This window comes from Zalophus californianus, chromosome 11 (assembly GCF_009762305.2).
Source record: "Zalophus californianus isolate mZalCal1 chromosome 11, mZalCal1.pri.v2, whole genome shotgun sequence".
Taxonomy (NCBI): Eukaryota; Metazoa; Chordata; class Mammalia; order Carnivora; family Otariidae; genus Zalophus; species Zalophus californianus.
The window spans coordinates 107,396,379-107,534,001 of NC_045605.1; the positions used below are offsets into that span (position 1 = coordinate 107,396,379).

Sequence of the window (137,623 nt, forward strand, 5' to 3'; positions counted from 1 at the left end):
AACAAAACAGTATCCAGAGTATGACCCCAATTTATTTTCTTAAGAAGTCTTATATATAGAGGTGCCTTGGTGGCTCAGTTGGCTAAGCATCCAACTCTTAATTTTGGCTCAGATCATGATCTCAGGGTGCGAGATCAAGTCCTGCAACAGGCTCCACATTGGATGTGGAACCTGCAAAGATTCTCTCTCGGGGCGCCTGGTTGGCTCAGTTGGTTAAGCGTCTGCCTTCGGCTCTGGTCATGATCCCAGGTCCTGGGATTGAGCCCCACGTTGGGCTTTCTGCTCCACAGGGAGCCTGCTTCTCCCTCTCCCCCTGCTTGTGCTCTGTGTGTTGAATAAATAAATAAAATCATGTTTATTTTAAAAAAGATTCTTTCCCTCTGCCCCTCCCCCACCCTCACTCATGCACTCTCTCTAAAAAAGTCTTACATATTTATGTACCTTATATATTTACATATAAATTTATATATATATATATGTATACACACACACACACACACACACACGCACGCACACAAAGAAACACCGTGGAAAAGATATACACCAAAATATTCGCAGAAGTCTCATCTGGGTGGTGGGATTACATGAGGTTTTTAGTTCTTGTAGGTGTTTTCCTATGCTTTCCAAATCTCAGTGTAAAACAAAGTGCCTGGCACCGAACAGATGCTCAGTGAATGTGAATCCCATTTCCGCCCCATCTCCTCCTCTGAGAAGACAGGAACCCTTGATGTTCTGGATAATGAGAAAAACAAAAGGCCAGGGGCTTCCCAAAGACCTCCCCCAACTTGGGCAGGTGCCTCCTGAAGCTTTGCTTCTTCTGTGGGTCCGCAGCCATGAACTCCACCAGAATTCATGTTCAGCTACCACCTGCCCCAGGACAAGGGTCAGCTTAGCAGAGGGGGCTGAAGTAGCCCTTGGGATCTAAGGTGCCCTGTGCAGTAAGTCTGCTTGGGGCTGTGACTTAGTGCCCACGGCAGTCTGTTTCTGTGGAAGTGCTAAGTCCCAAAGAGATAGGAGAGATTTCTGAAGGAGGGACAAGCAACCTCTGCGGCTTCTGTACATCTAAGCCTCGGCATCCATGGCCCCCACCTGTTCTCTCACCCCTGGGGAGGACCACATAGGACGTTGAATCAGAAGGCTGGAGCTCTAACTCCTACCTCTGCCCCCAATTCAAAACCTGGGCAAGGTGCTCTGCTTGGCTGAGCAACGGATTACACAGAATAAGAGCAGCATGAAGACCCGGCCTCCTTAGGGCAGCTGATATCTGTCCATGTTGGCTACCATCGGCATTGGTCGTCTTCCCCTTGGGTCCCAAGACAGAAGCCAAGGGTGGGTGACAAAAGGTTGTTTATTTAAGCTTTATCTCTTGAGACTGTCATACATGTAAAAATATATAATTTAAAGTCAGGGAAATAATAATCAGCTTGGTGTCGCCTCCCTTCTGCCCCTTTGGTACAGCTTTTCCAACTGGCCTCCATTCCAGCTTCAAAATCCTGGAGTGTGGGGGACAGGGGTCATTTCTTGGCAGCTTCTGCCTGCGCTGCCAAATCTGCCTCTTTCTGGGCAGCCAGGAATGCGGCTCGCTCCTTCTGGAAAGCTGCCAGCTCTTCTGAACTGAGGCTGCAGGTTCAGGGAAAGAGAGAGTGAGTGAGTGGCCAGTCACTGCTGGGGAGCTCACAAGCGCCCACACCACTGTCTCAGAGCCCCTTCTCCCCCCCTGGACTCCCCAGCTTCCATCCCTTTGCCACCCCGCCCCCAACCCTACCTTATATTCCCTTCTCAAAGCCCCACCGGTCCTTTGAGGCCTCAGCTATACCCCAGTCCAGATTAAATGTCCCTTCCTCTGGCCCCCAAACACTTTGTACAAAGAAGTCATCGGGCTGTGTCCCTGTGCCTCCCCACAAGCGGGAGTCAGACTGACTCACCTCTGCACTCCTAGTAAAAGTAAAGATTTGCAAAAAGTCAAGTCTATCCCTGTACCGTGCTTAACCCCCACTTTTCTGGAAACAACCGTTGGCCTCAGCATGGGATGTGACGTCAGCAGCAAGAGGCCCATAAAGGGCCAAGTGCTGCCCCCGCTGTTGTCTGTGTCAGATGCCCCCCCTCATCCAGCATCTCACTTCAAAGAAATAATTCCTGAGGTCATCCTAAGCTCTAGGAGAGGGCTCCCTGTTGGCCTCGGGATCAGTTCTGAACTTGCAGCTGGAAACGGCCTGCAGCCTTCCCATTGGTCCTTCTGTCTCACCTCTTCCTATTCCCCACTACGCTTCTAACACCATACGCCAGAGCTCACTGCACTTCTTTGCTTCACTTTATCACCTTCTGTCCTTCACAGGATCTTTCCACTTCTTGGAATGCTTGCCCCAGTCCTTGACCTCCTTTTCCAAGTCTCTGCTTAGATGTCACCTCCTCTATGAAGTCCTCTTTGAAACACCAGGCCAAATCAGGAGCTCTAATCTCTGTTCTCAAGACACCTGCAGTTCCTTTTGTCAACAATGACCATCCAGCAGCCTGATGATCCACTTATGCATCTGCCTCCAGCTCTGACCTCTGAGCTCCTTCAGAGTGGGGCCAAGCAGGGCTATCTCATTCCTAGCTGTATCCAATGTCCGAAACAATGTCTAACCCATAACAAGTACCTAATATTCTTATTCCAAATGGATAAGGCTCCCCATCCCCAAAATCTAAGGCCCTTGACTCAGAAGCTGGCTCTCCCACTGTAATGGGCCCTCTCAGCTTTGCCCCAGAGTCAAGAACTTTCCAAGCCCTCCCCTCGCATTGCACCTTCCCAAGACACTCACTCCTTCACCACACGAATGCCCAGGGAACGGGCAGAGCCAATGATGGATCGAACCACAGAGGACAGGGGCGCATCCTGCAGGGCAAAGGCCTCGTCCTGGGCTTTAACTCGGGCGATCTCGTACACATGCTTCAAGGTCACCAGACCTGCCACTTCCTTCCCTGGGAGGAAGAAACAAGTAGACCTTCAGGTGTCCCTGCTTCCTTCCAGAGACCCCAGAATCCCGGGTGCCCATCCTGACCCTTACCTGTCTGCCGGGCCCCCTTCTCAATCCCAGCAGCTGCTTTCAGGAAGTAGGAAACAGTAGGTTGTCCAATTTTGATTTCAAATGTCCTGTCAGGCTTAATAGGAAAGAAAATATGAGAATATGTCTTGTCTCCCCTAACCCACACTGCCTCAGCATCCTCCCTTCCCTTGACTCATCTTCCAATGGTGTCCCTCTAACAGACCACGAAACCACAGGGAAAATAAATCTGTAGCTAACAGCTTTGTCACCTCTAGTCCAGGCCCAACTCTGCTCTAGAAGCCCCAGTGAAATGGAGAGGCAAAGGGAGGAACTGCAATATGGCAGGATGGGCTCAGAAAAGATATGGTCCAGTCTCCACTGCGTAAACGGAGAAAGTGGTACTCATAATAGGAAGAGCCTCGCCCAAAGTTAGAAGCAGAGTAGCAACCCCAGGTGACCAGCCCCTCAGGAACTAAGGAGAATAACGAGAAAGAAACATAAACAGGATCACTAGGTGATGGGGATTAAGGAGTGCACCTGTCGTAATGAGCACCGGGTGATGTATGGAATTGTTGAATCACTATATTGTACACCCAAAGCTAATGTAACACCGTATACTGACTGACTGGAATTAAAATAAAAACTTAAAACCAAACAGGATCAGAGTCCCGACTGTGCACCTTCACAAAAATCTTGGTGGGCAAAGGAATGCCTTCTTTGATGTCCTTTGTCTTCTCGTTGAACTCCTTGCAGAACTGGTTGATGGAAACACCTCTCTGGGTGGGAAGCACAGGCGTTAGTGTGGGGAGGATATGCAGGAGATTCTTCCATCCGTCTCCTCCTCCGTCTTCACTTCCTTACGTTCCCATCCTCCTTTTGCTACCCAGATCCAACTAACACTTTACGCGCCAGATGATTTGTATGCATCATCCCCCTATCCTCCCAACAGCCCGCTGAGGAAGGACCGAGGAAGCTGAGCCCCGAAGAGGCCATGGAACGAACGCAAAGACAAAAACCGTGTGGGCAGTACAGCCGCGCTTTAAACCGAAGCCTCCCTGGCTCCGGAGCCCGCACCCTCCACCGCTTATTAGCTCCCGCCCCACGGCGCCTCCCGCTCGGGATTCCAGCCACGGGTGCACCTGACCCAGGATGGGACCCAGTGGGGGCCCGGACATGGCCTGGCCTGCTCGCACGATGGTCCGGATTACGCCGCCGGCCTCAGGCTTCCTGAGGGCCCGAGTGGCCCGATTCAGCTTCGACATGACGCGGGGTTCCTGGCCTCAGTTCACCTCAAGGCGACAGCAAGAGCGATAGCTTCGGGCGCCGCCATCCTGGGTCAGAGGTCAAGGGTCCTCATATTAGGTATGGGCAGGCGAAGCCAATAAAAAGAAGCGTTGTTTGGGCCCTTCTATCCTCCAACCAGTAAGACAAGGAGAGTAATATGAAGGGGAAAAAAATCTTTTAACTCGCGATATGCAGATAGGGGAAGGCCCAATGGTTCAGATACACACATTCCTCCTCCAGAGCATCTAGGCAGTACCTCGGACAGCTAAACTGGAGGAGGAGGACCTTAATCCCGCACAGCATTGTTGGCATGGTAGTTTTGACCGCTTATGCAAATCTCGCAGGTTGCTATGCTCTGGGGCGCCATCTGCTGGATATGATTATAATCCTTGGGTTTGAAAGGAACATAGAGCTCCTTTTCAGGCATGAGAATCTCTTTCTTTCTGAGCCTGTTTCCTCACCTGTTGTTGAAAAGCACTATGGTTAAGAGTACAGACCCGGGAAGCAACTACCTGGGTGCTCCTCTTGCTGGCTGTGAACTTGTTCAAATTACTTATGTTCCATTTCCTACCCCTGTTCAATGAGGATTATAATATGTAGACATAGCTTTAGGGATTGTTGGGAGGATTGTTAGCAAAGTGTGTTAGAACAATGCCTGGCACCTAGTAAGCCTGTGCTATGAACTGTACAACTAGGACAAAACCTTCACAGGGCTGTTGTGAGGCTTAACAACCCAGAACATATTTGATACATCATGCCTGATAAAATAAAATAACAAAATAAAAATAAGCCAGCATCTTATTACGTCATTTAATTTTTTTTTTTTTGAGCAGTTGTTACATTCCAGGCACGGTGCTGAGCGCTTGAAGGGCATTATTATCTCATTTAATCCTCACAATGGCATGAAGTAAATTCTTTTATTATACCCCTTTTCAAACGAGAGTCTTGAGGCACAAAAAGGAGGTTAAAAATACCTACCCTGTGTGTGACAAGGCTGGGAAATAAATATTGATATTATCTGATTCTAGACCTTGTGCCATATACCATGATTCTATATTGCCTCATCTAGTAAAAAGAGATAATCTGTGTTAAGCCACACTGTAAACTGTGAGATTTTTTTATTACGAATATTTTTGAACTCCCACTAATTAAATGTGATTGTTCCTGCCTTTGAAGTTTATCAAGTTCTTTATAACACTCTACCTCATTAGCCTTAGCAAGACTCTGGAATCAAGCTGGCTCTTTGATTTACTAGTGGTAAAACCTTGGGCAAAGTAATTAACTACCCTGTGCTTTGGTTTACTCGCTAGTAACATGGGGCTAATAATAGTACCAACATCCCAGGAAATTAGTTAATTCAGGTAAAGCACTTAGAAGAGAGCCTGGCCCAGAACATGCCCAGCTAGGTATGATTTATCTCTGGGTGCCCCACAATGCCCAGCCTTTATTTACAAATTTATTTGCAAATAAAGACATAGATCCTTCCTAAATGAAGGAATCAGGAAACAGATGGGCATGGCAGGTGCTCAGAGAGCCAAGAATGCTCCCTGGGACACTGGGCTCTGTTGCAAATTTCCACTTTCTGTCAATGAAAGGATAGTTTTGATTATTCCAGCTCTTACAGATTATAAGGAAACAACTCCCTAGTCTAGCTTTGGAAATGTGTGAGGTCAGAGTGTTCAGTGGTGAAAAGGCGGTGCGACAGGTGAGTGGGGGTCAGATCATGCAAGTCTTGTCAGCCCTTATAAGGCTGTGGCTTGCAGTTGAAGTCATTGGAGAGGGTTAAGTAGTTGCATTTTGAAAGCTGACCTTGGCTTGGGTATGTAGAGGGATTGGAGGAGGGCAAGCCTGGATACAGGAAGACCCATCAGGCCAGGGCAGGAAGACAGTGGAGAGATGTTGGTGGCTTGGGACCAATTCAAGAGATACTCAGAAGATAGAAATATATTTTAGTCAAGAAATGCTTGTGCAATATGTACTGTGTCCATCTTTACGAATAGTAACTCATGTAAACTTCATTATAATCCTATCAAGTGTAGGTGCTATTATTATTCCCCACTTTACAGACTAGAAAACTGAAGCCCAGAGAGGTCAAATCACTTGTCCAAACTTATGCTACTAGAAAGTGGCAGAGTCAGAATTTGAACCCAGACCTTTGGCTCTGGCGCACCTAACCACTCCCTAGGCTGCCTTGCCAATCAACTGAACTTAGTGCTTAGGGGGGTGATTGGTTGGGGGAGGGGGAGAGAGGCATCCAGGGTGATGCTCTGGGTTCTGGCATGGAGAGTTTGGGCAAATCAATGATAAGGTCTTTTACTTTCAGTGTTGGAACATGGGAGCTATAAGTGCAGGTAGAAGATTGTGAGTTGTGTTAGGAAGTATAGTGTAAGCTTTGACAGTTGGTTTCTCTTTTTGTAATGTCAGGGCCTGTCTTAAGCTTTCACTGCAGAGGCATCCTCTTCAAAGAGACATCCATGTCAGAGATGGCTATCTAAATACATTGCCAGCCACAAGTCTGGATAAAAAGGCTCAGCTCAAGTCCCTCTTCCCCTGAGGCTCCTTTGTTTTAGAGATCTTGGTAACTGAGCACTCGAACTGCTTGATTTTACTCTTCGTGTGCTTTAAATTCCAGCTCTTCTGTTTTAAATTCACCAATAAATGGTGAGCCTGTGAAATTTTAGGCCCCCAGTCTGGACCCCAATAAAAGCAGAACCCATGGTGCTCCCCCTTCTCTCTCTCCCTCTGCAAACTGGCTGTGTGGTCCCAGGTGTGCCACGCAATTTCCAGGACCTATGAGTAATAAACCAAAGTTCCCTAATGGTTATTACTGAGGGCATCTTGCATTCACAAACCATAACGTGGGGCACCTGGGTGGCTCAGTCCATCAAGCGTCCGACTCTTGATTTCAGCGCAGGTCATGATCTCAGTATCCTGAGATCGAGCCCCACTTCAGGCTCCATACTGGATGTGGAGCCTGCTTAGGATTCTCTCTCTCCCTCTGCTCCTCCCCCGCTTTCTTTCTCTCTCTCTCAAAAACAACAAACAAAACCCCACAAAGCCAGTCCAGCCACAACATTGGTTGTCAGTAACTGAGACCAGCACACAACAAGGGTGCCCGTGGGCCACCCAGCCACAGGGCCTGGTCTGGGAGAGAAGCCTGAGCTGCACACAGAAATGCTGGCATCTGTAGCATAGAGACTAATAGTCCTTGGGGCCAAGGCCAGGAGTGAGCTCACCCAAGGAGGAAAGAAGAGAAGTCAGCATTTAAAGAGGGGAAAGAATGGGGCACCTGGGTGGCTCAGTCGTTGAGCGTCTGCCTTCGGCTCGGGTCATGATCCTGGGGTCCTAGGATTGAGCCCTGCATCGGGCTCCTTGCTCGGGGGGGGGAGCCTGCTTTTCCCTCTCCTACTCCCCTTGCTTGTGTTCCCTCTCTCGCTGTGTCTCTCTCTGTCAAATAAATAAAATCTTAAAAAAAAATAAAGAGGGGAAAGAAGAGAAGAGAAAGTGAGCAAAGGAAACCAAGAAGGAGCAGGTTAGAAGGCCAGGAGATGGAGCATCTGAAGCTGCAGGAGAACAGTTTGAGAAAAGGAAGTGAAGAAGTAGAAATCAAGCTAAAACAGCCTGCACCCAACAGAAAATGAAGAAGCCTGAACAATACATTACAAGTAGGGGGCTTTATACTGTGACCTCCAATGTACACAGTATAAAAGATTCACTGGGCTGCAAGGAGGAGGAGCAAAGAGGGATGTGGAGTGACAGGGAGAGAGACTTAGGAGGTCCCAGCTGCAAAGCCTGCAGCCAGCTCTCCGGGTGAGTAGTGGATCCCAGAAAAGCAGCTAAGGCCAGGAGTCAGTGGGTGGCTAATCCCCTTCCCCAAGGAGGCAGCAAGACCTTAAGAGGGAACAGCTGTGTAGTGACCAAGGCATGCTTGGCAGAAATCTTGTGCCCTTGTGCAGCAGAAAGGCTCCTATGGTTTGAAGTGTAATGGGGAGAGAGCAGAGAAGCTGCCAGCCCTGGAGATTAAGGCTGCCTGAGCAGAGGCCTTCCTAGGTTGGAGGTCCAGTTGGGCCATCTCATCAGGGACCCGTGTGAACAGACAGCATTGGGTGCCAGTTGTGTCCTCCTGGGGTAAGGGGAAGGAACTCCAAATTTCCACCAATGGAAACAGATGAAGTTGAGTCGGAGAAAAGTAAAGTTCTGTATCTTATATGCAGGAAGTATGAACTAAGATCTGTACCTGTCACACAAACAATGCTCAGCCCTGTTCCTGGTACTCTGGGAGTCCCCTGGAGCAGCATAGAAGGGCAGGCAGAGAAAAGGGAGGCAGAGGGAGAAGGAGTAAGCTGAGCTCCCTTCCACTTTTGATTGCAGATATAGGGAGTTAGGGACCTAGAAGTGCCCACATACAGTTCACCCCTCTACCTTATCCCCCGCATTCAATCTGTCCCAAATCCCGCCCACTTATGTCGTCACGGCTCTCACCAATTCTGCCACCTCCTCTGTGATTGTCATCCCAAAACACACACTTCTCCCTAGCTGTGTGACTTGAGTCAAGTCCCTACAGTTGTCTGGGCCTCAGTTTTCTTTTTTCTTTTTCTTTTTAAAGATTTTATTTATTTATTTGAGAGAGAGAGAGAGAATGAGAGAGAGAGAAAGCACATGAGAGGGGGGAGGGTCAGAGGGAGAAGCAGACTCCCTGCCAAGCAGGGAGCCCGATGTGGGACTCGATCCAGGGACTCCAAGATCGTGACCTGAGCTGAAGGCAGTCGCTTAACCAACTGAGCCACCCAGGCGCCCTGGGCCTCAGTTTTCTTAACTGTGAAATAAGAATTAAAAGTACCAACCACACAGGACTGTTGAGAGAATTTAACATAATTACGTAGACAGGGTACTTAGCTCAGGCCTGACTAAGGCATAGAGTAAGCACTCTATGAAAGCTAACTACTAGTATTGTCAGCTGGACACTCAGAACAGCCCCCACTATGCCCTCTCTGCCTCCATTCTAGCCCCTCCCGTCTATCCTCTCCAACTCAGCCAGTGTCAGGCCCCGTCTGAAGCTTGTCAGTGACACCTACAGCTTCTTTTCCCAGAGTGTGGGTCTTGGTCCATCTAAAACACTCATCAAGTTCGGCTTTCTGGGATCTCCCTCCAGTGTCCCAAGGGATCCTGCTGGGACTCATCACTCTTCAAACTAAAATCTACACTTCATAGCCCCTGCCACCTTCTCCAACCTCATACTCCCTACCTCACTGTCCAACCAACCAGAGTGTACATTCCCTGCTGCCCCGAATGCCTCCCCATTTGTAGATGTACAGACCTGGACACTCTTTCTCCCTTTTCCTCCTGACTCCTCTGCCTCCCTATCCCTCAGGAAGGTGATGCTTATTCACTGAATTCTCTCCTTTCCGAAGTAATATCTTGAAGCTCTAACCCCCAGTACCTCAGAATGTGACTATGTTTGGAGATGGGGTCTTTAAAGAGGTAAGTGAGGGGCACCTGGGTGGCTCAGTCAGTTAAGTGTTTGCCTTGGGCTCAGTTCCTGATCCTGGTGTCCTGGGATCAAGCCCCCATCCCTACTCAGCAGGGAGTCTGCTTCTCCCACTTTATCTACCCCTTCCCATGCTTGTGCTCTCTCTCTTGCACACTCTCTCTCTCAGATAAATAAATAAAATCTTTAAAATAAAATAAAATAAAACAAAGAGGTAGGTGAGTTAAAATGAAGGGATTAGGTTGGGCCCTAACAATCTGACTGATATCCTTACAAGAGGATATCAGGACACAGACATGCACCGAGGAAAGACCACATTAGGACACAGCAAGAAGGTGGCCATCTGTAAGCCAAGAAGAGAAGCCTCAAAAGAAACCAGACCTGCTGACACCTTGATCTCAGACAAGACTTTTTAAAAACTATCACTGTGGCCTATCAGTGGGTTTCAACTATCATTTTTAATACATAGAATGGAACAGAATAGAAAATAGCCAAGTGCATCACAAGGAGTAAAGATATGTATTGTCTTGTCACACTGGTGTTTCCCTTGTGTGCCTGTGTGTGCATTGGATCATAATAAAAATGTCTTTCTTATTAATGCTCATGGGCAAAAAAAAAAAAAAAAAGAAAAGAAAAAAAGAAAGTCCCTGTAGTTTCAGCTGGAACAAGTCCTTGCCTGTTCAAATTGCAGAGTGTAAGGCTTTGGTCGAACCAGCTCATCTTATTTTAAACATTTCTATTTTAAAATATCATAAACAAACAAATAGCCTACACAACGTAAATGTACAGTTGACTATCATAAAACAAGTACCCAGGTGAGTACCACTCAGTCAAGAAACTGAACAGCACCACGGACAGCACCCTGATGCTTTCCCCCACGAGCTCCTTCACAATTATGACCATCTTCCTGATTTTTGCGCTATTAACTTCTTTGACTTTCTTTATTTCTAACATTGCATTTCTCTTGGTATACTCCTAGGAGTGGAATTGTTGGCTCATGTGGTAACTCTATGTTTAACTGCATGAGGCACTCTTCCTAAGCGGCTGCCCCATTTTACATTTCCCTGAGCAGTGTGTGAGGGTGCCAAATTCCCCACATCCGGACAATGCCTGCCTGCTTTTGTCCCAGTCTATGGGTCATCCTTTCCTGTTTCTTTGCTTGAATTATAGTTTTTGTTGTGGGAAATTGAAGATTTTAATTAATATATTGTAGCAACTCAGTACTAGTCTACCCTTCTGAGGCTTGTTACTGTCATTTGTCTGATTAGTGACTGGCTGGGTTTACTTAGTGAAGTCTATCTCCCCCCCGCCAACTTCCCAGTCTAAATATAAAGCCTCTGTGTTGATCCTCAGGAAGTGCAGCCTTGAATATGCCCACAGTCACCCTGGGATGACAGTGGTTTGGGCAGGGCTCTCCTTGACTGACTCTTTCCCTGGCCACACCTAGCTGTTAAGTTCCACTCAAGGCTAGTTGAGTCCTCTATTGTTCTCAACAATGTCCTGGGACATAAATTGCTCCATAAACTGATCCAATCAAATTTAGTCTCTTTAAAGGAATAGGGTTTGGATCCCCAAATCTACCTGAGGGTTCAATCTTTTCCCAGCCCCCATTCCCACTTACAAGGCCCTCAAAGGCAGAGCCCAGCATCTTAGCCCTTCCTTCTTCTCTCCAAATCTCTTAGCCCAGAGAGTTCCTTGTTGTTTTCCTTCAAAATCTTTTCTGAAATAGATACACAAATCTTCTTCCAAACTGTTTATGCCAGCCACTGGTCTTCAGACACTTGAACCCAAGAATTGAAGAAATAAAGGTTGTTTCTTGTTCCTTTCTTTGTTGCCCCCCCCCCTTTTTTTTTTGCAAGATCTAGATTGAAGAGAGAGAAGGCAGGGGTTGAACAATACTGCAAATTTTTATCCCACGATAGGTAGGCACTATTATTATTATTCCCATTTTTTTAAAGATTTTATTTATTTATTTGAGATAGATAGAGAGAGACCAGGAACAGGGAAGTAGAGGGAGAGGGAGAAGCAGGCTCCCCACTGAGCAGAGAGCCTGATGTAGGACTCCATCCCAGGACCCTGAGATCATGACCCAAGCCGAAGGCAGACACTTAACTGACTGAGCCATCTGGGTGCCCCTTATTATTCCCATTTTATAAATAAGGAACATGAGGTCTAGAGAGATTGAGAAGCTGGAGTTCTTGAGACAGCCGGAAGTCAAGGCTGGAACTTGGGCACTTGTGTCTGTTGATGGTGTCCCAACTCTCCCTTCCTCTCCCCCACCTGGACAATGCTGGGACCAGGCTCACCCCAGGCTTCGAGAGGCCCCCTGTGGTCTGGCCGTGCTCATCATGCAGCTCTGGTCCCTGTGCACTATACCACAGGAGAAATCTCTGCCTCTTGCAGTACCCACCCCGGGAATCTCTCTCAATCCTTCCTCCCTGCACTCTGGAATCAGATGGTAGCATTGGGGCTCTGATCAATCCTCAGCTACGTGCTTGCATCACTGTGTGACCTGGGGCAAGTATCTCTTCCCCTATTCCCCAAGCCTCAGTTTCCTCCTCCGTAAACTGGAGATTCTAATAGTCATTGAGCACGTGTTCACTGAGGGCCTGCTCTGGCAGGCAATGTGCTGGAAGCTGGGAATGCAAAGGGGAGTGAGACTGTCCCACTGTCCCTGTGTCCTACGGTGGCTGTGCGTACCTGGCATGGAGGTGGGCACACAGCAGGCATTCAGGGATGGGAGCTCTCCTGTGGTGTAGGATTTGTATGATCTGCTGCTGACAGCCCAGCAGTCCAGCCTCCTCAGTGGTGGCCTCTCAGGGAGCCTCTCTTTGCTTAATGAGTGCTTTTGTCCCTAACGGACGTGCTGTTAACTGCCTTCTTGTTTCATCCGGCTGCTGGGGCCCCCAAACAGTTGGCAAAGCAGTTGGTATCATGGACTATTTTTAGGTGGGGGAGTTAGTGGGGTGTGTGGATGTGGTGGGGCCCAGGGGGGTCTAGGAGAAAGGGAGCTTCACAAGCAACAAGATTGGGGGAGAGGAGGAAGGATGCTCTCTCTCAGGAATGTATGGGCAAACTTTCACTTCTCCTTCATGACTGGGGCCAAAGGACACCTCCTCTGTACAACCTTCCTTGATTTCCTCAATAAATACTCCAAAGACTCAGTTTAAGGGTCTATCCTCTGGTCTTCCCCCAGCCCTTGGTTATGGTTCCAAACATACCGAGAAATAACGTGCTGTAGGGATCTTATCTGATGCATTTCTGGGTCCCTCCTGCTCTGCACCTCTGATCCCCATCCTGCCATTCTTCATCGTAACAAGGTATAGAAGTTAGGAGTCCAGATTTTGGAGTCACACAGCTGAGATCTGCTCTTGGTCCCTTTCTAGCAAGATAACCACGTCCAAGTTAGGTTTGTACAATTCTGTTTTCTCATCTGTAAAATGGAGGATTATCGTGCCTGCCTCCCAGAAATTAAAGGCCTTATTTTACTCAAAGCACGGGGCATGGCACCTGGCATAGACTGATAGACTCTTGCAAGCCCAGGCCCAGAAGGAGCTGCGTGCTCCCAAAGGTCTCCATCCCCTTTGTGGCTTCTCAGGTAGGGTGTGCGTGCTAGAGGGAAGGAGGGAGGTGTTCCCGGACACCGCGGGACCCAGAACCGTCCAGAGGTCACCCAGCGAGAAAGTGGCCGAGCTAGGCTGAAGACTGTGAGTCGAGTCAATTGCAGCATTTTCCTCGGCCTCCCTGTTAACGGACACCCCCCTCCTCCGATTCCTCTAGTATTTTCCTTCTCTCTTTCCAGCCCCCTCTTCTCTCCTCTAATTCCGCGGGTTCCCATTTGGGAGGCGGGGTCTCAGACTGGAGGTGGAGAGTCCCAGCCAAAGGTGGGGAAAGGGGCCTCCCGCCCAGTGCGAAGGCTCCGGCTTGCAATGAGGGAGGGGGCGCCCCTGTCTCTGGGACAACCCGGAAGTCCCCAGAAATGAGGGCGGGGTCTGGGGAGCCTGAACCGGGGGAAGAGTCTCAAAGATACCGGGGAGTCCCCGAACCGGCGAAGACTGGCTAGGGAGTTCCTGAGACAGAGTGGTGGGCGGAGCTTCCCAGAGCCTGGGGCGGGGTGAGGGAGGGGGCGTGGTCTCCCCCAGAGGGGCAGGGCTCTGTTGACTAAAGTTAAGCCTCGCCGCAAGGGGCGGAGTCTCGGGTGGGGCGGGGCTCCTGGGGGCGGGCCCAACGGGGCGGGGCATCGGGACGGGGGCGGAGTGTGGCGGTTCGCGTTCGCCCCCTCTCCCGGCCCCGGGTGTCCCAGTGACGAGGCAGAGCGGAGCCGCCGTGGGTCGGGCCCATCCCGCCGCAGCGGCCCCGGGGCCGAGCAGGGGCGAGGCGCGAAGGGAGCGGCGCCGAGCGGCACCGGGAGCGCGGCCAGGTGAGACCGCCGGGGCGGAGGGGGCGGGGGCTGCGCCGGGCGGGCCTCGGCGGGCGCGGGGGGCGTGTTTGCGTGTCTGGGGGTGGCAGGGGGAGTGGGTCCCAGGGCGGGCGCGGGGGGCTGTTTGCGCGCTCTCGGGTCCCGGGTGGGCTTGGCGTCCGTCCGGGCACTGCCCGCGGGGCTCGGGCTGTGCGGGACTGTGTGCGTGCGCGCGCGTGTTTGTGGCGAGGGGCCGCCGGGTGTGTATCTGCGTATGCGCTGGGCCGTCATTGTGCCTGCCCCGGGCGCGGGGCGCGGGCCTGCCCCGGCGCAGTCCTTCCTGCGCGGGGATGTTTTCCAAACAGGCTTCCTGCGGAGACGGGCTCTGCTGCAGCCCCAGCCGGAGGGGGGAGCGCCGCCCCCACAGGCCTCCAGAGACCCGGGCGGCCCTGGGACTGCAGACAGACACCTAGGGGAGGGAGGGGGCGCGCAACCGGGAGGGGTCCAGAGGCCTGCCCGCCGGGTGAGGCCAAGGTAGGGAGACTGAGGCAGATGTATGGGGAAAGGAATGTGGCCAGACAGACGGAGATGGGGAGGAGGGTGGGAAGAGAGACGGCGAAAAGGACAGCCCAGGAGGACAGAGAGTCATTGAGGAAAAAAGACAGACAGACAGAGGCCTAGACCTGCAAAGGGGCTGAATGATTAAGATGGATAGATTCCCAAAACCCGACAGAAGGGTTACTCAGAGGCACCAGGGCCAAGAGCCAAATCCGGGAACTGAGTCTAAGATGAGGAATAAGGGTCCTCTCTAACTCTTGAGGTGTCCCCCTTCCAAGCAGATCCCAGACTGGTGTCCTGGCCAGAAAGAAGCCTCTGGCCACCCCATGTGGGTCCACCGGCTGGCCCCACCAAACATCCTGACCCTCTGAATGTGGGGCCCTCTCCTCTTGGTTCCATCCCACCCATTTCCCTTCCCTGGTATCCCAGCAACCCCGGGACAGTGTAAAGGAGGCAGAGGTGGAGCAGTTGCCATAGCAACAGAGGTGGTGAAAGGTCACTTTGGCCTCAGCCTAGGTGGCCCTGCAGCAGGCCTGAGCTGGCGTTGAGGGGGTTGGGATGGGAGGTTGCAAAATTCTTTTTCTCCTCTCCCACTCTGCCCAGAATGGTGCTAGAAGGAAACCCTGAAGTGGGGTCTCCCCGAACCTCAGATCTCCGGCATCCAGGGAGCCAGGGCTCTTGTGTCCTCTCTTCTGGTGAAGATGCACAGCCAGGCGAGGAGCCCATCAAGTATGGCGAACTCATAGTCCTGGGGTGAGTGACACTGGTCCAGGTGGGGCAGGGCACCAGGCACCCCCAGGGCAACCAGAGCAAGGGCCCCAGCTCTCCCCACGTATGACCTTCTGCTGTTTGTCCCGTCTCACCTTCCCAACTGAGAGACAGAATTGACCAAACCCACCTCAATTCCTGTTATTTTATTTTCCCATTTTTTATAAATTGCTGAGAAAACTAACTGCCCACCTAAGTTTCTGATCAGAAAAAAAGTAGCACCATCTGCCTTTCATAAAGCACCTAGCGTACGTAGTCTGGGGTGAAGAACTCTGGTTCTCCAGCAAAAATGCTTGGCTCAAATCCTGCCTCTGCAAGTTGCTTAACTTCCCTGTGCCTCCATTTTCCCATCTTACAAATAGGGACAATAATAATACCTTAGAGGGTTGTCAGAGGAATGAATGAGGTGATTTCTGTAAAGCACGTAGGACAGTGCCTGGCACATATCAAGTGTTCTGGGAGGCAGGCTTGTGCCAAGCCCTTTCATGGACATTATTTCATTTCAATCTTCACAAAGATGCTGTGAGGAAGGAGGTGAGGAAACCGAGGCTCAGAGAGGGGAAGTGACTGGTCCAAGGGCACACAGCTGGTAAGTGGCAGGGCTGGGATTTGGACCTAGGTCTTTCTTACTCTAGGTCTAGTGCACTTTGACTAACCCGCAGCTGACTCTCATGCTACAGATGAGAAACCTGGGGCCAGAAGAGGGGAAGTGATGTGAGTTGGTGGCTAGACCTCATCCCTTCCTGGTCTCCACCTGACCAGGATCCTTGCATCACCCAGTAGCACTGCCCCCAGGCACAGATCCCTCTTCTTATTCCCCCATCCACACCTCCTTTTGGCCTCTCTCTCTGCCATCTGCCCGGAAGAAGATATTTGATAAGCTATGCTATGATTATGATTATTTAGAAATAATAATGGCCACTGTTTGCTGACATGTACATACCATGTGCTTTTTCCTAAAAAGTTAACGTTTATCAAGGGCTTGCTATATATATATGTCAAGCCCTGTGCCAAGCATTTTTAAATGTTTTATCTCATTTAGTTCTCACGATGAACCTGCGAGGTAGGTCCTGATTAATTAGCACCATTTTACAGAGGTCATGTGATAAGTGGAAGAGCCGGGATTTAAGCCAGGCCCATCTGAGCCCCGAGCCTGTGTCCGGAACTGCCGCACACCCTATAAGTGGGAAGAACTTCCAAGGGCAAAAGTGATTTGCCCCTCTCAGGGCTGCCCGCAGGAGAAAAACAGCTGCTTGGGGTCCCAAAGGAAGGGCAGACTTTCCAGCTGAGGGCAAGGCCACCGATGAGGGAAAGTGCAGACCTAAGGGTGGAGGCCCTCTTGGCAGCTGTTTTTTCTCAGTAGAGCAGTGAAGCCCCACACTGGCTACAGAGCCACCTGGAGAGCATATTGAAAAGACCCGCTGACAGTCCCATCCCCAACCTACAGAATCCAAATCTCCATGGGTGGAGCCAGGGAATCTACATTTTAACAAGCTCACGAGAAAACACTGATTCAAGTGGTCTTTGTCTGTATTTGGCAGACTCATCCTGCTACTCCCTGCTCCAGAACCTTCCGTGGCTCCCTAGTCTCGCAGAATAAAGTCCAGACTCCTAAGCTTGGTGTTTAGGGCCCTTTCACTAGCTTCATCTGCCTCTACTTAAGCTCACACCCAAGTCACCACTCCCTGATCTCACCAAACCCTGCCAGCCTCAGGCCCTTCGCTTGGGGTGAGCCTTCCCTCTGGAAGGGCTTCTGCAATAGAGGCCGGAGTCAGACAGACCCGAGTTCAAATCTCTGACTTTTTCACTTACTAGCCTGGGACCTCGGGCAGGTCATTTTACCTCCCTGAGCCTCAATTTTCCTCATCTGTAAAATGGGAAGAAATATACTTGCCTGGCAGGACATTGCATGGATTCCATTAGGTAATTAATAACGTGAAGCACCAGGAACACGGGAGGCTCCAGTACATGGCAGTGATTAAGGCTGTGACTCACCCCATCTTTGCCTTCCACAGTCAGTCCCTCCGGATAAAAGCTGGAAGGAAGGTAGAAATTTGACATGTATGGATATGTGGAGGTGGTGGCATTGTGGGTCTGTTTTTTCTTTCATTCTGGTTTCCATTCGTACTTGTGGTGTCGTAAATGACAGTGTGCTGTAAAGGTGAATCCTTTCCAGTTCTTCAAGGCCTAGTAAATGTGTTACCCCTCTCAGAAACGTGATCTGAGCATTCCTTTCTCCTGCCTCTGGGCCTGTGGTGCAGTTGGTGCTCAGCTTCCTTGAAAAGCTTAGGACACCCCTTCTCTGCCACTGAGGGGACAGAACTGACCTGCGGTGTGCCCTCTGTGGCACCCCAGAGCCCAGCAGCTGACCAGTCAGGTGTCCAGGAAACACTGGATAATTGAATGAAAGCCCTTTTGAAGATATTCTGCCCCTCACCCTACTCCCCAAGCACACTGATTTGATAGCGTAGGGTCTCCTAGTTTCAGGTGGTTGTAGGGCTTGTTTAGGAAGGGAAACTCTGCCCAGAAGTTGGCAATTCCTCCAAATCTCTCAGGGGCTCACTTTTTCTCTCTCTCTGTCTTTCTCCCTGCAACCCCTTCTTTTTAAACCCCTACATCCACAGCTACAATGGGTGTCTGGCAAGTGGGGACAAGGGCCGCCGGAGAAGCCGCCTGGCGCTGAGCCGCCGGCCCCATGCCAATGGCGTGAAGCCCGACGTCATGCACCATATCTCCACACCGCTCGTATCCAAGGCAAGCAGCTTGTCCCAGCGGACCTGGACAGAGGTCCTGCGCTCCCTGCCCAAGTCCCAGGTCTTCGGCCTTCCCGGTCCTACCCACCCACGGCCCCACCGGAACAGGGGAGCCCACCGTGTCCTCACTCGCTGCCTTGGGCTGCCAGAGAAATGGTGCCGAGGGGAGATCCCTTGTAATGTACTATGCGTCACGGTTTGCAGAATGTTTCTTTGATGACCAGACCCCAGCCACTGAATGGAAATGATCAGCATTATTTCGAGGCAGCCACAGCTCAGAGAAGGGACGTGACAATCACACAGCAATGACAAAGGAAAAGCCTTTGGCTTCAGAGGACTTGGGTTGAGATACAGGCTCTCCTGTGTCCAGCTCTGTGTCTTTAGGCCAGTTTCTTCTCCCCTCTGAGCTGCGGTTCCCTCCACTGTAAAATGGGCATGATAACAATGTCTCCTCCTGGGGTGGCTATAGGGGTCAAATAAGGTAACCTGCGTATAGTGCCGGCTGCACAGTACATTCTCGGCAAGGGTGGAGCTGCCCCTTCGCTGGGCTTGGCCAGTGGGCCTTGGGTTCCAGCCTCTGGCTCCGAGGCTCACACTTCTCCTGGCCACATGCCCTGGGAAGTGACTTCTCCTTTCTCCCCACCAGGCACTGAGTAACCGCGGCCAGCACAGCATCTCGTACACACTGTCCCGGAGCCACTCGGTCATCGTCGAGTACACACATGACAGTGACACGGACATGTTCCAGGTATGGCTCAGGGCTCTCTCTACGCCTCTTGGCCACTGGGCCACCAGGCCTCGATGTGCAGCTCTGCAGGCATTCCAGGGTGAACCTGGAAGACTGAAGGCCGTGGTGAAGTTGCTTTGGGGGCATTCAGTGTAATCGACTACACTCCAGATGAAGAAGTGGGATGTCCAAGGAAGGCTGTTGACTTCCTGGAGTCACACAGCAAATCAGTGGCTACATCAACATTTAAAACCCAGGACCAGACACCCAGGCCACGGGAGGCCATGCAGCTTAGGGTTTCAGAGTGTGGCATGAGAGTCATACTGCCTGGGTCAGATCCCAGCTCCATCACCTACCAGCTTGGTGACTTTGGGCAAGAGTCACTTAATGTACTCACTCTGGACCTCAGTTTCCTCATCTGTACAGTGGGGCCGATAACATACCCACTCCATGGAATTATCAGGTAGATTAGCAGAGATATTATACATGCAGTGCTTGGCATGGTATCTGGTACATACAAAAAATTTGCTATTTGCTGCTAATGTTTGGGCACTCCCAGACTGGGTGTCACCTTTTCACTGGTCTATCAAATAAATCAACTCATTTTTATTGAGTGGGGGAGACAGAGAAGCCCCCAGACCCCAGTGACTGGATTTGGAGACTCCAGCTGAGAGCCCAGAGGGCTCCTCCTCATTGTTTGGTGACCCTGCAAGCAGAGCAGCTGCTGGGAACCCGGTGGGAGGGTTGGGAAGCCCATGGGACTGGTCTGCACACATGGCATCCCTGTACTTGCTCTCCCCTTCCTCACAGATCGGTCGCTCCACGGAGAACATGATCGACTTTGTGGTAACAGACACATCCCCCGGAGGAGGGGCTGCCGAGGGCCCCTCAGCCCAGAGCACCATCTCCCGCTATGCCTGCCGCATCCTCTGTGACCGCAGGCCGCCCTATACTGCCCGCATCTATGCTGCTGGCTTCGACGCCTCCAGCAACATCTTCCTTGGAGTGAGTGAGCCCACCCCCAGGCAGGGACCAGCACCTCAGCTGAGAGTGAGCAGAGGGGTAGGGTAGGGAGGGGCAGCGCCCTGCAGTCATCCTAACCATGACCTGGGCTGGCATTAGCGATGCCACTTAAAAAATGAGCACCGTCAGGCTCCGAGAGTTCAGGTGATGCCCATGGCCATGCAGCGTCCATTCCAGTCCTCTCTGGGCCACCTCTGACCATGAGGGTAAAGGGGCAGCATCCCTGGCTCACAGCCTGCCGGGGGCCACTCGGGGATATGATCTGATCCCACATGTGGTCCCAGGAGCGGGCGGCCAAGTGGCGGACCCCCGACGGCCTGATGGACGGCTTAACCACCAATGGGGTCCTGGTGATGCACCCAGCAGGCGGCTTCTCTGAGGACTCGGCCCCTGGTGTCTGGAGGGAGATATCGGTCTGTGGGAACGTGTACACTCTGAGGGACAGCCGCTCTGCACAGCAGCGAGGGAAGCTGGTAGGTGGCCTGCTCCATGCCCACCCCCTCCCCTCATCCCTCCCGGGCCCTTGCCCCTGATCTCCTGCACTCCTACACAAGGGAGCCCCAACAGGCTCCGTCTGGGGGCCATGCACCACTTGCCCCACAGAGAGGGCCAGACCATAGTCCCCAAAACATAGCCCACATACTGCTGGAGGTCCGTGGGGTGGCGTGTGGTAGAGCAGACATAAACACTGAGGTACCAAGTGACTTTAGGGATGCCGGCGGCTGAAAAAAATCACAGCCTCTTACGAGGATGACACTTGGCCCATGTGTGAGCAGTTTATAGCCTAAAGTGTTGACGGTCCGTAACGTGTCTTTCACGTTCAGACGGATTTAGCCTTATTATCCTCGCCTAGCGGGGAGGGGCCCTTGGAGGAGCTCTGACAGAGGTGACAGTGAAGGCTCCGCATGGCACAGATCAGAGAACCAAGGTTCGGAGCCAGGAGACAGTCCTAGAGAAACGTCGGGGCCAGCCCAGGGTCATGTGGCCAGGCTGCTCAAATGGGCCAATGCAGAGCCCTTCCAGCGTAGGAGCACATGGGGCCAGTGGAGGCGAGATCTCAGGGAAGAGCACGCCTTTTCTCTCCAGAGCATCCATCGATTCTACCGGGAGAGTTGGGGAAACGTTATTTTTAAAAGCTATGCCTGTGAATTTCACTAGCATCCACTTGTGGAGTACCTACTATGTTCCAGGTTCCGTTCCAAGCATTGGCAATGGTTGATTCGTGAGAACCACCTGAGATAACGGGAAGCATGGGAAGTAGCATCCATCCTGAGGACAAGGAAATTAAGACACAGAGAGGTTGAGTTACTTGACCAGGGATTCAGAGTTAGTCAGCAGTGAAGCCAGAATTCACACCCAGGCAGGCTAGCTCTAGAGTCCTGCTTTTAACCACAGCCATGAGGACAGCTGCTGTGGGCCGCGTCCCCAGTGTTTCAGATAGAAGAGTTTCCCACTTGTGCCCTTAGAGGAGAGCCTGGGGAAAACCTCATTTTGGTCCAGATCTCCTGATTTGACAGATGAAGTGACCAAGGCCCACGTCCCACTGTGAGGGACAGCGCATGCCTGGGAGCATTGACTTGCCCTCCCACGTGGCTTCTCAGCCCTCCTGGCTCCTCTGCCTCCGTCCTCACTCCTCTGCCCCGGCCCTCCGCTCTCCTCTGCCCTAGCCCCCTGTCCAGGGTGTTCTCTCCAGGGAGGTTTGGTAGGATGGACAGGTGGCTTGGCTGGGGTGATGGCTGCCCAACGGCCAGGGCTTTGGTGTCCTCTTGAGCGGTAAGGCCCTTCTGCTGTCTCTGGCAGGTGGAAAACGAGTCCAATGTGCTGCAGGACGGCTCCCTCATTGACCTGTGTGGGGCCACTCTGCTGTGGCGCACACCAGCGGGGCTGCTGAGGGCACCCACACTGAAGCAGCTGGAGGCCCAGCGGCAGGAGGCGAACGCGGCCCGGCCCCAGTGCCCTGTGGGCCTCAGCACCCTGGCCTTCCCCAGTCCGGCCCGGGGCCGCACAGCGCCTGACAAGCAGCAACCCTGGGTCTACGTCCGGTGTGGCCACGTCCACGGCTACCACGGCTGGGGCTGCAGGAGAGAGCGGGGCCCCCAGGAGCGAGAGTGTCCTCTCTGTCGCCTCGTGGGGCCCTATGTCCCCCTGTGGCTTGGCCAGGAGGCCGGCCTCTGTCTGGACCCTGGGCCACCCAGCCATGCCTTTGCACCCTGCGGCCACGTCTGTTCTGAGAAGACTGCCCGCTACTGGGCCCAGACACCACTGCCCCATGGCACCCACGCTTTCCATGCTGCCTGCCCCTTTTGTGGGGCCTGGCTCACCGGCGAGCATGGCTGCGTCCGCCTCATTTTCCAGGGACCGCTGGACTAGGCTCCCCCAGGCCCCGGCTGCCCACCTGCCCACCTAGGTCCCCCACCTCCTGCAGCCCAGGGGAGCTCTGCATGTGGGACTCTACCCGCGGGTGCATAGCCACACCAGATGGACGTGTTGGACGGGCTGTGCTCCTCCCCTCTTAACTCTGGTCCCTGAAACCCCTACCCCAGCCAAAATGACGGGGCCCTCAGCACCAGCTCTGTCCTGGGCTGATGGAGGGAAGCCCACCCCTATGCCCTGGCCCTTCCTGGGGTGTCCCACATCATGCCGCCTACACTGTGTCCCTGGGGGAGTGAAGGGGCCATGGGTCCCTGACCCCCAGCTTAGGCTGGCTGTGCCCTGAGCCTGCCGACCCAGCTCCAGATATTCACCCTGCTGCTGCCCTGGGTTCCTCTATAAACCTTGCTGCTCAGCTGCCCTCACAAATCCCACGTGTCCAGCATGCGTGCAGTGCCGCCAGCCCCTGCATGAGTGACGGGTGGGCAGCAGGCTGGGGCCGGCATCTGCTGATACCCACTATGGGCTGGACTCCGTGCCAAGTGGGCTCTGGAAACACAGAGACGATCAGACTTGGTTCCCTGCCCGGTGGAATTCACAGTCTAGCGGACAACAGACCAAATTGCCGGACGACAACACAGTTTCCTGCATACCAGGATCAGAGAGTCATCAAGGGCTGTGGAGCAGGTCTCCCAAGCGGGCAGGAGAGTGAGGGGGGGCTCGCGTGGGAACTCCCCACCGAAGGGGATGGCGCTCTGGGCAGGGGGGAGGCTGAGCAGAGGCTCAGGTGTGAGGAAGCAGGGACCTGAGTGAGGGGTTGAGCGACTGGAGCAGAGGCAGTAGTGGGGCAGAAAGAAGGCTGGAGCAAGAGGTTACGGGCTGCGCTGATGGGGAAGATGCTGGATGGAGGCTTTGGAACCTCGCTTGTGGACAGTCAGGAGCGGAGGGAGGAGAGAGGACTCGTGCTCCCAGAGTGCTGGCTGTGTGACAGAAGGGCTGCTATTACCAAGTGCCCACAATGCCCTGCGCGGTGCTACTTCTGCTCATAACTACGTTAATGGAGCATGAACCAGGAGGCTTTGCTGTTTAATCCTCATAGTAACCCGGGGGGCAGGGGAGGTGTTACCATTTCTGTTTACGGAAGGATTAAGGCACATGCGCCAAGTCACACAGCTAGAAAGTGGCCAAGCTGGGATTCAAACCTGCGACTGCCTGCCTGGCCTTAGCCTGGCCTCCTCCATTACACCGTGCGGCTTTCCTTGGACGGGGGTGGGAGAATGGGGAGGGCAGCTCAGGTCACCGGAACTGCATGTGCAAACATGTGGCAGGGAACATGCTTGACCGACCAAGGGGCCAGGTTGGAGGGGCAGAAAAGAGACATGCGGGGTGAGGACATTGGGCTGAGGCCTGGTGGCCCTCGGTTGCCATGGAGACCAAGTCCAAACTGGACCCTTACTCATCTTGGCTAAGTGGCACCTCTCCCTGAGAGCCAAGGCAGCCTCAGGGTGCTGCTGGGATTGCTTTCAGACCATTCCTGGGGGGGAGCAAGCTAGGGAGACCAGCAGATGGAGGTTCTGGAGTATAAAAAATTTCTGAAAAAGAGGCTTCTAAGTACAGGCCTGACCTGGGCATCATCCCCAGTTGAAGACAGCCGCTAGAGTCTTAAGGAGTATAGATTCCAAGGGGAGGGCCTGCTGCAGGTCACAGAGGTGGTGGGGGCCACAGAGACCAGACCCAGGGCTCTCAAGAGGACAGAGGGCTCATGTGGGTGGTGAACAGGGGATGTGATGAGATTCCTGCTCCCGGAGCATCACATGCCACAGTGGGGGAGCCAAGATGGGGATGCATGATCAGGCCGATGTGAGAATACTGCAACCCCTACACACATACACACATACCACTGGGAATCCAGTTCTCTCTTCTGACCCTGTTGGGAGCCAGGTAGGGGATGTTCCGCTTCTGTTTCCAGCAAGGAGAGGAAGGAGGAGAGACAAGCAAAGAGCATGGTACCACCCCAGGGAGAACTTGGAGGTAGTGGTGGAGGGTAAGACAGCCCTGATCTTGGCCCACCTCTGCCCCTTTCCAGCTCTTGGAGCCTCAGTCTCCTCACCTATTAAATGGAATAGCAATTCTTGTATCACCAGATGGCTATGAATGTACTGAGAGCCCTATAATACAGTACGTATTTAATGTTACTTCCTCACCTACCCTTCCTGCATTTCCATGGGGAAGAACCAAGGCTAGGGATGGTCGTGACTCCAGTGAGTAGACTTCGTATGATTATATGCGTGTGTGCGCTGGGGCCAGTGGAGGGGACAGTGTGGTGGAAGGTCTCAGGAGGGCTAGATCCCAGTTCAGGGACACCTGAGGATAGCCTGGGTGTCCTTAGGTAAGTCAATGAACCTATTAACCTCAGTTTCCCCATCTCCTACAATGGGTAAAATGATACCCTATCAGGGTTGTTACAAGAATGAAATATCCTCCATGTCAAGCTGTTAACACAGGACCTCGTGTATTAACTGTGAACATAAAAACGCTGCTTGTTTGAGAATGCCAGGAATACTGGGATCTTTTGCTAGCCTGAGCTGCCCATTGATGGCTAGAGAGCACTACCTCCTTTACTGGTGCCCATCTCAAATTCACCCAAGTCAGGGGAGTATACCCATTTTAAAGACAATAAAAATTGAAGCACAGGAAGAAGAGGTGGGACTTTCCTAAGGACACAATTTATTGAGCTCCTCCCTTTGATGATAAACGTCATTGGAGCCCACAGCAGCACTGTTGTGTCAAGCAGGGCTTTGGGCACTTTCGTAAATGAGAAACTGGCATCAATGGTGGGCAGATGCGGCTGTGAGCCCAGACACACGTGTGGCAAAGGTAGGGCAAAGAGAGTGTGTGGATTTCAGGTATTCCCTTTCTCCAAACCCTCTGGGCATAACACTAGGGAGCAGACTGCCCAGTCATCAGTTCACTCAGGGCTACAGCATCCTTCGGAGTGGAGACAATTGTTAGCTGGGTTTTCTGGCTGAGGAAGACAGAGAGGTTAAGTGTCCCACCCAAGGCCACACAGCCAGTAGATGATGGGGGCCTGAATGGACCTTAGATGGCCTGCCTCTGCCCACGCTGACCCAGGCCCCTCTCAGTGGTCCCCACTGAGCCCGGGCCTGGTGCCAGCTCTTGAACATGCCATGCCCCACCCAGGTCGTCCTCTTGTGAGTCCATCCAGACGTGCAAAGGTGGACCTCAGGCCCAGCTCTGTCCTGGGCAGCCTCTTGGGGTCACAGGCAGCTCTCCCTTCCATCAGGTATCGGGCAAGCACCAACCAACTCCAGGCCCCTCGCCCCTTCGTGCTGATGAAACTGAGGCTCAGAGATGTTTAGCGGCTGCCTTCCAAGCCCCGGCGAATCGATGGCGGTGCGGTGAAGCACTTGTCCCCGCACGGGTGTGATGGCCTCAGCTCAGGCCCGGCAGCTGGCCTTGTAGGTTCGCAGTGTCCTAAGAGTCTCCACCCCTAACCCTCGAATCCAGTGAGAGAGAGGGAGTCACATCACTTCCAGAGCGCAGGTTCCCACCTGCAAAACTGAAGTCCGGGGACCCAAAGGAGAGGGGCGCTGGGGCTCTGTGGGGAAGTCCCTGCCGCTCCGTAACTGACACCCATGCCGCCCCGCCCGGACTCGAAGGGACCTTGTCAGCCCGGTCGGCCGGGACTGGGCCGCGCCCAGGCCGGCCACTCAGTTTTCCGGCCGCCGAGCCTGCACCCTCGCTGACAAAGACCAAGGCCGCAGGGGCCGTCCCGCCGGCGACCCAGTAGGGCCCGGGAGCGGGGAGCCGCGGGCCGGCGGAGCGCGCCGAGGTGCGCCTATTGGCTGGAGCTGACGCCCATCCGGGCCCCGATGCCCGGCGATTGGCCGCGGGGGGCGGAGTTCGTGGAGCCCCAATGAATGGGGGAGCCGGAAGCAGGAAGTGAGTTTGCGATGAGAGCAGCTGCTGCAGGTGAGGAGCGGCGCCCGGGTTTCGGGGTCACAATGCGTCATCCTCGGGGGACAGGGCGAGTCTGGACCGAACGCAAGATTTTTCCTTTCTGCCTTTCATCCAGTACCCCTTCCACATTCATCGCGGCCCCGAGGCCAAGGAACCCCCCCCACCCCGGGCAGCAAAGAGTTAACCCCGAGGGTTGTGTTATTGGGGCGGAGCATCCGGAGTGGTGGGGGAGGCTGGGCACTCATTCCGGTTAAGGGAGGATGGTGTGGAAAATGCGCTGGGGTGGGAGATCCCGGGTCCCAGCGGAACTGTGAGACTTCGGTAAGTTTTGTGGCCTCTCTAAGCCTCAGTCTGTCTGTAAAATGAGTTTTCTTCCAGCTCCGAACTAATGTGGCTCTGTAGCTCCCCTGGCGAAGCACAGGGAGACGGTAGGAGGATGGAGGGCCAAAGGAAAGGCATTCAGAAGGATGAGAGTGAGACAGATTGCACACCCTCCTGGTGAGGTTGACCTTATTATCACCCCCATTTTACAGAGGTGGAAACTGAGGCACAGAAAAGTGAAAAACCTGACTTGGTTTTAGGAGTCTAGGGTTGAACCAGGTTCAGAACCTGGGTCTTCCAGCTGGTAGCCTGGAACTCTATCCTTGTGAACACAGTGGTGGGTGGAATTGAAGAACTTACAGGAGAATTCCGAAGAGGAGGCTAGGAAGTCAGAGGAGAAGGGGAGCCTGAAGGGCCTGGGCTGGGAGTCTAGAGATGCAGGTCTCTGCTTCTGACCTCTGCCTTGTGTTAGTAGGCGAAGCTCCTAGCCTGTCTGGGACTCAGTTTCCCTATCTGTAATACTAGGTAGTTGAGGGCGCCTGGGTGGCTCAGTTGGTTAAGCGACTGCCTTCGGCTCAGGTCATGATCCTGGAGTCCCGGGATCGAGTCCCACATCGGGCTCCCTGCTCAGCAGGGAGTCTGCTTCTCCTTCTTACCCTCCTCCCTCTCATGCTCTCTGTCTCTCATTCTCTCTCTCAAATAAATAAATAAAATCTTTAAAAAATAATAATAAAAAAAAATACTAGGTAGTTGAATTCAGTCTTTAAGGTTGAGGGGCCCCAGGCCAAATATGACCCACCAGTGTATTTTGTCATATCTTCGCATGAGTCACCTAACCTCTGAGCCTCAGTTAGCATATCTGTGAATGGGTTTGGGGGAGGATTAAATGAGACCATGAGAGTGCTTAGCTAGGTGTGTAGTTGGTGTGTGGAAAATGATGGTTGTGATGATGGTGATGGTTCTCAGCAGGGCCCATGGCGGACGCCCAGTACATCCTGCCCAATGACATCGGTGTGTTTAGCCTGGACTGCCGGGAGGCCTTCCGCCTGCTGTCGCCCACAGAGCGCCTCTATGCCCACCATCTGTCACGGGCCGCCTGGTATGGAGGCCTGGCTGTGCTGTTGCAGACCTCCCCTGAGGCCCCCTACATCTACGCGCTGCTCAGCCGCCTCTTCCGTGCCCAGGACCCCGACCAGCTGCGCCAGCATGCCCTGGCTGAGGGCCTTACCGAGGAGGAGTATCAGGTCAGTTCTTTTAGGTCATCCGGCATTTCCTGAGTGGCTTCTGGGTATGAGGGACCACAAACGCAGGTACAAGGGTCTTTCTCTATAGATTAGACCAAGGGCTACAAATACAGGAACCTCTCCTGGAGCCTCAGCCTTCTCATCTAGAAAATGTGCATGAGGGTCTGTACCTCCTAGGGTTGCAGTGACCTGACTCTAAGATAAATAGTGGCCGCTGTGAGTAAAGGAAACAACTATGGACACTCAGAGATGGTAGAGGAGTGAGTCCAGGGTAGGAATCAGGAGGTCTGAGATCCGGACCAGATCTTCCTCTGCCGTGTTGTGGGTCCCTGCCTGTCCCCTGGCTTTTGTTTGTTTGTGGGTCTGTTGGCCAAGTAATACTTAGATGTGTTTGTAGTGCATTGCTGCAATGCAGAAAGACACAAAACGAAACACAAACGTCACCCATTGGATGGTGGGGTGTACAGCCTTTTGAGTCCTCTGTCTGTGTATTGCATTCCTACACAGGTACATGCACACGTGCACTGGTTCCTCATTTTGTCTTTTATGTAAATGAGATCATGCTCTCCATGTTCTTAGGAGTCCTGCTTTTTTCTTTTCCCTTTTTTTTTTTTTTTTAATTGAACACCATGTCTTGGAGAACTTACATGGGGTACACATAAATCCAGTTCATCCTTTTTGTTGACCGTGAAGCACTCCACTGCAGTGTATACCATAATCAATTTAATCTTTTCCTTATTGTTGGACATTTGGATTGTTCTTGATTCTTCCTAGAAATAGTGCCACAGTGAGCATACTTGTGCCCCTGTGTGAGTAGGATCTATTTCTGGAAGTAGCATTGCTGGATCAAAGGCTCTGTACGTTTACAAGTGACTGATGTTGTTAAACCATCTTTTACAAAAGTTTCACCAAGAATGTATGAGAAAATGGCCTGTGTTTCTACATGTAAAATAAAGGGATTGGATTGCTTATCTCTGAGCTGAGGCCCAGGCTGTTTCTTCTCCCTTTAACTTAGTAATCACATCCCATTTCTAGACCTTGACTTACTCATTAAAAGAGTTAATAGCTGGGGAAAGTGAAACCTAAGTATTACTGTTCTCAGTGGGATACTTTTGCTTGCAAATAGCAGAAATCCATCTCAAATTGGCTTAAGTGAAAATGAAAATCATGACTTCCAGTTTCCAGTCCAGCATGTAAGCAGCTTATAAGTCACCAGTCTATCCAAGCAAGTAAAATGTGGAACAAACTGGAAAAATCAATAACTTTTCTTATGTCCTTAAGAGAAGTGAGGGCACAAGGCTAACTGTTGCCCCCAAATTGGAGAGACAGACAGGTGGGTACAGAGAACCACGACTCACCAGCGTAAAAATTCATGAGCAGGAGCCTCCCCCAGAACCGGTAGTGCAGTTGGAAAACCTGAACTGTGATTGACAAATCACTGGAGGCTCCGTGTGGACAGCTCTGAGAGTTAAAAACTCCAGGAGGACCCATGCAGAGGAGGGGCCTGCACACTTTTGGGAATTTGGGGAATTTTACCTCCAGGATCTTGGTCCTCACAGTGAATCTCAGAGAAAAAGCCCCTTGTGCTTCTGGCAGGGGGAGGGGAAAGGGAATCATTTTTGAATAAATGCCAGAACATTCTGTTCTTCACAGTTTGCTCTCAGGAGAAACTGTATCTCTAGAACCTAGCCTGCTAGGGTTTTATCAGAGCCTAACTGACCTGGGTGGAGGAAAATATCCCATTCCAGACAGTTCTCGTCATCCTGTCCACCTAAAGGGGAAGGTGAGGACACGGGACTGAGAAGCACATGTAAAGTTCAGTGAGGTAAAAGCTCACTGAAAGACTGCTGAGACCTAATTGTGGGACTGGAGAATGCTTCTCCTGCTCCCACACCTTACCATCGCATTACTAAAGGCCTATTTGCAGCAGTTCCTTTTACCCAGTGCATCATATCTGGCTATCAAGAAAAAAATTACAAAACATACTAAAGGCAAAAAACGCAGTTCGAAGAGACAGAGAAAGCACCAGAAGCAGATTGCGACATGGCAGGGATGTTGGACTTATCAGACCAGGAGTTAAAACTATGGCTGATATGCTAAGAGCGCTAATGGATAAAGCAGACAACATGCAAGAACAGATGGGCAGAGAAATGGAAATCCTAAGAAAGAACCCAAACCGCTAGAAGTCAGAAGACAGAAATGAAGAATGCCTTTGCTGGGCTTATTAATAGTCTCTATTAGTAGACTTGACACAGCTGAGGAACGACTCACTGAGCTTGAGGATATCTCAGTAGAAATCTTCAAAACTGACCAGCAGAGAGAAAAGACTGAAAAACACAGAACAGAGTATCTAAGAACTGTAGAGCAACTACAGGAGGTATAACATATATGTAATGGGAATACCAGAAGAGGAAGAAAGAGAAAACAAAGAAATATCTGAAACAATAATGATTGAGAATTTCCCCAAATTAATGTCATATAGTAAACCATGGATCCATGAAGCTCAGTGAACACTAAGTGGAATATTAAATGCCCCAAAAAACTACATATTGTCAAACTACAGAAAATCAAAGTAAAAGTCCTAGAAGAAGAAGCTGGAGGAAAAATGGATCTTACCTTTAGAGGAGCAAAGATAAGAATTGCATCCAACTCTTCAAAAACCACACAAGCAAGAAGGGAGTAGATTGAAGTATTTGAAGTGTTAATACAAAAAGCCACCAGCCTACGATTCTGTACCTTGTGAGATTATCCTTCAAAAGTGAAGGAAAAACAGATTTTGTCAGACAAACAAAAGTTGAGGTCATGTGTTGCCGGTGGACTTGCTTTGCAAGAAAGGTTAAAAGTTCTTCAGGGAAAAGAAAAATGATAGAGGTCTGAAACTCAAATCTACGTAAGAAAGGGAGTGCATTGGAGAAGGAAAAAGTGAAGGTAAAATAATTCTTAATCTAAGAGATAACCATTTGTTCAAAATAATAGGAACAGTGTATTTGATTATGTATGCTTATGTTTATCTACATTATATGTAATTTACATATTTATACATATATTAAATTTATGTGTGCTTTTATATAGGTGAAATAAATGACAGCAGTGATGCAAGGGAGAGGAGACAGGAATTAGAATTACTTTGTTATTATAAGGTTATCATAAGGTACTTTGTTATAAAGTATCATGCTATCCATGGGGCAGTATAGTGTTATATGAAAGTGGACTTGGATTAGTTATAAAGGCATATTGCAAAATCTAGGACAACACTAAAAAGTAAAAAAGTATAACTGATAAGCTAAGAAAGGAGAGGAAATGGACTCATGTAAAAGGCTCAGTTAAAACTACAAAAGACAGAAAAAGAATGGAAGACGAAAATAGGAACAAAGAAGGACAACAAATAGAAAACAGTAACAAATATGGCAGATACTAATCCAACCATATCAGTGATCACTGTGAATGACAGTGGTCTAAATGTACCAGTTAAAAGACAGAGATTGAAAAAAAAAAAAAGAAATAAAAGACAGAGATTGGGGCACCTGGGTGGCTCAGTCGTTAAGCGTCTGCCTTCGGCTCAGGTCATGATCCCAGGGTCCTGGGATCAAGCCCCACATCGGGCTCCCTGCTCCACACGAGGCCTGCTTCTCCCTCTCCCACTACCCCCTCCTTGTGTTCCCTCTCTCGTTGTGTCTCTTTCTGTCAAATAAATAAATAAAATCTTTAAAAAATAAAAAATAAAAGAGATTGTCAGAACGGATCAAAAAACAAGACTGAAATATATCTTGTCTACAAGAAGCCCACTTAAATGGATAGAGAAAGATATACCATGCCAACACTAATCAAAAGAAAGTGGGAGTAGTTATATTAATTTTGCAAACTTCAGAGCCTGGAGAGTTATCAGGGATAAAGAGGGCATTACATAATGATAAAAGGGTCAGTTCTCCAAGAAGACAACAGTCTTTAATGTGTATGTCTAACAGAGTATCAAAATATTTGGGACAAAAACTGATGCAACTACAAAGAGAAATAGATGAATCCACTACTATCGTTGGAGACTTTAACACCCTTCTATCAGATATATTTAGCAGGCAGAAAATCAGTAAGGACATAGTTGAACTCAACAACACCATCAATCAGCTGGGTATCAAGACATCTAGTCTACTTCAACAACAGCAGAATATGTATTCTCGAGCTTATGTGGACGATCCACCAAGATAGAAACATTCGGATCCATAAAACACACCTTAACAAATTTAAAAGAATGGAAGTAATACAATGTCTGCTCTCAGATCAAAATGGAATTAAATTAGATATCAATAACAGAAAGATAACTGGAAAATCCCCAAATACTTGGAGATTAAACAACACACTTCTAGGAGTGCCTGGGTGGCTCAGACGTTAAGCGTCTGCCTTTGGCTCAGGTTATGATCCCAGGGTCCTGGCATCAAGCCCCGCATCAGGCTCCCTACTCAGCGGGAAGCCTGCTTCTCCCTCTCCCACTCCCCTGTTTGTGTTCCCTCTCTTGCTGTGTCTCTCTCTGTCAAATAAATAAATAAAATCTTTGAAAAAATAAACAACACACTTCTAAATAATACATGGGTCAAAGAAGAAATCTCAAGAGAAATTTAAAAATATTTTTAACTAAGGGGCACCTGAGTGGCTCAGTCAGTGAAGTGGCAGGCTTTTTTTTTTTTTTTAAGATTTTATTTATTTATTTATTTGACAGAGAGAGAGAGAGTGAGCACAAGAAGGGGGAGCAGCAGAGGGAGAGGGAGAAGCAGGCTGTCCGCTGAGCAGGAAGCCTGATTTGGGGTTCAATCCCAAGACCCTGGGATTATGACCTGAGCCGAAGGCAAACACTTAACCAACTAAGCCACCCAGGCACCCCCAAGCGGCTGACTCAATCTCAACTCAGGTCTTGATCTTAGGGTTGTGAGTTCAAGCCCTGCATTGATGGCCCAGTGTGGAGACTACTTAAAAATATATGTGTTTTTTTCAGGCACCTGAGTGGTGCAGTCAGTTAAGCATCCAACTCTTGGTTTTGGCTCAGGTCAGGATCTCAGGGTTGTGCGATTGAGCCCCATGTTGGGCTCTGGGCTCAGCATAGAATCTGCTTAAGACTCCCTCTCCCTCTCCCTCTGCCTCCCCCACCCCCATGCTCTCTCTCTCTCTAAAAAAAAATCTTTAAGATCTATATATATGCATATATATATAGGTATATATTGAACTAAGATGAAAACAAATTACCAAAATTTGTGGGATGCAGTAAAAGCAATGCTTAGAGGAAAGTTTATAGCATTGAAGCATATATTAGAAAAGAAGAAAGATCTAAAATCAATCGTCTGTTTCCACCTTAGAAAAAAAAACAAAAAGAAGAGCAAATTAAATCCAAAGTAAGCAGAAGAAAAATAATTAGAGCAGAAACCAATAAAATTGCAAATAGGAAATCAGTGGGGAAAATTAATGAAACCAAAAGCTGGTTCTTTGAAAAGATCAGCAAAACTGATGTCTTAGTCTGTTTGGGCTGCTATAACCAAAATACCACTGAGTAGCTTATAAACAGAAATTTATTTCTCATATGAAAGTCCAAGTTCAGGGTGCTGGCTCAGTCAAGTTTTGATGAAAGCCCTCTTCCAATTTGCACACTGCTGACTTCACTGTGTCCTATCATGGTGGAATGGATGAACTAGCTCTCTGGTGTCTCTTATAAGGGCACTAATCCCAATGATGAGGGCTCTTGCCCTCATGACCTAACCACCTCCCAAGGGCCCCACCTTCTAATACCATCACTTTGGGGGTTAGAGTTCAATGTATGAATTGGGATGGGGGACACAAACATTCAGATCACGATTGATAAGCCTCTGACTAGTCTAAGGGAATAAGAGAGAAATCATAAACTATTAATATCAGAAATGAAAGATGAAACATCAATATAAATCCCATGGGCCTTAAGGAAATTGAATCAATAATTAATAATCTTCCCAAACAGAAAACACCAGGCTCACATGGGTTCACTGACGAATTATACCAAAACATTTAAGGACAACGTTATACCAGTTCTCTATAATCTCTTTCAAAAGAGAGGATCAGGGGCACCTGGGTGGCTCAGTCGGTTAAGCATCTGCCTTCGGCTCAGGTCATGGTCCCAGGGTCCTGGGATTGAGCTGCACATGGGGCTCCCTGCTCCGCAGGAATCCTTCTTCTCCCTCTCCTACTCCCTCTGCTTGTGTTCCCTCTCTCGCTGTGTCTCTCTCTCCTGTCAAATAAATAAAATCTTTAAAAAAAGAGAGAGGAACAGAGGGAATCCTTCCTAATTAATTCTACGAGACCAACATTATCCTAATACCAAAACCAAACAAAGGCATTACAAGAAAAGAAAACTACAGACCATTATTTCTCATTTACATAGATGCAAAAATCCTCAACAAAATATTAGCAAATCAAATCCAACAATGTATAAAAAAACCAATGACCAAGTAGGATTTATCCTGAGTGTGCAAATCTGGTTCAACATTTGGAAATAAATAATTCATCACATCAACAAGCTAAAGAAGAAAACCGCATGATCATATCAATAGATGCAGAAAAAGCATTTGACAAAATTCAGCACCCATTCACAATAAAACTAAGTAAATTAGGAATAGAGGGGAGCTTCCTCAACTTGATAAAGATAAAGCCTATCTACAAAAGCTCTACATCTAACATCATATTTAATGGTGAAAAGCTCAAAGCTTTCCCACTAAGATCAGGAACAAGGCATGGAAGTCCCCTCACCACTGTTTTTCAGCATTGTACCAGAAGTCCTAGCTAATGCAATAAGGCAAGAACAGGAAATAAAAGGTATGCAGATTAGGAAGGGAGACACAAAACTGTCTTTGTTTGCAGAAAATATGATTGACCATCTATGTACAAAATCCAAAAGAATTGACCAAAAAATTCCTGGGACTCATAAGCGATTATAGCAAGGTTGCAGGGTACAAAGTTAATATGAAAAAGTCAGGGGATGCCTGGGTGGCTCAGCCAGTTAAGTGTCTGCCTTCAGCTCAGGTCATGATCCCAGGGTCCTGGGATTGAGTCCCACACTGGGCTCCCTGCTCAGGGGGGGGAGCCTGCTTCTCCCTCTGCCTGCCTCTCTCCCTGCTCGTGCTCTCTCACCCCCTTTGACAAATAAAGAAAATTTTTAAATATATATATATATATATATATATACACATATATATACACACACAAAAGTCAGTTGCTTTTAATATACCAGAAAGGAACCATAAGGATTTGAAATTAAGGGGCACCTGGGTGGCTCAGTCATTAAGCATCTGCCTTCGGCTCAGGCCATGATCCCAGGGTCCTGGGATTCAAGCCCCATGTTGGGCTCCCTGCTCAGTGGGGAATCTGCTTCTCCCTCTTCCCCTCACTCTGCTTGTGCTCTCACTCTCTCAAATAAATAAATAAAATCTTTAAAAAAAAGATGTCATTTCTTCCCAACTTTATCTATCGATTCAGTGCAATGTGATTAAAAATCCCAGCAAGTTATTTTATTTTCAACACAATATTGGGGAAAGAGTGAAGAAGAACCACGTTGGAGGATCAGCACCACTCAACTTTAAGACTTACTCTAAAGCTACAGTAATCAAGATAGTGTGGTGTTGGCAAAAGGGTAGACAGATAGATCAATGCAATAGAATAAAGAGCCCAGAAATAGACCCCCATAAATACAGTCAACTGATCTTTGACAAAGGAGCAAAGCAACACAATGGAGTAAAAATAGTCTTTTCAGCAAATGGTTCTGGAACAACTGGACATCCACATGCAAAAAAAAAAAAAGAAAGAAAAGAAAGAAAGAGAATCTAGACCAGACATGGACCTTACATCTTTCACAAAAGTTAATTCAAAGTGGATCACAGATTTACATGTTAAATACAAAACTGTAAAACTCCCAGAAGATAACAGAAAATCTAGATGACCTTGGGTATGGAGATGACTTTTTAGGTACAACATCAAGTATAATCCGTAAAGAAATAGTTGATAAGCTGGGCTTCAATATAATTAAAAAGTCCTGCTTTGTGAAAGACGTTGTCAAGAGAATAAAAAATCAAGCCACAGACTGGAAAAGTATTTGCAAAAGATAATATTTGATAAAGGACTCCTAGCCAGAATATAAAGAACTCTCAAAACTCAACAGTAAGAAAACAAGCAACCCAATTAAATGAGCCAAGGACAGTAATGGATACTTTCCCCAAGAAGAAATGCAGATGGCAAGTAAGCATGTGAAGAGATGTTCCACATCCTATGTCATTAGGGAATTGCAAATAAGTAAAATAATGAGATAACCACTACACACCCATTAGCTTTGCCGAAATCCAAAACATGACAACACCAAATGCTGTTGCAGATGTGCAGCAACAGGAACTCTTGTTCATTGCTGGTGGGAATGCAAACTCATATGGCCACTGTGGAAGGTAGTTCGGCAGTTTCTTGCAAAAGAAATCTGTTGTTACTATATGATCCAGCAGTCATGCTTCTTGCTATTTACTGAGGTGAAATCTTGAAATGAGGTAAAAACTTATGTCCACACAAAAGCCCGCACATGGATGTTTGTAGCAGCTTTATTCACAGTTGCCAACAATGAGAGCAACCAAGATGTCCTTCACTAGCTGAGTTGACAAATTGTGATCCAACCAGACAATGGAATATTATTCAGTGCTAGAAAGAAATGAGGTATCAAGCCATGAAAAGACAGGGGGAAGTCAAATGCATGTTACTAAGTGAAAGAAGCCAATCTGAAAAGCCTACATACATTTGATTCCATCTATATGATATTCTGGAAAAGACAAAACCTTAGAGATAGTAAAAAAGATCGGTGGTTGCCAGGCATTGAGGGGAGGGATATGTAGGGCGGTGAAACGACTCTATAGTGTAGAGTAATGTATCGTATGTAATAGGGGATATATGCCATCCATTTGTCCAAACCCATAGCGTGTACACCAAGAGTGAACCCTAATGTAGACTGTGGTCTTGGGTGATGATGTGGCCAGGTAGGTTCATCAGTTGGCACAAATGTGCCGCTCCAGTGGGAGACGTTGATAATAAGGAGGGTTGTTCATGTCGGGGGGGCAGCAGGTACATGGGGAATCTGTATACTTTCTGCCCAGTTTTGCTGTGGATCTAAAATGCTCTAAATAATGAAGTCTATTTTAAAAAAGAGAGCGTTACTGCCTCACATAATTGAAAAGTCCAGGGCTAGCGCAGGCTTCAGTCACGGCTGGATTCAGGGGCTCAGGGATACCATTTTGATGCAATCTTCATCTCTCAGCCCTGCTTTCTTTCTTCACTCCAACAGGGGAGCTCCAGGGGCTCCAGGCTCCATGATCCCTAGTATAAAAACAGAGGCTCTTTGCCACTAGGAAATGCCTGGGTAGGGCTCTTACTGTCTAGCTTGAGCCTGGGACTACCCCCGGAGTCAGGGAAGGGAGATTCCCCCTTCCCAAGAGGAAGATTGAGGTCTTGTTGCCAGAGGAAGGGAGACTAAGTTTTTGTCCTGCAAAAGCTATAGAGCAGATGATCAAGGCCCCTCCAACTCTAACATTGGATGCTTCCAGTTCCAGCTGCCTGGCTGCTTGGGGGCAGAAGACAGACTCTCTGCAGAAGGAGGCAGAGACAGTGTTTCAGCTGGGCTTCAGGGCTCATACGGAATGGCCGCGGGAGGCTGAGAGGGTGCTGGGCATAGCGGGAACAAAGGTGGGTGTGTTTGGGGGCTGCTGAGAAGACCGGTTTGGCTGGACACTGGGTGTGTGAAGATTGGTCTGTGAAAGTATGTTGGGGCCAGACTGGGGCCTGCTGGGATCTGGGTCCTGCCCCCAGATTTCCCAGTCTCGCCTATACTGGTTCCTCTGGGTGTTAACATCTCAGGAGGGAACCTCCCTGGGGTGGGGTCCAGTTTGGTGGGGGGTTCTGTGTTTCCGGGTCTCTGATGCCCACCTCCCCCCCAGGCGTTCCTGGTGTATGCTGCGGGTGTCTACTCCAACATGGGCAACTACAAGTCCTTTGGCGACACCAAGTTTGTTCCCAACCTGCCCAAGGTGAGTTGAGGGAGGGCTGGGGAAGGTGAGGAATTTGGGGCCGGAGGGGTGGGAGTGGGGGCCTAAGTGGAACCTTGACCCTGTCACTGCCATGCCTGTCACATATAAAGGGAAAGCAGTGTTTCTTCCTGACTGTGCTGACCTGAGGGCATACAAGGGGAGAATGTATGAACTTAAGTGCTTGCGAAAATGGAGCCTGGTCATCTCATCACTGGGGATGGTGGAGAGGCCCGGGCATGGTGAGTCCCTCACTGGCACTGTGAGCTCAGGCCCATCTCAGGCAGAGGCCGCTCTTACACCCGGGCTCTCAGCACTCACACACACAAGTTGCCTGGCCGTCTTGTTGAAATGCAGCTTCTGACCAAACGGGTCTGCAGTGGGGCCTGAGGTTCAACATTTCTCAAGCAATACCGATGCTGCTAGTCCATCAGCCGCACTTTGAGCCAGGTCTTAGACTGCAGGAGAAGAGCTGGGGGGTGGGTGTAGAAGGTCCAGAAGACAGCCTTGGTCGGTGTAGCCGAGCCTATGGCCTCTTCCCCTGCAGGAGAAGCTGGAACGTGTGATCCTGGGGACTAAGGCGGCTCAGCAGCACCCGGAAGAAGTCCGGAGCCTCTGGCAGACCTGCAGGGAGCTCATGTTCTCTCTGGAGCCGAGGCTTCGACACCTTGGGCTGGGGAAAGAGGTGAGGCCCCCCAACCTTAACAGGAGAGTGGAGGGCATCCTTTGGAGTCACCTGGCATGGAGGGAAGGATACCGCGTAAGGAGGCAGTGGGCTTCAGTTTTGTCATTTGTAAACTAGGAAGCAAGTTGGATGGAATGCTTTCTGGATGCCCTTCCGGTTCTGACAGCCTGCAGAAGGGAAGAAGAGAAGAGCTGAGAGCTCAAGGGAGCTGAGGAGGGGAAGATGGGAAAGGAGGGAGCCCAGGCTTCCCGCCTCTGGAGGCCCCTTGGCAGCCACGTGGTGTGAAGGACATGGCGAGCCTTCAGGGTGGGCCAGCCCGCAAAAGGGTGGAGCAGAGCTGCAGGAAGGCTGGGGATGGGCCTCTGTTTGTGATTTGTGTTACGGTTTTCTCCCCTGAGAAAGAGATGAGAGGGGGCAGGGTGGAGGCTGCTGGGAGGAAGTGCAGGAAGCCAGGGGCTGGGGGGAATGTGTCCCGACCTCGGCAGCTCCTCCTCCCATCTGTCCCTTTCCCCAACAGGGAATCACCACCTACTTCTCTGGGGATTGCACCATGGAAGATGCCAAACTGGCCCAAGACTTTCTGGACTCACAGGTTTGAGGGTTGGGGAACTTGGGACAGTGGGTTGACAGGGCCTCCTCGCCATTGGCACCCACTCCCAGATCTCAGCTTGGGTCCGGAGACACGGCGTCCTGGGCATTTGAGGCAGAAAAGACTTGGGAATCCTTGTCTAAGAGTTGACCTGGCTCCAGCGAGGAAGACGTTCCCACACGTGCCAGTGATGGAGATGCCCCTGCCCGCCCCAGGCCGAAGGCCTTCGTGACAGCCTGAGGGCAGGACAGTGGAGACATCAGAGCTGCTCCAATTAGGTCCTGGAGTCCCTTATGGGGTTCACCTCCCAGCAACAGTTTCCACGTGCACTGCCTTGCGTAGGCCTGGGTCAGCTGACACAGTGGGGTCAGCACTCAGTAAACTTAGTGCTCAGCGTATAGAGCAGAGCGTCTCGGGGAGCCCGGCCTGGCCTGCCCACCTGCTCTCTCCCCATCACTGCGGACTCAGGCACGATACCCCAGACGTCCCAGCCTGCTTTGCCTCTGTACCTTCTCTCCCTGGTGTGAACCCGTTTCCCTCCTCCCACCTTGCGGCCCCCTCTGGACTTACTCTTCTTCCCCAAACCCCTGCCCTGGTCTTTTCCAGAACCTCAGTGCCTACAACACGCGACTCTTCAAGGGCGTCAGCCAGGATGGGAAGCCCTGCTACGAGGTGCGGCTGGCTTCTGTGCTTGGCATGGGTGAGCTGCTTCACACACCCCTTCTACTCCCTCCTCAGCACTCCTGGCCCCAGGGAGGGGGAGGGGGCCGGACTGAGGACGGGGGTTACTGGGCCCCGCAGGGAGGGACAGGCCTAATAGTTCCGGCACACGTTGACTGCAGACTTACTAGGCGCCGTGCTCCCTGCTGTGCTCTGCGTCCGGTGGTACCTAGGGGGGGGACACGAGCTGCAGGGCTGGCTGTGACAGTAAAGATACAGGGGGAGACATGAGAGCAGGGAGAGGGGTTCCATGCCACTTGGTGGATGTTACGGCCGCAAGCCTCTGACGGTCCCCATCCTTCAGGCGGTGGCACAAAAGATAATCCGTGTGAACAATGGGAACAGAGGCTGGGCCACCTGCCGCGTGGCAGGCTAGAAGAGAAATCCAAACCGCCCATCAGTGAAGGCTTAGTGGAAGAGGTGACCCGATGGGTCTTAGAGGTTTGGGAGAACGTAGAAAGGGGGAGGTGGCGAACATACTATAGTCTGCTTTTTAAATATCTCTCAGAGTACCCTCAGGGTAAAGCCCAAATCCACCTCCGCGGGCTCTAGCACTCAGAACTCTTCACAGGTGAAGACTATTGTACATTTGCCTAAACCAGAAGGGAACTTAACCGGCTTGGGTAATTAAGAAGCCCGGAGTAGGATGGCTTCAAGCACAGCTGGACCCAGCTGCTCGGACCGTGTTCCGAGAGATTTCTCTCTGTGCCTGGGGTCCTCTCTCTCACTTCATCCATGGCGTGTTCCTCCCACACAGGCCCTGATAGACACCAGCCTGGCCACTCCAGCAGAAAGAGGGCCCCTTTCTCTCAGAAGTTTCTTCAATAAGGTCTGGGAGTGGTTCTAGTTTCTCTATTTTGGGTCCCGTATTTATCTGTGAACCCATCCCTGTGGCCAAGGGACAGATAGATCTCTGATTGTCTGGACCCTGATCCCAAGCCTGCCTCAGAGCCGGGTGATGATGAGGTCAGCCCCTCCCATGCACCTGAATTGGAGGTGGGGAGAGGAGGATTCTCAGAGGAAAATTGGGGTCCAGACCCCTATGAGGACCTTTGCAACCTGGCCCTCCCTTTTCCACTTGCCAGCCCCCAGCCCCATATCCCTGCCCACCTCCCACTTAGACTCTGTGCCCCAGGCATACTTGGTAGTTTACTGAAAACCCCGTGCTGTCACATATGCCGTCCAGAACTTTGCACGGTCTGTCCCCTTTCCCACATCGAAGTCCTCCCTCTCGTCTACACATTCTCGTGATGAACACCTGCTCATCACCTTCTCCAGGACCCTGCCCTGTCCTTCCATGACTTTCTCTTTTCCCGTCAGCACACCCAGTAACTGTCCAGGCTTTTTTGTTGTTGCTGTTGACTGCCGGCTCCTCAAGAGGAGGAATTGTGTGTTTCACTGACCACTGTCTCCCCAGTGGCTAGCATTTGGTAGAAGCTCAGATCTTTGGTGTGGGGGTAGATGAAGATGGCACCCTCTGATGGAGGGAACGGTGTGAGCCCCAGAGCATGGTGGAGGGAAAGTTTAGGGATTGGCACATTGTTGGATTTGACCGAGGAGAGTGAGGCTCTGGAGCCAGGCTGCCTGAGTGCACTTGGTGTGTTATCTCTTGCTGTGTACAGATGACCCCCAAATTTAGGGTTATAAGCCCACCTCTTCACGCTCACAGACTCTGCGGGTCAGGAATTGGGATGGGACACAATTGGAACAGCTTGTGCCTGGTGACAGTGTCCGAGGCCTCAGCTGGGGAGACTTGGAGGCTGGGGTGCCATCAGCAGCCAGGGGCTGGAATCACCTGCAGGCACACTCCCACGGCCGATGAAAGATGCTGGCTGTCAGCTGGGACCTCAGCAGGGGCTATGGGCCAGAACGCCTCACACGGCTTCTTCACATTGCCCATGTTGGCTGGCCTCCACCAGTGAGCGTCCCAAGAGAGCCACCTTGGGTGGCTTGGTGGACACCCCAAGAGAGCCATCTTGGGTGGACAAAAGCTGTGTCACCTTTTATGACCTGGCCTTGGCAGTCCCGTGGCATCACTTCTGCTAGAGTCACAAGCCTGCCCAGCGTCAGGAGGAGGGCCAAGAGCCCCCACTTCCTGATGGGGGATGTCACCTTGGGAGGTGGGAGACACTGTGTTTCTCTTTTTTCTTTTACAACATAACCTAGAAATATATCCTACTGCTCAGCGGCAACAAGCAAAACACAACAAATCACCACAAATGTAGTGGCATAAAATAACCTAAAGTTATTCTGTTACTGCTCTGGGGGTCCAAAGTCTGAAACAAGACTCCAGTTCCTTCTGGGACCTCCAGGGGGTGATTTGTTTCCTTGCCTCTCTCAGCTTCAGCTTCTAGAGGCTGCCTGCTTTCCTTGGCTCATGTCCCCTTCCCCCAACCCCCCCCCCAGCATCTTCTCTCACCGTACCTCCTACTTCCTGTTCACTGTCTCATCTCTTTATAAGGCTCCTTACATTTCGGGGTTCACTGTCTTTCTAAATACAGTTTGCCACCCTAGGTTTGAATCCTGCTGTGCCACTTGCTGCCCGTGTGACCTTTGGAAACTTACTTTACTTCTCCGTGCCTTAGTTTCCCCATCTGTAAAATGGAGATAACTCCCCCCAGAGTTGATGTGAGGCTTAAATGAGTTAACTATATACATATTTTTTGAAAATGAAAGTTTATACTAATTTCTGTAGGCAGTGGGGAGTCATTGAAGATCTTAGAGTAAGAGTGTCATGGTGAGAAGCTTGCTGGGGTGTCTTACGCTAGCTTTTTCCCTGAGCAATCCTTCTTCCCTCAGAGCCTGCTCTGCATTCTGAAATGACTTCCAAGCTGAAGAGCTACGAATTCCGGGGGAGCCATTTCCAGGTGACTCGGGGGGACTACGCCCCTATCCTGCAGAAGGTGGTGGAGCACCTGGAGAAGGCCAAGGTAGGGCTGGCTGGGGGCTGAGGGGTGCAAGCTCCAGATCCCTCTGGACAGCAAAGACAGGTGTTGGGACAGGTGGGTGGCCTGAGGCTGACCGACCCCTGCTCACCCCCAGGCGTATGCGGCCAACAGCCAGCAGGAACAGATGCTGGCTCAGTACATAGAAAGTTTCACCCAGGGCTCCATCGAGGCCCACAAGAGGGGCTCCCGCTTCTGGATACAGGACAAAGGCCCCATCGTGGAGAGGTGAGGCACCAGCCTTCACCCCGGCTGCCCCCCTCCTGCCTGCCCCTCTTCCATCTCTGCCCTTTACTCCCCCAGTTACATCGGGTTCATCGAGAGCTACCGAGACCCCTTTGGTTCCCGTGGAGAGTTTGAAGGTAACTCCTGGGAGGAGGGGGGTCAGCTTGCAAACGCTTACCCCAGTACCCCCTGAAGGTTCTCCCCTCCCCCCCTTGGCAGTAATACTACAAATAACCAGAACCAGTGTTGATGATTTACCAGGCACTGGGCACTTAGCTATAGGAGCTTGTTTGGACACTGTCCTGTGACAATTACTGTCCTCACTTTATGGAAGTGGTTATCGAGGCATAGTTGGTGAGTGGCTGAGCCTGGCACCTTGGCTCTGAGCCACTTTGCTGTGCTGTCTCATCCGGGCACAGGCTGTGGCCGTTCCGAGCCCGGCTTTGCCACTCACAGGCTGTGTGACCTCCCCAGCTGGGTAAACCCCATATCTGAGCATTGGTCACTCCCTTCTGGGTGTCGTGGGAAGTGAGGTATTATAGGCCGGCTGCTCAACACAACACCAGGCACATAAAAGGTCCTGGGTAAATAGGAGCATAATTAACATCATGCCTGGGAACTTGACTTGGCTACTGTCATCCCAGGGCAGGTGAGAGGCCGCCTTGGCCCCCCCATGCCTATACCCATACCCCCACCTGTTCGAGGCAGGGCATCCAGCCTGAGGATTTAGACTTCTGTGCGAGGCCTTATCGTCCCCAGCCCATGGGGATAGAGTCTGGAAAATCCAACTGCTAGAAGCCAGAGAAATTAGCTTGGGAGGAGAGAGGAAAGCCCCAACAGCTGGTGGGGGGCTTAGATCTGAGCCCAAAGATGCAGGCCCAGGGCACAGGTGGTACAGGGGCCAGAGGGGCGGACAGGTGTGCACACCTGCAGCTTCCCTGCCTGGGTCCTGATTCTCCAGGCCTTTCTGAGGGCCAGGACCCCAGACCATCCTAAGCGGCCTTGATCTCAGAGGTCCCCTCTTTACCTAACTCCTTGTAGTTACTAGAAAAGTAGTCCAGGGGCACCTGGCTGGCTCAGTCAGTAGAGCAGGTGACTCTTGATCTCAAGGTTGTGAGTTCGAGCCCCACATTGGGTATAGAGGTTACTTAAAAATAAAATCTTAAAAAAATAAATAAATAAATAAAATCTTAAAAAAAGAGAGGAAAAGTAGTCCGTGTTCACAGTCACAAATTTTGGAAAACATACTAAAGAAATCATCCGTGATTCCTCCCACCTCAAGGTTAAAATTGGGAGTGTACATTGTGGGGGGGTTTTGTTTTTATTTATTTATTTTAAGATTTATCTATTTATTTATTTTAGAGATAGAATGCAAGCAGAGGGAGGGGCAGAGGGAGAGAGAGAATCTACAAGCAGCCTCCCAGGCTGAGCAGGGAGCCCGATGCGGGGCTCGATCCCAGGACCCTGAGATCATGACCTGACCTGAAACCAGGAGTTGGCCACACAACCGACTGAGCCACCCAGGCGCCCCTCTTTTTTATTTTTATATAGAGCTATAAATGCTTAAAAATATGTGTGTGTGTGTGTGTGTGTGTGTGTGTGTGTGATTTAAAAAAATCCATGTTTGTTTTGAGTAATTGGAACAATACAGAAGTATGTAGGATAAAACGTGAAATTGGTCCCCTGTGACACTCCCCTCCAGAGGTCACTGCAGTTCACACAGTTGAGTGCAGGTCTTTCCAGAGCTTTGTTTAAGCACACACACGAAACTTTTAATTTATCCAGGTAGGTGAGATTATGCTCTATGGATTGTTCTGCCACTTGCTTTCTTCACTGAATATTTTAGGTATCTTTTCATATCAATATGTATAGACCTACCATCTTCTTTTTATTTTTATTTATTTATTTTCTTAAATAGGCTCCATGCCCAATCTGGAGCTTGAACTCATGACCCTGAGATCAAGGGTCACATGCTCTACCGACTGAGCCAGCCAGACTCTCCCATGTTCTTTTTATTTTTTATTTTTTTATTTTTATTTTTTAAAAATTTTATTTATTTGTTGGAGAGAGAAAGAGAGCAAGAGAGCACAGAGGGAGAGAGAGAAACAGACTCCCCGCTGAGCAGGGAGCCTGATGCAGGGCTCGATCCCAAGACCCTGAGATCATGACCTGAGCCAAAGGCAGATGTTTAACCGACTGAGCCACCCAGGCACAGGCATGCCATCCCGGGCCATGTTCTTTTTAATAGCTGCGTAATATTAGAATTTCCCATGACATCTGCTATTGTACGACATGACTAACATGGCGTGCCATCATATAGCTGCCCCCTAATTTATTTAAACAATCCCGGAGGTTGCTTTTTCTTCTTTGCTGTTTTAATCATCTTGTCTTCCTGACCTGCTATGCCAATTCCACCCGACACGGTGGCTCCAGACAGGGAAGCTTTGCCAGGTGTAACCCTTGGCCAAGTTAATCCATTCTTTGCAGGAGCCTGACCACACAGTAGTCTAGGCCAGGCCTTTGCAAGGCATAGCTCATGCAGGGTTCACAGGAATTACACCAAGAAGGGTTCAGTGCTAAGCAGTAAGGGGTCTTGCTTGCAGGACTCTTCAGTACCTCTAATATGCAAATGTACATTAAGAATCTCTAAGAAGTTAGGGATAGAGCATATAGTATTATCCAAACTTATTTGACCAGGAAGCTCTTTCTTTATGAAGGCTTTCATAGAAACTACGTGTTACGGAGTGCAACTTTGGAAACAGAAACCGGAAGCTAGGATCTCCAACCGCATTAAACCTAAAAGGATCAGTCCCAGGCCTCCTGCATAGCAGCCTCAGTCACCACCTCTCAAGCCAGATGCTCTAGCCTTGCAGGACAGTTCAGTTGCCCCCAAAAGAACATGTTTTTTGCTCATGCAGTCCCTTCTATTGGGAATCTGATCTTCACCCACCACCCTCTATGTGCTCCCCGCCATCTCCTTTAAGATCCATCTCAGATGTTACCCAGTGAAGCCTTCTCTATATCTCACCCACCTCAGTGACCTCCATGAAGACGAGACCAGGCCTGGGTCCCTGTTCTCCCCACTGGCCCACAAAGCGTACTGCACACAGCAGACATGTAGTGCCTGCATGATGGCCAGAGGGGTCACGGAGTTGAGTGGGGTACGGGACCCCTCCCAAACCCTGCCAGCTCACAGCCCACTCTCTCCCTACAGGCTTTGTGGCCATGGTGAACAAGGCCATGAGTGCCAAGTTTGAGTGTCTGGTGGCAAGTGCAGAACAGCTGCTGAAGGAACTGCCCTGGCCCCCGGCCTTCGAGAAGGACAAGTTCCTCACCCCCGACTTCACCTCCCTGGATGTTCTCACCTTCTCTGGCTCTGGCATCCCTGCTGGCATCAACATCCCCAACTGTGAGCTTCCTCAAGCTGCAACAATGTCCCCTAGGGGTCGCCCCTCCCCCTGCACACAGTTGCCCTGGCCCCATGCCCCGCTCAGTTCTCCATCCCAGCCTGGTCCTCTTGTCTGGACTCCTTATCTGTGGCCCTTGATGTTTGCCCCTTCTCCCTGGTTCCCTCCCTACCTTCTCCAGATGACGACCTGAGGCAGACGGATGGCTTCAAGAATGTCTCACTGGGGAACGTGCTGGCTGTGGCCTATGCCACGCAGCGGGAGAAGCTGACCTTCCTGGAGGAGGAGGACAAGGTGGGCACCAGCAGCCCACGGGTTCGGGGCGGGCCTGGCCTGATGGCTGACACAAGAAGTCAGGGGGCCCAGTGCAGGGAGAGGAAAGAGCACGGCAGCCGGCCTGGTGGCCCTGAGGCTTGGCCTGTTTGCTCACCTGTCAAACTGTGGAGGCAGTCCCTTCCTCCAGGTTGGGATGGGATGGGCCAAGCGGGGGGCCCCCGTGGAGCCTGGCAGGAAGGCGGCCACAGGCCCTCGGTTTGGCAGCAGGGGCATCAGCAGGCCATGTGGCTGTGGTGGGGCCGTAGGCAGCATGGGCCTCTGCTTGTCTTGGCAGGACCTGTACATCCGCTGGAAGGGGCCCTCCTTTGATGTGCAGGTGGGACTGCATGAGCTGCTGGGCCATGGCAGCGGCAAGCTCTTCGTGCAGGTGAGAACTCGCCCGCAGCTCCCCTCCCCCATGATCAACCCCATCAGGGTGAAGCCGCTTCCGTCTTTGTCCTCACGGGCTTTGGATTAGGTGGGGAAAATGGCCCCTAAAGGAGGGAAGTTCCTATCTCACCCTCCCCCGAGATGTCCCAGGAGCCCCAAGGGTACAGGGTCCTCAGGACAGTCCAGCTGAGGTCTCCTTCACAGGAAGAGTGGCTTGGCTCAGGCCAAGGAAGCCTGCCCTGGAGGTGGGACTCAGACAGCCCAGGGACAGGGAGGCTGTGAGGCGCAGTCTGTGCAGGCTCCCAGTCCTGAGGCTGAAGCATGGTGTGTCTCTGGACTACTATTCCCTAGAACCTGTGCGTTTCCAGGTATTAACAGGGAGTGAGTCACTTCTTGTCAGCCCCTTCCTACCAGCCAATCAGAGTGGCTGGAGCCCCTGGGGCACCCACTCAGGGAATACAAAGAAGACAGACAGCCTTTCTGCCAGGCTGAGGAGAGCCCATGATGGACCCCTAGCATGGAGCTGCACAGATGAGATGACCAGCGGGGGGTGGGGGGTGGGGGGTAGGGCCAGGGCGTCAGAGAGAGCGGGGTTCTGGTTTGGGTATGCTCCCTGTGAGGTGGGGCACGTCACTGAATCAGGAGGGGCTGGAGGTCAGGGCGATTCAGAGAGCAGCTAATGGGGGCAGCAGCCTGGCAAACTTTGTCCTTGTCCAAGCTTTGAAGTCACAGGGAAATGGGGACAAATGTGGCCACTCTGTGTCCTTGCACAAGTCAGTTCTCCTTACTGAACCTCAGTTGGCCCATCTGTGAAACAGGGACCCTGACTCCTACTATGGGCCATCATGAGGAATAAAAGCAAAGCCCTAGGGCTTGCCTGACACCGTAGGCCCTCTGGAAATGGGTTTACTGTAAAGAGATAGTGTGCGTGGAGGTTATGTGCTCTGATTCCACGTTGGGGCTCATAGTCCATGGACTTCATTTTCCTCCTCTGTGAAGTGGGGTAATAGAACCTTCCTGGGGGGAGGTGGTTGTGAGGAATAAATGGATGGAGCATGAAAGACACTTGGCATGTGGAGTGGATAGCGAGGCTGATGCTTATTGAAGGTATATGCTGCCAGCATGGGGAGAGGGGCTGGGAAGCGCGTAGGGGAGCAGCATCCCACCTTCTAGCCCATCCACTGGCACATATCTGGGGTCCAGAGACCGTGGGTCTGGCTTTTCACGTGGCTGGGGGCTCTGAGAGGGCAGCCAGGGTCAGAGGACTCTGGTTTGGAGGCGGCAGCACGAGGATGGCGCTCAAATCCCCGGGCTGAAGTACTGGGCTGGGGCAGAGGCACCTTTCCCTCACTTGCCCTATGTCCTGACCCTTCTACAGGATGAGAAAGGAGCATTTAACTTTGACCAGGAGACAGTGATCAACCCAGAGACGGGGGAGCAGGTGAGGGCGGCCTCGGCGGAGCCCCCGAGTGCTGGGGGGGCTGGGTATGCTGGGGTGGCAGCTACTCCTAAGCCTACTTCCCGGGCTTCCCCTCCCAGATTCAGAGCTGGTACCGGAGCGGGGAGACCTGGGACAGCAAGTTCAGCACCATCGCCTCTAGCTACGAAGAATGCCGGGCTGAAAGTGTGGGCCTCTACCTCTGCCTCAACCGCCAAGTTCTGGAGTACGGGCAGCAGGCATGGGGGGTGGGCCTCCCTTGTGGACAGAGGGCGTACTGGCGGGGGTCAGAACCCAGGCAGCCTCTGACTGCCCCTGCCACCTCCCTGTCCCTCCCCCAGGATCTTTGGCTTCGAGGGGGCTGATGCAGAAGACGTGATCTATGTGAACTGGCTCAACATGGTTCGGGCTGGGCTGCTTGCTCTGGAGTTTTATACCCCTGAGACCTCCAGCTGGAGACAGGTGGGAGCCAGCAGAGAGCCGGCAGGGGGAGGCCTGCAGGGGGGGCCAAGGTCAGGATTCTAGGTGTAAGGATGGGACAACCTTATCTACCTAAGAGGCACATGAAGTGGGTTTAATCCCAGACTCCACTGCTTATGGGGGTAAGTCACACTGTTGTGAGCCTCAGTGTCCCTGACTGTGCAATGGGAATAATAATCTCCCTGCCCACCTCTGAGGGCGAAATCAGATGAGGTGATTTTATAGGACTGCTAATAGCTGACTTGCATCAGACTTAACTCTGCAACACACAGTTCTAAGCACTTTATTTGAATTAACTCTTTGTTCCCCTTGTCAACCCCAGGAGGTAGGTGCTATTATTACTCTCATTTTAGAGATGAGGAAATTGAGGCACAAAGACATTGAGTAACTTGCTGTTAAGTAGCAGAGCCAGGATTCAAATCCAAGCAGTCTACCTCCAGAGCTGTTGGGCTAGGCTGCTCAGTTATGAGATGTACTTTGGAAATAGGGTAAACAACAGGAATGTTCTTAAAAGTCATACAAGTCTGTTTCGAGGACGCAATCTTTTTTTTTTTTTAAAGGTTTATTTATTTATTTGAGAGAGAGAGAATGAGAGATAGAGAGCATGAGAGGGAAGAGGGTCAGAGGGAGAAGCAGACTCCCTGCTGAGCAGGGAGCCCGATGTGGGACTCGATCCCGGGACTCCAGGATCATGACCTGAGCCGAAGGCAGTCGCTTAACCAACTGAGCCACCCAGGCGCCCGAGGACGCAATCTTATGTCATCAGAAGAATACACGTTTTAGAGTCAGGAAACTTAGGTCTGAGTCCTTGATCTCCCTTAACAGCTGTGTGACCCTGAGCAAGTCACTTCACCTCTCTGGGCCTCTTTTGTCATCTGTAAACTGGGGTTCATGATGCCCACTTGCTCCCACTGTTGAATGCAAACAAGATTGTAGAAGAGAAAGTGCTTGGTGACCTGGATTGTGGGGGACCCCTGGGGGTATCTGCTATCATCAGGTGGGGTCTGGAGCAGCAAAGGGCATGGTGGTTGGCAAGGGGGGTACATGGCTCTGAGACCTGCCTGGAAATGGCCTTCCTGTTTCCCAGGGCAGCCTGCCTTCCCTTATGAGCAGAGAGGAGAGGATACATTTAAGGGGAGAGGAATAGGCAGAAAAAGACCCACAGGGGTGAGGGAGAATGAAGGGGTAAGAATAACTGACAATTAATGAGCACATACTGTATATCAGGCTTTGGACCAAGCTTTTGATATGTCGTATCTCAGGGATGTAAATAATTCCTTTCTTCTTGGCTCCTGCAGGCCCACATGCAGGCCCGGTTTGTGATCCTGAGGGTCTTGCTGGAGGCTGGCGAGGGACTCGTTACTGTCACTCCCACCACAGGCGCTGATGGGCGCCCAGATGCCCAGGTCCGCCTTGACCGCAACAAGATCCGGCCTGTGGGCAAGCCCGCCCTGGAGCGGTTCCTGAGGAAACTTCAGGTAAGCGGAGCCCTCTTGCCTTCCAGCTTCACCCTGTCTCCTCCCCTCTAGTACTGCCTCGTAACCTTCTGATCATCCTTGTGTTTGTTGGTTTGTTCATTCATTCATTCATCAGACAAGTGTGTATACTGAGTGTTACCATATGCCAGGCACTGAGCATAAGTTGTAAGCAGTTTCTTATGTTGTAGTGAACATGTAAACAATAAGCGAATGAGATGATTTCAAATCATGACCAGAGCTGTAAAGACAATAAAACTTGGTGATACGATAGCAAGTGAAATTGGAGGGAAAAGGAATGCAGAGCCTCCTTAGCCTGGGTGGTCAGGGAAGGCTTCTTGGAGGAGATGGCGTTTAAGCTGAAATTTGAGTGCCAGGCAGGAACCAGCTATGAGAAGGTCTGAGAGCAGAAGAAACAAAGCACAAAGTCTGGTTTGGGGACTGGACTGAGCTTTGTGGGTTGAGGGACAGAAGGAAGCCTGGAGCTTAGTAAGTGAAAGACAGTGGTCAGCGTGGCCTCGGCTTCCCTCCCACGTAGGGATGCTTAGAGTCGGGACTGTTTGGGGTTCTGATGTCAGTATTAACCAGCCGTGTAACTGGGGCAACATACTCTGCCTTGCTGGGCCCCACTTTTCTCATCTGTTAAATGGGATACATCGCCTGCCTCACCTGGCAAAAAGCAAATGACACGACATACTGAGCAAATAGAATGTTGTGATTCCAAGCCCATGTGATATTAAGTGTGGTCCATGGACTAGCAGCATCAGCATCACCCAGAAGCAGCCTACAAATGCAGATTCCTGGGCACCACCTCAGACCTGATTCAGAAATTGTGAGAGCAGGACCCAGGAATCTGCATGTTTACCTGCCTGCCAGGTGAGTCTGACATTCAGCAAAGTTTGAGAACCACTCAAGGCCCACTCTTCACTGCAGTACCTTCCAGTGGAACTGGGTCCTGCCAGCTTTTTCAATTGATAAAAGGCCCAGCCTTCAATTCAGCAAATACCTCCATGATTATACTCCCACCTATTTCCAGAAAGGATTTAAGGCACTTTTTAATAAAAGATATGTGTTTGGCCATTAAAATACAATAAAATTAGAAATTAAAAATCAGGGGCACCTGGGTGACTTGGTAGGTTGAGCATCTGCCTTCAGCTCAGGTCATGATCCCAGGGTCCCAGGATCAAGTCCCGCGTCAGGCTCCCTGCTTGGTAGGGAGCCTGCTTCTCCCTTTCCTGCTCCCCCTGCTTGTGCTCACTCTCTCTCTCTCTCTCTGTCAAATAAATAAATAAAATCTTTAAAAAAAAAAAAAAAAGAAAGAAATTAAAAAGCAGGGGCACCTGGGTGGCTCAGTCAGTTAAGCTTCTGCCTTCGGCTTAGGTCATGATTTCCAGGATCCTGGGATCGAGGCCCACTTTGGGCTCCCTGCTCAGCGGGGAGTCTGCTTCTGCCTCTCCCCCCAACTCATGCGCTCTCTCTCTCTTGCTATGCTCTCTCTCTCAGATAAATGAAATCTTTTTTTTTTTTTAAGATTTTATTTATTTGACAGAGAGAGACACAGTGAGAGAGGGAACACAAGCAGGGGGAGTGGGAGAGGGAGAAGCAGGCTTCCCGAGGAGCAGGGAGCCTGATGTGGGGCTCGATCCCAGGACCCTGGGACCACGGCCTGAGCCAAGGGCAGATGTGTAACGACTGAGCCACCAAGGAGCCCCTCAGATAAATAAAATCTTAAAAAAATAAATCAGTAGTGGTGCCTGGGTGGCTCAGTCGTTAAGCCTCTGCCTTTGGCTCAGGTCATGGTCCCAGGGTCCATGCTTCTCCCTCTCCCACTCCCCCTGCTTGTGTTCCCTCTCTCCCTATGTCTCTCTCTGTCAAACAAATAAATAAATAAAATCTTAAAAAAAAAAAATCAGTAGGGGGCCTGGGGGGCTCAGTCGGTTAAGTGTCTGACTCTTGATTTCAGCTCAGTTCGTAATCTCAGGGTCCTGGGATCGAGCCCTGCATAGGGCTCTGCACTCGGCATGGAGTCTGCTGGAGATTCTCCCCCTCTCCCCTTTGCTCTGCTCCTCCCCCTGTCCATGCACACTCTATCTCTCTCAAATAAATAAATAAAATCTTAAAAAAAAATCACTAGATGCAAAATGCAATATGGGTCTTAGATCTGGAATAGTAAAAAGGTCATTAATGGGACAACTAGTGAAATCTAAAAATGCCTAGAGTTTAGTTGATAGTAATGTGCCAATTTTGTACAGCGTTAACCGGAGAAACCGGACAAGGGGCATAGGCAAACTCTCTGTTCTATCTTTGCAATTTTTCTATCTTGAATTATTCTAGTTTGTTAATGATAATAAGTCACTAGATGAAGGAATCAAATCTGCCAAATCCTAGTCCAGTATCGAACTGTGCCTGAGTAGTGAACAAGCACAGAATGTTCCATTCTAGGGAGTGAACCAGTTGGGTCTCTGTATGAGAGGAATCATTCAGCAGGACAGTCACCTCAGCAATAGCTTTTTTATAGAAGATACAGAATATGGAAGCGTTGTTGGTGTGGCTATTTGTCTTATCAGCCCCCTAGCCAAAGCCAAGAGCACAGCAATGAGACAGCAAGTAGCAAGTAGGGAAGGTGAAGGCAATTTCCACGAGGAGAGGCTTCTGCCAAGGTCACAAACACGGTCCATTTTGGCCCGCCTTGTATTGTGAAAATTGGCAGGGTTGGGTATAAATCTGTATTTCTGGCTTCTTGGAAGGACTGGCATCAATAGGCTCAAATCCCATGTAAACAACTGGCTGAAACTGAGCAGCAGCCACCACATTTGGGCATTTGGGCATGGCATGACTCTCCAGTTGGCCAGCCTGCTCCCTATTATCTGTCCTGCCTCCCATTGGCATTGATGTTACCAGCTCTCTGGTTTAAGCTGGTGGGATCTAATGTGTCGGCTTGATGAATGTGTCTCCACTACTTTCTGTGTGCTCAGTACTATTGGGAAGAGAGAAAGAAGAGATGTTCTCTTTAACTGTCCCTCTGGAGGTCTCCCCCATCCCTTGAAGAATCCTTATAATCCTGGGTCTTACTTGGAGGGAGCCATAGTAGGAGTCCTACTTTGCCACCTTCAAATCAGTAGAGGTAAGGATCAGACCCACAGAATGTCAGATATTTGGAAAAGAACCAAATGGAACTCCCAGAAATAAACTGTAACACCACTGAAACTAAAAATAGGCAGGATAAACAGGTTTGAGATCCAGCTAAAGATAAAAGAAAATATACAGTATGTAGCACAGGGACCAAGATAGAACATTTAAGAGAGGTGAAGAGTCGTGGGGGACAGTGTGGAAAAGTCTAAGGTATGTAAACAAAGCTCCAAATGAAAGGAGAGGGAGAAGGTAGGAAAAGGCATATATTAAAAGAGAAAATGGCTGAGAATTTCCTAGAGCTGATTAAAGGCCCAGTTCATAAATTCATCAAGTTTAAGAATTCAGGGAAGAGAAGGAAATTAAGTAGAAAATAGAAGGAGGAGGGGTGCCTGGGTCGTTCAGTTGGTTAAGCGACTGCCTCTTGATCTTAGCTCAGGTCTTGACCTTGGGGTTGTGAGTTCAAGCCCTATGTTGGGCTCCAGACTGGGCAAGGAGCCTAACTTAAAAAAACAAAAAGAAAATAGAAGGAGGAAAATTACAAATATACTAGCGGACACATAGGAGCTGAAATAGAAGTATAGAGAAGACCAAAAAGCCCAAAGTTGGTTTTTGAAAAGATAATAAAATCGACAAACATCTGACAAGATTTGTCAAGAAAAAAAGAGTGAAGGCACAAATAAGAGTAGAAACTTAAAGGGCACATAACTACAAATATAACAGTAACTTACGGCAATAAAATTCACAACTTTGGTGAACTGGACAACTCCTGAGAAAAATAAAACTTGTTAAAGTCCACTCATGAATAGATGACTTGACCAGTTTATAGCCATTATAGAAATTAAATCAGTGGGGGCAACTGGGTGGTTCAGTCGTTAAGTGTCTGCCTTCAGCTCAGGTCATGATCCCGGGGTCCTGGGATCAAGCCTTGAATTGGGCTCCCTGCTCGGTGGGAAGCCTGCTTCTCCCTCTCCCACTCCCCCTGCTTGTGTTCCCTCTCTCGCTGTGTCTCTCTCTGTCAAATAAATAAATACTTTAAAAAATAAAAAAAAATTAAATCAATGATCTAAAGTCTTCATACAAAAGATACTAAGCCTACAGAGTTTTATAGGTGAATCTTTCAGAATATTCAAGTAACAGATGGTATCAATTTTACATAAACTCTTCCAGGTAATAGAAGAAGAGAGAATATTCTCCACCTCATTTTATTATGCTAGTTTGACCTGGATACCAAAATCAAAGATAGTTCCAGAAAGGAAAATATAAATGCCAAAATTCTAAACAAAATCCTAGCAGACCAAATCCAGAACATACCAATGTGGGTTTATCCCAGAAATGCAAGGTTTATCTAACATTAGAAAATATATTTTTGAAAGTAACCGTATTAACAGATTAAAAGAGAAAAACCATGATCATCTCAATAGATTTTTGAAAAGCTCTTGAAAGTCATTTATATCCATTATGATAAAAACTTTTTTGAAAACTCAGAACTGAAAAGAACTTTTTTTTAAAGATTTATTTATTTGAGGGGCCCCTGGGTGGCTCAGTTGGTTAAGTGCTGGACTCTTAGTTTCCGCTCAGGTCCTGATCTCATGGTCCTGAGGGTGAACCCCTGCATCACAATCCACACTAAGTTTGGAGTCTGCTTAAGATTCTCTCTCCCTCTCCCTCTGCCCTTCCTGCTTGTGCTCACTCACTCTCTCTCTAAAATAAAATACATTGGACACCTGGGTGGCTCAGTCCGTTAAGTGGCTGCCTTCAGCTCAGGTCATGATCCCAGGGTCCTGGGATCGAGTCCCACATAGGGCTCCCTGCTCAGTGGGGAGTCTGCTTCTCCCTCTGCCTCTCTACCCATTTGTGCTTGCTCTCTCTCTCTCACTCTCAAAAATAAATAAATCAATAAATAAAAATAAAAATAAATAAACCTTAAAAAAAAATAAAGATGGGGAAGGGGCAGCAGGAGAGGGAAAAGGAGAGAAGCAGAATCCCCGCTGAGTGGAGTGCGGAGTCTCGGGTCTCAGTTCCATGACCCCGAGATCATGACCTGAGCGAAAACCAAGAATCGGACACTCAACTGACTAAGCCACCCAGGCACCCCAAAAAGAATTTCCTTTTTTTTTTCAAAGATTTTATTTATTTGAGAGAGAGAGAATGAGAGCCAGAGAGCACGAGAGGGAAGAGGGTCAGAGGGAGAAGCAGACTCCCCGCCGAGCAGGGAGCCCGACGTGGGACTCGATCCCGGGACTCCAGGATCATGACCTGAGCCGAAGGCAGTTGCTTAACCAACTGAGCCACCCAGGCGCCCAAAAAAAGAATTTTCTTAACTGATAAAGAATGTCTCAGAATCGAAAGTACAGTAACTGTCATCTGTTCAAACACTAAAACGTTCCCTTTAAAATCAGAAAAAAAGACAAAAATGCTCCCTATTTCCACTTCTGATTGACAGTTTGCTGAAGGGCTTAGCTTTTGGAAGGAAACAAGACAAAAAATGTAAAGTTTAGGCATTAGGCAGAAATAAAACTCTTCATGTTGCAGATTATATGACTAGGCAAGTCAAAAGAATCTACAAACAAATTGATGAAATCAATAAAAGTTTCACATTGATTTCATCAAAGGTTGAATAAAGTCCCAGGAGGGGGGTGCCTGGTTGGCTCAGTCAGTTAAGCATCTGCCTTTGGCTTAGGTCATGATCCCACGGTTCTGGGATCCTGCTGCCTGTCCAGAGGAGAGCCTGCTTCTCCCTCTCCCTCTGCCCCGACCCCACCCCCCAACTCATGTGCTCTCTCTTGCTCATTCTGCTCTCTCAAAATAAATAAAGCCTTAAAAAAGTCCTAAGAGGGTTTTTCATGGAACTTGACAAGCTGATTGTGAAATTTATTATTTATTTATTTATAATTTAAGAGTGTGCAAGAGTAGGGGGGCGGTGCAGAGGGAGAGAGAGAATCCCAAGCAGACTCCCCACTGAGCGTGGAGCCCCATGCAGGGCTGGATCTCACAACCCTGAGATCATGACCTGAGCCGATGTCAAGAGTTGGACACTCAACTGACTGAGGCACCCAGGTGCACTGATTGTGAAATTTAGACGGAAGCCTAAAGGATCACCAGTAAGAGCCAAGACACTCCTGAAGCAAAACAAGTTGGGGGACTCGTTCCACCAGATACCAAAATTTATTCTAAGATAATTAAGTTCAGTGTGGCCCTGGGGCAGGAATAGACAAATTGACCAGTGGAACAGAATCAAGAAGCAGCATTGACTCTGGTATGTGACAGAAGGGACACTGCAGACCCCTAAAGGAGGGAGGGACCATTTAATAAGTCATGCTGAGACAACAGGTTATCCTCATGGAGAGATGAACTGGATTGATTTCTACCTTCTACCATAGACAAAGTCAATCCCAGGATTAACAGCTTACATAGAAAAGGCAAAATTTTTAACAGAGGAGAATATGTTTATGACCTACGAGTGAAGGAAAATTTCTCTAAGCACAGGAAGCACTAGCCATCAAGGAAAAGATCGGTCCCTTTAACTACATGAAAAATAGCTTTTTGGGGGGTGCCTGGCTGGCTCAGTCGGTAGAGCATGTGACTCTTGATCTCGGGGTTGTGAGTTCAAGCCCCACGTTGGATGTAGAGATTACTGAAAAAGAAAGTCTTTTTAAAATAAATAAATAAAATTAAAAATACAAATAAAAATAGCTTTTATTCATCGAAAGTTACCATAAAGAATGTGAGAAGATAAGTTTTAAACTAAGATAGGGTATTTACCACATAATGTGTGAATAAAAGGTTAGTATTTAATATATGAAGAACTTAAAAAAAAAAAAGTGAGGAAGAAAAGACAACCCTGCAGAAAAATAAGCAAAACTCATGAACCGAAGAGGAAAATGAATAACACATCAACTTATGGGAAGACGTTCTGCCTCTTGAGCAATCAGGAAAGCACAGCTTACCACATGAACTTTATACCCACCAGCTTGGCAAAAATGGAAAACTGTCAACACCACCTGGCATACAGAGCGGTGAGGACTGCCAGCCACTGCCTCCGGGAGCATCAGCTGGTGCAACAACTTTGGAGAGCAATGTGGGCTTGTGAAAGGTGGAACATTCACCTGACCTCCAGACCACTGATTCTCCCGGAGAAACCTGCATCTTCTCCTTCTGTCCATCAGGAGGCATCCAGGGTGTCCATGGCATTGCTGAATGGCAGACAGCACAAGCTGCCCCCATCATGGGAGGGGATTCACCTGTGGGGTGTTTATAAGTGGAACAGTGGACAGCTGTGAGAAGGGTGAACTATGGTTGCGTGCCTGAACACAGACGGATCTCACACATACCTCAAGCAGAAAAAGCAAATCACAGGACACAAGCAAAAGTTAAAATAACGTGGTCCAGAGCAGAATTCAGGGAACATAAGGGAATGATAAGCACAGAATCGAGGACAATTTATTTCCTCAGACAGGAAGCCCCAGGATGCAGTCAAGGGAGGAGCTAACATGGGGCGCTTGGCTGGCTCAGTTAGTAGGGCATGCGAGTCTTTTTTTTTTTTATTAAGATTTTATCTATTTGAGGGGCGCCTGGGTCGCTCAGTCGGTTGGGTGTCTGCCTTCGGCTCAGGTCATAATCCCAGGGTCCTGGGATCGAGTCCCACATCTGGTTCCCTGCTCAGCGGGGAGTCTGCTTCTCTCTCTCTCTCTCCCCCTCTACCCTTCCACCCCTGCTTGTTCTCTCTCCCTCTCTCTCAAATAATAAAATCTTAAAAAAAAAGATTTTATTTATTTGGGGGGGGTGAGGGACAGAGGGAGAAGCAGACTCCCCGCTAAGCTGGGAGCCTGATGCAGGGCTCGGTCTTGGGACTCCGGGATCATGACCTGAGCTGAAGGCAGAGGCTCAACTGACTGAGCCACCCAGGCGCCCCAAGCATGCAACTCTTGATGTCAGTGTTGTGAGTTCAAGCCCCACACTGGGCATGGAGCCTACTTAATTAAAAAAATAAAAATTGGGGGCGCCTGGGTGGCTCAGTTGGTTAAGTGACTGCCTTCGGCTCAGGTCATGATCCTGGAGTCCCGGGATCGAGTCCCACATCGGGCTCCCTGCTCAGCAGGGAGTCTGCTTCTCCCTCTGACCCTCCCCCATCTCATGTGCTCTCTCTCTCTCTCATTCTCGCTCTCTCAAATAAATAAATAAAATCTTTAAAAAAAAATGGCGGGAGCTCAAAAAAATAAAAAAATATTTTAAAAATAAAATAAATAAATAAATAAAATTGGGTGCCTGAGTGGCTCAGTTGGTTAAGCGACTGCCTTCGGCTCAGATCATGATCCTGGAGTCCTGGGATCGAGTCACGCATTGGGCTCCCTGCTCAGCAGGGAGTCTGCTTCTCCCTCTGACCCTCCTACCTCTCATGCTCTCTGTCTCTCATTCTTTCTCTCTCAAATAAATAAATAAAATCTTTAAAAAAATTTTTTTTAATGTTTTTAATTTAAAAAAGGAAGGAACTAACTCTTAAGCTGGGTGCTAGTTATATGGGTGTCTTATTGTTTTTTATAACCTATGTATTATATTCTTTATAACCTATGTATTATAACCTAATATATATATATTATATATTTTGTATGTGTGAAATTTTTTTTTAAAGAGGATGATGGTAATGCTTGCTCTGTCTCCAGTTCAAATGAGACAACCAAATGAGAAACATTAGCTTCACTTTACTAGGCACTTATGAGTTAAGCCCTTGATCTGTATTTCTCCCATATTCAGCACAGTAACACAGTGAGAGAGCAGATACCGTCCAGGGTGAGCACAACCGGCTGGGGCCCCTGGCAAAGCCCCATGGAGGCATGAGGGGTGCCCATGATAGGCACTAATTCCTTCTGCCTTCCCACAGGTGTTGAAGTCCACAGGAGATGTGGCCAGAGGCCGGGCCCTGTATGAGGGGTACGCAGCGGTCACTGATGCGTCCCCTGAGTGCTTCCTCACCCTCAGGGACACAGTGCTGCTCCGCAAGGAATCTCGGAAGCTCATCGTTCAGCCCAACACTCGCCTTGAAGGTAATGGACACCCGAGCCCTCTTTGATGGACAAAAGACGCCTGGAACCCATCCCTGGGCTCAGGAAAGGCTACCTGGGGTGACTCCTGCCTCTCTCCCTCCCTGCCCCAGGCCTCCCCATGCCAAACCCTAGGCCCCAAACCTTGGCATCTGTTACCACCACCCCACACATGCAGGGCTGTGCTGCTTATAAGACAGCAACCAGGGGCGCCTGGGTGGCTCAGTCATTGAGCATCTGCCTTCGGCTCAGGTCATGATCCCAGGGTCCTGGGATCGAGTCCCGCATTGGGCTCCGTGGGAAGCCTGCTTCTCCCTCTCCCACTCCCCCTGCTTGTGTTCCCTCTCTCGCTGTGTCGCTCTGTCAAATAAATAGATAAAATCTTAAAAAAAAAAAAAAAAAAAAAAAACAGCAACCAGAGGTTTGCAGAAGACCCGCAGAGCAGGGGCTAGTGGAACAGACAGACCCCAGGCTTATGGGGCGGCCAGGCATGTTCCTGGAGGATCAGGCCTTTCGGTGCCTGGGGACAAGGTGAGGGGCAGGCATGAGTTGGAACCCAGCAGGCTGGTGGAACCCAAGGGACGATGTGACTGCAGAGCCCAGGAGAGAGATGAGCAGCCCCGTGGGCCCCCTCCCATCTCAAGTGATGACTCTCTTTCCCAAAGCCTTGGCCCTGCCTGCCCTACACTTGCACCCATTGTATTAGAGGCCTGTGCTGCATTCACTTTCCTCTCACCTCCTGACCCATCTTTCCTGACGCTTGTCACGTGAGGCACCTGAGCAGAGGCGGTGCCAGGCAGCTGCTCCGTGACCTTGTCTTCATCCATAAAGCCAGTGTGGATTGTGTGCTGACAATTAGCTACTTCCTTCAAGCTCTTACTGCTTTCCATGGCTTCACTCTTTAAATCCTCCCCACAGGGGTGCCTGGCTGGCTCAGGCAGCAGAGCATGCGACCCTTGATCTTGGGGTCGTGAGTTCAAGCCCCCCCCCATTGAGCATAGAGCTCACTTACAAAAATAAAATAGAATAAAATAAATCCTCACCATAACCCAATGAGGTAGTAGTTACAGTTTACATTTTACAGTTAAGAAAACTGAGGCACAGAGACAGAATCATTCGAGGCTTACAGCTCTTTACCGGAGGAGCCTAGAGTCAGATTAAGGGCGCTCCTCACTCCCACAGTCACGGGCAGTTGTGAAGGTTAAATGAAATAATTACCTCCTACAGGCAAGGAAAACACATTTGAAAGGCTTATTTCCAACTCTTTATGTTGCACTCCAGAGGCCCAGGGGATTTGGCCCTGACCCCTGCCAGGCCTCAGGGACCCCTGGCTCACTGGCCTCCAGGCTCATGGCCTTTCCATTTCTCCAACACCCTGAGCTCGCCCCACTCCCCTAGCCTTTGCACTCACTGTCTCCTCTGCTGGGCACAGCCCTCCCCCAATCTTTGGTTGGTCTTTCCTGTCATTTTGGTCTCTGTTAAATGACACCTCCTGGGAGAGGCTGTCCCTGACCCCTCAACCTCAAGCAATCCCTTCATGCACTGTCACTCTGCTATTTTCCTGTCTGCCTTGCTTCCACGTTAGCAGAAACTAGCTAGCATATCCCCAGCAAGTAGCTAGCATAGGGCCTGGCTCAATGCATGTCAAATGAGTAAATGGACAAATCATGCCAGACACATAGTAAGTGCTCATTACAACATCATGGCTTTGATTGTCCAGCCCTGTGTGGGCCCTTGGGGATGGAGAGGTGAATCAGACCCAGGCCCTTGCTTCAAGTAGTCCGCAGTCCATTAGGAATAAGACCTAGGGAGAAATGATCACACCCAGGGAGCGTTAATAAGCACCCAAGAGGCCCAAATGGTGGTCAGAACACTTAGAGAAGGGAAGATCACATTCACCTTTGAGGGAATCAGGGAAGGTTCTGAGGAGGAAGTGGTTAAACTAAGCCTGAAGAGCGGGTGGGGTTTTCAAAGGTGTGGTGGTGGTGATGATGGTGATGATGGTAAAGATGATGAGTAACTTTTGAGGACTTCTCTATGTGCCAGTCACTGGGTAAAACTTTGCATGGATTAACTCCCAACAACCCCAGGGGGAAGTTATTGCCCCCATTTTTCGGCTGGAAACTGAGACACTGAGGGGCCATGTATTTGCCTGAGGTCAACAGTTAGTGGGCGGCAGAACCAGGATTTGAACGTGTACTGTCTGAACCCAAAGCCTGTGCTCTTAGCTAAATACACCCCACAGTGCCACAGAGCACAACAAGGCTCTGTGAGTGGGCAGAGCAGTGGAAGTATGTTGGAGGGAAGTGCTTCCCGTGAGTAGTCAAGGGACCCTTGGAACAGCCCATGAGTTAAATTGGTACCCTTTTGGCCCTGCTGGGTGCTCAAGATAATGATACCAGTGATAGCTAGCACTTGAGCCTTCACTCAAGGCATTACTGTATCTAGTCACCGTAGATACTGTGCTCACCCCCACTTTATAGGTGAGGAAAATGAGGCTTAGGTTGTGAAACTTGCCCAAGGTCCCACAGTAGATAGATAATAAAGCAATTGTTGGACTGTAAGCTCCTGGAGGCCAAAGACTGTGTGTTTAACCTAACATGGCACCAGAGTATATACTTATTAAGTGAATGAATGAATGAATGAATGCAACAGTTCATTGAATCCTCCCTTTAATGCTTCCTTCTTCATAGAGTTATTGTAAGGATTAAATTAGATGATAAAACACTGAATACAATTTTTTGCACAAGAGCTCAGGAAGAGCTACCTGCACCTATGATTATGATTGTGATTCTCTGCTTCCTATTAAAACCTTTTCCTGCTGCTTTTTCTCTGTCTCCCCAGGCTCAGAAGTTCAGCTTCTCGAGTATGAGGCCTCGGCTGCTGGCCTCATCCGATCCTTCTCCGAGCGCTTTCCAGAGGACGGGCCCGAGTTGGAGGAGGTCCTCACCCAGCTGGCCACAGCTGATGCCCGGTTCTGGAAGTCCCCCAGTGAGGCCCCATCTGGCCAGGCTTGAGACAGATTTATGCAGCTCCTCCCCCAACTTCATCAAACCAGGGCTGCAAGGGGCCCCCCCTTTCCTGTGTGTGCTAGGGGAGGAGCAGGAGCTCGGACCTTGGTGCTACCTCAGCCGAGGGTGGTGACACTAACCCCTTCCATTTGTCGGCACTTTCCAGTTTACCGAGTGCTTCTCCTGTGTTATCTCATTTGGTCTGCCCTGCCCTTGGTAGAGTGGGCAAGGCCCGGCTCCTTATCCTGCTTCCCAGATAAGGGAATGGAAGTTCTGAGAAGTGACCTATCTAGATGCTACAGGACTCAAAGCCTCTCCCAGTCCAGTGCTCTTCATGTATTACTTTTATAACCAGAAAATAAACGTAAGAAATCACCACCATCTTTGCGATTTGTGTGAATCTTTGCCTTTGCCTCACTTCTCAGCAGGGTGTAATGGGACTAAGGCCTGGGAAAGGGAAGGAAGGTCAGTTTTAGGTTCCCCTCTACAACAGGATTTTGGTATCACCTCTAAACGAGGGGGCACAGCCACAAGGAGGAACGTGGCACAATTTTTACAGTCCTCCTTTGTGGCATTTCCTGTATTTTAAAATATTCCAGGAACCTAAACACTGGAAACTCTCAATTTCAGTCAATCCTAGGATTTAATCTCTTAACCCTGTGCTTTGTTTCTCTGAACCCAGACCTCTAGAATAAGGTGGGAAGAAAGGACATGGCCCCTTTTCAACCGGGTTAACCATGAGGAGGAAGAGGGTGTAGTATTAGTTTTGCTCCTCAGAAACACTAGAAAGGCTGCTCTCCAGGCCAGAGGGTCCTGCCAATAATCCAGAGGTGCAGGGCCCAGAAGTTCCGGCTGGGAAGGAGCAAAGATAAATCCTACGAGCTGGGATGAGGGATTGCGCCCCCGCAGGCAGAAACCCAACTAAGGCCAGCATATCCCGCATCGTGGCCTATTGGCCCTGGGCCGGAAGGCCGAGCGCCCGGAACCTTTGTACGCGCTCTTCCCAGCCCGCTTCCCAGAGCCCGGGCTCTTTTCGGCGTTGCGCAGCAGCTGGCCGGAGCCGGTTGCCAAGGCGACGCCTGCAAAGATGGCTGCTGCGTCTTCGTCGGATTCCGACAGCGGCAGAGCTGAGAGGTGAAGGCCGGGGTCCTCGAGGCCTCCTTTCCTACAAATGTAAAGAGGGAGGCTTGGGCCCCGGGATCTGGGCTCCTGCGCTTCTCAGAAAGCGCTGGCAGTCCTTGAAGGGATCTGAGGGTTCAAACAGGGAAACTGAGGCCCAAGGAGTGAATGAATGTGCGTGTGTGAGTGACTCTAGGACACTCAGTGAGCTTATGGTGGAGCCTGGACTTGGCCCCAGACGTCTGTACCCCCATTTCAGAGCCCCCTACGCACCTCACTCTCAGAGACTAGCTCCCGCAAAGTTTTCTTCCCCTCCCTTGGGACTCAGCCGCCAACTCTTCCCTTCTCTGCCAGCAATGAGGCCAGTTCGAAATGGCTGGACGCACACTACGACCCCATGGCCAACATCCACACCTTTTCCTCCTGCCTGGGTAAGTCTCTGGGACCAGGAGATGGAGTCAAATGACGGTTCTGTAGCGAAGTCTCAAGGATTGGGAAACCCTGGCTTATGGCCCTCTTGTGTTTTCCAGCGCTGGCAGATTTGCATGGGGATGGGGAGTACAAGGTAAGCATATCACTCCGGCAGAAAGAGAATTGGGGCGCGAGGAAGCATCAGAAGTGAGCTTTCCTGATGGCTCCAAAGGAGTTCAGCATCATCTGGAACCCATGTGTACCCTGAAAAAGTACATTTAGTGTTAAATTTTATTTTTATGTGGATGGTGAAGAGAACCTGTCGATTCCGTAATACAGACTGCAGAAAGGAAAGCAGAACAAATGCTGCTGGGAATTCTACTGAGACAAAGCCTCTTAATTTTGTTAACTTGTAATTCTTTGCTGGAAGGACACATCCCTTGGTGCGGGGAGGGGGGGGGGACTGGAATCTGGAGAGAAAGTAGAAGAGAGGGAAGTGAAAGTTTTATGTTTATTAAAAGGGCATAGATTTTAAGATTTAAGATTAGCCATGAAGCTAATCTTCGTTGTTGGATGGCAGGTATTTGGAGGTTCATTATATGAATCTCTCTGCTTTTGTATATGACTGAAACTTTCCATAATAAAAAGGTTGAATTTTAAGTTTAAAACATAAAGATAAATAAAATGTAAATTAATTAATTTAAAAATTAAAGGTACAGGTTTTTAAAAGATCAAGAAATATTTTGGGCTTACAGAAAGGGAATTAAACCTATATTTAGTATCCATTTCTGGGCTAGACTCTCTTTGAGCATTTTCACATACATAGATATTATTTATTCCCAATGTGTTAATGGGAAAATAGATTCAGAGAAGATGAGTAAGCTTAGTGAATTTGTAAAAAGGGGCAGACCTGGGCCCGTCACATTCCCAGTCATGTGTCTGTTCCACTGTTGCTCAGCCGTGGGCAGTGAACCCACAGTGGGCATGCTATTTGGGCCATTAGAAGATAGCTCTGGAATCGTACCCTTCGTGGTGAGTACAATGAAATTCAGTGGACTTTTGCCTCCAAATTCCTGTCCATAAAGCATTCTGCAATTTGGCAAGCGTACAGCGAACCCTACTGTGTGTCAGGCATTGTACAGACACAAAACTAAGAAATGAATCAGTACACAGTCGGGAGGAGATACAGACACTGGCCTTAGTTTATCCATGATATTGACTGAATACCTAGTGTGTGCTTGGCAGTGAAAGGTATAGAGATCACAGCCTCAATAACTAGCATGAAATATAAGATGCTTTTGTGTAATAACTTTTTTAATGACTAGTTTGTTGATTCCCAGCATCTAGCCCAGTGCCTGGCACAAATTAGGTACTCAGTAAATATTTGTGGAGTAAAAGAGTGGATGCTAAAATCGAATATATGAAAAGTATGGGAGCCGCAGGGAGAGAACGGTGAGATCTATCTGGACATACCAGGAGGCAGTAATACGTGCACTGGGTATTGAAGGATGAATGAAATGTATCAAGAAGGTACGGAGGGAAGGAGGGAGAAGGCATTCCAGTCAGAGGGAACAGCACAAGTGGAGGCACAGAGGCTTAGAAGTTTGTAGCATATTTGGAAAGAGTAATTTGGAGTCAGAAAGTGAAAACCAATATAAAATAGTAGTAAAGACTACTGGCTTGGATTCAGACAAACCTAGATTCCAGTCCCAGCTCCCCAACTTACTTGAATGACTTTTACCTAACATCTCTGAGCCACAGCTTAAACCGTCTGTGAAATGGGGCTAATAATAGTACCTATCTCATAAATTGTTGAAAGGATGCCTGTAGTTCCTGGTGTGGCTCCTGGTACACCGTGCATTCTCAGAATCCAGACATTCTGTGGCAGCCCCCATTCTGGCTGGAGCATACCATGGATGGGAAGGTGATGGAAAAAAAGCTGGAGACCAGATCAGAGAGGCCTTGAAAGCCTCACTCGAGAGAATGGGCTTGCATGGCAGCCACAGTGGCTTGGAGGATGGATTAGAGGGTGGAAAAGAGAGACCGAGGAGCTTGATTCTCCTCTCTGTCCACAGATCACATCCCAATCTGCATGCGTGTGTGTGCTTCTTTAGCTCTGTTCCCATTTGGAAGCCAGGCCTCAGAGGCCCAGATAGGAGTTTCCGGCACCCCACTGACTTCAGCCACTCTCCACTGTACAGAATAGTGCCTGGCATGGAGCAGACTCTGAAGAAATGTTTACTGAATGAATACTGAAAACATCATCTGCCACATACTCCTCACTAGCACTCACCAGATTCCGTAATTCATTACCTCATTTGATTTTCACTACAAGTGTCATGAGGTAGATATTCCCATTTTGTGGGTGGAAGACTGAGGGTCAGCAAGTTTAATCAACTTTCCCAAGGTCACACATCTTGCAAGCCTTATTACAAAGTCTTCTTGCCCCCCGCTTGGTGCACCAGTGTGGCAGTGAATGAATGTGCACTAGTGAAAAGGAGTCAGTGGAGGGGTCTTTAGACCTTGAGCCTGGAATAAGCCAGCCTCTTTCCACAGCTGGTTGTGGGGGACCTTGGCCCCAGTGGGCAGCATCCCCGCCTGAAGGTGCTCAAAGGACCCACAGTGCTGACCGAAAGTCCCTTACCTGCACTGCCAGCTGCCGCCGCCACCTTCCTCATGGAGCAGCACGAGCCCCGGACACCAGCTCTCGCACTCGCTTCAGGCCCTTGTGTGTACGTGTATAAGAATCTTAGGCCCTACTTCAAGTTCAGCCTGCCCCAGTTGCCTCCAAACCCCCTGGAACAAGATCTCTGGAACCAGGCCAAGGAGGTAAGTGATGTCGGGGATGGGAATAAGAAGGCAAAAATGGCGGCCACCGAGTCATCCTCATTCCCTGCCTGACTGTGGAGCTCGCAGGCTTACCTTTTTTCCTTGCTGTCATAGGACCGGATTGACCCCTTGACCCTGAAGGAGATGCTGGAAGGCATCCGGTGAGAACCCACTGATCCCTTCGTATGCTTCCCACGCCTCCTGCAGTCCCCCAGCCCCTCTCCTTCATCCCAGTGCTCTCCGTCTGACCCCCAGGGTCCTGTTCCTCGACTAAATCTGCCGTGATTGCCCCTCTCCTTTCAGGGAGAAGGCAGAGGTGCCTTTGTCTGTGCAGTCACTCAGGTAAGGGCCCTGTGGAGGGCCAGGGCTCCCGAAGCTCCAGGGGGACGGGAGTGGCTAAGGAGCGGCCTGTGGAGGGAAGTAGCCCAGGCCATGCAGATGCCAGTTGTCTGTGTGTGCAGGTTTTTACAGCTGGAGCTGAGTGAAATGGAGGCATTTGTGAGCCAGCACAAGTCCAGGTCCATCAAGCGGCAGGTAACGTCCCTTCTCTCTTTATCTCCCTGTTAAAAATATGGACAATTTTTGAAATAGACAATGTAACATCGGTGGTAGATTCTACAACCAAACGTGACTAGTTTCACTTTGCAGTTTCCTTTCCAGCCCGTGCCACACATTTTGGTCACAAAGCTGCAGAGCCTTCTACATTTCCAGTTGACAGTGCAGCTTTGAATTGATATATATACAATTTTATATAACTTCTATTGTCTTAAGAGTAAAGGTAACATATTTTCATTAGAGAATAAAGGGAAGTATAAAGGAGAAGTATAAATGACTATAATCTTACCACCCAGAGGTACTCGTTCATACCATTTTGGTACATTTTCTTGATAAATATGCTTTATAATTTGCTTCCCTTGAGTACAAAACGTTATATCTTGAGCATTTAAACAGTCTTTAAGAACTCCATTCTTTCCCTCAGGTTTCTTCCCTGTCATTAATCTGAATGTTCTTTTTCGCTGGGCTCCCCACCACGTGACCATAAGGCATTAAAATGTGGAGGTACTTCCATCAGGAATTCATAATGATTCTCAGTTTATTGTTAGAGTTGTTGTGGAATGAGGAGAGAAAGACTGGGCTTGGGAATAAAAGTGCCTGTAAAGTGGAAAAAAAAAAAAAAGAGCTCCATTCTTAATGGCCCCCTAATTATTTCACTGATTATTAATTATTTCATTCATAGTTTATGTAACTATTCTTGTGTACTGGATAAGAAATGTATCCCTTTTATATTCACTTCATATTTTTCTTAGTTATAATTTTAATGGTTTTATTGATGAACCTATTCATTAAACTCTGGTGGTTACTGACCTGGGGGCTGACCCTCAGTCTAGTCCCAGGGCTGCTCTTTGCATTTTAGGAAGCCTCATGGGAACCCTCCACTTCCTGTAGAAGCCACTTGAACCAAATGCATGGGCCAATGCACGCCTCAGTTTTTGGCTGCCTTCGACCAGTGCTATTCTCTTCTGCTGATCAGCAGCTCAGATCCACAGTTATCAACATCTTTGAGTACTTACAAAATCATGAAGTGAATTAATTATTGCTTAAAAGATGCAGTTTGGGGGAGGGAGGAAATCTTTCCAAGATACATATGTCATGATTATATAATTGGACACCATTACTATCCGTGTTTCTGTAACCTCTTTCCTCTAAGCGTTGAGAATGATTCCTCTTTTTTAATCTTAAAGATAATCACACAATGAGCAGTTTTATCCAAAGAAATATTTTGGTCCTGCTAAATTATTTTCGTAGGAGAAATTCCTAAAAAAGGGATCATCCTCTTCTCTTCTGTTTTTTTCTCCAGTCACAGTCACAAAAGGAACATGTGCCCACTGTAGAAATTCTAGAAAAGCACAATGAAGAAATTAAACATCACCTGTGATTTCATTGTCCAGAGATAACCAGCTTTTGTATTTATGAGTATTTATTTATGCCTTCCAGCATGTTTTTTTATTCAGATATATTTTTGAACTAGGATTATTCTAACATTTTACCTATTTTTTCTTAATACATTAGAAGTGTTCTGCAAAACGTTAGAAGCTGAAACTTCTTTATTTTTTAAGATTATTTATTTATTTGACAGAGAGAGACACAGCGAGAGAGGGAACACAAGCAGGGGAGTGGGAGAGGGAGAAGCAGGCTTCCTGCTGAGCAGGGAGCCCGACGCGGGGCTCGATCCCAGGACCCTGGGATCACGACCCGAGCCGAAGGCAGACGCTTAACGACTGAGCCACCCAGGCGCCCCAGTTAAAGCTTCTTTTAAAATGTGATTTTTACATGGCTTTTGATAAAATGGAAATTTGTAATTGACTTAAGCCTCTTTTTTAGAAAGTTAGGTTTGTTGCAATGAACACTTTTGTACATAAAACTTCTGTCACATCTCTGGTACTCTTCCTCCTCCTTTGCCCTCTTTCTTCCCTCCTTTGGTCTCCTGGGGATGCCTGTGGGGACGGTGTGCGGGGATCTCCTGGGTGACTCTTGAAGTCCTTCTGCAGACAGTCATCACAACCATGACCACGTTAAAGAAGAACCTGGCTGACGAGGATGCTGTGTCCTGCCTGGTGCTGGGCACTGAGAACAAGGAGCTCCTGGTGCTGGACCCGGAGGCCTTCACCATTTTGGCCAAGGTCAGTGTGGGGCCTGGCCCTCGGCACAGCTGAGGCCCAGGCTGCATTCCCTCCATCTGTTCCCCCACATCTCCTGCCCGTGGTTCTTGGTAATACATGTTGTAGGAAACTTATAAAATGTAGATAAGCATAAAGAAAAAAATATATGTCCAAGAAAATACCACCACCCACAATATCTACTATTAAAGTTCTGGTGTGTCTTTCCAGAATTTTCATATTGAGACACAGATATATAACTTATAAATACACTTTTTTTCTACAAAAATGACTTAGTGGTAGAGGATCATGTAACCTGCTCTTTTTACATACTAGTAGCCCATCACTGTGGGCTTTTGCTACATGTTGCTGAGTTTCCCTCCAGAAAAATTGAACAAATTTGAACTACGACCCACAGTGAGGCAGGAGATTGGGAATTTGGACAAGGAACCAACTCAGAGGAGTTACTTGAAGGTAAGGAAGGACAAGGGTGCCAGAAAACCTGGGATATTTGAGCCTCTCCTTTGCAGATGAGCCTACCCAGTGTGCCCGTCTTCCTGGAGGTTTCTGGCCAGTTCGATGTAGAGTTCCGGCTTGCCGCTGCCTGCCGCAACGGGAACGTCTATATCCTGAGAAGGTAGCCGCATCGTGGCCTCTGGGGCCAGGAGGAACATCTCAGAACCCGGGTGATGTTAGGGGCTTTGGAGCTGGTATTTGGGAGTGGAAAGAGCTGGGAACTTCATAGAGAAGGCTGAGCTCACGTGCCTAGGGGGCCATCTGGAGGCTTACGTGATGGGACTGGCAAAGTGAGAGACTGGGCAGAGTGGCTATTACACGTGAGCAGTGCAGTCAGAGATGGGAAGAAGTAAAAATAGCCTCTTGTTGCTGTATGGCTTTATAGGTATGTAACACTTCTTTACGCATTAGGTTGATACTCCTTACAACATTCATCTTCTAATTCAAGAAATATCTTTGAGCACCCACTATGTATTAAGCATTATGTAAGGTATCAGGAGTGTATTGATGTATTGTTAAATGACATAAACATAGTCCCTGTGTGCTTTGGAAAAAATACAAGCTCCATGGGTAGAAATAACGGGGCCAGGGTGATCAGTGAACACCTGTCTGTGGAGATGATGTGGAAGGTTAAGAAGGAGCCAGTTGTTCTAAAAGTGGGGAAGAAGGGGCACCTGGGTGGCTCAGTTGTTAAGCGTCTGCCTTCGGCTCAGGTCATGACCCCAGGGTCCTGGGATTGAGCCCTGCACTGGGCTCCTTGCTCTGCAGGGGGCCTGCTTCTCCCTCTCCCACTCCCCCTGCTTGTGTTCCTTCTCTCGCTGTGTCTCTCTCTGTCAAATAAATAAATAATAAAAAATAAAAGTGGGGAAGAAGTGTTGTAGGCAGAGAAAACTTGAGCAAATTCAAGATGGGAAAGATAATGATGTGTGCTCCTCAAGCTTGATGGGCAAGGAGGAGGGCGGAAAGAGGTGTGTGGAGACGAGATCTGGCTCATGCATGGCCTGTTAGGACATGGTAAGGATTTAGAATTTGAAAACTATTATGGGGTTTTAATCAGAAGAATGATGTGAGCCTTTTATATTTTTAAGAGATTGCTCTGCTGGGTGGAGAGTAGATCGGAAGGAGGCCCAGAGACCAGAGGGAGGCTCTCAGATGGGTCATCAGATGGGATATGATCATCAGACTTGGTTGTGAAGAAAGGGGAGCCATAGCCTGTGATTGGTAGGCTGGAATTACCCCTTCTTTCTGGATGAGAGAATCTAAGATTCAGAAGCCAGGAAACTGAAAACAGTGCATTTACACAGAGCGGACTTCTCGTGCATTTCTGATGAGTTGCTAAACTGCCTAAGTCCGCTAGCACCTCATCTAGCCTAAGGTACACTCACTGTAAACTGTTCAATGCCAGGTTCTCACACAAATCACTGCAGTAAAGGCAGCAGGGAGACCGGGAAAGAAAGCACACTTCATGTTATCCAAGGTCACACAGGGGCTAAGTGGTAAAGGTGGAAATAATACTATGGTCATCTACTTTTGGTCCAAGGTTCCTTCTGGGATAATTTGTGGGGATTAGAAAGAGGAGGGTCAGCCAGGGAAGGAGAGAAGGTTTCTCTGGGGCTTGGAGAGTATGTCTTTATTCCACAGAGACTCCAAGCACCCCAAGTACTGCATCGAGCTGAGTGCCCAGCCTGTGGGGCTTGTCCGGGTACACAAGGTCCTGGTGGTGGGCAGCACCCAAGAGAGCCTGCATGGCTTCACCCACAAGGTGCGGCTTCCGGGCAAGCATCATCCCCCACCCCCTCCACGTATGTCTCCCTGGTTCCCCTTTAGCAAGGGATTCCTTCTGGTGTCCCTTTCCCTGAAAACTCCAGCCACCCTTTCCACGCTGTGCCCTCAACCCTCCCAAGGTAAAAAGCTCTTCCCTCCCAGGGTAAGAAGCTGTGGACAGTGCAGATGCCAGCAGCCATCTTGACCATGAACCTCCTGGAGCAGCGCTCGCGGGGCCTGCAGGCCGTCATGGCTGGGCTGGCCAATGGAGAAGTCCGCATTTACCATGATAAGGCCCTGCTCAATGTCATCCGCACCCCGGTGAGCTGCTCACTCTTCTTCGCCCCCCCATTCCCACCTCTGGGGCTTCTTAGCTGCCTCTTCTGATCCCACTCCACCTGATAACCTTGACTTCTGATGTATTTTTTTTAAGATTTTATTTATTTATTTGAGAGAGAGCACGAGCATGAACGGAGGTGGGGGGCAGAGGGGGTGCAGGCAGAGGGAGAGGGAGAAGCAGACTCTCTGCTAAGCAAGGGAGCCCGATGTGGGGCTCGATCCCAGGATCTCGAGATCATGACCTGACCTGAAGGCAGATGCTTAACCAGCTGAGCCACCCAGGCGCCCCTTGATGTATTTCAGAAACATTTGTTGAGCATCTCGTAAGCACAAGTCACTGTTGTGTGAGGGATAAAAACAATGTCTAAATCCTGCTTTCAGGGAATTTATAATCTAAGGTGACAGCCAGACAGAGACACAGCTAATTCAAATACAACCAAGACTTAAAGCAGAGCAGAATACTGACAAAGCACAGAGAGGGCCTGGTGACTGGGGAGGTGGTGAAGGATAGAAGGGGGTGGAACTCATGAGTCATTTCCGAGAGCAAGTGACAATTCTACTGGGCCTCGAAACAGTTTGCCAAGTGGATACATGGAGGAAGAACATTCCAGACTGGAAACAGCATGAACAAAGGCTGAGGGGCATGAGTATTCTTGATTAAGGAATCCAGGTGGCTCGATGAGTTTGGACTAGTTTTTCGAACACTAAGTTCTGAGTCATTAAATTAATTTAATGGGTCACAACCAGCAAAAGAAAAAAGAAAGCTCAGAGTATATCACATGTGAACTTGTGTGTATGTATGTATAAAGTGTCCTATGTCACAGTATCAAGTTTGAAAGCCGCTGGTTTTAGACCGCAGGCTGTTGGGAGACAGGTGAGGTGGGGTTTGGGGAAATGGTAGAGCAGAACAGAAAAGGCAGGTTGCAGTCAGACGTGGAAAGCCTTGAACTGTTCTAACAAGGAGGACAAAAGCCATTGGAAGTTCTTTGGCGGAAAGTAGACATGATCATGTTTGTATTTTTGAAAGGCAGAAATGCGAAAGACAGACTGGGAAGAAACATTAGGCTGAGGGCCTATTAGAAAGCGGACCCCAGAAGCCCGGTGACATTTATTCTGGAACTGTGGCCGTAGCAGTGAGGTCAGAAGGCAGATGAGAAATACAGGGAATATTTTGGAGGCAGCATTGCCTCAGGCCTTACCTCACATCTCTTCATCATATCATATCTGGGGTCTCTCAACCTTATCACCCCACTCCAGTCTTGCTCTCCTCTCCAAGGTATTTCCCCCCCTAAACTCTGGTGTCTCTATCCTAGGATGCGGTGACCAGCCTTTGCTTTGGCCGCTACGGGCGGGAGGATAACACCCTCATCATCACTACTCGGGGTGAGCAGACTCAGACCTGGCAGGGGTTTTTGAGTTAGGCACCAAGGTGATGGGCCAGATCCTGGGAAGCAAGAGGTGGCTGTGAAGCATAGGCAGGCCTGGGTTTGGAAAGCAAGGCCTGCAGACACATGGCCTGTCTGAGGTTGGCTCATCATCGGTGTGATTGCGCTACCCACGGGCCAGTGTCTCCAGTTCCCCCCAGTCTCAGAGCCTGCCACAATGCCAGGAACATCACAGTCAATAAGTAACTGCTGAACAAATGGTAGGACATTGTTAAAACACACTTTATTCCTTCTAGAAACCCAGAATCTCGGGAAGAAGACAGACGTGGACAGAGATGGCTCTATCTGAGGCAGACGGTTTGGGGAGGACAGACTGGGAATATTGGGTAGAACTAGGAAGGACAGATCTATTTCTGTCTGCCCACTTTCCTAGGCGGTGGCCTGATCATCAAGATCCTGAAGCGTACAGCAGTGTTTGTGGAAGCAGGAGGTGTGGTGGGCCCCCCACCAGCCCAGGCGATGAAACTCAGTGTGCCCCGAAAGACCCGGCTTTATGTGGATCAGACACTGCGAGAGCGGGAGGCTGGCACCGGTGAGACTCAGACCAGGTCCTTCCTCTTCCTTCTCTGTGGCTCTGAAGCAGCAAGAAACGGGTGAACCCTCCCTGGTTCGTGCCCTAAGCACTGGGAGACCTGGGCAGCCAGGCAGGTCTCCTGCCTCTGGAAGTCCAGAGACAGCCGAGGAGGTGTACTCTGCCTACAATACCTGCCTCAAGGTAGAAGATGCTGTGGGTGAAGGCGAGCACCCTATGAATGCAGAGGATAGAACAGTTGCTTCTCGATGCAGAAATTCTCGTGAGAGAAATAGAATTGGACCAGGGCTCTGCCTTTTCCTACTCGTTTTTTTCCGCTCTTGCACTCATTCTTCCATTCACTCAATACCTGGGATTATGCCAGGCGTTCTGCCAGGTGCCTTGAAATAGGCCAGGCCCGACTTGAGGAGCTCAGTCTCCCTCGCTAATTTCACGTTGCATGATGGGTGTAGAAGAGGTCTCTGCAAAGAGGTCTCTGGTGAGGCTCACAGGAGTGAGGAAGTTGGCCTGGGAGCCTGGGAGAGGCTTCAGAGAGAGGTGACATTGGACTTCGCCCTGAAATGATTACAAGTCCACCAGCCAAAAAGGGGTGGGGAAAGGAGATCCAGGCCGAGGTGTGAGTAGAGGCCCAGGACCCTACCTGGATTCAAGCAACATCTGCCATGTAGTGACAGGTGCCGTGCAGGAAGGCTGGATGGCCAAAGCACAGACTGGCAAGGCAGGTCAGAGCTGGCTCTGGAAGGGCCTGGAATGCAAAGCTAGGATACTGGTTGATTCTAGGTGGTGGGGGCTGGGAAAGATGTCGAACAGAAAAATACAGTACTCAACCAGCTCTGTCTCATAAAGGGACCTTGCTTATACTTTTCAGGGATAACTATGAGGATAAAAGAGCTAGCAGGCTCTTGTAGCCTAGAGAATCCAAGAGAAGCAATTGAAACATTTGAGAAATAATTAGGAACTTCTCTAAGGTGACCGAATGTGAAATATACCAAAAAATCAATAACTTGGTATATACCAACTGTAACCAGTCAGAAAATATAATGCAAAGTTTCCATTCACAATAGCAACAAAACCCGTAGAAATAAATTTAACCAAAAAAAATGGCAGTCTAAGAAAGAAAGTTACAGAACTCTCTAGGACATAAAAGACCACCTGAATATTTTAATGATGAGACTTCCCAAGTCTCAGTGTAGGAAGACCTAATGCCTTAAAGCTGTTGATTAATTAATTAATAGCTTCTATAATTAATCTAGGAACATAGTGATGTTACAGGGAAAATCCCAGTAGGGTTTACTTTGAGGACTTGACCAGTTGATTCTAAGTAAATCTAAGAAATTTGGGGGGGATTTAAGAACGAGGGCTGGTCAGCAGAATGACCTATGAAGCTGTAGGAATTGGCAGGTGTGGTAGGACTGCAGGAACCGCCGCCGATCCAGGGCACGTCTAGAAAGTCCAAAAACAGACCCTCCTCCATGTGGGAGGTCCGTATGTGTTAAAGGTGTCATTTTAGATTAGCAGGGAGCGGAGAGACTGTCCAAAAAGCATGATTAGGACAACTTACTTCTAGAAAAACAGAATTCTACTTCACACCAAGCACAAACATTCATTCTGGGTAAATTCAAAATAAGTTGTAAAAGTACCAGAGGAAAAAGGAAAGATTAATGGGTGGGGTACCATAAAGACATAAAACCTCTGAGTGGCAGAAGGCCCCTCACACAAGGAAAGGAGCGGGAACAGGCTGGGAAACGAGCGTGCGAAGTCTGGAAGTGTCCCGGCGGGAATGGAGGGGGCGCAGGCTCTGGAGACGGCTTTGGGGAAGAAGCCTCAGGCCTTGGCAGATAACTAGCTGTGAGGGCAGAACCTGGCTAACTTGGTGGCTGGGGCGTGGGGACGGAGGTAAGGCGATGAGGTGGGTTTCCACAGTGCTGAGTGTGAGGTGTCGGTGGGATGTCCGGATGGAGGTGACCACTGGGCAGTTAGAAGCGGGAGGCGGGCCCAGGCACCAAGCTGCCGGAGATGCAGCGCGTCTGTGTTGCGATGTGGACGTGGGTTGGGCCCGAGTGGGGCACTGCAGACTCAGCAGTGACGAGTCCCCGCCTTCGGGAGCTTGAGGTGGTTCCTCATTGGGGTGCTCACGCTGGGGCAGGGCAGAGGCGGAGGATGGGGGACAAGACTCAAGGGGGTGCCAGCCCTTCAGGCAGAGTCGCAGGAGCCGTCCGGGAGACTGGGCTCGTGCGTGTGGGTAGCGCGGTGGTAGGAAATCAGGAAGGAGGGAGCAGCCTGTGGCCCACAGCAGCCCGTGTCACTGGAGAGCCAGCCTGTTGCACCTCATTCCTCCCTTTTCCCACATTCCCCGTCCCCACAAACCCGGCCTGCCTCTTGCGTGTGTGAGCAGCCGCCCACGCAGGAGACCCTCCTCCCCCACCTCTGCCCCCCTACCCTCCTGACCCCCCCGCACCAGCCCTTTGTGTCCCTCTCCTCAGCCATGCACCGGACCTTCCAGACCGACCTCTACCTGTTGCGCCTCCAGGCCGCCCGTGCCTACGTGCGGGCCCTCGAGTCCAGCCTGAACCCTGTGTCTGTGATGGCCCGGGAGCCCCTCAAGCTGCACGCTGTGGTGAGTGAACACCCTGGTGTGGGGGGAATCAGGCCACCTCAGGGCCAGAGGGCCAGAGGTCAAGGGTGAGTAGGAACCCCTCAGTCCCAGAGCCAATTCTGAGCCCACTAGGCCTTGTGCCTGCTTCTCACCTCCCCTAGGCCCAGAAACCAAGCCGCAGAGTGGGCCATACTCTCCAGCTCCTTTGGCCCGTGCCGTGCCTCAGACAAGCCCCCAGATCTCGGGCAGGGCACGCAAGGAGTCGCCTTGGGACGTTTCTTCCCAGGACTGGAGGGGCTCTCACAGCTATGGTATGAGGAAGAAAGTCGTTCATTCCAGTAACCGCGGGCAGCCTGAGGTGCTAGGACCGCCTGGTACAGGGAAGGGAAGTCCCGGGACTGGCCCAGGCACGGGAGGAGGAGCCCCTGCACTCACACACAAGTGACCACGAGGTCGTCTGGGCTCTGGCCAGTGCTCAGTGGGTCCCCGAGGTGTGCTGTCTGACCCACTGGGTTTCCGATTTCTCTTTCCCTGAAGGAAGTGGATGGAGAAAGGAAGAGGCTGCAGAGCAACCAAGGCTAAGAGAGAGGAAAATGAAGTCACTGTGGCCACCACAGGACAAGAGTGGGCAGTGGAGAGAGCCTGGGAAGGCAGGGGCAGGGACAGTGGTGAGGCCACAGGTGGCAGTTGGGGCATGCATCCCCAGGCCAGCTCTGCCTCTGACCGACTTGCTGAGTGGCCTGCATCAAGCCCCTTCCCCTCTCTGGGCCTTTGCTGATCCCCGTACAAGCAGGAGCCAGCCTTCTGGGCTTCCGAGGGGCCCCTTGGTGAGGGGCAGGACAAAGCATTAGAGCAGGTGGGGAAGAAGGTGACACAAGGACATTGCTGAGAAAGCTGGAGGGCAGGACCAGGGCACATCAGATTCAGTGCCCAGGGCTGCTGGTCCTAAGGGCTTTCTCCACCCACCCCACCTTCTCCACAGGTTCAGGGCCTGGGCCCCACCTTTAAGCTCACACTTCACCTGCAGAACACCTCAGCAGCCCGACCCATCCTGGGGCTCCTGGTCTGCTTCCTGTACAACGAGGTGCTCTATGCCCTGCCCCGGGCCTTCTTCAAGGTACTGGGCCCACCTCACTGAGACATGGCGTGAGAAAGACCAGGCCGGGGCCTGAGGAGGTGCCCACAGAGCCAGAACAGATCGGTAGTGAGGGAACTGGCAGGTGGCTACAGCCCCAGACCAGGCTGGCGCATGGCAGAGATCTCTGGGGAGAATGCCCAAGCCTTGCCTCGCTGCCTGAGAAAGGTCTTGGGGAGCCACACAGAAGGTTCTAGGAGAACAGCCAGAGTCAGGCTCCCACCTGTGCCTCTCTCAGGGATCCCAGAGCCCATCCTGCCTCACAGCCATACCTGCAGTAGGAATGGGAGCTTCTTTCTGCCCCGAGGAGAATTTTCCACAGTGAAGGGCCTGCTTTCCCACCAGGGTCCAGATTTGACCCTAAGTTGGGAGGACCAGAAACTGAGAAAGACTCTGGGACTTGGTTGGGAGTCAAGACGTCTGGGTTTAATCCTGGACATACATTTGGTCCTGGAGCGTCCACTCCTCTCACTGAGCTGCACGCCCCGTGAATGGGCCTGTCAGCCCTGCCCGCCTGCCCCCTGGATTATTCAGCTTCTGTAGCAGGCATGAGAGTGCCCTGGAACCTGCTAAACACTGTCCAGGCATGAGGGCTGATTTCCTTACCTCTTTGTCCCCAAACTCAGGTCCCCTTGCTGGTGCCAGGACTCATCTACCCCCTGGAGACCTTTGTGGAGAGTCTCAGTGACAAGGGCATCTCAGACATTATCAAGGTAGGTGGCCCATTGGCACTACATGGGGTGGACAGTGAGAGTGAGGTGGACGAGGTCCCCGGGTGGCCGCTGGCTCAGAGTGGGTATCTGCAGCCCTGTCCCCTTTGACAGAGCCCTGGTTGCCTGTGACTGGGCCCAGTGCAGACCAGGCCAGGCTTGTGTTTGCAGGGAGCAGGGAGGACAGGGGGCCTGCCCTTACTGCCGTGGGTACCTCCTCCATAGGTGCTCGTGCTTCGTGAAGGCCAGAGCGCACCCCTGCTGAGCGCCCATATCAACATGCCTGTGAGCGAGGGGCTGGCAGCTGCCTGACCCCCGGACTGGTGTTGAAGCCCCTGCGGAATCAGGACCAGGAAGATCCAGCCCTTTGCAGTGAGCTGGGCAGAGCCAGTGGCCCCAGGCCCATTCCCCGAGCAGCAGTGTGTTGGGGCTACAGTTTCCTTCTCCTCTCCTCTAAGTGTCTCCTTTCTCACCACCCTGACTGCTGGGTGACCTATAGAAGCAGGTCAGTGAGGTTCAGCTCCTTCCCCCTCAGGAAATCACAGGGGACTTCTCTGCATCCTCCCCACTTTTCTCCAGAAATCACACCAGGTCCGAAGGAAGCTCTCTGAAGTGGTTAATATGTGATGAGGGGCATAGGCCCAGCCTTCTCCTTTGCTGCTTTCCTTTGTTACTTTACTCGTGTGTGGCTGCAGGCCCGGGCCAGAATTGGCTATGGCCTGACCTGGGGCAATCAGAGGCTTTTCTTGGGCAAGACTGAGCCCCCTGTTGCTGCCTGGGGTTCCAGAGGCTTGGCTGATGCTAGCTCAGCTTACAGGCAAAACACATGCTCTGATCTCTCCTTGTGAGCTAAACAAGGGACCCCCTCTTGCTATTCAGGGGGCCCAGGGAATAGCTGCCTCCCCACAGGGGGCTTTCCTGAAATTTGGGCTCCACCAAGGTCTCAGGCCTGTGATGCTCCATGAAGGTTGCCAGGAGAGGAACTGGTGCAGGAAGGCATAGAGTGCCCGTGCAGGGAGCTCGTGACCCCCGCCCCCCCCCCCCGACTTCTGAAGACCACACAGCTTCTGCCCCTCACTTGGATTTTATGCCCAGAAAGGGCGTCCCCGGAGAGGAAGGCTCAGTTAGAGCAGAGGTGGGGCTAGGGTGCACAGGAGAGGTGTTTCTGGAATCCTGGGGAAGTGGCACAGGAAGCACGTAAGTGGGACGTTCACCGGGCAGGGCCATAGTGTGAGAGAATGAGCTGGAAAGGCATGGACCAGAGGCGTTGAGTGAGGCTTAACCCTGAGGGAAGGTACATGTTTAGACCACAGGGACCAGAGACCCACAGTCCTGGCCTTCAGTGCCTCCTGCAGCCCTGGCCGGTCTGCCTGGCCCACTCTCAGCCTCTGTTAGGCTCGTGCTACCAGGGCCACTCTGAGCCACTTGTGAGCCAGGAACCCTGCACAGCAAGCAGAAGCCCGGAACAGCTCCTTGAGGACCTGTATCTTCCTCTGACCAGGTGCAGCCTAGCATGTGGTAGGTATCTCAGGCTTGTAGGAAGTAACCAAATCCTTCTGGGTTAGTTTCCCCACATGTAAAATGAGGCAGTTTGGCCAGATTCAGCTCTAGCATCCTATGAGCTGGGCAGCCCCTCTAGAGGAAATGAGGAGACGACTCCAGAAAGGGGATATTTGACAGGAGTAACTGCAGAGCTTTTGCCCTTGATACCAAGGGCCCCAACCTAACTGCCGTGGCCAGGCAATAGCCTCTGTGTCCAGGACACCAGTGAGAGATTGGAGTGACACAGCTCACAGCCCACTCCCTAACTCTTCCAAGGAGTGCATTCTGGGGCCAGGTTAAGAGAAGCCTTGGGGGAGGGGGTGGCTCAGTTGGTTGAGCGTCCTACCCTTGATCTCAGCTCAGGTCTTGATCTCGGGGTGGGGAGATCAAGCCCGCGTTGGGCTCCGAGCTGGGTGTGGAACCTACTTAAAAAGAGAGAGAGAGAAAAGCATGGGGTCTGGACCAAAGAAAGCGCCCACCCCCCTCCTCTGTGCACAGTCTGGCCACTCGAAGACATAGATCAATTGGATCAGAATGGTGAAGGGTCTCTAGATCAAGCCAAGTGAGGCACAGTTGGAACAAGCAGGAGGTTCAACCTGGAAATGGAAAGAATAATAAAGGGAGTGTCACTGTCAGTCAGAGAGATTGCAACTTAACCTGAAGAACTTCCTGAGAGAGCTTATCAGAGGTGGAAAGGCCTGCCCTACAAGGTAATGAGCCCCTTGTCCCTGGGGCTGGGCCACATGGCCGTAGAATCTCTTCTACCCCAATCAAGTGATGACTGTGTGGACTTGGAACAAAAAGTATGATCTGGACTCTGTTCGTAGCTATTCATGATGATGAAAGTGGAGAGACTTGCAGTGCCCAGTGAGAACTTGTATGACGTAATACTACATACCGATGTGAACTGCGTCGATGTGGACAAGTATACATAAAGCAATATGAAACCAGGGACAGTGCATGGTACCCAGTGCCCTCACTAGTTGGAGCTCCAAGAGATTGTGGACATTAGAGATGAGGGGAGTTGGTATCTTTTCCATGTACCTACTTAGTACTATGGAGTTAGTTTATAACAAGAAAACAGCCTCTCCCCATTCCCCACCACTGCTCTCTTGCTACAATCATTTTCAGTTCTCTTAGCTGTTATTTTTTTCAGTAATTTCTGAGTCCAGTCTGGGGCTTAAATTCACAACCCCAGGATCAAGAGTCACATGCTCCACTGACCGAGCCAGACAGGTTCCCCATTAGCTATTTATTTTAAAAAATATGCTTCAGGACACCTGGGTGGCACAGTTCATTAAGCATCCAGCTCTTGATTTTTGGCTCAGGCCATGATCTCAGGGTCAGGATATCGAGCCCTGTGTCAGGCTCCACGCTAATTGAGGAGTCTGCTTAGGATTCTTTCTCTCCTGGGCGCCTGGGTGGCTCAGTCAGTTAAGCGTCTGCCTTCAGCTTGGGTCATGATTCCAGAGTCCTGGGATCGAGCCCCGCATCGGGCTCCCTGCTCAGCAGGGAGTCTGCTTCTCCCTCTCCCTCTGCTCCTCCCCCCGCTTGTGCTCTCTTTCGCTCACTCAAATAAATAAAATCTTGAAAAAAAAAAAAAGATTCTCTCTCTCCCTCTACTCCTACTCTGCCCCCTGCTCGTGTTCTCTAGCTAAGGAAAAAAATACATTTGTTTATACTACTCTTGCTTGATTTCTCATTCTAGACACCACCTGTTGGCTTTCTGTTGTAACAGATGAGGTTTGAGCTCTCCTGTTGACAGGACCTTTCTCCCTTCTCTCCCCCATTTTTAGGTAAACCAATACTCACTGTTTAAATTGCTATTTTTATTACTATGTGAAAGTTACCCACTGCAGAGTCAAAATTGGGATATAATTAAATTACTTTTAAATTTTTTGTGGAGTTAAAAATTGCCACATTTTTTTGTTTCATTTGCTTAGTTTTCTGTACATACCAATTGTTAATTCCTCCCCCATCCAGTCTTACAGTTCCTCTTTTTATCCGGACACTTTCCTTCATCCCCTGACTCACTGAGGACTGTTTGCTCCCTGGAACTGCTGCAGAGCATTTCTCCTGATTAGATCCTCTGATTCCTGGGCCCCACGTCTTCACCATTCATAGTTCTTTTACCCCTCATTTGGTGAAGCATACGCACAAGTACCTTCTCTAAAAAGTCACTAGAGTTAAAATTTTTAAAACATGGTCTAAAAAAATCTTTATTCCATTCATACACGTGTGATAGCATGTCGTAAAATTTGAAGTTGAAAATAATTTTCACACAAGAAAATCATTTTTAAGGCAGTATTCCCTTGTGTTCACATTTTTGGTAATGCTGTTGAGAAGTTCCATGCTATTTTTGCTCCTGACCTTCTCTTTCTCTGAGGTTCTGAAATGTCAGGACGTGCCTGACTGTGTGCCATTATTCGTTGTGCTGTTGGGTGGAGATGTATATCCTTCACTCCCACAAAATTTTGTTTTCTTGAGTGATTTCTTCCCATTTTCTCTGTTCTCTCTGGAATTCTCATTGAACCCAGCACCTGATAAATGGTTAATTCCAGAGAGAACAGGATTGATCATGTTTTTCTTCTCTCTTCTCATATTGTCTTTTTATTTTCTGAGGGATTTTTGTCTTTCACCTCTTCTCTGGAACTGTTTTTATTTTTCTTAAAGATTTTATTTATTTATTTGACAGAGACAACGGGAGAAGGAACACAAGCAGGGGGAGTGGGAGAGGGAGAAGCAGGCTTCCCGCGGAGCAGGGAGCCGGATGCAGGACTTGATCTCAGGACCCTAGGATCATGACCTGAGCCGAAGGCAGACACTTAACGACTGAGCCACCCAGGTGCCCCTGGAACTGTTTTTTAAATTCCATTATTTTAATTCTCAACTCTTTTTGTTCTCGTTCAATCTTTAACTGTAGTATCTTTTCAAAGACATAGTTGAGCCCAGCAAACCATCACTCAACAACTGACCTCTATAGACTTGCTTCAACAACAGAAAACACATTTTTCTCAAGCTCACATGTAACGGTCACCAAAACAGACCACATTCTGGTCCTTAAAATATGCCTTAATGAATTTAAAATAATCGAAATAATACATTGCTCTCAGGTCAAAATGGAATTAAACTAGAAGTCACTAACAGAAGGATAGCTGGAAAAATCCCCAAATACTTGGAAACAAAACAACACACTTCTATTTTTTTTTAAGATTTTATTTATTCCATGGGGCGCCTGGGTGGCTCAGTCGTTAAGCGTCTGCCTTCGGCTCAGGTCATGATCCCAAGGTCCTGGGAGGGATCAAGTCCCGCGTGGGGCTCCTTGCTCAGCGGGAAGCCTGCTTCTCCCTCTCCCACTCCCCCTGCTTGTGTTCCCTCTCTCGCTGTGTCTCTGTCAAATAAATAAAATCTTTAAAAAAAAAAGAAAAAAGATTTTATTTATTCATTTGAGAGAGACCGAGAGAACACAAGCAGGGGGAGAGGCAGGGAGAGAGGGAGAAGCAGATTCCCCGCTGAGCTAGGAGTGCCATGTGGGATCCGATCCCAGGACCCTGGGATCATGAACCATGCCGAAGGCAGACGCTTAACCATCTGAGCCACCCAGGCACCCGAAACAACACACTTCTAAAGATTTTATTTATTTATTTGTCAGAGAGCAAGACAGAACACAAACGGGGAGAGGCAGGCAGAGGGAGAGGGAGAAGCAGGCTCCCACTGAGCAAGGAGCCCGATGTGGGACTCGATCTCAGGACCCTGTGATCATGACCTAAGCTGAAGGCAGCCGCTTAATCGACTGAGCCACCCACGCATCCCAACAACACACTTCTAAATAACATGTGAGTCACAGATGAAATCTCAAGAAAAATTTGAAAATCCTTTGAACTAAATGAAAACGAAAATAACTTACCAAATTTGTGGGACACAGCAAAAGCAGTGCTTTAAGGGAAATGTATAGCATTGAATGCATGTTTTAGAAAAGAAGAAAGACCTAAAATCAATAATTTAAGTTTCCACCTTGGGAAGTAAGGACAAAATAAGTACAAAGTAAGCAGGAAAAAAAAAAAAGAATTAGAGCAGAAATCAATTAAAATTGAAAACCAGAAATTAGCAGAGAAAATCAACAAAACCAAAAGCTGGTTCTGGGAAATCTCATCAGAACCAGCAGGGCAATTGTCTATCTCTAAGCCAATTGCAAGGTAGAAGTAGGAGAAAAACCTCTCCTGAGATTTTTTTAACCACAGCCAGCCTGAATAAGTTTACACCTAAATTGACAATACCTGGGTGGTCCAAAAGACCCATAGCTGAAATTTAAAGTGGTGCAGGATTTGGTTGTCATCAGATGACTGAGAAACATATATCTTCTCTGGAGGAATTTACTGTTGACCCAATCTCAAAAACAATCCCCTTGATAAAATGCCAAGAAAAAGGAACTCACAGTCAAAACCCACAAACTGCAAGAAAATAAGACATTGTAGGGGCACCGCCTGGGTGGCTCAGTTGTTAAGCGTCTGCCTTTAGCTCAGGTCATGATCCCAGGGTCTTGGGATCGAGCCCGGCATCAGGCTCCCTGCTCAGCCTGCTTCTCCCTCTCCCACTCCCCCTGCTGTGTTCCCTCTCTCACTGTGTCTCTCTCTCTCTGTCAAATAAATAAAATCTTAAAAAAGACATTGTGAAGAGGAGCCACCATAAACAATAGCCCACGTACTCAGGCCTCAAAGACTTAAAATATTGGAATTACTAAACAGTGTAAGATGTGTGTCTTCAATATATTTAAAGCAAAAACAAAACAAAACAAAACAAAAAACCCCTGAAATATAAGTAGAGAGAAGAGAGAATATAAAATGGCCAAATCTGAAAAAGAACCAAACAGAACTAGAAATGAGAATAAAATATTTGACATGTAAAACTCACAGATGAATGGGCACAACCACTTAAAAAAGAAAAAAACTCAATAGATTGGTTTTGCAGCTGAAGAAAGACTTAACTAGAAGATAGAGCTGGAGAAATTATCCAGAATGCCAGAAACAGAGATAGAAAATGTGAGGATAGAATAGGAAGGTCTCATCAGAGCTTCACTAGGGACAGAGAAAATCTGTGTAGTGCAACTAAGAATCCTCTAGAACTGATAAAAGACATCAATTCATAGAATCAGGAAACCCAAGGAATTTCTTCAGGGTAAAGACAAAGGAAACCACACTTGTGCACATCACAGTAAACTGCAGAATACTTAAGACAAAAAAATCCTAGGGCGCCTGGGTGGCTCAGTTGGTTAAGTGACTGCCTTCGGCTCAGGTCATGATCCCAGGGTCCTGGGATCAAGCCCCACATCGGGTTCCCTGCTCGGCTGGAAGCCTGCTTCTCCCTCTCCCACTTCCCCTGCTTGTGTTCCCTCTCTCACTCTGTCAATTAATTAAATAAATAAAATCTTTAAAAAAATAAATCTAACCAAAAAAGGCATGATCTTTATGAAGAAAAGTATACAACTTTATTGAAAACATTTAATGGACACACCATGTTCATGAACTGAAAAATGCAATTTCAATTTCATATGGATGTTGATCTTTAGATTCAGTTGGGTTTCATTCACAGTCTCAACGGGATTTTTTTTTTTTTTTTGTGGAACTTGACAAGTGGATCCTAAAATCTATATGAAAGAGCAAGGACCAAGAATAGATCGTAGGGAGTCCTACAATAGGGGTGACAGTGGAAAAATACGTTGTGGTATAGTCAATGGCTCACTACACAGCAAGGAGAAGGAATGCCCTACAGCTCTACACGTTCATCTGGATAAATCTCAGAAACATAGTATTGAGTGAAAAGGCAAGTCACAGAAGAATAAACAGTATGATTCCATTTATATAAAATTCAAAAACATGCAAAACCAATACAAACCTAGGTAATACAATTACAAGGCAAAGCAAGGGAATGATTCAGACAGTACAGTGTTTTCTCCACCGGGGAGGGGCAGTGGGGACTTCAAAGGAAGTGGTATCCATTTCTTAAATAGGGAGAAGGAGGGAATTTGTTTTATAAATATTTTCTTGCATCTCTTTACTATTTAATAAAAACAACAGAAAGCGGAGGAGAAGACAAGAAGTCTGCCCATGCTTCCGTACAGCACAAAGCGCCAGGCACACCACTTTCCTAACTGTTAAGAACTAGCAGTTGAACGTGCCATTTGGGAAAACAAAGAAGTCCTAGCAGCTCAAAGGTTTGTAGGTAGGGGCAGCGCCTCTCAGAAGGATGGGCTTCTCTGAGGGTTCCTGGGTGACAAGCCTGCCATGTCACTGGATGACATCTCTACCACCCAAGGCAGCATCTGTAGACTTTTTCACTTAACCCCATTTTTGGTCCAGCCCCTCACCCCCAGCCCTCCCCTGAGACCCTAAGCTTCTTTGAATAGCCCCCATCTGTACCTCAGAGGGGTAGCTGCTTGGCTGCAAGGGGGCCCTGGCGGGGGGGGGGGGGAAGGGGCAACCTAGCTGCTCTTCATACAGACTTTGGGTCTGTCAGTCCCAAACCCTGCTGTCAGTCCCAAACCCTGCCCTGGGGGGTAAGGGACAACCTAGCTGCTCCTCATACAGACTTTGGGTCTGTCAGTCCCAAACCCTGCCTTCCATGGTGCCAGGAGAGTTCCTGAGCCTCTCCAGGGCTCTGGGGGCGAGGGGCAGTTTGGCTGCCTCTTGGCCCCTCCCTCTAGGAATTAACTTCTAATTCTCTGCTGAGAGGAAATGAGCCCCCATCCACTTCCCATCTTTCAGAATGTCATCAGGCTCTTTGATCTATTCCTGTCTCCCTTCTATTTTCTTTGTCCTTATAAATTTATATGTTTTATGTCTTTACTATCAGATTTTAAAAGGAAACAGAGATAAACCCATGTGTTTAAACCTGCTAAGTTTAACTGGAAGTCTATTTACTATATTTAAATAAAAATTTAACAGGTAGCTCCTGAAGAGTCGAGAGAGGAAGAGCTTAGCCTTCTGAGCACCATCCTGCAGATGCTTGAACATCCACCTGATTTCTCTGCCTCGATTTTGCTACTCACTTTCCTCAGCCGTGCAAGGGTGAAAGAGAAAGCACAAAGATCTGGGTTCAAATCCTGACTCCTCCATTCACTGCCCCATGATCTTCTCACATCAACCCTCATAACTGCTGCCCCTGGTACCAGAGTAGCCAGAGGGAGACACAGTGAGTGTTGTGGAGAGGCTTCTAACCATAAAGCACTGAACCTGGGAAAGAATGTTGGATTCTCATTCCCTGGATCACCACACGCCACCTTGGTCTGCTGGTGCCCCAGCACCCCCACACCAAAGCCACAGAAGAGCCCTGGCCCCTTAAGCCCTCAGGCATTCTGTGGTTCCCATGCGTGACAATCAGAGGAAACCAGAAACAGCAGCCTGGGCAACAGCGAGGGACCAGAAACCCAGAAAGATGGAGAGAGTCCAAGAACCAAGTGGGCACTTTATTAACCCGGCAAAGGGGTGACTAGGCTGGCCAAGCAGCCCCTTACCAACTGTCCACTCTACTCGGGGGGCCAATAGAGGCAGAGCTGCAGGACCCAAACCCTGGACACTGGGAGTCCAGGCTGGGCAGGGGCAAGGCCAAGGATGGGACGGGAGGCTGGGGATGGGCCCAAAAGGAGTTAGGAGCCCCCTTTCCTGCTACCCTCTCCCTGAACAGCTCCGGCTCCTCCTGAAGTTAGGAAGCCACGAGGCCCGCATCAGCTGTGGTCTGGAAGGTGATCCCATCCCCAGGCAATGGGGAGGCCAGGAAGGGCCAGAGCCAGATGAGGACCCAGCGGGGCCCCAGGGCCGCCTGCAAGTTGTGGCAAGGGCCCAGGTCGTAAGAGTGCTGGCCCCGAGCCCACTCCCATGTGGTCTGGCCCCTCAGCAGCAGCATCCCATGGAAGAGCAGCCCAGCCCCGCACAACAGTGCACCTGCCACACACGTGTCGGTCACAAAGGCCAGGGCAAACTGAGCCAGAGACACTCTGCCTGCAAGAAGAAAGCAAGAGGGTCAGGGAGCAGCCGTGGGCTCAGCCCTCCCAAAGCTCAACTCCCTCCCTTCTTCCACTCCCTACCCTCCACCACAAAGCAGGGCTCATTTCCTCCACTCAGTAAACACTGAATGGCTACTCCCGGCAGATGCAGCCCTCTGCCCAACATCCGACTTGCATTCATCACAAACTTGTGAGCACCTCCCACATGCCAGACGCAGTGGCAGGCACCAGGATGAACGGTGGACACCAGCTCTGACCCCAGGGAGCTCACATACAGATAGTTAAGAGATGACTTCTCAGTTACTTAATTACGGATGTGATATGTGTTACAATGGGAAAGTACAGCACCTTTGGGCCCACAGCAGCTACTAAGTATCTGCTGAACTAATGAACTACAGGATGTCATGAAACATTCTGCTCAGTGAAAGAAGCCAGCCACAAAGGGCTCATAGATGATGTCATTTCTGTGAAATGTCCCAAACAGGCAAATCCATAGAGACAGACAGTAGATGAGTGGTTACTAGGAGCTGGGGGCCTCAGGGAGGAGTAGGGAGTGACTGCTCAATGGGTATAATAGGGTTTCTTTTTGGGGTGATGAAAATGTTCTGGAATTAGATAGTGGTGATGGTTGCACCACATTGTGAATGTACTAAATGCCACTGAATGATAGATATATGAGGAAGTGGTTAAAATGATGCATTTCATGTTATATGAATTCTACTTCATTAAAAAAGAGAGGCTATGTGGGGAAATGCCAAGCTGACTTATTAGGAGGCTAAAGGAAGTGGATTTCATCTGTTTTAATTAAGTGATATCTTGGGTGGCATCTGAAGGAGGTATTTGGTAGGTGAAGAGGGGAGAAAACATTGTGTTTGAAGGTCCTGAGGCAGGATGGAGAGGTGCCTATGAGTATGTGGATGGTTCTGGAAGCTCAGGAGAGAAGCCCAGGCCCAACATGCAGATCTGCAGGTGGTTGGCAGTTCCAAGACCCGCCAGAGTGTGGAGTGGGATGGGAGCAGCGCCACGACCTCAGCATCAGGAAACCGGGTCCTTTGGGACCCGGTCAAGAAAAGAGAGGGAAACCAAAACTTTAGGAGGAAACCCTGCAGTATGAGTTGTTGGAGACGCCCAGGGTACAGCCTTTCCAGGAGGTTGAAGGCCAGCAGTAAGGTCTCGTGAAGCAAAGAGAACTCAAAAGGGTCCTCTGGGCTTTGTGGCGACCGAGGCGTTCTCAGGAAGGGGAGGGGCCAGAAGCCAGTTCGGAGCAGGCAGGTACAGGAGTGAGTGGGAGGTGAGGAAAAGCAGCCTATGAGCCCGGGGAAGTCCTTCAAGAAGCTTGGCTGCTAAGAGAAGAGCCAAGAGGCAAGAGATAGGGAGGAGGAAGATGTGGGGTGAAGAGAGGGTCTGTACAGGTGGGAAAAGCTGAAGAAAGCCGGTGGAGGGGCTGGGTCGGCAGGAGGAGAAGCAGGCCATGGTGAGGCTTCCAAGCAGGGAGGAAGGGCCAGACACCGGGAGAAGCTGGGGGCAGTCAGCCTGGCTTCCAGACCTGAGGCTGAGACAACTCTGGATGTAGCAACTGACATCTCATTGTCTCTGTGATGGATTTCAAGAGAGGTGGGGGCTTGGAGAACAGGAGAGTGGGAAGGTTGGAGCTGCAGTCATTCGGGGGAGCGAGCTCATGAGAAACCAGGATGGCCAGACGTGACTGAGGGCCCGTTGGGGTCAGCAGCGCCATGAAGGTGGCATGGGACCAACCGCCACCAAGTCCTAGCTCTCAGCGACCAGCGGCAGACTCAGAGAAGACGGGAAGGCACCGTGGAAGACAGAGAGCCAAGAGGGTTAAGATGTTGGCAGGAGAATGGCGGAAATGAGGGTTCGAAGCTGGATGTGGGGGCAGAAGAGGGAAGGTGCTGACGGAAAGGTGAGGGCCGGAGCTCACGGAGCGTAAGTGTGAGAGCTGGCTAGGAGAGGAGGTGGGCAGCAGACAGAGAGGGGTGAATGGCTCATGGCGTGATTTGGGAGGTGACACGCCTTGGCTTCTGACAAGTTGTAGGGTGGATGTGGGAGTAAGTGGAGGAAGTCAAATGGAGAGAAGGTCAAAAGCTGACCAACTGGGCAACGAGAGGGCCATTAGCCCGGACTTCCAGACGCCCACGATCTCAGCAGGGCCCAGGGCTTGAGAAGGCAATGGCTGCAGAGGGGCGGGGTGCGGGAAGGTGTGGCTGGAGAGCTTGTGTCTCAGTGGAAACAGGGTCATCAAGGAGGCAGAGGGGGGCTGCTCAGGGAGCCGGTGTGGTCAGAGCGAGACGGTGACAAGCCCACTGGGCCTCCCGAGGCCCTTCCCCCAGCACCCCTCCGGGCTGTAGGGACAGAGCCGGGCGTGGATAGGAGGAGACACAGCGACTACTCAGAGTGCTCAGAGAGTTTAGTAACTGCAGGACAAGGTTACAGAGGGGACCATGGAGGGGTCAGGAGGAAGGAGTCAGGGGAGAGAAGGCATTTCAGGGGGAGACAACAAAGAGTATAAAAAACAGTGGAGCTTTTATCTCAGGGAGGGGAGGGTGTCAGAAGAAAGAGGAATAAACGTGTCATCCAGAACACGGCCTCTCAGTCAGCCTCCTGATGCATGTCTTCCCCTCCCAGCTTCCAAAGACTGGAGCTTCCCTCTGCCTGTGGCTTTCACGGGCTCCCTACTGTCCAGTCAAGTCAGGGCTCTCTCCTCACACCAGCATTCAGGGAGGGTCTCCACCATCCAGTCTGAACCTACTCCTTGCCCAACCTCCACACCTTTGTTCTGTCTGCAACCCTCACTTAGAATGTACCCCCACTTAGAATGCTCCCTCCCCATCCCAACACCCCCCCAAATCCCACCGGCCCTTCCTTCTCTGCCAACACCTAGAATCCTTGCCTGATTCTCCTAGCCAGAACTCTGTACCTGGGTCAAGGCCCCGTATTTTACTGTACTGCACACCCAGTTGAATCTCAGGCTGCCCTCACCCTCCATAAATGACATTGGAACTGAGATCCCTGGACATCACCAGGAGAACCAGCAGGAAATCCCACCCCCCCACCAGAATGGCCCACTGCAAGCGCCTCTGCCTCCGTGGACGCCTCCCAAGCTCCCCACCTGTGAGCAGCATGAGCCAGGGCAGCAGGAGGAGGGCGGCGGTGTGGAGGGGCGCGTGGGCTCGCAGGAGGGCTGACAGGGCAGGGCCCAGCAGCACAGAGACATGCAGCAGGACGCCTGCAGCATGAAGCAGCAGGCACAGGAAGGGCCGGTAGTTGCGGAACCCCACACAGCGGCCCAGAAGGCGGCAGTGGTGATCCCGGCGAAGGATGCAGACGCGGCAGGAGGAGCAATGCCCACTGCGGGGTGGCACCTGGCTTTGGCATTGGTAGCAGTAACTGCAGGGAAGGAACCACAGCGTCAGTTCTGCCAACAGCTCTGAGTGCCCCCTACCATGCCCGGTCGGCCTCTGAGCCCATCCTGGGGAAGCAGGCACAGCCACTGCCCTCAATAAGCCTCAGCTCCATCATACATAAACGCAGGCCGAACACCCCTTCCTGGGCCCTTCCAGTTCTAGCCCTGCAGGTCCGAGGGCTCTTGCAGCTCACACATCCAAGTCCTAAGGCCTTTCTCTGGCCTCTAACATCCAGGACAAACTTCTCACTTCCTCCCAATCACCATGCAGTCTCCCCAGGATTACTGTTTGAGACTCTTAATGACTCTCCCTGATTGATTCCAGCTTTGGTTCCTCCTGGTATGGTCTCACCCCAGCAGCCAGGCTGATCCTTAAAAATCTAAGCCAAGGGGCGCCTGGGTGGCTCAGTCAGTTGAGCGACTGCTTTTGGCTCGGGTCATGATCCTGGAGTCCTGGGATCGAGTCCCATGTCCGGCTCCCTGCTCAGCAGGAAGCCTGCCTCTCCCTCTGACCCTCCCCCCCTTCTCATGCCCTCTCTCTCTCAAACAAATAAAATCTTAAAAAAAAAAAAACTAAGTCAAAACCCTACAACGGCTGTCCATCTCACCGCCAGTAAAAAGCAAAACCTTCAATGTCCTACAAGGTCTTTCTATCTCTACCCTCTCTCACTCCACACCAGCCACACTGGCCTTCCTGCTGTTCCTGAACATGCAAGGCACGTAACTGCCTCAGTCTTTGCACTGTCTGTCCCCTTTACCTGGAATGCTCTCCCCCAGATTCCCACATGGCTAACTCCCCCACATCCTTAAATTAACGTCTTTGCTCAAATGCCTACCTTGACTACCCTACTTAAAACTGCAATCTGCACACCCTTTACCCTGCTCTACTTTTTGTTTCCATACCACCGTCTAACATTCTATATAATTTCCTTATTTATTATGCCTGTAGCTTATCATCTGCCTCCTTCCCCACTGAAATCAGCTCCAGGAGGTCAGGAATCTATTTTATGGAACCTTCAGTGGCCGGAACAGTAACTTGCACATAGTAGGTGCTCATTAATATCTCTAAGTGAATGAATGATATTTCTTCTGGATCTACCATCCCAGGCTGTAAAAGAGTGTTCTGGCTCTAACAAGCCGATCCTATTGTAATTTGGTTCTAATATCTTCTGGTCCTAGGGCACCTCCCCCTGTCCAAAGCTCCTGCTTTTCCCCCCACCCCCGCGCCAACCCCCAGATCCCGCGCCCCACTCACGCCCAGCCCTGGCCCAGACCGCGGCCGGCCAGCATCACGCCCCGGATGCTGGGGTCCGAGCGCAGGAAGAGCCCCACGTTGCCCAGCAGGTTGAGCAGCTGGAAGGCGGCCAGCACTAGGTGCAAGGCCCGAGCCAGAGGTCCTAGCGGGGGCGGCCCGGGACCTAGAACCAGCACATAGGCCAGCTCCAGGCCCACAGCCGCGGCCCACAGCGCAGTGAGCACGAGAGGCAGCCGCGCGGGCGCCCCCTCCGCGCTCCCCACCGCCCAGGGCTGCCCCATGGCCTGGACCCACCGGCTGTCGGATCCCGAGTACCCCTCCGCTTCCGTATTGGGGCGGGGATAGTGGCAGACGGACGCCTGCTACGACCATTAGAAGCTCCGAAGGGAGTTTTGAGTCACCGGGAGCTGCCGGCAGATGCAGGCATGTGATTGGACGGCCGCATGAGCCACGGAGAAGCTTGGAATCCCGTCGGCGCTGGAGCCGGGTAGGGCAGCACGTTGTAGCCACGCCCAGCCGCGGAGCCACGCCCCTCCCGCAGAAGCCCCGCCCTCCGGTCCCGCTGGCTGGTTTGGAGGATTGAGTTGCAGTCTCGGTGGCGTCGGGGTTTCCCGGATCAGCACATTCCCCCTCAGCCCCCAGCCGCCCCTGTATTAATAGCCCTGCATCGCCTCATCCAGCTGGCCTGGAACCCCTCCCCATGCTCGAGTGTCTCCATCACCCCAGAAAACATTCAAACAGGTCGGCGCCTCGGTGTGTCTGACTGTGAAATGGGGATAGGGCTCTCTGTTTCCCACCTGCGCGGCGCCAGGAGAGGGTCAGGAGGAGGCCTAAGGGACAGCTTCTAGAGCGTTCTACAGCCTCTACTATTATCGTTATCTCCGTTGCACACGTGAGGAAACAGAGAGGGCCGTGGCTTTCTCACGGTCACACAGCGCCCAAGAGGCGGAGCCAGAACGGGAACCCCGAATCTCCGCCTTGGGATCCACCCCAGCGCCCCCAAATCCTGCAGTCCTCTGGTCCAAGGGCAACCTCTTGCCTAGTCCCGACCCGAGCGCCCTCGCCCCCATCCGGCCCCACCCTCCTCCCCCATATTTAGCGCGAATCCGATCCGGGTCTGGGCCGGGCGCTACTTAACGCGGCCGGGGTGTTCCGGAGAGCGCCGAGCGGAGCGGAGCCAGAAGCCCGAGCAAGATGATGATGGTGATGCAGCCCGAGGGTCTGGGGGTCGGGGAGGGGCCCTTCGTGGGCCGCAGCGGGGGCGGCGAGTACATGGAACAGGAGGAGGACTGGGACCGCGACCTACTGCTCGACCCGGCCTGGGAGAAGCAGCAGCGGAAAGTGAGTGCTCACCCATTTCCAGATGGCAAAACTGAGGCCTGAGAAGCCGGGCGATTTGTCCTTGGCAACTGAGCAAGTCGGGGGCAGAGCCCGTCTAGACCCAGAATGGCACTGCCTAGCCCGAGCTCGGCCCATCAGTCCTCCGCTGTCTCCCAGAGCTGGAAGAGAGGGCTGGGAGCCCTCATGAGGGGTTTAGGATAACAAGGAGAGTTTCTGGGGTCCCACCCCCCAGGAATTCATTACCCTGGGCCCACTGTCCCACTTCTGCTGGCGAAAAGGGGTTGGGTGAAGCCCAGGAGATCCAAGTTTGGGGGGTGTCGGGAAAATAATCTTTCTCCCCAGGCCCCTGACTCTCTAGTTAAATATCTTAGAGCCCACCCTGAGGACTTGCAGCCGGCACCTAGTGGACTTGGGAGTGTGGGAGAGGAGAGAACCATCCCAGACCCCTCCCCACTCTCTCCTCTGTATTCTCTCCACCCTGGGGTTCATTGCCACTCCATCCCAATTGTCAAATGAGGAAACTGAGGCCCAGGAAGGGGCAGAGATAGGACCCAAATCATATATTGTCAGAAAACAGGACCCCCCCCCACAACCTGAGGGTCTTTGCCCCTTGCTTGCCCCACCCCCACTCCTTCCCAAGATACCCCTCCCCACCTCAGGGTCCCTAAGTCTGCTGAAAAGGCCACAAGGTTAAGGAGGAGGGGAGCCTGGGTCCCCTTACACAGTAACCTGACTCTCCGGCCAGATGGACACTTTGTGCTGAGGCAGCGGCTTGGGGGAGCTGGAGTGGGGCACATGGGCAGCTGCTGCCCAGGCCCAGCCTTGTAGGGCACTGGGGCCCCCTCCCTGATCTATTTTCACTCCCAGACTTTCCCAAGTGGAGGGGGCAGGACACCTGGGTTCCCAAAAGAGAAAATGATCCGGGTTGGAGTGAGGAGACTTTGGGGAGTGGCCGGCCAGGGGGAGGGAGGACCATGTGAAGTCATTGGACCCTGCTGAGCATTTGCCAACAGTGTGTGACTCCAGGAGAGGGCAGGGAACAGGAGTGCTCCGGGGAATTTGCAGGATCTGAGAATCCCAGGATTTAGAATCAGAGCACTTCTGCTGGGTTAGATGACAGGAGATGACCCCAGAGTCCGGGAGGCTCAGCTGACTAGGCTGGGGTGCCCTGGGTGACATGCTTCCCCTCTGGTTCCTCCTGCACCTGTCTCCAGGCAGGGCTGCGGTCCTTGGGTCTGGCAGTCTCCCAGTGATGTCATCCCTGCCCCTGGCTCCAGCTGCCATCTGCTCGGCACCCACCAGGTTTCCTTCAGATCCAGGTCCACATGCCCTTCATGAGGCATGCACTAGTCTGTAACTTGCCTGCATCATTTAACAAAATATCAGGAATACCCTTCCAACCCAACCCACAGCCACCCACTTCATCCATTCATTCAACAGCTGCACAACGTAGATGCTCTGTAAATTAATCAGCATCCCTGGAAGTTGGCCGTTCCGGAGTTTCCTTCTCCTCCAGCCTGAGCATCTCTGTACTCAGCTTAGCCCCGACCTACACCTGCCCCCCCCCCCATGTCTCGGAGCACTCCCTCCTGCTCCTGCTTGATGCCTGAGTCCTCTTCATTCAACCTCATTCCAAAACATTCATTCAGTATTTCTTAGGGAACTCCTGCTCAGGGCCAGGCACTGTGTTAGGTGTCAGGACTTCAGCAGGAAACAAAATAAATCCTCTGCCTTAGGAAGCTTACACTTCAGCAAGAAGAGTGTTTCTATCCCATTCCTCTGACCCTTCCTGACACCCTTCCTCCCCGCCTCTTCCCCCCACCCCCTCACCCCATCCCAGCCGCCACCTTCTCACCTCTCCCTCCTGCTCTGCCAAGCCATTTGCCTCCACTCTTCCACCAGGAAGAGCTTTCTAAAACATGGTTCTGCCCACCTCCCTCTGCCCAAAATCTTCCCTGATGCCCTGTTGCCCTCAGGATCAAGTTGAAACTCCCTGGCTTAGCACCCAAGATCGTGCATGACCTGGCCCCTGCCGCCCCTCCGGCCTGCCTCTCACCACTTATACCCCAACACCCCCAGCTTCATTCCAGTGGCACCCAGATAGCTGTAACCCCACAGACCTAGCAACTGTTTCTCACTGCTGAGCATTTGCCTGTGTGGCTGCAAAATGTCCTTGCCTGCCCTTCTCTGTCCGAATAATTCCGCTTTTCCATTGCAGCTCAGATCAAATATTAGCTTTCCCCAAGAGGTCCCCCACCTGATTTGAATCCCTCTTCTCCCTGACACTAGTCTCTCCCAGCACTTCTCAGACCAACACGACCCTTTGATTGACTGTGAGCTCCTATAGGGCAGGGACTACATCTTACTAAGTGTTTGTCAAACGGAAGAATGCCCTTTCCTCCACCATGGAAGCCCCGCCCAGTCCCGCCTTTCCCCCTGCTTTATCTAGACCCAGAGCATCCCAGACTCCAGGGCTTGAGGGAACTACGGAGAATCCAACTACCTTCTCCTGTGCTTGGGGCCCCATCGAGTAGTGTTCAGCACTCGCTTATACACCTCCAGTGACAGGAAGCTCACTCCCTTTCCTCAGCAATGACAGTCCCTCACGTATTTAAAGCATCATCTTTCATGTCCAGCTTCTAGGGCAGCTGAAAACCTGCTCTCGGGAAGGGAGGCTGGGTGAGGGAAATAATTCCAAATAACTTCCAGGGTCATCTCCCAGGATTAATTGCTTTGTGGTGGGGGGAATGCTCTGAATTCTAGAATCCTACCAGATTGGAGGAAGAAGGACCTTGGGACATCATGAAGTCTGGCCAGTTAATTAATATATATGGGGAGACTGAGCCCAGAAAGGGCAAAGGGCATACTCCACGTCACAGTGAGTGAGCATCTCAGCTGGGCTTGGAGCCCAAGTATAGACTCTACCAAGGACCCTAAAGATGATGGCAGAATGCAGGGCTTGAGGGCTTCATAGGTTGGTGGAAATGTATATCAGGCTTCAGGTCACCCCGACCCCCAATATAGACAGAGCTGCATAGCAGCTCTCCCGTCCCAGATGGAGGCTGAGGCTGAGGCTGAGGCTGACTCTAGGGAGAGGGGAAGGCAGTCACCTCCAGGACCAGCTGGTCCTCCATGACTTGCAAAGCTCTTGTACCCTCGAGTTCTACTTGGAGGCCAATTCACAACAGCCCTGGGAGGTCAGTGGGGCTGAGAGGACAGTAATACAGGTGCACAATCCCTCAGGCAAAACCCTCAGAACTGGGTAGGCTTTGGTCTAGAATTTTGCGGGCGTTAGAAGGGCAGTATCACCCTGCATTGGCCCTTGTGTGTCAGAGGGTCCCCACACTTTGGAGCATATGCTTTACAATTTTCTAAAAGCCCCTCCAGTGCTTGAGACGGGCTAAAGCTGGCATGCCCCAAGTCTAAACTGGGACCTGTGCGGGCCCTAGAACCCATGTCTCCTTTTCCAGGAGAACGAAAGCTCAGGGAGACAAGGGACTGGGTCCTGGATGCACAGCAAGTCAGTGGCTGAACCAGGACTTGACTCTGGGGCGGGGGTTCTGAGATCTACCCTGATGTCCCCCAGACCCAGAGCGAGGGTCTCAGTGCTGTCTCTGCCCCCAGACCTTCACTGCCTGGTGCAACTCACACCTGCGCAAGGCTGGCACCCAGATTGAAAACATCGAGGAGGATTTCCGCAATGGCCTCAAGCTCATGTTGCTCTTGGAGGTCATTTCAGGTGAGGAGTGCAAATCAGGGCATGGGGACCCCAGGACCTAGGGGAATCCAGGGAGCTGGGGAAACACGGGAGAACCGGGAGGGGATGTGGTGGGGGAGGGGGAAGTTTGAGGACCATGTCTTCAGCTTCTTCTTGTGACCTTTGACCCCGGCCCCTCCTTTTACACCCAGGAGAGAGGCTGCCCAGGCCAGACAAAGGCAAGATGCGCTTCCACAAAATCGCCAATGTCAACAAGGCCCTGGACTTCATTGCCAGCAAGGGGGTTAAGCTGGTGTCCATTGGTGCTGAAGGTGAGGGGGTGGCAGGGGGAGGCCCTGGGGCCAGGGGAGGGTCGTCCTGACGTCAGCAAGCCACTTCTGGGAGCCTGTCTTCTCAACTGTGGGGTTAACTGTCCATGCCTCATAGAAGGGACTGTTAAGGGGCAAATGCGCCCCAAGTGCTGGCTCAGGACCCGGGAGTAGCAGGTGTTCCATGATTGAACAATGACTAAGTACCAGCTCTGGCGTGCGGGTCAAGGGCCAAGGAATGGAGCAGGGGAGGGAGGCAGCTGGGGCAGCACGGGCCTTCAACACCAGATGGAACCTGTCTCCCATCCCTACCCTACAGAGATTGTCGACGGGAACCTGAAGATGACCCTGGGCATGATCTGGACCATCATCCTCCGCTTCGCCATTCAGGACATCTCTGTGGAGGGTGAGTGGCAGGGAAGCTGGTCGGGGGAGAGGGCTGGCCCAGACCCCTCCCCAGCCGACACTTCCCCGCATCCCCACCCAGAAACCTCCGCCAAGGAAGGCTTGCTTCTGTGGTGCCAGCGGAAAACAGCACCGTACCGCAACGTCAACGTGCAGAACTTCCACACCAGGTCTGTCCGCAGCCGGCATATGCGCGTGCACGCGCGCGCGCCTCCGCTGGGCTCTCCCTGCCGCGCGCCGCGCGCCCCGCGAGAGGGCCCGGCACAGCCAGGCTCCTGGAACGGTGTCCGGGAATAGGAGGACTCAGCCCACGAGGAATTGAATCCGGGAGGGGGAGGGAGGATCCCTGAGCCAGCGCGCATTGGAGACATCCCTGGAAGGGCATTCCAGCAGAGAGAACTTTGTGAGCAAAAACCTGGCGGCCAAAAACACCCAGATACTGGTGTGGCCCAAGCACAGGGTATGGGAAGGAATCATGATGCGCTTGGAGGAGACAGTCTAGATCTGGTAATGAAGGGCCTCCGATGCCAAGCCAAGGAGTTTAGACTACTGCATTTTACTGACGAGGCTGTCCTGATGGGGATGCTCCTGCAGTGAGGGTGGGACACAGCCTCAGCTTGAATCCAGGCCTGACTGCCCTTCTCTCTGTCCAGCTGGAAGGATGGCCTGGCCCTCTGTGCTCTCATCCACCGACACCGCCCCGACCTCATCGACTACGCCAAACTGCGCAAGGTAGGCCTCGGCCGCCCCCAGCCCCGACTCCCCAGCCTCTGCCGGTGGCCGACATTTCACCTCTCCCTGCTCCCTCCCACCTAGGATGACCCCATTGGCAACCTAAACGCTGCCTTCGAGGTGGCTGAGAAATACTTGGACATCCCTAGGATGCTGGATGCAGAAGGTGAGAGGAAGCGAGGACTCCACTTACTGACCAGAGGCATGGTACAGCCTTCACTTCTTTGCCCTTGCTCTTCCCTCCTCCTGGAATGCTCTCCCCCTCCACCTCCCTCTAGTAAAAATCCTTCCTGTCCCAGGCCCCCCTCTCCAGGAGCCCTCTGTCCTGCTCCCCTGCCCCTGTCCAACCAGTGGAAGCAGCCTCTCCTGCCTTTTCCCTTATGGCACCACCCTCTGCCTCATATCTCAGTTACTTGGGTAACGTGGGAGCATGGGAGCTCCTTAGGGGCAGGTCCTGCTTCTTGTCCTTCTGCCCAAGCAAGGCTTTAGTCAACTGAGGCAGCAAATGTTTTCTGAGCACCTACTGTGTCTGGTGCCCTAGATGTGTGGGCGCCAATGGATGGGAACTTGGGGAAAAGACAGACAGATGGACCCACAGAGTGATGGGATGGTTAGAGACACCAGGCGGTGTGGGCTGGTGCTTCTCGGGGGCTGCAGCGTCTGCTCACTCACCCGCTCCCTCGCGCTTTTCTCACCCCATAGAGAACACATTCCTGGGCCCTGGGGTGATCACAGAGGGCTTCAGGGAAGAGGCAGACGCTGGGTTTGGGGTAGCTGGCATCTCTGGCTGTGACTAGATGTTTCCACCCCTCCCATCTCGAGGAAGCTCTCTGCCTGGTTAGGGGCGTGAGCCCATTTTCCAAGCCTGGTTTTGGCCAGTAAATACCTCACTGCTGTCCCCTAGACATCGTGAACACCCCAAAGCCTGATGAGAAGGCCATCATGACCTACGTTTCCTGCTTCTACCATGCCTTCGCCGGGGCTGAGCAGGTAAGGGCCCCCGCCCCCCGGTTCCCCGCTGCTGCTGCTGCCTGGGCTGGGCGTGTGGACCAAGGGGCCCAACCGTGGCAGCATCCCAACATTTGGAGGTGCTGGGTCCCACGTGGGTGGGAGTGCCGCTGTCCCATCTGCCTATACTCAGTCTCTGGGGAACTCAGGAGCAGAGGCTTCTGGCCTGGAAGTTCCCTCCTCAACTAAAAAGATGTGCTGCCCTATTTGCACGGACCCAGGTTTTAAGGGCTTTACAGAGGAAGGCTGGGTTGGGGTGTCTGCAGCGGCTTGTTCTAGTGCGCATCTTTTCCACCTCCCACAACAGGCAGAGACGGCCGCCAATAGGATCTGCAAGGTGCTGGCTGTGAACCAGGAGAATGAGAAGCTGATGGAGGAGTACGAGAAGCTTGCCAGTGAGGTGAGTCTGAGGCCTAAGAAGGCCCCTCCCCTTCCTGTACCTGTGCTCTCCCTGCGGAGCCTCCCTCACCTCAGAGTGGCCTTGGCCGCCTCCTGCCTCCTCCTGCAATCTTCACATCTCCTGCCCCTTCTGCCTGTCCAAGCTCCTGGTCATTCACGGATTCACTCATTCATTCATTCATGAACTCATTCATTCATGTGTTCCCTCGTTCCTTTATCTGTTCACCCATATTTAGGCAATCTCATGGCCCTTTGCTCTGTGCCAGCCTATATTGCGTCCTGACCAGGCTCAAACATTGACCATCTGACTCCTTCCCTGATTAGTGGGGACCCCCCATTCTGCTTGAGGCCTGGCCTTCTGGCCACAGCCTGGGTGTGGGTGGCAAGGGGTGGGCGGGGTGAGCAGGCCAGCTCAGAACTCTCTGCGCTGCACCTGCCTGGCCTTGGCAGCTGCTGGAATGGATCCGCCGCACCATACCATGGCTGGAGAACCGTGTGGGTGAGCCCAGCATGAGTGCCATGCAGCGCAAGCTGGAGGACTTTCGGGACTACCGGCGCCTGCACAAGCCGCCCCGAGTGCAGGAGAAGTGCCAGCTGGAGATCAATTTCAATACGCTGCAGACCAAGCTGCGGCTGAGCCACCGGCCCGCCTTCATGCCCTCCGAGGGCAAGCTCGTCTCGGTGAGCCAGGCCAGGGAGGGGTGACTCCCCCACTCTGCCCACATTCTCCGGATGACATGGGGCTCTGTGTCCCCATCTGTACAATGGGCAAACCATGATGGAAGGTGCCTCTGCTGGCCCCACAGGACATCGCCAACGCATGGCGTGGGCTGGAGCAAGTGGAGAAGGGTTATGAGGACTGGCTGCTCTCGGAGATCCGGCGCCTGCAGCGGCTCCAGCACCTGGCGGAGAAATTCCAACAGAAGGCCTCCCTGCACGAAGCCTGGACCCGGGGTAGGTACACCTCATGGGGCTTGAGTCTGTCCTGGGGTGGGTGGAGACTGGTATGGTGGTGGGGGGTGTCCTGGCAAAATGCACAGGTTAGGAGTAGGTGTTCTGCCAGGAAGGTGGGGACCTCTTTTCTAGAACCACCCTGACTTGCTGTGTAGCCGTCACTGCTCCTCTCTGGACCCCCGTTTCTTCATCTGTAAACTCCGGCGCCTGTCTCCTGGCTCTGGCCTTCTGTAGGTCTGCTCTGATTAATTGGACATGTAGCATTTTATTTGTACCTGTGGCCGGTGAGTCCCCAACCTTAACAGCACTTATGCTGGACTCAGAGCATATTGATGGCAGAATACCGCATGAGTCAGATAATATCACTCTGTATGAAAACATTCATTCTGTATTCTATCAGGGACTTTAATCCTACAGATAAATGAGCCCTGCCTAAAGATAATGAACAAACGTTAATAATGGATTATGGGCATGAAGGATAACAATGGTTTGATATAGCAAGAATTCCTTAAATATACGGCTATTTATGGGACTCTGAGGAGGTTTCTGAATCTTTAAGCCTATTAGCGTCTCTGCAAAATGCGGAGGCATTCAATAAGTAGTAGGGGCTGAGATTATTATTATTATGGTTTTATTTGTGTAATGTAATTCATTCTCAAAGCACTTTTACATTCATCATTCATTCATCCAACAAATATTCCTAGAAGGTCTCCCAAGTGCCAGGCACTGTGCCAGGCTCTGGGGAAACTGGTGAGCAAAGGAAACCAGGTCGGGGGCTCACTGGGCGCAGAGTCCTTGGGAGGTAGTTTGCGATCCAGTAAGATCCAAACTGTACCAGGGCCACCCTGAGACGTGCAGGATCAGGGACGCTGAAGCCATTTACAGGCCATGCCCAGGAACAGGAGCTTCACTTAACTTTATCAGTCTGGCATCGCAGAGCAGACCCTGAGGATAGGCTGGGCAGGTGTAATCACCTGCATTTCACAGATGAGGGAGGACTCTGCAAGGTCACCCAACCCAGCTCGAACCCCAGCTCCCAACGCGGCCCCGGGTGGGTGAGCCGAGCCCAGCTCCCAACGCGGCCCCCCGTGGGTGACCCGAGCCGGGCCTCTCTCTGAGTAGGGAAGGAGGATATGCTGAGCCAGCACGACTACGAGTCGGCCTCCCTGCAGGACGTGCGGGCGTTGCTGCGGCGCCACGAAGCCTTTGAGAGCGACCTGGCCGCGCACCAGGACCGCGTGGAGCACATCGCCGCGTTGGCCCAGGAGCTCAAGTAGGCGTGGCCCGCTCCTGGGGCCGCCCCCCCCCCCGCCCCCCGGGGGACAACTACTGTACCTGGCTTCTCCCCTCTGCCCTCCGCAAACTTCATTCTCCCCAGTTCTCCCTCCACGTCTTTCCCCATCACCACTTGCTCTGTCCCTCCTCCAGTAACCCTGTCCCCATCGCGGGACACTCTTCCCTACCCGTGTTCGGCCTGCCCCACCCCCGTGGCCTACCCCTAACCTGGCCGCCCCCTTCAGCTTCCGGCCCTGGCCTGCTAGCTCAAAGTCTCCCCATCAGCCTCAGCTTCCCCACCTCCTCCTGTAAACCCGCCCCTCTTGCACAATTCCACTCCCCCTCCCTATTGAAGCTCCCCAGAGGACTGGAGCTGAGGACCCGCAGGTGCCCCCTCCCCAAGGAATGCCCTGGAACCCCCACCTCCACCCCCCAGGAATGCCTTGCTTCACCCACACCTTGCTCTGGCTGCCTTGCGCCTTCACCGTCTGGGGGCACAGCTTCCAGTCCCAGGAGGGCAGTCAGGAGGAAATCTAGGCTGCGGTCTGACCCCCTTGTCATCCCCTTCCTTGCCCCCAGTGAGCTGGACTACCACGAGGCAGCCTCAGTGAATAGCCGCTGCCAGGCCATCTGTGACCAGTGGGACAACCTGGGCACGCTGACCCAGAAGAGGAGGGACGCGCTGGAGGTGGGTTTGGGCGCCAGGGAGCTGGGGGCTGGAGACCAGAGGCTGGTGAGGGGCCCGCTGGGCAGGCTGCTGACTCGCCATCCCCGTGGCCCCTAGCGGATGGAGAAGCTCCTGGAGACCATCGACCAGCTGCAGCTGGAGTTTGCCCGGCGGGCAGCACCCTTCAACAACTGGCTGGATGGGGCCGTGGAGGACCTGCAAGACGTGTGGCTGGTGCACTCGGTGGAGGAGACCCAGGTGGATGTGGGGGTTCCAAGTGGGGAGGGAGACTGGGGGAGGGACAGGGAAGTGGGCCTAGAATCCCATCAGCTCTTTCTTTGGGTTCCTGGGGAATGGGGTTGGGAAACCGCAGTTCCCAAATGCTGGGCTGGCAGACAGGAGGCCTGCAGCAGACCCACTGGGTGGCCTGCAGCACACTGTTGCCCTTGTCGTTGCCCGTGGGAAGTGGAGGGTGCTGGCTCATGGGTCTCGCCTGCGCTCCCAGAGCCTGCTGACTGCACATGAGCAATTCAAGGCTACGTTGCCAGAGGCTGACCGAGAGCGAGGAGCCATCCTGGGTATCCAGGGTGAGATCCAGAAGATCTGCCAAACATATGGACTGCGGCCCAGCTCCACCAATCCCTACATCAGCCTCACACCACAGGACATCAACACCAAGTGGGACATGGTCAGTGGTGCCTGTGACCTCTCCTTGCTTCTCACCCACTGCTGTGCTTTCTAACCACCCCGGAACCTCACGTGTCCCAAGCTATGGAGACTCCAGTCCACCTTCGGATCTGGGGTCTGTCGCAGCCTTGGTGGGGCACTGGATAAGTCACCCTGCCTGTCATGGCCTCTGCTGCAAAATGGCCATAACAGCAGCATTTTCCTGTCGGGCCCGATGTGAAGTGAAATTAAACCTGGGGTGTGGACGTCTTTATAAAACCACCGCAGTAAGTTACCAGTTGTATCACCGGCCCCACTTTACAGATAAGGAAACAAGCCTAGAGAGGTCGTGTGACTTGCCCAAGAGCTTGTCCATGTAAGCCCAGACATCTTGGCTCAGAGTAGCAGGGGCCCTGCTAGGGGTTGGAGCCCGTGTCCCCTCAAAGCCATCCTCTGGCTCCCAGAGCTGCCCCAGGCACAAGCACCCTTCCTCCTAGGTCCGAAAGCTGGTGCCCAGCCGTGACCAGACACTACAGGAAGAACTCGCCCGGCAGCAGCTCAACGAGAGGCTCCGGCGACAGTTTGCAGCTCAAGCCAATGCTGTTGGGCCCTGGATCCAGGGGAAGGTGGAGGTACGGCTCGGATGGTGGGGCCCATCTGGGGGAGTGAGGCCGGGGCCGGGGCCACAGGGAGCTGGGAGCTCTCATCCTGCCTGGGTCCCCCGACAGGAGGTGGGGCGCCTAGCCACAGGGATGGCTGGCTCTCTGGAAGAACAGATGGCTGGGCTGCGGCAACAGGAGCAGAACATCATCAACTATAAGAGCAACATTGACCGGCTGGAGGGTGACCACCAGCTGCTGCAGGAGAGCCTGGTGTTTGACAACAAGCACACAGTCTACGGCATGGAGGTGAGAGGCACCTGCTTAGAAGGGGCGGCGAGGCCGCGCTGGCTGGGGAAGCCTGGGGCGGCCATGGCCGGACCTGGCACGTCTGCCCCAGGAGGGGCCCCGGTTCAGCTTGGCCAGGTCTCCCAATGCGCCCATGGGGATACTGAGATCAGGTGAGGGAAAGTGACCCATCCAGAGTCACGTAGCCGACTGAAGCCAGGCCAGGATTGGCCACAACTGGGTGATCAACGCTTAATACACAGTAAGTCATCAAACGTCAAGGCAGGAAGGGCTGCTGGCAGACACTAAGGCCCAACAGGGTGGAAGGCCTGCCCAGCGTCACACAGCGGACTGGGAGTGAGGCTAGAACTAGGGGCCAGGCACCGGCCACCCACTGGCTTGGCTTGTCACCCGTTCTCCAGCACATCCGTGTAGGCTGGGAGCAGCTGCTCACCTCCATCGCCCGCACCATCAATGAGGTGGAGAACCAGGTACTGACCCGAGATGCCAAGGGCCTGAGCCAGGAGCAGCTCAACGAGTTCCGGGCATCCTTCAACCACTTTGACCGGGTCAGCAGGGGCCCGGTTCTGTGGGGTGGTGGACCTGGAGGCTGGTGGGGTTGGAGGACCAAGTCTGACAACTACTCATGCGCCACAGAAGCGGAATGGGATGATGGAGCCTGACGACTTCCGGGCTTGCCTCATCTCCATGGGCTATGACCTGGTGAGTGCCCCCAGCCGCGTCGCGGGAGGCCCGTCAGTGCCTCTCTCCTACACCGTGAGCACCTACTGTACCCCTCCCACCTTCACATGCATTGCATTTCCCCCTCATCACGCCCACTGGGGCGAGGCAGAATGACCCCGTTTCACGTAGGGGCTATCAAAGGCTCAGAGAAGTAAATTAACTTGCTCAAGGACACAGCTAGGATTGGGACTTCGTTGTATGTGACTTGAAAGCCTGAGCTTGCAACATTTTTACCCGGAGAAAACAGCACTACAGAGAGCTCCAGAAAAAAAGATCAGGATCAAAGGGCAATAGGGGGTATTGCCAGGGGCAGGATGCAGGTTTCAGTTTAGTAGAAGGGACTCCCCGTAAAGCCAGAGCTAAGGCTGAGGCAGTCTATGGAGGGAAGAGAGCACTTTGTAACCCGGGTTGTCAGGCCAAAGCTGGACAGTCCCCAGGAGGGGACATGAGGAGCCTTCTGGCTTTAGCACCCACGATGGGCATGGTGCCTGGCCTCTATCCCTGCAGGGAGAGGTGGAGTTTGCTCGCATTATGACCATGGTGGACCCCAACGCAGCCGGCATCGTGACCTTCCAGGCCTTCATCGATTTCATGACCCGAGAGACAGCTGAGACCGACACAGCTGAGCAGGTTGTGGCCTCCTTCAAGATCCTGGCAGGAGATAAGGTGAGTCCCAGGTGGTGGAGGGGGCTGGCGGGCTGGGACAGGGAACAGGATCTGTGGGTCCTCAACAACCTTTTCTCCCCCAGAACTACATCACTCCCGAGGAGCTGCGGCGGGAACTCCCCGCCGAGCAGGCCGAGTACTGCATCCGTCGTATGACACCCTACAAGGGCTCCGGGGCTCCAGCTGGAGCCCTGGACTACATGGCCTTCTCCAGTGCCCTCTACGGGGAAAGTGACCTCTGACCTCAACCCCTACGGTTCTCTACGTGAGTCGGAGAGAGGGAGCTCCCTCTGGCTGATCCCATCCATCTCTTGGAGCAAGGGCCTCAGAGGACGGCCACCCACGTCCTTCTGAATAAAGACCGATCCATGAGCTTCTCTCCATCTCTTTTCAGTTCCCGAAGCAGAATTTGGGTCCTCATGCTCCTGGACAAGACCAGCTGCCCAACCTCAACCCTCCAGGAGTCCCTACCACCCCTCTTTGCCCTTAGGTACCAAGCACTCACACCACACTGGGGCCTAGGACACCTCTTTATTGCTGTTAGAAAAAGGAAGTTACAATAATTTCTCTAGATGTGGAAGGAAACAGTCCCCAAATCCAGGGGGAACCAGAAAAGTTATAGCATCAGACAGAGGAAAAGGCAGGGCAAGAAGCCAGAGCTTGCTAAGGACAAAGCTGGGTTTATGACCAGAATATCTTCTTCCCACCTGCTCCTTACCCAAGCCCGAGGTTCTTGCCCCAGCCAGCTTCAGCTGCCAGGACATCATCCTTTACCCCAAGGGCCTTCTAGCCACCACAAGTCAACAAAGGTGCCGTTGGGGAACTTCAGGAGAGGGGTGGGTGGAGAGGGGTAGGGGTGCTGCCCTAGCCCGGTGCCTTTTGCTCACCCTGAGGTACCCGGTGCCTGTCCCTCAGCCAGCTTGCCTCCTGGGAAGGGGCCTGGACACGCAGGTCAGGCTGAGGAAGGGGCTGCTCTGGTCAGCACCGGGTCCAGAGCTGGTGCTCCTCAGTTCACCACTGCCGAGCTGGCCATGGTGTTCACACCACAGGCCCCGGACCCACGGTGCAAGTAGTAGTAACCCTGGCGGGAAGGCAGGTGCGCTGGTGAGTGCGCTACGGCAAGGTGGGGCTGGAGAGCCGGGGCCAAGGAGACAAGACTCACCTCCTCGCCCCAGTCAGTGCCCCAGCTGTTCTTGATGGCCCAGAAGGGAATGCCAGAGCCTGGGTAGCAGTGCAGAGTGCAGGGCGTCAGGGGTCCCCAGTTCTCCAGTCAGGACCCCCAGCCCTCTGCACTCTCCCACTATCTGCTGTGGCCTACTGAGAAAGGAGCAGAAAGGCAGACAGGCCCACCTGCCACCCTCCTGGAGACCTGGTGTGGCTCTGGGTGGGGGAGGGCACCCAGCGCCACCGCGCCCCCCCCCCCCCCCCCGTCTCTAGCAGGTCATTTATCTCTAAGAGTTCAACCTCCCACTGCCTCAGCATTCCCATCCAGAGAGGGAACAGGTGACTCCTGCCTGGCCCATGGACCGCAGCAGGGGTGAGGACAGGGTTCCCCGGAATTCCCTCAGTCTCCCTCTCCAGAGGTCCTGAGAGGCTGTGGTTCAACCTCTGCCCGTGATCTGAGGGGGATGGGCAGAAAGGGGGTCAGTGGAGCTCACGGTTGCCGTAGCCCACGAGCAGCACAGCATGGTCGATGAGCCAAGGGCTGCAGAGGGGCCGCAGTGGGTGGGAGATCCCGTGGCGGTAGAACTGGGGGTGGGGAGAATAAAGAGTAGGGGGCCACCTCCAAGGAGAAGCGGGAAGGGAGCTGGCAAGGGACAGGCGGGGGCAGCCGAGCTGGGGCCTTACCTGCATGCCAAAGGCATTGATGGCGACAGAGATGGGGCCCTTCTCGGCCAGCCAGGCCACCAGCTCTGAGAAAGGCGAGGGACAGCGTCAGGGACAGCCAGGCCCCAGCCCCACCTGGTGGCCTGTGCCCCACCCTCACCCCGGCCCTTACTCACTCTCCTCATTCCGGCTCAGCTCCACCGAGTCGTTGATGTAGACCCTGGCCTTCTTTGCGGAGAAACTGCAGGTCCGCACGTGGCCGCAGTAACTGTAGTCATCCTCTGTCTCCAGGCCTCCTGGGGGGGGTAGTGGGGGTGGGGTGGGAGAGAAAATACGGACCCCTGTGTACCACACGCTTGTCTTCTCCTGGCCAGGGGCTACCCCCAGCCCCTTCCGTGAGGTCTTAAGGTCCTTGCCCACCCCGGACCAAGGCCGTGCCCTCTGAACAGCCGCCTCCCTCTAGAGATGACAAAACAGAGACTAAGGGGGCTGAGGGACGACCAGGGAGAAATATGGCAGGGGGTGGGACTCGACGCCCAACTTCGGATCCTTACTCATCCCAGCACTCCTGGGGCTCTGCATCTTGGCTTGCTTGTCCTGCCCACACAAGTCCGCTCCCAGGGTGGCCCAGACCCGCCAGGCTCCCAGTCTCTGTACAGCCACCCCAGTCCCTCAGCCTTTCATCCCATGGCCGCTGAAGCCCACCACTGAACTGAATTGCCAGTTTAAGTCAATACCTCCTCTCGAGGGTGAGGTGTGTTGCTGCCTGACTTAGTGGTATTACAGAAATATGGACCTCCAAGCAGCAAAAACACCGAGACCCCTGCTATGCACCAAGGACTTTATGTATTATCTCCTCACTTGATACTCAGAGCAATTCTATGAATGAAGTGGGCAAGACGAGCCCCACTTCACAGATGAAGTCAAAGAGCTGACTTGCTCGAGGTCTTCATTAAGGGTCAGCATTAAGACCTGAACCCAGTTCGTGCCAAGTCCCACTGCCCCTCCCGATCCCATGAATGCATACCCAGAGTCTTTATGGCTGAGTAGGCATTGGAGGGCAAGCCACCCAGGCAGGCCTTGTCCACCTTGTCACAGTCCAAGAGCTCTAGGAGACAGAAAGCTGGTCCTGAGGAGCCCTCTGGAGGGGCTGGGCGGGGGGGTAAGGGTGTACAGTGGGATGCTCACCCTGCTCAGAGAGGGAGAGGAGGGCCCCCCGTTTCAGGAACCACTGGCCCTCCACATTGCCGGTGACTGAGAAAGCCCAGCAGGAGCCACACATGCCCTGCAAGAGAGGGGCAGAGACGGGCTGGGTCCCCTCTCAACCCCAGTGCAGTCCTCATGTCCCACCATTGCCTCTTAGGGGTCCAACCTGGTCCTTGACTTTGGTGACAGCCCCCTTTCTCCTCCAGTCCCACTCGGGTGGGGCAGCGCTGCTAGCGGACTTGTCTAGGTGCATCTTCTTGCCGCGGTTCTCTCTTAGGAGGGGATTCAGGTAGATGGTACGGAACTCCTCCTCTGTGGGCAAAGGTGGGCAGGGGATGGGGGCGGGGGAGAGTATAAGGCAGCCCTGATCAGGGGCCTTGGGAGCAGACCCTGACTCTTCCAGGCTCCATGAGGGCTCTGGCCACCACTTCTACCTGTAAGGTCACTAAACTTGGTGATCCCATACTGAGCTGTGCCACGGTCCAGTGCCTGGATCTTCTGTGCTCGCATCATGTTGTTGGAAAAGACAGACATGCGCCACTGGGTTTCTGAGAACCAAGGAGCAGGAGAGGAAAGGCTTGGATCCCAGGCAGATGATAAAAGGAAAGGCACTTGGGTTTCCCCGGGGAGTAGGTGGGCTCTGGATCAGGCCTGAAGCTCTTTTCAAGGACAGAACTCTGGGGAGGGCTGGAGGTGAGAAGAGGTCCAGACCCGCAAGTGATGAGGGGGAGGTGGGAACAACTTTGGGGCCAGACTGAATTTATGGTATCCCAGGAGTGAAGGCATAACCAAAATGGGCTCCAAAGGGCATCCTCAGACAGGGGGTCATGGGAAAAAGACTACCATGCTGGGGAGGTGGGGGCACCAGCAGAGAAAATCTGGCCTTTATCCCTTCCCATTCTATCCAGAATGATGAAGACCCATGCTTTCTGACAAGAAAAACAGATGGGAGAAGGGGCCAGGTACCTGAGGTAGCGGTCTACTCCTGTGACACTGGGCAAGAACTTGGGGATTTAAGGGGTCCCTGAGTGGATGCACTGCCTCGTGGTGTGTCCTTCCCCTCCCCAACACCAAGGTACCAAGTGGGGGGAAGGTCCTGATCTGATTGGGCCAGGTACAGCCAAGGCTGGGTCCTCACCCTCCTTCGTCTCATATGTCCGATTATAGGTGGTAACGAACTCCTTGAAGATTGAAGCCATTTTCACAGAAAAATCCTGTAAAGGACACAGGGGTCTTTACAAGGAATCCTTCACAGATCCATCAGGGAGCGCAGGCCAGGGGGAGGGAAAGAAAAGAGGAAATAAAGCAGCCGCCAGCTGCCAGATGGAGATGGGCGCCTCACCTGGGGCAGGGGTTCCTTGTTCAACAGTGGAAGGACTGAACTCAAAGTCTCATTTTTGTCATCTGAATAGGGTTGGAACAGAGAAGAAATCAAGGTTGAACCCTGCGTGAAGTCTGGTCTGAACTATGCCAGCCTCCTTGGGCTCTCCCAGCACCTGTAACCTTGGTATCCACTGGGCCACAGTCTCGTCTCAACAGCATGTGTTTTCCTAGCTCATCCAGGACTTGGAAGCTGCAGAGCTGAAGGGAGAGGAGGAAGCCATTCTGGGGGGCTGGGATGGGAGCAAGGCCTTGGCAAGATGGAGCTGGAAGGGCCTCATGTGAAGACCACCTCCAAGGAACAAGGCAATCACCCCCACGGTGCAGAGTGAGGCAAAGTCAGCACCCTGTCGTGCCCACTCTTAGGGCATTTTAGTCTCTGGCCCTTAGAGCCTTGGGAAATGACTCAGGGTAGGGTAGTTGCTGCCTCCGCATCACTTGACCCAAACTCATCATGGGAGCGGGGTAATCACAAGAGCCCTATCACTCACCAGCGTTTTCTTGGACACAGGGAGCTGGCACACCGTGGGGTCATTGCAGGGAGGCTCCTCTAGGGTCGCCTTCAGGGAATACACCGACCCCTTGCCCGCCTGGATGGAGGGGCGGGTGAGGCAGGCACATCCACTCCCTCCTCAGCCCGTCCTTCCCGCAGCCCCGCCCTATCCCCCCTCCCTTTCCCGAGCACCAGAAGTTCGTCTCTCCCGCGTCCAGCGCCCCCACCCGGGGTCCAGGCCAAAGTTCCCAACCCTCCGACCAGGGCCCCCCGCGCACCGACACCGGGAAACCCCCACCCCCGGCGCGTCCTCACCCGGCGGGCGTGACCGCGCACGGCCCCCAGCGTCGCCCGCGTCCCGGCTGCCCGGCCGCGGTTGTACATCTCCAGGGCGAAGCGGGCGGGCCCCAGCAGCTCCGGGTACGCCACCTCCCGGGCCTGAGCGTCGGCTGCTCGGCGGGGCGGGGCGGGAGCGGCGCCCAGGAGCAGCCCCAGCAGCGACAGCAGCGGCAGCCAGGGTGCCATGGCGAGGGCGAAGCCGGAGGCCCGGACACACCGACTGACAGACGCGCGGGCCAACTGACGGGGCGGAGCAGCCCGTGGCCAGAGGGGCCGGCGTCCCTCCCCCTGCTCCCGGGGCGGCGGGGCGCCGGCCAGTGGACGCGGGCCCGGCGCGCCTGCGCACTCGCTTATTTACGCGAGGCACGTGGGGCGCGCGGGCGGCGCAGGCGAGTCCTCGCCAAAGCGGGGGAGGGGTGGGGTGGGTACCCTGCGTCCTCGCAGCAGTTGGGTCGGTCTGTGGACGCGCGGGCCGAGCTGCAGTCTTGGAATAATCCTCTTAGGTCTTAGAGACTAAAGTTTAGGGAGGGGAAAGGATGCTGGCCTGGGAATGACAATAGTAACCAACAGTTGGCTTTAGAGGCTCCTCCGTTCATCAGCAAGATGGCAGGTAATATCCCCTGGACTGGCAGTGCCTCTGGCTGTTGTGGGGATCTAACGCAAACACGAAAGCATTCGGTAACCACTAAAGCAAGGTGCCGGGTGTAGGACTGTGCTTTGGTTTATTCAAGCTTTCACAGCTGCGTTCCAGGGCCTAGCAAGAAGATACATGAATAGATGCGTTAGGCATAGTGCTGCCTGCTTGGAGCTCGCACTCTAGTGGAGAGACAGATGAGAAAGAGAAATTGGGCCTGCAAGGTGTTCCCAGCTGGGGAGGGAAGCAGGAAAGAGGACGTTTAAGGGAATTGAGGAAATCCCAGAAGGGGATAGAGGGTTAGTTTAGGCTTAGAGAGTGCGGAGAACTAATGGTAAATGTCACCCGGTCCAAACCTGACTTGTTACAGCAGCAGAGGTCTAAAAAGGTGAAGTGACTTTCCATCTACTCAGAAATAAGCGCTGGAGCCAGACCAGAGCTGGCTTTGAGCTCCATCCTGGCTGAGCTCTGAGACGGGATGGCCTGAAGGATTCCAGCAGGTGCTTATTTCTCCCTGCTATGCAGTTTAAGCTCTTTGGGGCACCCTCTGTGTCTCTTACAGGAGACAATCCCAGGTCCTTAATGCGCCGTCTAAAGCCTCTTGAGTGCCATCCAGTCGGTCCTCACCCTGTGCTGTGCACTTGAAATGTCAGCCTCCCTCTGTTTGTTAACTCCTCAGAAGTTCAAGCTCTTGCACACCTCGGAAACTTAACACTGTTCTTCCCTCTGCCCAATACCCAGACACCTTTCATTTCACAGTGTAGAGGACACTTCCCCAGGAAGCCGTCCCTGACCTACCCCCACTGCCCCTGGCTGGGCTAGCTGCCACTGCCTCTGTACTCCTAGATGCCTGGCTCCTGAACTTCCTCTCACACTGGGCTGCAATTTCCTTTTCACTTGTGGCTGTCCTCCGGTAGGCCAGGAGCTGCTCAGGCAGGGACCTTGTCCTGTTCACTGCCGCTTTCTCGGCATCTAGCATGGTGCCCAACACACTTAATACCTGCTTAATAGATGTTTGTTGAATGAATTAACGACTTCTTCGGCATGCCCTGGAGTGGACATGATGTCACCCAACTGTTATTTAATGCACAGCTTCATTTTCTACTTTTTTTTTTTTTTAGTGTATGTGCTGCTGAAGCGAGCACGCACAGCTTCATTTTCTAGAAAGATAAATGGTGTGTAGCATTTCGGAAATGCCTGCTATCGTTAACCCAGGCCCCCTACCAGCGTCTGTGGCAGGTCACATACCCACGCTCACACACACTTCATCTCCTGAAAGGTCTGAAGCTGAATGAATTAAAAACAGGGATTCCTGAGTCCCCAGCAGAGGCAGTGGACTTTTCCTAGATCCAGGTTTCTGGAGATCCACATTGGCTTTTGTGGGAAACAGTCATCTTTCTCAGAGTTTGTCCCCTGAATGCCGGAACCACCTGAAGAGTGTATGGGGAAGAGGGTGGCTCATTTTGTCACCAGAGTGAGGGGAGAGGCGTAATGATAATTAATGAAGTGGTGGGGGAGAGGGGATATTTTTTTTAAGGTGCACATGTTACCTTGGGCAATTCTCACAACTTAACTTCTAAGTAGGAAACTGAAACCGAGACAGGGAAACTGAAGGGACCCCAGGAGAGAAAAAGCTTGGGCTTTTTTCTTTGCTCCTTTTCCTGCACCCCTGACTTACACAGGTCTTAATGTATGTCCTCTGGGTGAAGGTCAAGGAGTCAGTGATTTCTTTTCTTTTTTTTTTATTTCTTTTTAAACATTTTCTTTTTTTTAATTTTTTTTTTTTAATTTATTTGAGACACAGAGAGACAGAGAGCAGAGAGCATGAACAGGGGGAGAGGCAGGGGGAGAGGCAGAGGGAGAGGGAGAAGCAGGCTCCCTGCTGAGCCAGGAGTCAGATGTGGGGCTCCATCCCAGGACCCTGGGATCATGACCTGAGCTGAAGGCAGACGCTTAACTGACTGAGCCACCCAGGAGCCCCTCCTTTTTTTTTTTTTTTAAGATTTTATTTATTTTTGTGAGAGAGAGAGAGCGTGCGCAAGTGGGGGTGGGAGGAGTGGCGGGTGGGAGAGGCAGAGGGAGAAGCAGACTCCCCACTGAGCAGGGAACCTGATGCAGGACTCGATCCCAGGGCCCTGAGATCATGACCTGAGCTGAAGGCAGACGCTTAACTGACTGAACATCCAGGCGCCCAAGGAGTCAATAATTTCTTTGGAGTCTTCCAGCACAACAGATAACATCTAAGGAGTGACTGGGCGGGGTCATAAACTTCTCCAAGACCCCTGACTCCAAATACCTTGACGCCAAGACCCCTGGCTCCAGGGTGTAAGTGACTTATGGAAGACACCAGAATGCCATCTTCAATAAAAACTCCAGACCCCCAAACAAAGACTCATGCTTCTTCCTTTCCGAGACTCGTGGACATTCCACCTGTATCTGCTCCCTCTGTATCTTCAGTGAACTCTGCTTTCACCTCCAGCTGTCTCGCGTTTGATTTACATCCTGTGTAAAGCCAGGGACCCTCTCGGCTGGTTCTGCGGGACGCCCCCTCTGGGTCCTTGGACGTGGCCTATCTGCATCAAAACCAGGGGCATGCCAACATTCAGAAGCTGAGTAGGAAAGAGGGAGGTAGCAGAGGAGACAGGGAGGAAGTGGACATTGAGTGGGGGGGGAAGACTGAGAAGGTCATGTCCACAAAGTGGGGGAGGGTGTATTTCAAGGAAGGGGAAGTGGCTGGCTGTGTCAAATGCCATAGGGAAGGCAAGTAGGGTGAGAGAGGCGTGACTTTCGGATTGGGTGACATGTAGGTCACTGGAGACCTCACTGAGAGTGGTGGGTTGAGGGGAGAATTTGAGAAATGTGGACAACAGCTAGAGACAAGGATGTCAAGAAGTTTTGCCATGCAGGAGAGTAGAGAAACGAGGTGATAACTAGCCAAGTAAAAGGCACTGGAGGAGTATTGTTTAAGATGGCAGACTCTACGGTTACGCGGCTGCCTTTGGTTCATGTCATGATCCCAGGGTCCCGGGATCAAGTCCTGCATTGGGTTCCCTGCTCAGCAGGGAGTCTGCTTCTCCCTCTGTCTGCCACCCCCGCCCCCGCTGTGCTCTCTCTGACAAATAAGTAAAATCTTTTTTTTTTTAAGATTTTATTTATTCATTTGAGACACAGCGATAGAGAGAGAGAGAGAGAAAGCATGAGCAGGGAGAGAGGCAGAGGGAGAGGGAGAAGCAGGCTCCCCGCCGAGCCAGGAACCCGATGTGGGGCTCGATCCCAGGACCCCGGGATCATGACCTGAGCCGAAGGCAGATGCTTAACCATCTGAGCCACCCAGGCACCCCATAAATAAAATCTTAAAAAAAAAAAAAAAAGATGGCAGACTCTAGAGCATGCTTACGGGTTGGTGTTAGTGACCAAATGTTAAGGGAGATACTAATGATTCAGGAGAAAGGGGATAGAATTGCAGGAGCAAAGAGATTGGAAGGTGAGGGGTAGTGTATTAGTTATCTGTTACTGTGTGAAACATTACAAAATGAATCACAAGCCTGCTTCACAAGGCTGCAGTGTCCCAGGAGACTGGCCTGGGGAAGGATCCGCTTGGAAGCTCAGTGGTTATTGGCAGCCTTCAGGTCCTTGAGGGCTGCCGGACTGAGGCCTCAGTTGTTTGCTGTCTGATTGGCAATCAGTTGTCCTCAGTTTTTTGCCACGTGAGCCTTCCCAACATGGACTTGCTTCCTCAATGCTGATGTGGTTTTGGAATATAGGTGAGGTTCAGTGGGGTGAGGTCCAGAGCCAACGACCAAGAAAGAATTCTTGAGACATCTTTGGTGCAAAACGGTGGTTTATTAAAACACGGGACAGGACCCGGAGGCAGAAAGAGCTGCTGCACCTCAGTTTTGAGGAGTGGTGATTACATACTCGGAGTTGGGAAGTAAGGAAAAGGGAGGTTTCAAAAGAACTTTCACAGGCTAAAGAGGACTAACCTACAAGATACCTACAAGATATCAGAGGCCTTGCCGTTTTGTCAAGTTAAGGTTGTTTTCCCCTCAACAATAAGATAGTTGGGAGATTCCTGGAAGAATGTGACACAGGTCCCACCCAGGAGTGGGAGGGGGGGAGGTCGCAGGGTGTCAGCTTGTGGTTTGTCTTCAGCTAGCCTTCTGCTCCCTCGTCAAAGCCAGTAAGGGGAAGTGAGGCTATTACCATCTTGGAATGATTGTAAATAATCACGTACATGTTATCACTTATCTCTCACCTCTGCCCTGCTGTGGTGTACTCTTACGGGTTCTAGAAGCAAGCCACAGATCCCTCTCACACCCAAGGGGAGGGGGGAATGCGGTGTCTCTCCCTGTTGGATAGGGAGGAAGCTGGGGTGTGGGCGGTGAACCCGAGGCAGAACAAAGGAGATGGAAGTGTATGAATACAGCAGCGGAGCGGAGGGTGGGACAGCGAAGCAGAAACTGCAATGAAGCCGTGGGTGGGGGCCGTATTTAAAGGGGGCAGGTGAGGGCGCCCAGGTGGCTCAGTCGTTAAGCGTCTGCCTTCGGCTCAGGTCATGATCCCAGGGTCCTGGGATCGAGTCCCACATCGGGCTCCCTGCTCCGCGGGAAGCCTGCTTCTCCCTCTCCCACTCCCCCTGCTTGTGTTCCTGCTCTCGCTGTGTCTCTCTCTGTCAAGTAAATAAATAAAATCTTTTTTAAAAAAGGGCGGGGGGAAGGTGAGGGGTTATAGGGACTTCTCCCTTTTTTGGTAACTGTGCCTGGTTGTAAGTAGCCTGTTGGTCAGTTAGGGCCTATGGAGGTGCGTGTATTCAGCTCAGTGGTGGTCGCCGTGGGCCTTTTCTATCTATCTATATTCCTTTGCTCAAGCCTGTTGCCTAAAAGCGGCTCTACAGGGCAGATTACACAAAGATGTGAATCCCAGGAGGTTGGGATCGATCGTAGGGGTCACCTTAGTGTCTGCCTGCCACAGGCGTTCCCCAGAAGAGTGCCCGGCACACCAAAATATTAACAGTAAAAATAATGGCTAACATTAAGTGAGCACTAACTATGTGCTAGGCCCTCAGTGTCCTCACTATGTACCTGCATTAGCCCATGTAACCCTACAACCGCCCCCTTGAGACAGGAAACACAGGCAACAAGACAATCAGTAACTTCCCTAAGTTGCAGAAATGGTAAATAAGGGAAGCAGGGTTTGAATCCAGTTCTAATACCAATAAAGATTCTGTTTCTCAAACTGGCCTCTGCAGACCCCCAGGGCTATTGAAAGCCAGAGCATAAAGGGAGCCTTGTTCCTCCAAGCAAGCTAAATGGACTAAGGGCTCCGTCACCTCGGAGCAATGGGGTGGGGGGAAAGGGTGGGAGAGGAATTGACAATGCAAGGTCCCAGGTTCGGCTTCAGGAGGTCTAGGTAAGGAATCTGGAATATGTGATGAATCTTAGGAGCACTCGTGTTTGGAAAAGTACGCCTTTGTACATGACTTTCTACGCTGGGATGAAGTTCATTTTATTTATTTTTCTATCTTATTTTTATGTATATACTTTTAAGATTTTACTTATTTATTTGAGAGAGGGACAGAAAGAGCATGAGCAGGGGAGAAGGGCAGAGGGAGAGGGAGAAGCAGGCTCCCCGCTGAGCAGGACCCCGGGATCATGACCTGAGCCAAAGGCAGATGCTTAACCAACTGAGCCACCCAGGAAACCCCCTTTTTTTTTTCATTTTTTTAAATTTATGTTCTATTAGGGCATGCCCCCAAAATATTTGAGATGGTGTGTACAATTTGCAGCACGTCTTTTAAGACCTGAGTTTTCAATGAAGTGGTAGCTGCTTGCAGCTCATTCTTAAGTCCCAGACTAAGGGGTTTATTTCACTCTCTTCTGCCCCTAGGGTCTGAGAAGGTCTGCACCATTTACACTGAGGCAAATGCTGCCCAGAAATGAAAATATCCAGGAGATGAAGCAATACCCAAGTCACGGCCAGATGGGACCGAGCTTCCTAGGACAAGGGAGCAAACAGCGGGGTTTCCTTCCGCAAATGCTGACCTGATTTATGAGAATGATGATTAACAACTGTATGGTCTGAGCACATTCCAGACCCCTCTGAGCCTTGGTTCCCGCCATAACAGAAATCTTCTGGGACTGGGAAACAGAAGACAGTGACAAGGGATTAGAAAAGATGGTAAAATCCCAGGCTTCAGAGTCAGATTGACTGACCTGGGTTCTAATTCTAGTTCTGCCACTTCAGATTGGCCTCACGAATTCGAGGAAGTTACTTCACCTCTCTTTTTTTGTAGAAACAGGAAGATAGAACTGTACCTCATTTACGATGAGGGAGCAGGAGGCAAGCTGAGCTCAAAGCACAAGCTGACACCCCACAATCTCCCCCTCCCCGGCGGGATATGTTTGATGTTTCTTAGGCACTCCTGGCTGCCCTAAAGCTAAGGGAAGGAAAAACAAATGATTAACTCATAGAGCTCACAGTCCTGCAAGATCTGTGTCTCCCTCCGTTTACAAATGTCTTCGTGATTTACAAGAAAAAAGCATTCTTATCAATAACCTAACTTCCAGAAGGAAACTCCCAACTGTCTTTAATGTTAATGCTTTGCTAGAGAGAGCCACAAACTTAACTTGATCATGGCAAGGCCTCCCATATTTTGTAGGTCCTCTTTAGCATACAAAAATTTGTTTGAAAAACTCCCTTTTTCCTTAGCCCCAACTCCCAGGTATCTAATCAGTCACACCCCATAACCCCGGTGCAGCAGCTCTTTCTGCCCCCCGGGTTCTGTCCCCGTGTTTTAATAAAACCACCATTTGGGGCGCCTGGGTGGCTCAGTTGGTTAAGCGACTGCCTTCGGCTCAGGTCATGATCCTGGAGTCCCGGGATTGAGTCCCGCATCGGGCTCCCTGCTCAGCAGGGAGTCTGCTTCTCCTTCTGACCCTCTTCCTTCTCGTGCTTTCTATCTCTCATTCTCTCTCTCTCTCAAATAAATAAATAAAATCTAAAAAAAAAAAAACACCATTTTGCACCCAGAACATCTCAAGAATTCTTTCTTGGCTGTCAACTCCAGACCTCACCCCACCAAACCTCACCTATGTTCCAAAACTACATCATTTATCACATCAGTTCTAACCTTCTAGCAAAAACAAAACAAAAAAACACAAACAAAAAAAAACAAACAAAACCAAAAACCACTTGCAGAGAGAATCCTAAAGGGAAGGATAAGTCAGAGGGTAGAAGCCCAGGTCTTTGGGAGGGCCTCTGAAAGAGGGAAAGATCAACAGAACAAAGTGTAGACGTTTGGGCTTGTAACATACCAGAAGTCTCAAAGGGACATCTGCTGTCCCTGGAAATTTGGAACTGGAAATTTGTAGGGATATTTTTGGTTATCACATTGATGGGGCTCTTCTGGTCTTTAGCGGATAGGGACCAGAGATTCCTAACGTCCTTCGATGTTTGGGATGGATCCACATTACCGAGAATTGTTCCATGTCCTACACAACTTCCTAATGTACTACCAGTCATTTAAGTCAGTGGGAAAAACCTGTTTCTAATTATCTGCACCGAGTACCTTAATGCTGTTATATGTGTTTTAGTATACACTGAATTATTCAAGAATGCTACTGAAGGGTAAATCAAGAGAATTTTCCTTGTATGAGTCCGGATCTTGACAAAGGGCGTTCACCGTTTCAGGAGATTGTGTCTCTGGAACTACTCAGTTCACAACGATCGCTTCAGTTATATCTTCTCTTGTGATCCTGACTGGGCATGTACATGTGGAAATGCAGATTTCTTCCTTTTTTTTTTTTTTTTTTTTTTGATAGAGAGAGAGAAAGCGAGAGCAGGAACACAAGCAGGGGGAGTGGGAGAGGGAGAAGCAGGCTTCCCGCGGAGCAGGGAGCCCAACGCGGGGCTCGATCCCAGGACCCTGGGATCAGGGCCCGAGCCGAAGGCAGACGCTCAATGCCTGAGCCACCCAGCCGCCCCGAAATGCAGATTTCTATAGCACAAATTATTTCCATTTTATTTTCCCTTGATTTTTAAAATTATGTGCGTAGGTAGGATTTTATCTATAAATTTCATTTCGTTCATTTAACAAACATAGGCCAAATGCATGTCATGCACGAGGCACTATCTAGATGCTGGGGGTGTAGACAGGGCACCGCAAAATATCTGTTGTTAAATGGCCTGTTGGATCTGACTCAGTTGAGATCCACTGGTAGGCTAAGCTGACTACTACGTGACTTGAGACACATCTTTTCACCTCTCTGAGGCTCAGCGTCCTTGTAGACTGCATGGGATCATGCAGCCTCTCATACGCGCTCCTTGAATGGTAGCTTCAAATTCATTTACCACACAAATCCATTTCTGTATGGCACTCTTATACTAAAACCCTTGTATCCTTCTTAAATAATTCCTCAAACTCCATTGCCTAGCTATGTCTGTATTTTGAGGCTCCTCCTCTCCCTCCCGGCTCTAAGTTGTCCAGAATCCTCACTGATTTATTCAGTCCGAAATAGCGAGTGATGGGGGCTGGGCGTGTGAGGCTCTGGCTGTGGGCCGACCTCCTCCCGCCCCACTCAGGGACCTGGAGTCTCGGACTGCCGTTGTGACTCATCACCGCCACACGGTGGCGCTCTTGAGGTTTGGTCCAGGACATTGCGAGCGCCGAGATCCCTACAAGAAGTTACGGGACACTATCCCTGTGCCCGCTCACCTCCTACGCAGCCACTGTCTTCCAAAGTACAATCCCTGAGCGAGGGAGGCAAGGCCAGAGGGGAGTCTGGCATCACTGGATGAAAATTAGCCCGAATTCACATCCCCTACACGCGTCTAAAAATTAAAGCAGTGTTCTGGCTTCTGAGCTTCACACTAAGCTTCTTGACGTCCACTCTTGGATCTCAAACTTGGCCAAAACTGCATATCGTTTTAATCCCGCCACACTTCCGGAATCCGCCCTCTTAGCATAGGGCATCACTCTTCCCCCAGTGGTTCAGTCCACAGATGGGAAGTGTCCTTGATTCTTCCCTTTCATGTCCCACATCTAACCCATTTTCAAGTGCTCTGGATTCACCTCCCAATATCTCCCAATCTATCCACTTACCTCCATTTCCATGGCGGCGGCTCAGGATCAAGCCACCATCTTGGCTAGCCTGACTGGATCCACTCCTGCCCGCAGTGATTTACTCTCCATGGGGCAGCCAGAGGGACCTCCTTAAACATAAACGGGACCGAGTGTGGGCTATGATGTGCAGACCAGATCCCCCTTTGTGAATGAACTTGGTGTCCAGCTACTGGGAGTGCTTCCCTCCCTGTCAGTTCCTCAGGGATTGTTGTGCTCCCCGGCCCCAAGCACCTGCCACCTAATGACAAATCTGAAGGGTCACCCTAGCTTCAGAACCCCCTGCGGGGTCAGGAATAGTATCCACTGAGACTGCATAGCAGCTCAGCCTCACTCTCTGCCCAGTCTTGCCTCTTTTCCCTCTCTTTCCCTGGTGTTGATCCTGAGAGCACCCACTAACAGACATCCTGCCTGCCAATATCCATCTCAGAATCTGCTCCCTGGGGAGCACAGCCTAGGTGACATCCTGCACTTAGAATGAAATCCAAGCTCCATCCCATGACCTGTTAGGCTGGGCATGATCTGGTCCCTCACTCCTGTCTGAACTCATCTCATGCCTCTCTTGCCACCCCTCACTATGCCCCTGCCACAAGTCACCCTTCCCTGTCCTCTAGCTAAGTGCTTCCCCGTTTGCACTGTCTGTTCCTTCTACCTGGAGAGACTTCTGCCCTGTAGACATCACATTCCTTCCCAACTGTCCAGTCTCCACCTAAACACTATTTCTTCAGAGTAGGACCACCGCGTCTAAAGGAGCCCCCCTCCATCTCAGAAACTTTTACTGAATCCAAAGTTTTCTGCAAAGTAAAAATTGCTTTCTGTTTAACTGAATGCCTATAGAATAAAGTCATTTCGTGAACCATATTGCTGAACTTGATATTCATAAATATTTCAGTATAACCAAGAAGGATTTTTGAGTTAGATATAATCTCTCAACCCAAGACCATCTGGAATATACAGGGTGACTGCTTAAAAACACCACAGCAAATCATAATTTAAACAAGTTACGTGAAATCAGATAATTTCAAAAGCAAAACTATAACATTCCTTTCAAAAAATTTTGCAGCAAAATATTATTTAATTTGGGACATGGGCGCATTTGAGCAGATGTAACAAGATATGAGGTGAGGAACTAAGACCAACAAGGGTCAAAAAATGATGCTGCCTTGACCCTTAGTGGGTTTGCTCTGGTATTTGCTGAATGACCAGATGGCTGGCTGGCTGGCTAGCTGGCTGGCTGGCGATTCTGGGCCCCAGGTTTTGAGCCCCAACTCTTTTCCTGGAGGTGAGTTTATCTCAGGGACTGTCTCTCAGCCTTGAGTGAGCAGCTACGGTCCACTTCCAGGTCTCCCTGGCTGAATCATCAGGCTAAGGGGCAGGGTACCGACCTTTCCTGCCTCCACCCCCAAGTGCTCCAGATCTTCGTGCATAAATTGATTCATATCCTCCCTGCTTTGTGGCCCAAATCCCAGGCTACAGCAGCTTTGAAGAGCCTCAAAAGATTCCTGCTACACCCTAATCCCAGAATGACCTTAACTCAGTGTTGTAGAACTGAGAAGAGTCATCCAATCACAGCAACAATAATAATGCAGAGCTGGGGGTGCCTGGGTGGCTCAGTTGGTTAAGCGACTGCCTTCGGCTCAGGTCATGATCCTGGGGTCCCGGGATCGAGTCCCACATCGGGCTCCCTGCTCAGCGGGGAGTCTGCTTCTCCCTCTGACCCTCTTTCCTCTTGTGCTCTCTATCTCTCATTCTCTCTCTCTCAAATAAATAAATAAAATCTTTAAAAAATAAAAAATAAAAATAATGCAGAGCTGGTGCTTACTCGGTGCCGTGTGCTACATCCTTCGCAGGAATTATCTTTTAATTTAAAAAGGTCATCTGCAGGTGATCCAAGGCCTTCAGGCCTAGGAGAGGCTGACATCTTAAGACTTCCTCAACGGAAACCAGTTAAATCTCTGCTTTAAGCAAGTTGTTATTTTGGAGGATTTGGTCAAATGAAGTATAGCAATTTTAAAATCTGAAACTAGGGCGCCTGCCTTCAGCTCAGGTCACAATCCTAGGGTCTTGGGATGGAGCCCTGCATCGGGCTCCCTGCTCAGCGGGGAGTCTGCTTCTCCCTTTCCCCACCGCCCCCCCCCCACCGCCCCGCTCATGCTCTCTCTCTCTCTTTCTCTCAAATAAATGAAATCTTGAAGAAAAAAAAAAGTTTAAAAAAATCTGAAACTAGACCCAAGTCTAGGCCAGTACCACCGTTTGTGGGGTGGGGGTTGGGGGAGCAAGTGTGGGAGTCTGTGTGCAAGGGCTGCAAGAAACCAGCTTGTCCGAGGAAAACCAGCATCTGACAGTTTGGTGGGACTGGTCGTAGGCCAAGCTGTCCACAGGTGGTGTGGGGTTAGCTGGCATAGAGACTCTCCTGGGGTCGGGGGGAATACAGACCCATGCAGAATGACAGTCACTTGGCTTCCATCTGCTGGGGAGAAGCACAGAGCACACCCATTCCCAAGTCCTGGTCCAGAGCCTTGGGGGCTGGGGTCCCTTGCATGCCCACAGTGTAGCTCAGTGCCAGCCTCCTCCCCCCCGCTCCCTGGGAAGCCCTCTGGCCATGCTCCTCCCTGCCCCTGTCCTCCGGCTGGCTCCAGACTCCAGGCAGCAGCCTCCTTCCCCCAGGGCCAAATCCTGGTCCTCAGCAGGTGTCTTTCTATAAACAGATTTCCCAGGAACACCTGAGCCAGTCCTGGGCTTCAGAGAGAGCTCCTCTGTCACCAGAGCCTAGCTCTTCTGAGCTCGTGGCCTCTGAGACTGAGAGATTAAGTCGTCTAAGGGATACAGCAAAGCTCCCTGAGAGCCTGTGTTCTTGCCCTGAATCGTGCTATGAGCACTGGAACCCAACCATGGTACCTCTCCTCCGCATCTCTAAAACAGGGGCTGATGTTGGTGTGACGCAGGTTCATGCCCGAATAGAGTTCATGCCCGAAATACTGTCAGAACAGGGCCAGGCATGTAGTGAACCCTTCAAAACGTTAGTTGTTGTTTTATGAATCCATCACACTTTCATGAGTAGCTTTTATTGACTCGTTTATAGAGACTGAGCATGTCAGAGTCAGAGCAGACCTTGGAGCTGGTCCCCAGCCACCCTTTCAGCTGACAGATACAAACCAAGAGAAGTGATCTGCCCAAGTTCCTAAATGGCAGACCTAAAAATAAGGTTGGTTCAGGTCACTGCCTTCAAGGCCGCATGGCTCTGCGAAAAGAATATGAGCCCTGAGACTTAGGGGATCCTCGTGAGCATTAAATGAGAGGATTGTGGGAAATTCCCTACCTGACACAGTGACTTGTCCAGCACATTGTTGATGCTCGGTAAGGTTGGTTTTTCTTCTTCCCTCGCACACCAGTGCTCTAGTCTCTTCTCTGAGTTCAGAGGTAAGAGCTGACACAAATTTAGGAGACTGGAGGAGAGTCTTGGGGGAGGAGGGGAACGCAGTCGGTAGTGGGGACCTCTAGACAGTCAATGAGTACCGGGCCCTGGTAGAGGGAAGGGGGCACCAATGTCAAAAGGGATCATCAGGTGTCTCATTCTCCCCTCCCCATGTAGTAACAGAAGGACACAGGCTCTGGAGTTGCCCAATCTCTACCACTTATTTTTTTGTTTATGTGACAGCTTTATTGAGATATAATTCACATACCATATGAGTCACCCATTTAAAGTATATAACTCAATGTTTTTTAGTATATTCTCAGAGTTGTACCACCATCACCCCAATAATTTTAGAATATTTCCATCAGGGGCGCCTGGGTGGCTCAGTCGTTAAACGTCTGCCTTCGGCTCAGGTCATGATCCCAGGGTCCTGGGATCGAGCCCCGCATCAGGCTCCCTGCTCCGCGGGAGGCCTGCTTCTCCCTCTCCCACTCCCCCTGCTTGTGTTCCCTCTCTCGCTGTGTCTCTCTCTCTCAAATAAATAAATAAAATCTTTAAAAAAAATAGACTATTTCCATCATTCCAGAATTAGCCCCATACCCATTAGCAGTCATTCTTCACTTCCTCCAGTCTTCCCCCAGCCCTTGGCAACTACTAATCTACTTTTTCCCTCTATGAATTTGCTTATTCTGGATATTTCATATAAATGGAATTATACAGGATGTGTCCCTTTGTGCCTGGCTCCTTTCACTGGACATCATGTCTTCAAAGTTCATCCATGATATAGTGTCAGTGCGTGGTGACTTTTTATTGCTGAATAGCATTCGATGGTATGGAAACACTGCATCATAATAATATATATATTTTAATTTAAATTCAATTAATTAACATATAACGTATTATTAGTTTCAGAGGTAGAGGTCAGTGATTCATCAGTTTTATATAATACCCAGTGCTCATTACATCACATGCCCTTCTTAATGTCCATCACCCCGTTACCCCATCTCCTCACCCCCCTCCCCTCCAGCAACCCTCAGTTTGTTTCCTATGATTAAGAGTCTCTTATGGTTTGTCTCCCTCTCTGATTTCGTCTTGTTTTATTTTTTCCTCTCTTCCCCTTCTCCCATGGACTTATTTTGCTTAGCATAATACCCTCTAGTTTCATCCACATCAATGTAAATGGTAAGTTTTCATTTATCTGATGGCTGAGTAATCTTCCATTGTGTATATATCCACCACGTTTTCTTTATCCAGTCATCTGTCGATGGGTATCTGGGCTCTTTCCGCAATTTGTCTATTGTGGACATTGCTGCTATAAACTTTGGGCTGTAGGTGCCCCTTCAGATCCCTACACTGAGATGCCCCATTATAGATAATGCTGCCATGAACATTCATGTGCAAATTTTTGTGCGAGCACATGTTTTCATTCCCCTTGGGTGTGTCCCTACAAGTTGGAATTGCCGGGTCACGCCGTAACTCCGTGTTTAACGCTTTGCAGAACTGCCAGACCATTTTCCGCGGTGGCTGCCCTGTTTCACACTCCCGCCAGCAGCGTACGCAGGTTGCGGTTTTTCCACATCTTTGTCAACGCTTGTTGCCCTTTATTACTGTAACCATCCTCATTTTTGTGAAATGGTTTCTCGTCGTAATTTGGATTTGCATTTCTCAAACGAATAATGATATTGAGCACCGTTTCTTTGGAGAAATGTTCTCAAATGCTTTGCCTATTTAAAAATTGGGTTGTTGGGCGCCTGGGTGGCTCAGTTGGTTAAGCGACTGCCTTTGGCTCAGGTCATGATCCTGGAGTCCTGGGATCGAGTCCCACATCGGGCTCCCTGCTCAGCAAGGAGCCTGCTTCTCCCTCTGGCCCTCCCCACTCTCATGTGCTCTCTCTCTCTCTCTCATTCTCTCTCTCAAATAAATAAATAGATCTTTAAAAAAAAAAAAAGATTTAAAAAAAAAAATAAATAAAAATTGGGTTGTTGGGCGCCTGGGTGGCTCAGATGGTTGGGCGTCTGCCTTCGGCTCAGGTCATGATCCCACGGTCCTGGGATCGAGTCCCGCGTCGGGCTCCCTGCTCCTTGGGAGCCTGTTTCTCCCTCTGCCTCTCTCTCTCTCTCTCTCTCTCTCTCTGTCTTTCATGAATAAGTAAATAAAATCTTTAAAAAAATTAAAAATAAAAATTGGGTTGTTGGGCACCTGGGTGGCTCAGTCAGGTAAGCATCTGCCTTCAGCTCAGGTCATAATCCCAGGGTCCTGGGATTGAGACCCACGACAGGGTCCCTGCTCAGCGGGGAGCCTGCCTCTCCCTCTGCCTCTGCCACTCCCCTTGCTTGTGCTCTCTCTCTCTGTCAAATAAATAAATAAAATCTTTAAAAAAATTAAAATTGGGTTGTCTTTTTATTATCGAGTTGTAAGAGATTTTTAAAAAAATATATTCTAGATAAAATTCCCTATGTAATTCGCAAATATTTCTTCCTATTCTGTGAGTTGTCTTTCATTCATCACCCCATCTAACCCTAATTACCTCCCAAAGGTCCCACCTCCAAATACCAGCACATTGGGGGTTAGAGCTTCAATATTTGAGTTTGTAGGGGACACAAACCTTTAGTCATAGCAATGCCTGACTCAGTGGTATTAGGTATTAGGTGAACTTCATATTAAGCTTTTTAAAAAAGTATAGCCCTGGTAAAATTTTAAACCAGTCATTTCTACACATATTTTAGGTCCCAGATTGATACGTTCACTCTAAAAATAGCCTAGAAAATTACAGATTTGAGATATGAGAGGAGCTACACAAGGCATGTGTGGATAAGCATGCTGTTCAAAGAGGATTCCTATCTTTAGCAGTTTCTGTCAGAGTCTATGAAAAAACACGTGCCCCTGGATCTCCACTCGGATGCCCGGCAGGCACCTCAAACTTAACCTTTTCAGGGCTGAACTCAACATCTTCCCTTACCCCCATCCGCCCCCACTCCCACCAAACCCTCCCTCTCCCCATCTCAAGAAGGGCTTCACTAGAGCCCAAGCCAGACACATCCAGGAGGTGCACTTGACTCTCTGCCCTCATCCCCACACCCACTCATCACCAGATGCTGCCAAATTTGCTTCTGAAACACTCCACTCCTTCTCATCATCCCAATGCAGTGGCCCTGCTCCCTCGTCTGCTTACCTCCAGCCTGGCAACCTGCTAACCATCACCCATGGTGCAGCCAAATGTCACCTGACTAAAGCCTGTTGAAAGCCCATTATTTCTTCGACCTAATTCCCAAACATTCCCCACCTGGTTCACGCCATTCCAGCAGCACCAGCCTCCTTAGACCCACCAGGCACACACCTACCTCAGGGCTTTTGCACTTACACGAGCTCCCCTCTAGAATGTTCTTTCCCCAGATATCACAGGGCTCCTCCCACTCCTTCCAGTCTTTGCTCAAATACTCCCTCCTCGGATACCCTATTTTAAATTGCTGCCTCTGAACTTTCTATTGCCCTTTTTGCTTTTTTTCCCTTATAACATTTGTCATCATAACACATACGATTTGTTTTACCTGTATGACTGCTGTGTCTCACCCACCAGAACATGGGAGATCCCTGTCCGTATTTTTTTAAGATTTTACTTATTTATTTATTTGAGAAAGAGAAAGAGCGGGGGGAGGCGCAGAGGGAGAGAGAGAAAATCCCAAGCAGAGTCTGCACTGAGCATGGAGCCTGACGTGGGGCTCAGTCTCAGGACCCTGGGATCATGACCTGAGCCAAAACCAAGAGCTGGATGCTCAACCGACTGAGACACCCAGGTGCCCCATCCCTGTCTGTATTTTTTTTTAAGATTTTATTGGGGTACCCGGGTGGCTCAGTTGGTTGAGCATCTGTCTTCGGCTCAGGTCACAATCCTAGGGTCCTGGGATTGAGCCCTGCATCGGGCTCCTTGCTCGGCGGGGAGCCTACTTTTCCTTTTCCCTCTGCCATTCCCCCACCCCCCTTTTGTGCTCTCTGGCTCTTTCTATCTCTCTGTCAAATAAATAAACAAAATCTTTAAAATTTTATTTATTTATTTGAGAGATAGTGAGAGAGCACAAGTGGGGGGTGGGGGGAGAGATAGAAGGAGAAGCCAACTCCTGGCTGGACAGGAACCCCCTATTGGGGCTTGATCCCAGGACCCTGAGATCATGACCCTAGCCAAAGGCAAATGATTAACGGACAAGCCACTCAGGTGCCCCACCTGTCTGTATTGTTTTTGTGCTATCATGGGGCAGGTGGTCAGCAGGCATTTGCAGAGGAATACATGGCTACACAACAAAGCCCAAACTCCACCTGGCCCTGCCCCCCACTCCAGCCTCACTCCCTTCCAGGAACTTTAAAGGCTGTTAATACCAATGTTCTTGTACTTCTTCCACGTACACCGTGCTCATGGGCCATACATGTGCTCATTCTGGACTTAGAAAGCTCTCCTCTCCTCTGCCACCATGTGCCGGATAACTCCTGCTCAACCTTCTAGAAACTAGATCCTGCGTGGGTGTAGCCTCCTCTGGGAGGCTCTCCCTCACCACTGTTCCTTTACTACCAGCTCTGTTGAATGCCCTTTTTGTGGGGTCCCACTGTGCCCTTTACTTGCTACATTATTGAAATTATCTTCCCCACTAAACTTTAAACTCCTCAGCAACAGGGAGTGGGTCTTTCTGGTTTCCTCCAGTTTCCCACCTCCCTCCCCCAGGCAGAGCATCTGGCCCTCAGGAGAGGCTCAGGCAAAGGGCTCTAGACCTGAAAGAATCATGCTGAGGGCCTCAGAGTCATTTCTGGGAATCAGGTTGACAAAGCCAGATTTCCTCAGGGTACAGGCAAAAATGAAAGTCAGAAATTTGATCGTATACAGAATCATCCTATGGCCTTCAACTGGGCAGACTTGTTTTCTAGATTTTATGATAAGAAACAGTATAGTGGTTAAAAGCATGTATTTGGGAGTCAGACCCCTGGGTCTGAATTTAGACTATGTCCCTAGTTGTGTGACCTTGGGCAAGTCATATAACCACTCTGTGCCTCAGTTTCCTCATCTGGACTTTGAAATAATAGTAGTACCTACCTCATTGCATTGCCATGAGGACTAAATGAATTACTGTGTGTAAAATGTTTAGAACCAAGTCTGGTGCTTAATAATCACTATATAAATGTTAGCTAATATGATTTAAATTGCCTTTCTTTTTCTTTTTTTCTTTTTTTCTTTTTTTATTGTTATGTTAACCACCATACATTACATCATTAGTTTTTGATGTAGTGTTCCATGATTCATTGTTTGTGCATAACACCCAGTGCTCCACGCAGAATGTGCCCTCTTTAATACCCATCACCAGGCTAACCCATCCCCCCACCCTTTCTTTTTCTTTTTTAAAGATTTATTTATCCATTTTGGAGAGAGAGAGAGCGAGCACAGCAGGGAGGGTCAGAGGGAGAGGGAGAGAATCCCAAGCTGACTCCGAGCTGAGCTCAGAGCCCGACTCAGGTCTTGATCCCACGACCCTGAGATTATGATTCGAGCCGAAATCAAGAGTTGGATGCTCAACCGACTGAGCCACCCAGGTGCCCCTCTTTTTCCTTTTTTTAAGTAGGCTCCATGCTCAGAGTGGAGCCCATTAAACTGCCTTTTAAAATAAGCTTAAGAAGTAATTCAACATGAAGAAAAGTGGTAAATGACAGGACAAGGAAAAGATGGACCAATGCAGAAATCTCAGGGCCAAGAGGGGTGGGGCTGTAGGCTTAGTGGAGTTAGAAACACCTGGGCTCAGATCTGGTCCCCGGTCCCCGCCAGCACCTGTGTGCCTCAGCACTTGGTTTCGGCTCTCAGCTTCCCAGCTTCCCAGCTTCCCAGGGTGGCCAGATCACCCAAAAGCCAATCTGCTTGTCCAGTAGATAGACGATTGATTTTTTCCTTTCTTTCTCTCTTTCTTTCTTTCTCTCTCTTTCTTTCTTTCTTTCTTTCTTTCTTTCTTTCTTTCTTTCTTTCTTTCTTTCTTTCTTTCTTTCTTTCTTTCTTTCTTTCTTTCTTTCTTTCTTTCTTTTTCTTTCTTTCTTTCGATTTTATTTATTTGTCAGAGAGAGAGCACGCACAAGCAGGGGGAGCTGCAGGCAGCGGGAGAGGGAGAAGCAAGCTCCCCATTGAGCAAGGAGCTCAATGTGGGACTTGATTCCAGGACCCTGGGATCATGACCTGAACTGAAGGCAGATGCTTAACCAACTGAGCCACCCAGGCATCCCTCCGATTTGTGTGAAGTTGTAGTTTGACCTCTGGCCTTGCCATGGACATTTTATAAACAAACAGACATTCCTCTTCAACCAACCCTTCCCCCACGTCTACTGCCCTTGCCCCAGCAACTGCCCAGGCCCCTGATCCAACATGTCCTACTGCCCCTACCACCACCCTCACGACTGCCTTTGTCCCCATGTCTGCCCCTTCTTCTACTTAAAACAAACAAACAAACAATACAAATAGTGTCCCCAGACCCTTTCTGGGGTTTCATGATGTCAGAACTTTTTTCATAATATTGCTAAGACATTATGTGCCTTTTCTACCCTCACACTCTCCTGAGTAGAGGGTTTTCCAGAGGCTACATGACCTCTGGATATTGCAACAGATGCATGTAGCAACAGGTAGGAGAATCCAGCTCTCTCCCACTAAACCAGACATTAAAAAGATTTGCAAAAGAGTAAAACTGCTTCACTACTTTTTGTTTGTTTGGGAAAAGTTATATTTTATATATATATATTTTAAAGATTTTATTTATTTATTTATTCATGAGAGACAGAGGGGGAGAGAGAGAGAAATAGAGAAGCAGAGGGAGAAGCAGGCTCCCAAGGAGCAGGGAGCCCGATGCGGGACTCGATCCCAGGACCCCGGGATCATGACCTGAGCCAAAGGCAGACGCTTAACCATCTGAGCCACCCAGGCGCCCCAAAAGTTATATTTTATAAAAACATGTTATTTCTATTCATATATAATGACATTCATGTTAATGTAGATAATAAATATATATTTAAATATGCAAATGAACGAGCCATCCTTTTAATGTAACAAATAGAGAAGATATTGGGCTTTTACAGGTTTTTGGTCCCTGCCCCTGGCTGGGCCGCAAAAGGGCTGCAGCAAATCATCCCAGTCGGATTGAAAGTATTTGTCTGACAGCCTCTGGCAGGCACAAAATTAATGTCTACAAAAATCCTCAGGAATTTAGAGAATTGATTTTCATCCAGTTATTCTAGAGTCTAGTTTCCTTAGAGGGAGGTAATAATGCCTCCTCCTGCTTTGCACAATTGTTGCGAGGATTAAATGAAATAACATCCTGGGGCCCCTGGGGGCTCAGTCGGTTAAGTGCCCGACTCTTGATTTCGGCTCAGGTCATGATCTTGGAGTCCTGGGATTGAGCCCCACATTGGGCTCTGCACTGAGCGAGGAGTCTGACTGAGATTCTCTTTCTCCCTCTGCCTCCACTCATGTTCTCTCTCAAAATAAATAAATAAAATCTTAAAAAAAAAAAAAAAAAGAAGGAAAGAATATCCTTAAAGCACCTGAGCACGACACCTGGCAAACAGCTGAATTTGCCCGGATGGGGTCAGGGGCCTCTGGCTACAGGGAGGCTTGGCGAGAAGCAAGGACCCCCACCACAGCCGGGCAGCCAGGGCCAAGAATTTGAAGTCCCCAGACGTGGGTTTAAGTTGAGACTCTACGACTTTGGGAGCAAGTTATATTCAATTGGTTCTTACCCGAATGAACATGAAAAGCACTTTATAAACCATAAACAGGATCAGCAGTGCGGGATCACACAGACATGGGCTTAGGTCTGAAACTTTGGGAGAGGCGGTCCTAGGTCTATATACTTCCACATCTGAACGCCCGGTAGAAGGGCAGAATCTACTGCGGGAGTGTTTTGAAGCAGGCCTAAGAGTCTCTATCTCCTGTGGCTTCTCATCTCAAGCCTGTCTTGGGTTTTAGGATACCTTTTTATGCCACTTGAGACCCAGATATCTCAACTAGGCCTGTGTGTCTAGGAATGTATCCTTCCTGTCCTATCTCTGGGCACTAACCCTATCTAGAACGTTCAGTGGGAATTCCAAAGGACTAATTCACAGTGAGGTACTGTTTCCCAAAACTTACTTCCCAGGAATCATAATGGCTATCAAGGAATAAAAGGGTTCTTTGGTCAAAGTTAAACAACTGTATTTTTTGCAAGACCTATCAGAGCTCTCAATATGCTAATATGTATTGTCAGTCTCTGAGGGAATGCAGAAATGCATATGCACTGTTCCCCCAAATTATTTGACCATGGAACCATCATTCAAGGACTGTCACCAGAATTAGTTTACTATGCAACACACTTTGGGAAATAGCTGCACAAATTTCCTATCTCGCTCCTCCTGAGTATCTCTGCTTTTTAAAGGGGCTGATGCGCTGGTGTTTGGTTAGTAAACTACAGCATGAGGGCCAAATCCGGCCCTGTTTTTGCAAATACAATTTTATTGGAACATAGCCCTGCCCCATTTATTCAACGTATTGTCTATAATTTCACACAACAAAAGCAAAGTTGAGCTTTGTGAGAGAGAACATATCACAAAGCCTAAAATATTTCCTATCTGGCCCTTTACAGAAAAAGTTTGCTGACCCCTACTGTAGTGTTTCTCACCTGGGTTATGTGTAACTTCTGGAGAATGCAGCATTATGGCCAGGAGAGACGTGAAGCCACAATATAAATACTAAATATAGCATAGCTACCTGGAGGGCCAGTTTAATTCAAAGTAATTTCAAGCGTCATTTTTATATCTAAAAAATGGACATACTATGAAGTAGAATGCATATTTTGCATAAATTTCAAAAATAAGACTTTATAAAGAAATTGCTCAGGCTTCAGGGCGCCTGGGTGGCTCAGTCACTAAGCGTCTGCCTTTGGCTCAGGTCATGATCCCAGGGTCCTGGGATTGAGCCCCGCATCGGGCTCCCTGCTTGGTGGGAAGCCTGCTTCTCCCTCTGCCACTCCCCCTGCTTGTGTTCCCTCTCTTGCTGTGTCTCTCTCTGTCAAATAAATAAATAAATAATCTTAAAAAAGAGAGAGAGAGAAATTGCTCAGGCTTCAGGCTAGCTAGCACTGCTTCCCTCCACCCACACACCCTCCCTGACCCCAGTCCCTCAAACCTGACCAAAATGCTTGTGTTCCTCCATTCTAAGGGGAATTGGGTTGGAAGCGCTTGAGAAATGCTGTTTTATTGGGAAAACAAAGCGGAAGTTTATGTGTCAGCCAATGATGAGTGAAGGAAATCAGAGGTGTTCACAATACCTGTGCAGGCAGATAAGGTAGGCTGTGTCTGAGAGCTCTTTTACCATATCTCACACAATCAGTATACCAAAAAGACACCTGTAGCCTTCTGGATCGGACAGACCTGGGCTTGGGTCCTGGCTCTCCCATTTACTACCTTTATGACCCTGGGTAAGTTACTTTACCTATCCGAGTCTTCATTTCCTCAGCACAGAATGGCGATTAAAATATGTACTTTACAAGGTAGTTGTGAGGAGTCTAAGAAATCATGTAGGGAAAGTGTTCTGCACAAGGTAAGAATTTAATAAGTGTTAACTACTGACATGTTAACTACTGACATGTTAGCTGAATTTCCTGAATATATAAAGAGCTCTGAAAAATCAAGAAAAAGTCAAAACCAGTTGAAAAGTGGGCAAAGTACATGGGCATTTTATGGAAAAGGAAATATAAATAGATTTTAAACATAGAAAAGGTGCAACTTCACTCATAAGAGAAATGAGAACACAACTCAAATGAGATACTATTTTTCACGTGCTAGATGGTAAAGGTTGAAAAATTTGGTAACATTCTATTGGTGAGTGGGGAAAGAAATACACTCATGCAATGTTAACGATACTGCAAATTGTTATCACCTCTGTGGAGGGCAATCAGTAATATCTTATCAAAATTACAAATACTTACGCTTTTATGTAAATGCTTATACACAATTCCACTTTCAGGAACTTATACTATAGAAATAGTTGCACATTCTAAATAGACGAATAAGGATGTTTTCTAGAGCATTTTGTGTTTGTAAATGTCCATTAATGTGGGACTAGTTAAATAAAAATACACACAGTGGAATACTATATAGCCATCATGAGTATAAGGCAGCTCTATGCGTATCGATATGAAATGAGTTCAAGGCATGTTAGGTAAAATAAGAAAGGGGCAAAATAGCAGAATAGTGTCCTACTGCTGGTGTAGTTATACACATATGCATGGATAATATATGCATACATGCTCATATGTGCATAGGCTCTCTCTGAACTAGTTCATACAATAGCCTATGAGGCATTACATAATCTAACCTGCTCCTTCGCATCTTATGACGGCTCTGACTCCTCTCCCCCCCCTTGCTCTGTTCCACCTGCACTGGCCACCTTGCTTTTCTGGAACACTCCATGCATCTGCCTGCCTTAGGGCTTTGTAGTGGGTGTTGAGGAAGTTACCCTCAATGTCCACAGGGCTCACTTCTCCTCTCCTTCAGGCCTTTGCTCAAACCTTCCCTTCCCAGTGAGGCCTGCACTGACCACCCTAATTAAAACAACATCCCTCAGCCTTTGTTTCCTTACTTACTCTCCTTTTTCTTTTGTCCGTAGTATTTACCACCTTCTAGCATTCTATTTTTCAGTGTGCTTGGGTACTATGTTTATGGCTTATGGTCGTTTCTCCTGAGTAATGCAGATGTTTACAGTTCCCCATGGAGGGGAACTGAGGTATGGGAGGTTGAGACAGGAAGGAGACTTCCTTTTCAATATATACCCTTGTGTTCTCTGTACCATGTGCTTGTGTTAACTGGTAAAAATGTAATACAAATTTTTAGCTCTACCAACAGGATCCTAGAAGTGGTAGTGACAACCTGGACCCAACCCCTTCATCTTATGATGGTCCAGGGGCCGAGCAGTTAGGGAATTTGCCTGAGGTTACAAAGCAGGATTTAAATCCGTATCTCCTAACTCCAGAGCCCTACTAGCTCTTAAGCATCATGTCATAGAACCTCTTGATTTGGGACTCTAATCAGCCAACTTGAATGTAGTGTGATAAATGCTAAGCTGAGGGGTTCCAAAGGTGAAGGTTTCCCTCTGTCTGACATTTACCATTACGATGAACTCCAACAGATGGTCTCAGTTTTTTGGATGTATGAGATTTTGGCTGCAGTGTGCATGGCTTGAAATAAATGGGAATACTGGGTTTCTGGGCTTGGGGATTCTTTTATGAGCACTTTGTAGTCAAAATAAAGTATTAATCTCAGTCCCTTGGTAGTTGGAAGCACAATGTTCCCAAATCCTGCACTCCCAGATAATTTGTCTTCTGAAGCAGTCAAGAGGTCTGGAGGATCTGCCAGGTGTTTGGGGGTTAGGGAGGGATGGGAGGGCACTTGGCCTTGTCACAGAGTAACAGGAGTATTCCCAGGAGTTATTAAAGGCTCGCCGCTGAGCTTCTTGAACAGCCTTGGCTGGTGGGAGGCCTTCTGCCCCTGGGTCAGGTGGCGGACCCGTTGCCTCTGCTGTAGCCGGTAGAGCATCTCCACCTTGTCATGCTTCATCTTGTCCAGGTATCGCCGCCCCTTGAAGGTCACTGGCTCCCCAAAGATTAATTCAATCTCCTCCAGGAGGGAAGCCAAAGGAGCCTGCACTAGATTGATCTTCCTGTGTAGATGGCTGCGGAACTGATTCTCCTCCAGGAAGCGACTCAGGCCCATGTCAGTCTTCTGGAAGAAGCGGTTGGGGTCAGAGGCTTGTCGCTCAAACCATTCTAGTCTCCCCAGCAACATCTCCCGCAGCTGAATGGGCTTCAGGGTTTGCTCCCAGGCACTCACCAATGAAGGCAGCTGCCTCAGACGGGCGTTGGAGCTGTACTTGATGGCCAAGTCCAGTCGGTCCTTGTGGGGGACCTCAAGCATGGACCACAGGCGCTCCAGACGCTTCTGCAGGCTCAGGATTTTGTAGGGTTCTCCCAGGAGGCTGATTCTCTTACTTCCCAGGCTGTGCCCTAGCACTGTGTTCCAATCCCACTCTCCTGGCACAAAGTCTGGCTCTTCATCTTCCAGCAAGGGAGGTGGGTACTGAATCTTTAGGGACTCTCTGACAGGGGCTATGGTCTCCACAGGAACCTCCTCTTCATACATTTGGAAGATGACATGGAGGAAATCTGTCTCCTGGCTGGTGAGGTACTTGAAGTAGTCATCCACAGACAAGGTGGTTTTCCACCAGTTCATCCATGAGATTTTGTTGGACCACTTCTCCCAGCCTTTGCTTGCTTGTAG

The 137,623-nt window shown here is 50.7% G+C and overlaps 8 protein-coding genes across 15 annotated transcripts in view; 4 read left to right on the top strand and 4 right to left on the bottom strand.

Moving 5' to 3' along the window:
* Window positions 1-1,330: 1,330 nt before the first annotated feature.
* Window positions 1,331-4,369, bottom strand: MRPL11 (mitochondrial ribosomal protein L11). The gene is made up of 5 exons (XM_027579978.1): window positions 4,166-4,369; window positions 3,707-3,802; window positions 3,048-3,141; window positions 2,802-2,961; window positions 1,331-1,620 (listed from the first exon to the last, which is right to left on the bottom strand). Exons 1-5 carry the CDS (start codon window positions 4,286-4,288, stop codon window positions 1,515-1,517), a joined length of 579 nt encoding a protein of 192 aa, XP_027435779.1. The 5' UTR covers window positions 4,289-4,369; the 3' UTR covers window positions 1,331-1,514.
* A 9,675-nt stretch (window positions 4,370-14,044) lies between these two features.
* On the top strand, window positions 14,045-24,947 carry PELI3 (pellino E3 ubiquitin protein ligase family member 3). 3 transcript variants are annotated; one of them, XM_027579451.2, is made up of 8 exons: window positions 14,045-14,218; window positions 15,359-15,508; window positions 16,041-16,112; window positions 18,148-18,277; window positions 18,923-19,024; window positions 19,814-20,008; window positions 20,311-20,499; window positions 21,827-24,947. In XM_027579451.2, the coding sequence occupies exons 2-8, from the start codon at window positions 15,360-15,362 to the stop codon at window positions 22,394-22,396; spliced, it is 1,407 nt and encodes a 468-aa protein (XP_027435252.1). In that variant the 5' UTR covers window positions 14,045-14,218; window position 15,359; the 3' UTR covers window positions 22,397-24,947. The 3 variants fall into 3 exon arrangements, with proteins under 3 accessions (XP_027435252.1, XP_027435254.1, XP_027435253.1); XM_027579452.2 differs by lacking the exon at window positions 14,045-14,218 and adding an exon at window positions 14,614-14,731; XM_027579453.2 differs by lacking the exon at window positions 16,041-16,112.
* A 1,300-nt stretch (window positions 24,948-26,247) lies between these two features.
* On the top strand, window positions 26,248-63,231 carry DPP3 (dipeptidyl peptidase 3). Of its 5 annotated transcripts, none has more exons than XM_027579447.2 (18): window positions 26,248-26,389; window positions 27,668-27,942; window positions 37,914-38,003; window positions 38,548-38,685; window positions 39,203-39,277; window positions 39,881-39,974; window positions 42,794-42,924; window positions 43,037-43,167; window positions 43,243-43,301; window positions 46,379-46,573; window positions 46,753-46,865; window positions 47,182-47,274; window positions 48,655-48,717; window positions 48,816-48,940; window positions 49,056-49,176; window positions 50,493-50,672; window positions 59,680-59,842; window positions 62,684-63,231. In XM_027579447.2, exons 1-18 carry the CDS (start codon window positions 26,338-26,340, stop codon window positions 62,854-62,856), a joined length of 2,271 nt encoding a protein of 756 aa, XP_027435248.1. In that variant the 5' UTR covers window positions 26,248-26,337; the 3' UTR covers window positions 62,857-63,231. The 5 variants fall into 5 exon arrangements, with proteins under 5 accessions (XP_027435248.1, XP_027435246.1, XP_027435250.1 ...); XM_027579445.2 differs by having other exon boundaries at window positions 26,306-26,389; window positions 27,665-27,942; XM_027579449.2 differs by lacking the exon at window positions 26,248-26,389 and adding an exon at window positions 26,435-26,698.
* Window positions 63,232-63,901: 670 nt separating this feature from the next.
* Window positions 63,902-80,377, top strand: BBS1 (Bardet-Biedl syndrome 1). 2 transcript variants are annotated; one of them, XM_035723008.1, is made up of 19 exons: window positions 63,902-63,984; window positions 64,324-64,400; window positions 64,500-64,534; window positions 66,937-67,209; window positions 67,324-67,370; window positions 67,513-67,551; window positions 67,671-67,743; window positions 69,759-69,890; window positions 70,397-70,503; window positions 72,024-72,144; window positions 72,309-72,467; window positions 73,799-73,868; window positions 74,304-74,462; window positions 76,946-77,079; window positions 77,220-77,369; window positions 78,041-78,175; window positions 78,820-78,906; window positions 79,129-80,100; window positions 80,360-80,377. In XM_035723008.1, the coding sequence occupies exons 1-18, from the start codon at window positions 63,938-63,940 to the stop codon at window positions 79,213-79,215; spliced, it is 1,932 nt and encodes a 643-aa protein (XP_035578901.1). In that variant the 5' UTR covers window positions 63,902-63,937; the 3' UTR covers window positions 79,216-80,100; window positions 80,360-80,377. The 2 variants fall into 2 exon arrangements, with proteins under 2 accessions (XP_035578901.1, XP_035578902.1); XM_035723009.1 differs by lacking the exon at window positions 77,220-77,369.
* Window positions 80,378-85,905: 5,528 nt separating this feature from the next.
* ZDHHC24 (zinc finger DHHC-type containing 24) lies at window positions 85,906-93,442 on the bottom strand. Its single transcript, XM_027581170.2, has 3 exons — window positions 93,121-93,442; window positions 91,572-91,849; window positions 85,906-88,439 (listed from the first exon to the last, which is right to left on the bottom strand). The coding sequence occupies exons 1-3, from the start codon at window positions 93,399-93,401 to the stop codon at window positions 88,144-88,146; spliced, it is 855 nt and encodes a 284-aa protein (XP_027436971.2). The 5' UTR covers window positions 93,402-93,442; the 3' UTR covers window positions 85,906-88,143.
* An 836-nt stretch (window positions 93,443-94,278) lies between these two features.
* Window positions 94,279-107,261, top strand: ACTN3 (actinin alpha 3). The gene is made up of 21 exons (XM_027579547.1): window positions 94,279-94,461; window positions 98,086-98,200; window positions 98,371-98,490; window positions 98,807-98,893; window positions 98,975-99,062; window positions 99,546-99,624; window positions 99,709-99,790; window positions 100,529-100,614; window positions 100,940-101,032; window positions 101,482-101,712; window positions 101,838-101,985; window positions 103,108-103,258; window positions 103,840-103,948; window positions 104,045-104,185; window positions 104,433-104,615; window positions 105,091-105,225; window positions 105,322-105,501; window positions 105,903-106,049; window positions 106,138-106,203; window positions 106,732-106,890; window positions 106,974-107,261. Exons 1-21 carry the CDS (start codon window positions 94,315-94,317, stop codon window positions 107,130-107,132), a joined length of 2,706 nt encoding a protein of 901 aa, XP_027435348.1. The 5' UTR covers window positions 94,279-94,314; the 3' UTR covers window positions 107,133-107,261.
* A 141-nt stretch (window positions 107,262-107,402) lies between these two features.
* On the bottom strand, window positions 107,403-112,444 carry CTSF (cathepsin F). Its single transcript, XM_035723082.1, is given in 14 exon segments — window positions 107,403-107,971; window positions 108,053-108,111; window positions 108,549-108,639; window positions 108,739-108,803; window positions 108,894-109,013; window positions 109,745-109,825; window positions 109,906-110,002; window positions 110,090-110,235; window positions 110,358-110,471; window positions 111,062-111,137; window positions 111,266-111,376; window positions 111,379-111,504; window positions 111,795-111,893; window positions 112,112-112,444. Coding segments are annotated over 14 exon segments (1,470 nt in total). The 5' UTR covers window positions 112,322-112,444; the 3' UTR covers window positions 107,403-107,896.
* A 24,332-nt stretch (window positions 112,445-136,776) lies between these two features.
* The window catches only part of CCDC87 (coiled-coil domain containing 87), a 2,587-nt gene continuing 1,740 nt past the window's right edge, over window positions 136,777-137,623 (bottom strand). Inside the window, 2 exon segments of the mRNA XM_027579909.2 lie at window positions 136,777-136,800; window positions 136,802-137,623. The exon segment at window positions 136,802-137,623 is cut by the window's right edge and continues 1,740 nt beyond it. Of these exon segments, the coding sequence (XP_027435710.2) occupies window positions 136,777-136,800; window positions 136,802-137,623 (846 nt within the window).

Coding starts and splice junctions, on each gene's coding strand:
- MRPL11 (XM_027579978.1), bottom strand. CDS start 4,288: ATGTCGAAGCTGAATCGGGCCACTCGGGCCCTCAGGAAGCCTGAGGCC. Junction 3,142..3,706: donor CCACCAAGATTTTTGTGAAG/GTGCACAGTCGG, acceptor TTTCCTATTAAG/CCTGACAGGACATTTGAAAT. Junction 1,621..2,801: donor GGCATTCGTGTGGTGAAGGA/GTGAGTGTCTTG, acceptor CTGAACCTGCAG/CCTCAGTTCAGAAGAGCTGG.
- PELI3 (XM_027579451.2), top strand. CDS start 15,360: ATGGTGCTAGAAGGAAACCCTGAAGTGGGGTCTCCCCGAACCTCAGAT. Junction 18,278..18,922: donor CCACACCGCTCGTATCCAAG/GCAAGCAGCTTG, acceptor TCTCCCCACCAG/GCACTGAGTAACCGCGGCCA. Junction 20,500..21,826: donor CACAGCAGCGAGGGAAGCTG/GTAGGTGGCCTG, acceptor TGTCTCTGGCAG/GTGGAAAACGAGTCCAATGT.
- DPP3 (XM_027579445.2), top strand. CDS start 26,338: ATGGGGGAGCCGGAAGCAGGAAGTGAGTTTGCGATGAGAGCAGCTGCT. Junction 39,278..39,880: donor AAGACTTTCTGGACTCACAG/GTTTGAGGGTTG, acceptor GGTCTTTTCCAG/AACCTCAGTGCCTACAACAC. Junction 43,302..46,378: donor TTCCCGTGGAGAGTTTGAAG/GTAACTCCTGGG, acceptor CTCTCCCTACAG/GCTTTGTGGCCATGGTGAAC.
- BBS1 (XM_035723008.1), top strand. CDS start 63,938: ATGGCTGCTGCGTCTTCGTCGGATTCCGACAGCGGCAGAGCTGAGAG. Junction 64,535..66,936: donor ATGGGGATGGGGAGTACAAG/GTAAGCATATCA, acceptor CTCTTTCCACAG/CTGGTTGTGGGGGACCTTGG. Junction 70,504..72,023: donor AACGTCTATATCCTGAGAAG/GTAGCCGCATCG, acceptor TTTATTCCACAG/AGACTCCAAGCACCCCAAGT.
- ZDHHC24 (XM_027581170.2), bottom strand. CDS start 93,401: ATGGGGCAGCCCTGGGCGGTGGGGAGCGCGGAGGGGGCGCCCGCGCGG. Junction 91,850..93,120: donor GGTCTGGGCCAGGGCTGGGC/GTGAGTGGGGCG, acceptor CCTTCCCTGCAG/TTACTGCTACCAATGCCAAA. Junction 88,440..91,571: donor CTGGCTCATGCTGCTCACAG/GTGGGGAGCTTG, acceptor TTCTTCTTGCAG/GCAGAGTGTCTCTGGCTCAG.
- ACTN3 (XM_027579547.1), top strand. CDS start 94,315: ATGATGATGGTGATGCAGCCCGAGGGTCTGGGGGTCGGGGAGGGGCCC. Junction 99,791..100,528: donor TAGGATGCTGGATGCAGAAG/GTGAGAGGAAGC, acceptor GCTGTCCCCTAG/ACATCGTGAACACCCCAAAG. Junction 104,186..104,432: donor ACTCGGTGGAGGAGACCCAG/GTGGATGTGGGG, acceptor CTGCGCTCCCAG/AGCCTGCTGACTGCACATGA.